Source organism: Durio zibethinus, chromosome 25 (genome assembly GCF_047325235.1).
Source record: "Durio zibethinus cultivar Kanyao isolate XHJ-2024 chromosome 25, ASM4732523v1, whole genome shotgun sequence".
Lineage (NCBI taxonomy): Eukaryota > Viridiplantae > Streptophyta > Magnoliopsida > Malvales > Malvaceae > Durio > Durio zibethinus.
The window spans coordinates 9,811,667-9,955,845 of record NC_143186.1 but is presented as its reverse complement, the minus strand read 5'-3'; the positions used below and the strand labels follow the sequence as shown (position 1 = coordinate 9,955,845).

The 144,179-nt window shown below is 30.1% G+C and overlaps 6 protein-coding genes, 1 long non-coding RNA gene and 4 pseudogenes across 22 annotated transcripts; 6 read left to right on the top strand and 5 right to left on the bottom strand.

The window, feature by feature from the left end:
- The window catches only part of LOC111276345 (uncharacterized), a 13,171-nt pseudogene extending 5,435 nt beyond the window's left edge, over window positions 1–7,736 (top strand).
- Window positions 7,737–62,976: 55,240 nt separating this feature from the next.
- Window positions 62,977–66,818, top strand: LOC111276024 (elongation factor 2). Its single transcript, XM_089754779.1, has 4 exons — window positions 62,977–63,048; window positions 63,379–63,418; window positions 63,528–63,615; window positions 64,132–66,818. The coding sequence occupies exons 2-4, from the start codon at window positions 63,416–63,418 to the stop codon at window positions 66,570–66,572; spliced, it is 2,532 nt and encodes an 843-aa protein (XP_089610905.1). The 5' UTR covers window positions 62,977–63,048; window positions 63,379–63,415; the 3' UTR covers window positions 66,573–66,818.
- Window positions 66,819–76,849: 10,031 nt separating this feature from the next.
- LOC149511601 (uncharacterized) lies at window positions 76,850–79,536 on the bottom strand. Of its 3 annotated transcripts, none has more exons than XR_016333703.1 (3): window positions 79,150–79,440; window positions 78,578–78,651; window positions 76,850–77,664 (listed from the first exon to the last, which is right to left on the bottom strand). It is a non-coding gene; the product is annotated as an uncharacterized LOC149511601 (long non-coding RNA). The 3 variants fall into 3 exon arrangements; XR_016333704.1 differs by having other exon boundaries at window positions 76,850–77,085; window positions 79,150–79,433; XR_016333702.1 differs by having other exon boundaries at window positions 76,850–78,651; window positions 79,150–79,536.
- Window positions 79,537–84,468: 4,932 nt separating this feature from the next.
- Window positions 84,469–85,248, top strand: LOC111276349 (uncharacterized). Its single transcript, XM_022862091.2, has one exon. The coding sequence runs from the start codon at window positions 84,700–84,702 to the stop codon at window positions 85,246–85,248; it is 549 nt and encodes a 182-aa protein (XP_022717826.2). The 5' UTR covers window positions 84,469–84,699.
- Window positions 85,249–85,588: 340 nt separating this feature from the next.
- LOC111276605 (uncharacterized) lies at window positions 85,589–86,963 on the bottom strand (annotated as a pseudogene).
- Window positions 86,964–95,417: 8,454 nt separating this feature from the next.
- Window positions 95,418–96,536, bottom strand: LOC111276606 (uncharacterized). Its single transcript, XM_089754714.1, has 2 exons — window positions 96,071–96,536; window positions 95,418–95,967 (listed from the first exon to the last, which is right to left on the bottom strand). Exons 1-2 carry the CDS (start codon window positions 96,468–96,470, stop codon window positions 95,630–95,632), a joined length of 738 nt encoding a protein of 245 aa, XP_089610840.1. The 5' UTR covers window positions 96,471–96,536; the 3' UTR covers window positions 95,418–95,629.
- Window positions 96,537–97,526: 990 nt separating this feature from the next.
- LOC111276026 (protein SEED AND ROOT HAIR PROTECTIVE PROTEIN pseudogene) lies at window positions 97,527–98,490 on the bottom strand (annotated as a pseudogene).
- A 1,840-nt stretch (window positions 98,491–100,330) lies between these two features.
- On the bottom strand, window positions 100,331–105,608 carry LOC111276029 (coatomer subunit gamma-2-like). Of its 12 annotated transcripts, XM_089754668.1 has the most exons (11): window positions 105,351–105,600; window positions 104,542–104,652; window positions 103,057–103,133; window positions 102,916–102,964; window positions 102,553–102,821; window positions 102,267–102,374; window positions 101,983–102,079; window positions 101,763–101,887; window positions 101,192–101,299; window positions 100,875–101,108; window positions 100,331–100,575 (listed from the first exon to the last, which is right to left on the bottom strand). In XM_089754668.1, the coding sequence occupies exons 6-11, from the start codon at window positions 102,303–102,305 to the stop codon at window positions 100,393–100,395; spliced, it is 786 nt and encodes a 261-aa protein (XP_089610794.1). In that variant the 5' UTR covers window positions 102,306–102,374; window positions 102,553–102,821; window positions 102,916–102,964; window positions 103,057–103,133; window positions 104,542–104,652; window positions 105,351–105,600; the 3' UTR covers window positions 100,331–100,392. The 12 variants fall into 12 exon arrangements, with proteins under 12 accessions (XP_089610794.1, XP_089610790.1, XP_089610789.1 ...); XM_089754664.1 differs by lacking the exon at window positions 102,916–102,964 and having other exon boundaries at window positions 105,316–105,600; XM_089754663.1 differs by lacking the exon at window positions 102,916–102,964 and having other exon boundaries at window positions 102,553–102,755; window positions 105,316–105,600.
- A 6,581-nt stretch (window positions 105,609–112,189) lies between these two features.
- Window positions 112,190–112,801, top strand: LOC111276031 (ethylene-responsive transcription factor ERF070-like). Its single transcript, XM_022861738.2, has one exon. It carries the CDS (start codon window positions 112,233–112,235, stop codon window positions 112,662–112,664), a length of 432 nt encoding a protein of 143 aa, XP_022717473.1. The 5' UTR covers window positions 112,190–112,232; the 3' UTR covers window positions 112,665–112,801.
- Window positions 112,802–130,174: 17,373 nt separating this feature from the next.
- REV7 (DNA-binding HORMA family protein) lies at window positions 130,175–138,476 on the top strand. 3 transcript variants are annotated; one of them, XR_016333688.1, is made up of 7 exons: window positions 130,175–130,380; window positions 130,448–130,528; window positions 131,034–131,146; window positions 132,058–132,247; window positions 132,454–132,685; window positions 137,035–137,075; window positions 138,088–138,476. XR_016333688.1 is itself a non-coding variant. In XM_022861735.2 (6 exons), exons 1-5 carry the CDS (start codon window positions 130,350–130,352, stop codon window positions 132,651–132,653), a joined length of 615 nt encoding a protein of 204 aa, XP_022717470.1. In that variant the 5' UTR covers window positions 130,205–130,349; the 3' UTR covers window positions 132,654–132,685; window positions 133,797–134,115. The 3 variants fall into 3 exon arrangements, 2 of the variants coding, with proteins under 2 accessions (XP_089610633.1, XP_022717470.1); XM_022861735.2 differs by lacking the exons at window positions 137,035–137,075; window positions 138,088–138,476 and adding an exon at window positions 133,797–134,115 and having other exon boundaries at window positions 130,205–130,380; XM_089754507.1 differs by lacking the exons at window positions 137,035–137,075; window positions 138,088–138,476 and having other exon boundaries at window positions 130,188–130,380; window positions 132,454–133,022.
- On the top strand, window positions 134,256–137,028 carry LOC111276025 (protein WHAT'S THIS FACTOR 1 homolog, chloroplastic-like; annotated as a pseudogene).
- Window positions 138,477–144,179: the final 5,703 nt, after the last annotated feature.

The window sequence follows — 144,179 nt, the reverse complement described above, 5'->3', positions numbered from 1 at the left end:
TATTACTATGTTAATATACTATACTCTAATATAATATAATATAATATAATATAATAGTACTAATAAAAATAACCCTATTGACCCCAGACACATATATGTGTTTATACTAATGCTGGTGATTCTGATCCAAGTTACAAGTTTTTCATGTTTTTGTCTTTTTGCCTCCATTATCCATAATTCTTTTTTTTTCTTTTTGGTTTTTTTTTTTTAAATGTGTGAATGTTCTACCTTTAGCTTATGCATCATATAAGTTTGTTCATAGTACGAAAAAAAGAATCAATTTCCAACTATCCTCGGGAAATTGCTATCAGTTTTTATTCATTTCAACACAAACTATACTTGATTTTCGATATTGATGCTGAGGGATTTCAAGTTGTTATCGAGTGTTATGAAGTTTGAATCTTACAATGTCTACTGCAATAGGCATTTATATTGCTTACTTAGTTGTTAGATTGGAATAGGCATGTATTTGAAGTAATTGTTATACCATTCATTTGGTTAACTATTAAGGGCAGGTTTTTCATTATAAGGATTGCAAAAGGAAGCTTAATGTGATGGGTTTGTATTGCTACCTTAAAAGATGAGAAACTTAGGCCATGTTTGATGCATAGGATGATGGATAGGATAGGATGATAATCATCCTATATTATGTTTGGTTTGTATCTAAAGAAAGGTATAAGATTATAAGGAACATTAATCATCATCTTGGTATAAGATAATTCAACTCTACCAAAGTGGAAAAGCTTATTTTTAATCTATGGGATTGAACTTACATGTCTTATTATACCCTCAAAAATTACATCAATAATTTAAATTATATAAATTTTGAGGGAGGATAATTTTGACCAATAAACAAATTATCCTATCTTAATCTTTGCACACATCAAACATATAATAAAGGATTTCTCCAATGAGTGTAACTGGCTCTGTTCTTGTTCTGTATGTTCTTGATGCAAGCCCTAAAGTTTGGCATTGCATCCTTTATGGGTTATGGTGAGATTTGGAATTGTAATGTTTTTAAGATAAGGTTTCTGGTTGAACTTTGGAGATGTAAGGAGGAGCAGCTTTGAGTATAATTAGAATTTAGAAAATGTGCATCTACAGATTTAGTATGAAATTTTATTGTAAATCAATGACATTTCACGTTTAAGGGAGCTGATTAAGGTTGATACCATATTGATAGCACGGACCTCGACTAGATCAAGAGTAATTTCCTCTCAAGTCTATGGCAAAATTATGTTGTTCACAATAACAAAAGTTCTTTTTGATTGCTAGTGTTTGTGATAGTCAGTTAAGTCTTTACTATTTCTTCATTTATTCTTGATGGTTTTAATTTTCATTAGAGAAGAATATCAAGTTACTTTACGCATCTTTGTAGTCAAAAGCAAGCTATCAGGTACTTAGAAGCTTGATTGGATGAGCTAAGATGTTATATGGACTGCCCTAAAGCCCTCAAGGCAAGGCAACGTCTACAAGGCACTCAAAGCTGAGCACATTAGCTGAGGTGATAAGTCATCAAGATAAACACCTCACTGAAACTAACAGCTGCTTTGTAGGATATTTAGTTAATTGGTCATCCATTAAGTAAAAGTCAAACTAGCTTATTTAAATATGCCTTTTATTTGAAAATTTTCTGTCTTCATTGAGCTAATAATATCCATTAATTAATACCCATGAAACACTTAGGATTGGTTTGTTCCCTTTGCATCAAAGCAATATATAAGAATAGGCGGTACTTGTATAGTTGTCTGTCATTATGTCTTCTATTTGCTGCATTTACAAACGAGAAGTTCTACGATTTAATTTTTTCTTTAGTTTCCCTTTTATTGTTTTAATTAATCAATGAATTCTATGAATCTATCTACACTGGGCTGTAGGAACACTAAATGTTTTGTCCATAGCACAGCAATTTACTTGTTAAACATACAAAGCGGAATCTATAGTTAGGACATTGCTGCATGTGCTTGCATGTTCTTGGATGCATTAAAACGTGAGCATTGTCCAGATTTAATTTGAAACTCCTACATTATTGCATTTACTCCTATCTAATAGACATTAGGAACTTAGGAAGAGTTCTATTAAATGTTGTTCTGAAGTTAGATGATTCAGCAGGATATACACCCCCATTTTGATGCTCGCAGTTACAGATCAACCCTCAATAGAAAGCACTAAGTGGAACTTAATCTAAAATTGAGCCTTGAGTCTTTGTTGTTGATAACAGTCTTGACCAATCACGCATGATTTTTATCTGGAGAAATTTTTTTTCAGTTGTTTGAATTGCTTGAATGATTCCTGGAAGAATAACTGAATGTATTAATTATTATCAGTTACTTGAAAAGATTGTGTCAAGAAAATAAATACTGGAGTTTTCAGCCTATATGGGAGTAGCATGGGGTATTTTTAGTCATTTTCCAAGCAAGTGTTCAAACTTGCAGTGCAAGGGTAATTGCATTAGGTGATATGACCTTCTCTCAGACTACAGCTATTTCTTGTTTATATTACTGTGGTGGCACTTCATGTGGATCATTGATGAGCTTCCCTAGATTTTATGTCTTTTGATGTTGCGAATTGGTTGGGAGTTTGAGAAGGTCTCCAGCACTTTGTATTTTCTACCTAAAGTCAGCCTAAAGGTTTATCATTGGGAAATTATATTTTGAAGAAGAAATGCTCATATATCTTTGTGATTTGTGGAGGTTCTATAACAGCATTATGCTTTTGTAAAGCTGTACAAAAAAAGGGAGAAAGAAACAAAATGATAACGGAATAAAGTAATTGAGCCGCACCTTAATTTTATGTATAATTTGAAATTGGACGAGGGTGTATGCTTGTTATAGATTGCAGAATGTCACACTTTTTTTTCTGACTTGAAAATTTACTCCTGATTCATATACCTTTTTGTATGGATTGGTTAGAGTTTGAAATTTAAGTAGTTTACAACATTGAGTGTTTTGAATTTTAGGGATTGTGTGGCATATTGTGAGAAAACTGGATGTGTTGGGGAAAGATGCTTTCCACACTGCAAGTTTCCTTCTGACGGGGTAGCCATTGATGGTCCATGGTATACGCAAGAACCACTTTATTTGAAGTAGAAACAGTGGGACTGTGAAAGTGATTGCCGTTGCAGTTGCATGATTGGCAGAGAGAAAGAAAGAGAAGCACTTGGTGATGGACCTGTCAAGTATCAAGGTAAATGGCCCTTCAGGCGAGTTTTTGGAATTCAGGTTAGCTTTTTTGTTTTTTTTTGTTTTTTCCCATACATTAGATCTCGATAAAAAAATTTTTGTATTATTTTGCAACGTAATCATGGTGTTTTGCAGTTTCGTCTTGACTTGGCGGTTGGTTTGCTCAGGAACCAGCTTCTGTAGCTTTCTCTGTACTCAAATTAGCAATGCATTTTCATGGTTGGCTATCCTTTTTCATCCTTATTTGCTACAACTTACCGTTGAGACAAGATAAGAAGGCATGCTATGAGTTTGCCAGCTTGTGGCATATATATGGGCTCTTGACTATGAACTCATGTTCTGGAGTGCTGTTTTCCATAGTCGGTAAGCAATTTTTTATTCACATCTCCACCCACTTTTTCCCACTTTGATAAATTTGGCTGGAACTTTGCATCAACATGGGTGATTCTTTTGAGATGGTACCTGCAAACGTAGGTTTGACTTGGAAATATAGGTCAATGTCACATGGAGTAGAGTTTATTTTTTGTTAGGCTGGAATCTTTTTCTGCTTAGATAAACACTATAACACCATTATAACAAGGGGAAAAGCAAGGTATCAGCAAATGGTAGATTTTCTCGTATAAGATAGGCAAGGGATACCTGCAAATAATAACATTTCTAACTGTTAGCAATATACCAAATAGTTCAAACAGGGAACTGAAAGAAATTAATCTGGTGAAATGAGATACTTCTTGCTTAATACTGCTGTGCCAAAGTCAGATCCTAAAACTGGCATTGTAAATAGAACCTAGCCATCTACATTTTTGTGTCTCTCTTTACTTGGGTCTGTATTCTATGTTGAATGTCCTCAGGTTCAAATACAGAGTTGGGTAAGTGTCGGTGTCAGACATGGTATGTTTAACTTTTTTGTGAGGTTTTCCTTACATTTCAAATATCGTTATCCTCATTACCATGTCTAGTTTTAGGCGTCCAATAAAATGGGTGTGTTAAAAAAAAGGAACAGACTACAAAGTTATTAGGCGTCCAATAAAATGGGTGTGTTAAAAAAAAGGAACAGACTACAAAGTTATTATGCCTAAGAAGCTGGATTTCTAATTGTACCAGTGACAGTGACCCTTTATATGTTTAAGCGCATGCATTCCCTGTAATTGTTGCACATGTGGGAAAATTGCACTTTAATTGATGTCTTATATAGATTGGCAAATATTTGGCTAAGTTGGCATATTCACGAATCACACACATCCTTAGAAACTCTCTCTCTCTCTCTCTCTCTCTCTCTCTCTCTTTGTTTGTGTGCGTGTGTATGTGAGTGTGAGTGTGAGTGTGACGGTTAACTGTATGTACTCACACATGATGGTATTGTTTCTGACCTTGTCTATTTGAGCCACAGTGATGTGGATTTGACAGAAAACTTAGACTATTCATCTGCGTGGCACTGCTCGGATACTCTCTTATTCTAGCCATACTTAGAAGTTTCAATGTGAAAGATGAGGTTGCCAGAGTCATGGTTGCTGCTCCATTTCTCGCCTATGTGACTACTCATATATTGTACCTCAACTTCAATACCATTGACTATGGTGACATCCCTGTTCTTTACTAGTTTCTGCTTTTAACGTTTTACCCGAGGGTTAAGTATACATAATATGTTTTTAGATAATTATATAACTTGCAAAAGATACTGCACTTAATTTTGACAGTTTGCATCGTCACATATCTCATTAGGAATACGAATACAGTATTTGATGAGCATCTGTCTTTTAACTGGTGCATTAACCTTGATCCGGGTTGCATAATTTTATTGACAGAATGCCGTGCCCTTAGAGGTTTTTGTTCATAATTTTCTTCCATCACTGGCTACGATGACATGGTCCGAAACATTCTACAGGGTGGAACATTGAGAGTTTGTGTAGTCAAGGGGGTTGCTCAACTTCTGATTTGGGCAATTTGGGCTGGTATGACTCGCCAACCTTCTCGCTGGAAGTTGTGGGTGTGGACATCAATTTGTCCAGAAAAAAAAAAAAACAAAATACAAAATATAAAAAAATATAAATATGAAATAAAAAAAATATACCAAAAATAATACAAAATATAAAAAAAAATGCAAAACAAAAAATACAAAAAAAATAGAACAGAAAACAAAAAAAATCTAGGATGGCAGTGGTGCCTTCTCCGGCACCACTGCCACCATACCTAACCACCCATCTCTTACCATGCCTTACTCCGTACCCCTCTGATCATCTAGCCCTATCATTGCCAGAAGTTGCCAAAAAAAAAGTAAAAGAGGTATGGAACTCGTGCTTACACCCCATGTTGAGCCCCATACCCTTCCCTCGAGCACACATACGGTCGGAGCTCTATAAATAAAACTCTTAGCCAAACAAAAAAAAAAAGGACAGAGAAGGAGGGAGAGATTCTGCCAAAAACAAAAAAAAAAAAAACCAAAAAAAATCAAACAGTCCTCCCCATAGGGAGGAACCCAATGCCGAGCTTCTTGCACGAAGAAGAAAAAAAAAAGGTTCAGTTTCTTAAAAAAAAAAAAAGAAATAGTCAAAATACAAATAAAAAATAGTCTCACCAAAACTTTGAAAAGCAGATCTAAAGAAGTGGGGACTCTTTTTGGTGAAAATGAGGTTGGATCTGTGTTCAGGAGATCGAAAGGAGTTTGTGGATATTTTTTAGAAATTTCTGACATCGGTAACGATGGTCGGAGCTCGCCACCGGTAAGGACTGCTGCTGCCATTGCGACGGACGGCCATCGGCCCAAGGTCGGTTGAAACACAAAAAAGGAGTGAAACAAAAAGCTTTTTTTTTCTGAGGAACGAAGGAAATGAGTGAAAAGAAAAATTCTTAACTTTTATATAAGCTATCAATAGCCAAAACAACGTCATTTTAATAAACGTAAAAAACGATGCCATTTTAAGCACCCAGGATCCGCGCATCAACCCGCGACCCGACCCGAGATCCGTGTACCCGACCCGCGACCCGTTTCCTTCATCAACCTCTGATCGGTCTAACTGGACCAAAGTCGAACCGTTGAACCTGAACTGAACCATTGCCGAATCGCTAAATCAATCAGATCACGCCCAGATCGAGCCGAATCGCACCCGAATTGTCAGACTGAACCGTCGAACCGAACCACGCATTGACCGATCCGGTTTAGGTAAAAAAAAAATTTTTTTAATTTTTTTGAAATTTTATATATTATTTTATTAATATTTATGCATATTAAAATATTTATATTTGTTAGATTAAATGATGAAATCTGTGGTTAAATTTTTTTTATAATTTTGTTAATTTTTAAAATAAACTTAAAAATAAAATAATATAAAAATAAATTTAATAATAATACTAAAGTAATAAAAAATGAGAGAAAAGGAAATTTTTATCTGACAATGAGATTCAAAGGTATTCCGACTAATGATGCCTAAGAAATCTCTAGGTGAAAATTTTTTTAAAAAAATATTACCAGTATATTGAAATATTTATAAAAAAATTTTCAATAAAAATAAAAATTTTCCTTTTTTGGTTATAAAATAATAATAAATAAAAATTGATTAATATATTAAATATATAAGTAATAAAAATGAGAAGAAAAGAAATTTTATCCGATGATGTGATTCTAAAAGTATTCCGAGTAGAGATACTTTAAAAAATTTCTAGGTGAGAAAATTTTTTTGTAAAATATTATCAGTGTATTGAAATATTTATAGAAAATCTTCAATATAATGAAAATTTCATTTTTCTTCAAAATTTTAAATAAGAATATTAATAAAATAATTAATAAAACTTTTAACAAAGAAAAATAAAATGTGTGCATCAGCATGGTAACATTTGCATTGCATGCATGACATTTTTTACGAAAAGTAAATTTGAGCATCCAAGTATGAGATTCTAAGGTATTCCGAGAAGCGATGTCTAAGAAATCTCTAAGTGAGAAAAAGTTCTTCTAATCTTACCAACGTACTAGAACATTTTAAGAATTATTTCAATAAAAATGTTTTAATTTATTTTTCTCGAGAATGAATTTTTTTCTAATAAATAAAAAATCAAGGAAATTTTTTTTGAACACCGAAAATTGGACTATTTTTATCAAAATCAAAAGATAACACGTTGTTAGTTGATACCGTTTTAACGAGTGTTGTGGGGGTGCTAATCCTTCCCCATGCGTAACCGACTCTTGAACCCATTGTTTCGCAGACCGTAAAATTATTTCTTTAATAAATTTTAATTAATTTTAAAACTTTATTAAAATGATATGTTTTAGTAGGTGACCAATCGCACCTAATCAAAAAAGATTTGTGGCGACTCAGTTATTTTTTATTTCGTTTCCAAATTCGTCGGACGGATACAAAACTGTTACGACAGTGGGTTGTGGTCACTGGTGGTGCCCTTGCAATGCTTCTTGAGATCTATGATTTCCCTCCATATCAAGGATTCTTTGATGCCCATGCCGTATGGCATGCAGCAACTATTCCACTTACCTGCCTATGGTGGAGTTTCATTAGGGACGACTCCAAGTTTCGAACTTCCAACCTCCTTAAGAAGGCTAAGTAGCCCCCTGTGAAACTGACATGTAAGCATCATCATCTTATATCGCCTGGACCTAAAAAGCCTGTCTTATTAATTGGCAGAAGGTAATTTTACATATCATTTTCCCTGTTATTTTTTCTTTGTTATGAATGCAGAAATGGAGATTGATCAGTTGGGATTCCCAGTTGGCTGAAGGACCATTTTGGTTGGAGTTGGATTCTGGGATGGATGTTAAACATGTAACAGGGAATAATTCAATTTTTTTGTAGATTCAAACCATTATGTTTAAACGATTTTACTCTGGTATATATTTATTTATCAGCATTCATTTGGCTGGTCCTAACATGGTCAAAAAAATGCTACACCCATCATAATTTTGTGTATTAAATATGATCTAAAAGTCAAACAAAATAAAATATTATATCTCTAAGCATGTTTAGTGGGATCAAAATAATCACAATTTGTACACAACAGTGCTTTATTGTTTTTGCTATGTGGGATGGCTTTAGAGCATAAATTTTGATGGAATTATGCTACAAAATTCACAAAATGACCCTATGAACCAGTGACCGAAAATGAAGTTAACAAGTCCTTGGAATGCTTTGGGTTTTTTTTATTTTTTTATTTTTTTATAATAAGCTTATATATGTTTTTGGCCAGTTTTAAGCTTATAGATTTACGGTAATTCTCTTATCTTTGTTAGTTTCTTGCTTCTATTTCCAAAATTCGGATCCAAATTTCTATGTTAAGACTGACAAGTTCTAATAATAACTTAAATGGTATTAAAGCTCAATTTTTGTTACGTGATTCTTTTATTATATTTGTAGACACCGATTTTGTTCGGGTCTATTATTTTTATTTTAATTTAATATTAATAATTATATTAATAATAATAATAATAATAAATATATTTTTTTAAAAATAATTATTAATTTTATAAAAATAAAAAAAATAAAAAAAGAGAAATAAAAAACAGCAGAAAGCAGGGCAGTTGATGCTTGGCACCAGCCACCCTGCTGCCCACGCTCACTAGCCTACAACCACCTTACAACCACCACCTGTTCCCTTTTAAACTCCTCAAAAACCCCTAACTTCTTCCCCTTGATCTCTCTCTCGGACGCTCTCTGAAAAAAAAAAAAAGAATACCCATTCGATCTACTCGCACGAAAACCTTCGAGCTCAGACAAACTCCCTCCCTAAAAACACTCTCAACAACCCCATACAAACCCCTATTTTCACGTAAAAAAAAATCAAATTTCAAGCAACCCCCCAAAATACCCAAACCGAAAACGAAACAGATCTACAAAAAAAAAAACAAACACAGTCCTCCCCGTAAAGAGGAACCTCAGCACCACAGTCGCCTAAAACAAGAAAGAGAAATCATCAGTTTAAGCCGTCTCAAAAAAAAAAAAAAAGAGATCAGAAACTTTGAAGACCAATTCACGACTGTCAAGGCACTTTCAGGCCAAACAAAGGTCGGATCTGAAAAGAAGGCATCGAGAGGAATTTCCGGTGACTTCTGACCCTTTTTCGGTCACCGGCAACCACCGCCGACGGCGACCGACGCAGTGCCCGGCATTGGATTCCAGCGGAAGCCAAAAAAACCCCAAAGCCTTTTTTTTTTTAGAAATAGAACAAACTAAGGAAAAAAATTTGATTTTTATAGAAAGCATAGGGGCAAAACAACGTCGTTTTGAGCATATGACCAAAACGACACCGTTTCAAGCATAGAGAATCCGCGCGTGAATAGAACCGGACCCGAGATCCGTGCAACCCAACCCGACGGTCCGCTTCAGCCAGCCTTGAACCGATTCAGACGAACCGCCACTAAATCGGTCCAAACCACTGATTGAACCGTCAAACCGGTCAGACCGACCCAGACCAACGTTGACCGGACCGTTAACCAGTCCGATTCAGGTAAAAAAATTTTTTTTTATTTTTTTTATTTTTTTATACTATTATTTTTGTTATTTTAAGTTTTTATATTCATGCATGATAAATGTTTAAATTTATTAGGATAAATATCTAATTATTTTTTAATAATAATAAAATGAAAACAATTAGGATAATAACTAAAAAAATATATATTAAAATGTTTAAACAATAATAATAATGGAATAAGCTTTTTATTTTTCTTGCCTAGATGTTGGAGGGAATAAAAAATATTTTCCTAAACAAATAATTTCGCCTAGATTTTGGAGAATTATTATTAATAAATTTTCATAAAAAGAAATATATAAAAAATTTTTAATTAGTTTTCAAAAATTATAAAAAATTGAACTTGCTCTGAAAGTCTACCTAGATGATGGAGATTTTTAGAGATATTTGCGTTTTAATTAAACCCAAAACCCTAAATCTTTTTCTAAACTTTAAGGATACGTGTGAAAATTTCACATGAAACGGTTTGTTCCCGAATGTTACCTAAATGATGGGGTATTTAGAAAACTCCATTTCATTAAGTTTTTCACACGAGTTCTTAATTCACATTAATAATAAGTTTAATAAATAAAAAGCATAATAGTAAATTGAGATCTTAAATATAAACAGTCATACCTAAGCTCTGCCTAGATGTTGGAGAGTCGGGGTGGTCTCATTATACTTAAGAACCCAACTTTTAAATTGCATTTCATTTTACATGACATTCATTAGCATACATACATTAGCATGTTATCATCAATAATTGTCTGCATTATTCTCTCTTTAATTTACTGTTTGATGATAAAATATTTTATAATAAAAAAAATAATGCTTTTAAAAAAAAATTTCTTTTGTGATATTATAAAATAGAATAAAAATAACATTCCGAAAGAAATAATTTTTGGTACTCTGCCTAGATATTGGAGAGTCACTAACATTTATTTTCTATAAAGATTGTTATTTCATTTTAAGGATTATTGTGTTAAATCTTAAGCGAAAATAGTTATTTTAAATTCTGCCTAGATGTTGGAGAATTTTAAGATAATTTTTTAACTTAAAGATTTTCTCAATATTTCTAAATAAAAATTTTAGCAAAATTTTATTTTTCCAAATAAAGGGAATTAGTGTTAAATTTCAAATTAAAATCATTTTTATCCAACATCAAAAATAGCGTGTAATTAAATGGTACCAATTTATGGGCGTTGTGGGGGTGTTAATCTTTTCCCACATGTAACTGACTCGCAGCCCAACCTGATTTTTCATAGATCAAAATTTATCTTTTTGATAAACTTTAAACCCGTTTTTATAGTTTTATTAAAAGAATAAACTTTTGGGTGGCCAATTACACCCTAACAAAGATTGGTGGCAACTCCCTTTTTATTTATTTCGATTTTAAAATTCATTTACGTCTAGCGGTCTCAAAACCGTTACGATGGCTTGGCAACTCCACTGGGGAGACTTGTTTGAGAGTCAGGCCAAAATTTTAATTATGCGCTATTGACGATGGTTGGATTTAATTGATTTTATTTGATATTTAATTTAATTTCTTTTATTTTATTTTTCAAAAACATTCATGTTAATAAATAAAATAAATTATGTGTTAGTTATTACTTCATTTTGATTTTGTTTTGGTTATGATTTATTCATGTTAGTTTGATCAATACATTACTTTGCACACACATTGTATATTCACTTACATGCATGAGCTCTATACCCGAGTTCCATCCTTTTTAGGAGGAAGTGAAGTAGCTACACTCTCGTGAGGTGATAACCTCCGCATTTGCTAGCAAAACACTTCACTCATCTTGAACCATTTCCATTAATAATCGATAATGGGCGAGGATCAGGGAACCTTACTAGTTTATAATAGGCGATGATGTGAGGAGTAGTTTAGTGAGGAGTAGTTTAGGAACCTTTAGACATATAAATCTTAACCCAGCATATCGTGAGCCATAGGAAGCCTACCTAAGATAGAGCCATGCCACCTTTTTAGAAAATTACCAAAAATTAGGACATTATACATTATATTATTTTGTCGTATGGTTATTATATTATTTCTCTTACTTGTTTGTTTTGAATTCTTGAGTCATTTTATTTTATTTTATTTTGATAGTGTGCATTATATTTGAATATGTAGTATTTATTTTAGGTCAATCATTGAAAAAAAAAAGAAAAAAAAAGGACAAAAGAACATTTCCAAATATTAAGGATTTTTCTTAAATTCTTTGTTTATTGACCGAATAAAGACTAATTTTCAGGCCTTATTTCTTTCTTTTTTCCTTCTCAAAACAAAAAAATTTTGTATTTTATTTCATCTTTCGCATTTCATACATCATACATGTATCTCATCCCATGTGCATTATAATAGGATAATACGTGCATTCTATCCCATCCATATCAATAGGTAGCACACGCATTTTACTTCATGCACATGCATCCCATGCACTTCTTGATAAGTAGTGTATACATTCTATCTCGTTACGTATCTTAAGGCATTGTTTACTTTATTAAGCCAGCACAACATATGCATTGCATTTCATACATATATATCTCATACATACAGTAGGTCCGTGCATTTCATACAAGTATGTTGCATTAGTCATAAGAATACATCTCACCATTCACGTAAATATGTCATTGCATTTCATGCATATAGATTCATGAATAATAGGGTCGTATGGAACATACATTGCATTTCATATCCCACATTCTTGCAACATAACATTGCATTTTTTGTATACACATTCATGGTTGACGAAAATTTTTATTTAGGTCTTTGTACATATAAAAATCCATTGTCATAAATATATATGCATTTCGTGACATTTTCATATTCATGTATTCCTAAACATACTTTATGTGTCTTTGTTTTTGTGATATTCATTCAATAAGGGTAATAGTCTAGAATTTTTTATCTAAGTCCCAGAATAAAATGTCTGTCTTAGTAGAAATTAGAATGGCAAAAATGGAGGATTAATTGGAAGCAAAGATTAGTGCTTTGGAGTTGAATCAAAAGGAATTATGGCTTGAGCTTCGAGAGATGAAATAATAAATGGCTCAATTGATCGAAATGGTTAAAGATAGTGGTGGAGTTGAGTTTGTTCCTCTTCAAGGATCGTTGTCACTTTCTATTCCATCAAGTCAAGATCAATTGGCTCCTATTAGTCTTAGCACTTTTCCAGAGCATATTAAGGCATTGGATAATTTGAACAGTGATCAAAGTTTGGGCGAACTCAAGAAAGGAATGGGTGAACTAGCTACACAAATGATTGAGCTTAAGAGTTTGATTTCCAATAAAGAATCACTTGGCTTTAAACAACCATCATCAACTATCTCAAGTCCTAACCCGTACCTAAATCCTCTTTATGACTACTTCCAACCTCATTTCCAAGCACCTAGAATTAAGCTCCCAAGTGTCACGTAACCTTTAAAAATTTCACACTTGAATTCACGTCCCTCACCTCACATTTCACAATCACTTATTCAACATGCTATCCAATCACCATTTTATCAACCCAATCTTCAACCCAGAGTTTCTCAATTCACCTCAAGACCAACTATACCAACACATTTTCAGTAAAGCAAACCAACCATAGGACAGAAAAACTCCGGTAACACCAAAAGAAAAGTCTCTATTGATCCAATACCCATGTCCTACACAAAGTTATACCCGCTGCTCCTAGGGAACTACCTCATTGCCCTCATCCCTACTGAACCTCGCAAACCACCTTTCCCCAAATGGTATGACCCAAATTCTAGACGTGAATACCATTTTGGTGTTGTGGGCCATTCTCTGGAAGACTGTATAGCTTTGAAACATAGGGTGTAAGGATTGATAAAAGTCAGATATCTGAGTTTTGATGCCAAGATGAAGCTAGTTATTCACGATAACTTTTTTTTAATCCATGCCGAAATGGTAGGCAATGCTATAAGCAACAGTAAAGTTGGTCAGGATGATGAATAAAAAGCTTTAAAGCAAATGGTTGTCCTCCCCAGCAATCATAGTCAACTGTTTTTGGATTTTTTAGGCAAAACAAGAGGGAGTAAGAATAGGTCTAGCACTTTTTGGCCTCAGCCTTAGAATGGTTCATGATGTGTAGACTTGGTACTTTTGGGAATGAATGAAAACTTTTTTTTGCCTGAATTTTTATGAATTGATGCCTTTGTCCACTTTTAATAATTGGATGTCTAAAGGAGCCTATAAAAAAAATATATAATAATGGTTGTGAATATGCCTTCATCGAACTTTTGAAGAAGAATGATTGGAAATGTCTCTAAAAACTTTTTGGACATGGTGATTTCTGGTGAAATTATAAAAAATGCAATCAAAAGTGGCAGGATTAAGTTAAAAGAGGTGACAGATGTTAAAGAAAAAAGTAAATCAAAAAAGAATAAAGGAGAGGTGCAAGCAGTTACAATGGAGAGGCATCTACCTAATAGTTTTATCCCATACAATCTTTATCTTGTTTATCAACCTCATCACCCTGTCATAAGCCATATCTCTCAAACCCATATCTTTGCCAACCAAGCTAGCATTTGGGCTTTCAAGTAAATTTCCATCTTCAAATGGTCATTCATGATCTTATTCCTACATTTGAATCCACCATCCGATCGACAAAGAATCGAAAGAGACCAAAGAATGATCAAGAAAAATTGTCCATCCCTATTTCTCATATTTTGCCTTTGCTAATAAAAGGTCGATATCTCATTTTCTGCCTTTAAAAATAACACCAAATCCATCATCAAAGAGTTATGATCCCATTGGCAAGTGTGATTACCATATGAGGGTAGTTGGCCACTTAATTAAAAAATACAGATAGTTAAAAGAAAAGATTGAAAATCTTATCAAAAATGGCATTCTGACTCCGGAGGTAATAGAACAATGAAAGTTGTTGACTCATCCAATTGTTAAATATGAGAAGTTGAGATGAAGAGAGAGGTGTCAAGTTTTGAAAATCAGGATAGGATGATTTTTTTTTATTTTTTTACTATGTGTGTATGACATGTGCATTGTGTCTCTAGGAGTTATCTAACTTATTTTGGAAGAATTGAATATTTGGATTTTTTTCATGAAATTTTCTTTTTATGCATTTGTTTGAATAAAAAGTCCCACATAAGTAACTTTCAAGATTTCAAAAACAAAAAACAAAACAAAACAAAGAAACAAAAAAAAAAAAAAAGAGAAAAAGAAGTTTTATTTTGCAATAAAGATGGAAGGATTCTTAAAGGAAATGGTGATTACTATTAGGAAAAAGCTCATCAAATACCTCTACACCTTTTTAAATACCTGCATGTCCCTAATCACTTAAATGATTGGACTCATCAACCATAACCTTTTAGGAAATGTGAGTTTGAGTTTAGACCTTAAAAGATCGATAATCTTTTCTTGGGCAAAGAACAAAAGAGATTAATTTTGAAAGTTTATTTTGAATTTCAAAAATCAGATACTCTTTCAAATTTTTCAATTGATAATTCAATGAGTGTCAAAATTTTGCTATGACCATAGATATAAAAATGCTTGAGCCTTTTTCTTAAATAACCTTTGTTCCATGTCTTAAGGCACATTAAAAAAAAAAAAAATCCTTTGTTGCCTAAGACAATTTATTTCATACCTTTATACCTTTCCTCTTCCTTTTACCAAGAAAATACCAAAACATTTTGGAGCCTAAAGAGCCTTTCTGAACTATGCGATCAATCCTATATCACTTGATCATCATTAAAACCTTGAGTAAAAAAAAGATGGGGCATAAAAAAATAAATAAATAAATAAACAAACAAAAATAAAAAAAAAAAAGAAAAGAAGAAAAAAAATAAACAAATGGGACATATTCAATGATTTACTCTTCTAGCCAAGTGATCATGTTTAAAATGATGAATGGCCATCTTTCTTTATCCTTCTCGTATATAAAAATTATCCATTTGCTACCCATTTGAGCCTATTAAATTTTTTGTTCCAAAATAAACCCTAGCCAAGGATCATTTTCTACATTATAAGAAAAAACTAGGATACATTCAAGATTAACTTCAAGAAAAGTATCTGATATTGAAAGCATCCAACATGCCCTTCGAAAGTGAAAGTCTGGGGTAAAAACTGAACAAGGCTTCAATTGAAATTTCAAGATTCAAGAAAGTGAACAGCTAAAGATGAAGTTAAGTATTTCTAAGGCAAAACAAAGAAACCTTAGAGATAAGAATTTGAAGCTTCAATTAGAATTCGAAAAAAAAATCAAATAAAAAAAAATATATGTACCTTGAAAATGAGAATTCAAGGCCAAAAAAGGGGTGAGTAAAGTTGCTAAAATTAAAGCCAAATGTTTCAAAAAAAAGGGCGCAAAAGAAGAAAGTCAAAGAATGCTCATTAGGATCCTTGGCCTAATCACCCTGAATAACATATTTTGAGCCTATGTATCATTTCTTTCAGAACCCTTAATCTCAACCTACATTACATGCCCTAAAAAACCTATTTTGATCAAATATGGATACTTGGATTGAAGAGCAATATCTTTGAATTTGTATATACTTGTTGAATTCTTCATTGATATAAAAAAAATATAGCTCTAAGGTGAAAACCCCAAAATGGTAGTTTAGAGCTAAAGTCATTTTTGAGGCCTCATAATGAATTTTAGAGTTTCAAGGTTCTATCCGAAATAAAAGGTCTCGATACAAACCCTTTTGAAGGATCAGTACCCATTAAAGACCTTTCTTTTAAAAAAAAAAAAACCAGCCTTATCTTCTTCTCAAATCTTGTTTGAAAAGTAATGGCTAGTTTTGACTCACATTGGAGTATCACGTTTTCAATAAAAAAAATGTTTTAAAAATTATCTCTTTTGTGAGCCCAAGAGAAATCCTTGCAACCCTCACCGAGCTTTACATGAGATATGCCACTAGTGAAAAAAATTGAATTGTCAATTACCTCACCCATGAACCTTCCAAATAGTAATCATCAATTTTCAAGAGATTCAAAAGTCTTGAGTTTTAAATTTTTTCATTCAATTGCAAAGATATTTTATGTGGAGCAATTTTTTATCACTTTAAAAATTTTCAGAGATTATTTGAGTATTTTATACATAATATTGAGATCATTTTTTTGGTGAAAATGAAACAATGAAAATTTAAACAGAAATTTTTCAAAAAAAAAAATGGTAAAAAGAGTCTTTGCATTTGCATCGCTTGCATCTGCATCACAAGAAAGATATTCATATTTGCATCACTTGCATTGGCATTTATATAAGACATTTGCATTCACACCATAAGAAAAATTTACATTTGCATCATGGCATCTGCATCCTAAGAAAATGTATTTATAGGGGCATCTACATGGAAAGGACATTGTCATTTGCATTGTGAAAAAATCAAATGTATTAAGCATTTGCATTCTTACGTTGGCATTGACATTTGCATCGACATTTCCATTAGCATCATTTGATGAAAACAGACATTTGTATCATGTTTGCATTTATCAACTTTGTAAGTATTAGAAACAAAAAAAAAGAAAGAAAAGGGGCATGTTTTTAAAGTTTTAAAGTCTCTATTTAGGATGAACCGTTCTCAATCAAGATTTCAAAGCCTTTGTTTAAAAGGAACCAATTTCAATCAAGATTTCAAAGCTTCTGTTAGAGGGAACCTTCCTAAAAAATGACCTTTAGAGTCTCAAAAATCTCTAATCAGGAGAAAGCCATTTTTAAAAAGATTTTTAAATTTTTAAAGTTTCATTGCCTTTAATTATAATGAGCATTCAAAGATTTTGAGATTTGTAAGACCCCCGGACATAATCTTTAAGACCTCCGGGTATAACTTTTAAGACCTCCGAACATAATCTCTAAAGCCTCTGTGCATAACTTTTAAGACGTTTAAGTAAAAGATTTTTAAATTTTTAAAGTTTCATTGCCTCTAATTATGAAGAGCATTCAAAGATTTTGAGATTTGTAATACTTCCGAACATAATCTCTAAAACCTCCAGGCACAACTTTCAAGACCTCCAGGCATGATTTTGTAAGACTTTCGAGCATGATTTTTAAGACCTCCGAGCATAATTTCAATTCATGGTGTTATCCCAATCGATTCTATATCTTTCAACTTGTGGTGTTATCCCAGTCGATTCTGTAAGACCTCCGAACATTATTTCTAAGACCTCCAGACATAAATTCAACTTGTGGTGTTATCCCGATCGATTCTTTATCTTTTGACTTGTGGTGTTATCTTAGTCAATTCTATAAGACCTCCGGGCATAAATTTGATTCGCGATGTTATCCCGATCGATTCTTTATCTTTCGACTTGTGATGTTATCCCGATCGATTCTGTAAGACCTCCAAGTATGATTTTTAAGACCTCTGGGCATAATTTTGATTTACGATGTTATCTTGATCGATTCTTTATCTTTCGACTCGTGATGTTATCTTAGTCGATTTTGTAAGACCTTCGGGTATAATTTCGATTCGCGGTGTTATCCTGATCGATTTCTTATCTTTCAACTTGCGATGTTATCCCAATCGATTCTGTAAGACCTCCGGGCATGATTTTTAAGACGTTTAGACATAATTTTATTGCGCGATGTTATTCCGATCGATTCTTTATCTTTTGACTCGCGATGTTATCCCAGTCAATTTTGTAAGACCTCCGGACATGATTCTGTAATACCTCCGGGCATGATTTTTAAGACCTCTGGGCATAAATTCTATTCACGGTGTTATCCCGATCGATTTTTTATCTTTTGACTTACAATGTTATCCCAATCAATTCTGTAAGACTTATGCGCATGATTTCTAAGACCTTTAGGCATAATTTCAATTCGCGGTGTTATCTCAATCGATTTTTTATCTTTCGACTCATGATATTATCCTAGTCGATTTTGTAAGACCTCCGGACATGATTCTGTAAGACCTTCGAACATGATTTCTAAGACTTTCGGGCATAATTTTGATTCGTGATGTTATCTCGATCGATTCTTTATCTTTCGACTTGTGGTGTTATTCCAGTCGATTCTGTAAGACCTCCGAGCATGATTTTTAAGACCTCCGGGCATAAATTCAATTCGCGATGTTATCCCGAATGATTTCTTATTTTATGACTTGTGGTATTGTCCCAGTCGATTTTATAAGACCTCCGAGTATGATTTCTAAGACCTCCGGGCATAATTTTGATTTGCGATGTCCTCCCAATCGATTCTTAATTTTTTGACTTACGGTTTAGTCTCAGTCATCGTATTTTTTTGACTCATGGTTCAATCTCGATCACTTCTATAGTTTTCTGACTTGTGGTTCAGTCCCAGTCATCGTTAATATCTAATTCGCAGTTCAATCCCGATCTCTTTAATTCAAAATCGCAGTTTAATCTTGGTTGTTGTTATTTTTTAACTCGTGATTTAATCTCGACCTCTTTATTCTTCGATTTGCGATTCAATCTCGATCTCTTTAATTTAAAATCGTAGTTTAATCTCGATTGTTGTTAGCCTCTAACTCATGGTTTATTCTCAATCTTTTTATTTTCTGACTTGTGATTCAATCCAAGTTAACATCATTTTCTGACTCGTGGTTTAATCTCGATCTTTTTATTCTTCGATTCATGGTTCAATCCCGATCTCTTTAATTTAAAATCATAGTTTAATCTCGATTGTTGTTATCTTCTGACTCGTGGTTTAATCCTGATCTTTTTATTCTCTGATTCGCAGTTCAATCCCAATCTCTTTAATTTAAAATCGTAGTTTAATATCGATTGTTGTTGTTATCTTCTGACTCATGGTTTAATCCCGATCTTTTTATTCTTTGATTCACGGTTTAATCCCGATCTTTTTAATTTAAAATCGTAGTTTAATCTAGATTGTTGTTGTTATCTTCTAACTCACGATTTAATCCTGGTCTCTTTTTTATTCTTTGATTCGCGGTTCAATCCGGATCTCTTTAATTTAAAATCACAGTTTAATCTCGATTGTTGTTGTTATCTTTTGACTCACGATTTAATCCATATCTCTTTAATTTAAAATCGTAGTTTAATCTCGATTGTTGTTATTTTTTGACTCGCGGTTTAATCCCAATCTCTTTATTCTCTGATTCGCGGTTCAATCCCAATCTCTTTAATTTAAAATCGTAGTTTAATCTTGGTTGTTGTTATTTTCTAACTCGTGATTTAATCCTAATCCTTAGTATTTCTCTTACTCGTGGTTTAATCCTAGTCTCCTCATTTCTGACTTGTGATTCAATCCAAGTTCAATCCTGATCTTGTTATTCCTTGACTCGCAGTGTCATCCCGATCACTTTCTTTATTATTCGACTTTCGTTGTTGCTTTAATCGATTCTTTATTTTTCAACACACGATGTCGTTTTCTTTATCACTTAACCTGACCAGTAAAAAAAAAATTCATGATTTACTTTCGGACAAAATCGTTGTCTTTGTCTTTGCCCTCTTCCTTATTCTTAGCAATGTGCAAAGAGGGGCAACTGTAGACACCGATTTTATCCGGGTCTATTGTTTTCATTTAAGTTTAATATTAATAATTATATTAATAATAATATATATTTTTTTAAAAAATTATTAATTTTATAAAAAAGTAAAAAAAAATAAAAAAAGAGAAACAAAAAATGACAGAAAGTAGAGCGGCTGATGCCTGGCACTAGCCACCTTGTAGCCACCACTAGCTGCCCACGCTCACCAACCTATAGCCACCCTATAGCCACCACCTGTTCCCTTTTTTAACTCCTTAAAACCCCCAACTTCTTCCCCTTGATCTCTCTCTCAAACGCTCTCTGAAAAAAAAAGAATACCCACAGGGAGGAAACAGATCTACACAAAAAAAATAAATAAACACAGTTCTTCCTGTAGGGAGGAACTTCAGCACCACAGCCGCCTGAAACAAGAAGGAGAAATCATCAATTTAAGTCATCCCAAAAAAAAAAAAAAAGAGAGATCAAAAACTTCGAAGATCGATTCGCGACTGTCAAGGCACTTTCAGGCCAAACAAAGGTCGAATTTGGAAAGAGAGCATCGAGAGAAATTTTTGGTGACTTTCTGACCCTTTTTCGGTCACCGACGACTACCGTCGGCAGTGACTCACACAGCCGTCGGCGTCAGATTCTGACGAAAGCCAGAGAACCCCAAAGCTTTTTTTTTCTGGGAAATGGAATGAACTGAGGAAAAAATTTTGATTTTTATAGAAAGCATAGGGGCAAAACAACGTCGTTTTGAGCATAAGACTAAAACGATGTCGTTTTAAGCATAAAAGATCCATGCGTAAAACAAACCCGACTCGAGATCCGTGCAACCCGATCCGATGGTCCGCTTCAGCCAGCCTTGAATCGGTTCAAATGAACCGTCACTAAACCGGTCCGAACCGCTGGATCGTCAAACCGCTGATTGAACCGTCGAACCTGTCAGACCGGCCCAGACCAGCGTTGATTGGACCGTTGACCGGTCCAATTCAGGTAAAAAAAAAATTTTTTTTAATTTTTTAAATTTTTTTAATACTATTATTTTTGTTATTTTAAGTTTTTATATTCATGCATGATAAATATTTAAATTTATTAGGATAAATATCTAAATATTTTTTAACAATAACAAAATGAAAACAATATAGGATAATAACTAAAAAAAAATTAAAAATATTTAAATAATAATAATAATAGAATAAGCTTTTTATTTTCTCTGCCTAGATGTTGGAGGGAATAAAAAATATTTTTCTAAACAAATAATTCCGCCTAGATGTTGAAAAATTATTATTAATAAATTTTCATAAAAAATATATATATAAGAAATTTTTAATTAGTTTTTAAAAATTATAAAAAAATAAAACTTACTCCGAAAGTCTACTTAGATGATGGAGATTTTTAGAGATGTTCGCGTTTTAATTAAACCTCAAACCCTAAATCTTTTTCTAAACTTTAAGGATACATGTGAAAATCTCACATGAAACGATTTGTTCTCAAATGCTGTCTAAATGATGGGGTATTTAGGAAATTCCATTTTATTAAGTTTTTCACACGAGTTCTTAATTCACATTAATAATAAGTTTAATAAATAAAAAGCATAATAGTAAATTGGGATCTTAAATATAAACAGTCGCACCTAAGCTTTGTCTAGATGTTGGAGAGTCGGGATGGTCTCATTATACTTAAGAACCCAACTTTTAAAGTGCATTTCATTTTACATGACATTCATTAGCATACATACGTTAGCATGTTATCATCAATAATTGTCTGCATTATTCTCTCTTTAATTTACTGTTTTATGATAAAAATTTTATAATAAAAAAATAATACTTTAAAAAAAATTTCTTTTGTGATATTATAAAATAGAATAAAAATAACATTCCGAAATAAATAATCTTGGTACTTTATCTAGATGTTAGAAAGTCACTAACAATTATTTTCTATAAAGATTATTATTTCATTTCAAGGATTATTGTATTAAATCTTAAGCGAAAAGAGTTATTTTAAATTTTGCCTAGATGTTAGAGAATTTTAAGATAATTCTTTAACTTAAAGATTTTCTCAATATTTCTAAATAAAAATTTTAGCAAAATTTTATTTTTTCAAATGAAGGGAATTAGTGTTAAATTTTAAACTAAAACTATTTTTATCTAATATTGAAAATAACGCGTAATTAAATGGTACTAATTTATGGGGATTGTAGGGGTGATAATCATTTCCCACACGTAACCGACTCTCGGATCCAACCTGATTTTTCGTAGACCGAAATTTATCTTTTTGATAAACTTTAAAGCCGATTTTATAATTTTATTAAAAGAATAAATTTTTGAATGACCAATCACACCCTAACAAAAATTAGTGGTGACTCTTTTTTTATTTATTTCGATTTTAAAATTTATTTATGTCGACGATCTCAAAATCGTTATGATAATATTGAGTTTGTTATATAATAATTATGCTCATAGTTAATAGAATCAATTAAAATAATATTATCTTACATCTGATAAATTTTAAATTTTTGGTTATCATATATTAAGTCAAGTGGGTGGTCCTTTCACTAAAGAGTTGCTATAGGATGTTGTAAATGTTCCCACAATATTAGAACTCAGGTAAAGTATAGATGCGAAATAAAAAGACTAGTGCTGTATCACCGTGTAAGGCATGGATCTTAATCTTGGTCACAAGCAACTCTTCTGGATTTGAAGAGCCAACTTATATAAATATACCCACTTTTGGTTTGGATTAATCTGAACTGATTCGGAATCGAATTTGTTCAGAACTCATAAAAAGGATAAATTTTTTTAAATCTGATTTTTTCATTCATAAAATTTGAAATCGAAATTTTACTTAAAAAAAATTAAAATTTTTATTACTCGGATCAACAAACATTAATATATATATATATAGACCCACTTTTGATTTGGATTAATCTGAACTGATTCAGAATCGAATTTGTTCAGAACTCATAAAAAGGATAAATTTTTTTAAATCTGATTTTTTCATTCATAAAATTTTAAATCAAAATTTTACTTAAAAAAAATTAAATTTTTTATCACTCAGATCAACAAACATTAATATATATATATATATATATATATATAATGATTCCTCCCTCTACATTCCCTAATCTGCAAATTGATTGGCACAATTCGCAAAGGGATAGTAATAACTAATAAATTAGCCCCGTCAGCCTTCACATGTCTAGTGATTTTGACATATAATATCCTGCTTTCTTAATCACATTCTCTTGATAAAATTTCAAATAAAATTAGGCAAGTTTGATGAAAACAATTTTGATAACAAATCATACTCATTGCTTGGAATTAATTTATTAATATCCATTTAAATAAATAAATAAATAAATATACATATAGTGTGTTGGTGAGAAGAAATAAGCGAAGCGTAATCACTTTCTATTATTATGTTTTAATTATCAAATTGGAATCATGAATTGTACAAGATTTATCAATCTATTATGTGAAATTGGTACTGAAAAATGATAAAGCCCTCAATATTTTTTTTTATTATGATTTGATAATCGTAAGATTTTAGTAAAAGAAATCAATAATCTAGAATTTGGCAGGCATGGTATAGGTAATTAGAGCATAAAATTCTACAGCTAGATTAAAAAATATAAACTGTGTAAAAAATATGAAAATGTAAATAGAAATCTCTCCTCATAATAAAGCTATTTACCAAAAAGATGAAATAAATATCTTCTTGTATATAAAAGTAGGAAATAAAAAGAATTATCAAAATATAAATTGAATTACTTTAAATATCATATACATATATGTGTGTGTGTATTAATGATAAAATTAGTGACTATTTGATCCAACTTTTAGAATAACTGATTGTAAAAGCATAAATAAGATGTTTAACTCTCAAAAATTTTAGGATTTTTAGTTTATGCTAAAAGCACATTTGAGTTTTTAGTGGAAGTTATAAATCAAAATTTTTTCAAAAAAAATGTTAAATTTTAATAACAAGCATTCAATAAAAAATTTTTTGCATTTTTAATTTAATCTTAAATAATTCACAAAATTATAAAAAAAATTATATTATTCCACATTCTCTTTTTTATTTTGGCCCTTTTTTTATTGATTTCATTTATTATTTTTATTCTAATTAATAAAATATCTTTTATTTTATTTATTTCTCTTATATAAAAACTTATGATTTAATTTAATAAAATTAACTATTTTTTCATTTATAAAAACATACAAAAACCTTATCATATAGTTTTCAATATTTTGCAACACCTTTATATTAAATTTGTCAAACATTATTTTTTTTTTTACCGCACCTTTAAAATAGTTCTATTTGAGCAGCATTTTATATGGAAGTTTAAAAATCTAAAATTAAAATATATGATGTTAAAATATTTATTTATTGGCTTATCTAAACCAAATTAGAAAGTAAAGTTATATATTACTAAATGAGATTATTACCAAATAATTATTTAAGATTTTACATTTTTATTACTACACTATATATACCCTAAGTTTTTTTTTTTTTAAGGGAAAACTTAAATACCTTTCTAAAATATCAAATTAACATTTTTGGTTTATTGTTCATTAAACAACTGAAAAAATATTTTTTTTCTAAATTAAACCACTAAAAATTAATGGTTAACTGCAAATAATTGCATTATAATTGTTTAATTATGCTGGGTATAATTTCAATGGAAATAAAATCATCAAACATGTAAATTACTCTCATTTAATAACAATGAACAATCTATATATGTTGAGATAACAAAAATTAGTTAATCAATGTTTATGTAGTAATTAAAATTACTACATAATAATAGTATTTGATAATACCTTATTATTTTATTAATCACCTAAGCCAAGATTTTTTTAGCTAGCATTTAACTAACTATTAAGTATTGCCTAACAAAATAAGCAAATGGACAATGTTGGTTATAATAGCGATAGCCATTTGTAATTTTTGCATATTATGTATATATATTATAATTTTATAGCTCTTCAATAAATAGTACTTATAAAATTTTGTTAGTACATGTGATTTTAAGTTGTACATGACTTATCTATTGAATCTATCGGATTAAATATTAAATATATTAATAGTAAAATTTTAAATTTTATAAATAGAGTTAAAGATGTGACACATATATTAAAAAATATTTAGAAAATAAAAATGTGACATGCTAATCTTTTAACATTATTCGTGAAATTAAAAGTTTACACTAATAATATATTAAATACTATAACTCCAACTTAATTATATATAATCTTATGAAAAATTTATATTATCCCTAATTTAATTGGTTGTTGAATAAAAATATGAACTATATTAGTCACTACCCATCTCCCTTCTACTACATAAACCCTCTCCCCATGCAATCGTTTTCATCGCCTCTCACATTTTCTTGAACAATCAATCAAACAAACTTAATTGGGTCTTCGATTGGAAATATGGATTCCAAGGCTTCAACATCAACTGTTTTTTTCCTTTCCTTCAATCTTCATTTTTTCACGTTGGTTAGCTCTCAAACTCCACCTTGCCCAAGTCATCAAGGTGTTTGCAAAGAACCTTTGACCGAGGCTTTCTTCGGCGCGAGTCCAAACCCAAACAGCCAATGCTGCAGACGCTTTGATGGTTTGACTGATCGTCAAGCAGCTACTTGCATGAGCGAGATCTTGAAAGCCAATGCTTCGCAAATTCCCGATGGCTTAAACTTTATTGAACATGTTCCTCAGGTATTGCGGTTGGAACAACAACGTCTACAACTGCGCATGAAACCGTCTACTTAAACAATTAAGCCCATCTCTCCCATTTTCTTTAGAAATTAATGTTATGTTTGAAATTAGTGATTGTTTATTGGTGCATGCATGCCATGAACAATCATTAATAATTACTGGAATTTAAAATACTTCTTTGTAATTCCAATGTAACAATTATGTTTCTTTGCGTAAAAAAATGATGGGTTTATTGAGATGACATTACTGCATTCTAGATCTGCCTCCTCATATGTGTCTTGACTCTTTCCTGTTTTTCTTTTCAAATATTATTATGGATTGGGCCTAAAAGTTTATGTTCAAGGTTCAATCTACGGATTTGACGGGTATATATGTATCGTGGACCATGAATGCTTTTAAGAAGAGAAATAAAGAAAAAAAAAAAAGAATATTGTTTATCTTTAAATTATTTAATCTTAAAGAAAAATAATAGAAAGAAGAAAAAAAATTTTGATTATAACTTAACTTAAATTATTTTTTTTTTAATTTTTAAAATCAAGATATAGATAGACTGTTTAATCTTCAGATCAGAGCAAGATGTATCATACTTGATAATCGAAGACAAGTGATTGTAAATCGTGTATTCGAAATAACCTCAACAAGTAGTCACCAACAGAATTCGAACCCCAAAATTTTTTTATTGAAAAAGATGAATCTTAATCGATTGAACCAATCACTTATTAATTAATTTAACTTAAATAATAATTACTAATTAATGTTTATATACGTATGAGAAAATACTAGTTTTCTCAAATTTTAAAAAGAACATCAAACTATTTTATAAAACATTATAGATATTTTATTTTGTCCCAAGCTCGATAGTTAAAAAGGTTTTTGAGGATTGGATACTGACCCGGGATAGCAATTTTTGGACAGCTCATTTGAGCTGGAATGAGAAGTTTGGGCTTTGATTAAGTATTTGGGTTTTGTTTGGAATTTGAGCCCAAATTAAGAATTCATTTTGTTTTATTTATTTTTTTCTTCTGGTGTTTTTTATTTTCTTTTTATTTTATTTATTTCTTTATATTTTCGAAAATAAAAAAGGGGAAAATCAGAAAATTGAAAAAATAATTCGAGTTAAAATTCCTTCTACAAAAAACGGTTTTTTGGGATTAAATCCCTTGCGAATCAGAGTTCCAATGACACCGAATTCTTAAAGAAACGAGTTTTGATTGAATTGAAATTTGTTTAGAAAGGAGTTCTTATCCCGTACATATAGAGCGCCCAAAGAAACAAAGCAACCACAATAGACGCAGGGAAATAAAGAGTCAAAACAGAAAAAAAAATGTTTTTGGAAAGTGCTTTAGGTGTTCAGCCGTACACTTTGGCGTTAGATCTAGTGAAATTTTCGTGGATGTTGGAAAATCTAAAGTTGGGAATAGATTGAGGAGGCCAACGGGGATTTCTAGGAGACATTCACGCAAGTCCGATATCAGCGAACGGCGACTGATACGGCGGGAGTCGCTGGTTTTCTGAAAACCTTGAAGAACAGTGGTCAGTGTTCATCCTGTTATCGAGAGAAAATAGAGTATTTGAGGACAAATAGAGAAAATTGGGAGAAGAATGAAATAAAAAATTTTTATTTTTAGTATTTAAAGGAACAAACAACGGTGCCGTTTTGAGAGGAAATTTTTATTGAAGATCCACTCATTTGTCTGAAATTTTTACCCGACCCGATCACGATCTGTCCGGTAACTTACGTCTGATTGAGCTATGAGCCGAGCTTATTGAGTCGAGACTAATAACCAAGCTAATTCTTTTTGTTTCTATAGCTGAATTGAATCGCACCTTCCCCGAGTCGAACAGATTCCTTTCGTAACCTTTTTTTTATTATTATTATTTTGATTATTTATCTATTTATTTTGTATTTTTATTTAAGTTATTTATTTATTGTAATATTAAAAGTATTATTTATCTATTTGTTTATTTAATTTTTTAAAAAAAATTAATTTGTAAAATAATTATGGATAAATAAAATTTTATCCTATGATAAAATTTCAAAAAAGTTACAAGCGTGTAATTTTCTTAAAAATTTTTAAATAAAAAAACTTTTTCTACATTCGATTAAGATGTTGAAAGATTTAGAAATTAGTTTCAATATAAGAATTTTTATTTATTTTTAATTTGAAAAAAATTAAAATTGGGAATAAATTGTGGTGATTTAATTTCGTTGCATGATTAATTATATATTTAATTATATATTTAACTATTACATTATTATGAATTTATTTGACCATATATTTAATCTTGTATTGATTATGAATTTTATATATAATTAATTTCTTTTTTCATAAAATACTTAATAAATCCGATGATGAGGCTTCTCTAAGGAAATGGGCAAGTTACTTGAATACTCTTGAGATAAAAAAAATATAAAGGGTCAGCCAAGGTGTTTGAGAATATCTAAAAAGATTTTTAAATTTTAAATATTAAAATTAACAAAAATAATAAATAATAAGAATAAATTAAGACCATATTATTTAAGACAAGAAAAATATAATTTAAGATTAATTGGTACCAATTTGTGGGTATTGTAAAAATGTTATAACATTCTTTACATGTAACTGAACTCCCTAATCCAATTTTATTTAGAAAATCAAAATATGTTATTTTTAGGGATCCTTAATCAAGTTTAGGATAACCTTAAAAGAGATAGATTCACTTAAGTGGCCAATCATACCTAAATAAAAAATATTGGTAGCGACTACATATGTTGTATCTAATGGATTAGTTTTAAAACTTACATGTTATAACAGTTTGGTGACTTTACTAGGACGTTAAAGAGTCGAGCCAATTGTTAATCTTAGGTTACCTTATACCTTATTTATTGGTCTTGTTTTGATTGTTTGTATATTTATTTTCTATTACTAACATGCTTGTTTTTTTGTATTATCCCTTAGTGAATTATTTGACAAAGTATGAAATTTGAAAGTTGTAAATAAAATGTGTAAAGTGTATGTATGTTCCTTCGCACACAGCTGACATGCATTTCATACATAAGCTCTCTACTTGAGTTTTGTCCTCTTTTAAGAAGAAGCTAATATCTACACTCTCATGAGATGATAACCTCTATATGAGCTAGCAAAACTTCCCACTCAAATTAAACTCTTTTCTTTTGAAACCTATTATAGATTAGGATTGGGTGCCTTATTAGTCTAAAATAGATGATGATGTAAAGAATAATTTGAGAACCTTTAGATTATCAAAATATCCTAACCTAGCATATAGAAAAACCATAAAAAGCCAACTCTAGGTTAAAGTCATGTTTACCCATTATCTAGAAGAACCTAAGTAAAGACACATGAAAGAACTTTTATAGTTTTATTTATATTAAATTTTGTGATAAAGTTGAAAGAGTTTGAGTTTATTCAGTCTTTCACGCGTTATTATGTGGTAAATATTAACACATTCATACATTTAGTCATCCATGCATCTGAATTTTTATGTATCTAGCATCTAATGCATTCATTCATCCATTCAAATATCATTAAATTGTTATGTTAACCAAGGTAGTCATTTGTTCATTTATGCATCATTATGGGGCAAATATTAACTCATGCATCCATTCATGCAATCATTTATCAATTCATGCATCACTAAATTGTTATTTGCATGCATTTATTTATCCATTCATGCATCATTAACTTGTTACTATCACATCCAATACATGCATTCATCTATTCATTCACACATATAGAAGAATTTTTCTAACATGTTAGGATGATTCTTGGCATCTAGTAACACATTATCCTAACTATGACAAAAAAAGGTTCAAGGATAGCTCAATCGTCATGGGCAGCACATTTACCACCATTATAACACTTGCATTCAACAAAGCTTATAGAGCAAGAATAGGCTAACCAAATTGAAATGGTTGAGAAGGCCCAAATAGAAATCAATGAGGAGTTGGAAAATATTATGAAAATGCTCAATAAAATGAATAAAGGAAAAGCTATAGTGGAAACTCTTGCATTACCAGATCGACCATCCTAAGATGTTATATATCCTTTCGGATATAGCCCACACTAGGCCCTAACATCACAAAGAGCATAAGGACAACAACTTTTTTTTCTAGGGCATATCCATATACATATATAGGAATGTCATATGGAGTTTTCCAAAGAACATTCCAAGCATACATTACTCCTACCTTTGGTGAAAGGATATCGAATTCTATTCAAGTTCTTGATTTGGATAATCTCAAAGAATAAGAAAAATTGAAAATAAGTATCTCTAAGACAATAGAGACTTATCCACTAAAAAGATGAATCTAACAAAAGGGAAACTCAAGCTATAAAAAAGGATGGATATTTTTGGATCGATGGATACATCTAAACTATGCTTGGTACCCAATATGGTGGTTTTACCCAAGTTTAAAGTTCCTGAGTTTGAGAAGTATGATGGGACTAAATGACTTGTGACTCATACCACGATGTATAGTCAAAAAATGGTTACTTATACAAATGATAAGAAGCTACTGATCCATATGTTCTAAGATAGTCTTATAGGTTTTACAGCTAGATGGTATGTCTAGTTGGATAGAACTTACATCACCTTATGGAAAAAATTAGTAAGGACATTTATTATTCAATACAGACATATCATGGATTTAACTCCATACTATCTTTCTTTGTAGAACATGAAAAATAAAGCTACTGAAAGCTTTAAAAAGTATGTACAGAGGTGGAAAGACATGACTGTTCGAGTTCAACCACCTTTTACTGATAAGAAAAGTACTGAAGAAACTACTATCTTATTTGTCAGTACTTTGAAGGCTTTTTACTATGAGAGAATGATTAGGAATGCCACCAAAAACTTTGTTGACATAGTGATCGCTAGTGAAATTATTAAAAATGTCATCAAGAATGGTAAGTTGAATGAAAGAAAGAATTAGTGCAAAGAAAGTTGGTGCACCTAAGAAAAAAGAAAGTGAAGCTCAAGCTGTAAGCTATGAGAGGCAAGAATTTGAAAGTTTCACCTTATATTACCATTATATAATGCACCAAGTTCATGTAGTTACAACTTATTATCAGCTAGTGCCAACACCAATTTTTCAATTAGCCTATCAGCCTCCCATATATATATATATATATATATATATATGGCCCTGCCACTCTATTAGTTACTAGAACTATTAACCAAGCAAGTGACTCGAGAACACTTCGAAATAATCTAAAAAGAGCTCGTATTGACCCAATTCCCATGACATATGCTAAACTATTCTTAAAACTCATTAAAAATTACTTTATAGCACTTATTCAGTTGGAATAGTTAAAGCCACTCTATCATAAGTAGTGTGATGTTAATGTTAATTGTAATTATTACAATATGAATGTGGGGCATTTAATAGAAAGTTGTATTACTTTCAAGCATAAAGTGCAAAATTTGATTAGAGCAAGCTTAATGCACTTTAACAAGTCAAACATTGGTAAAAGCTCTTTACCTGACACGAAAGCATAATTTTGGGAATGATAAGGATAGTTGGAGTTGTTTGGAGTTGCTTGTCATTTCAAGATTTCGTTTAGAGTAATGCTAAGATTTTTTTTAGGTATTAAGATTTACTTATTCATATTGATAAATATGATTTATGGAGACTATTTGAGCAAGTTGTGTAAAGGGAGTTCAAACTAGCCATTAAAAACTAAAAAATTTTTATTTTCAGTATTTAAAAGAACTTAAAATAGTGACATTTTATGAAGGAATTTTGACTGAAGATCTCGTGTTCACCAAATTTTTTACCTGACCTAGTGCAATTTGCCTAACAACCCAAATTTGATTGAGTCATGAACCAAGTTTGTCAAGCCAAGCCTAATAGTGAAGCCATTTCTTTTTGTTTCTACAGTTGAGTTGAGCTGCATCTTCACCAAGCCAAGCCAATTCTTTTAGTAACCTTTTTTTTCTTCCTTATTATTTTGATTTTTTTGTTAATATATTTAAGTTATTTATTTGTTATAATGTTAAAAGTATTCTTTATATATTTATTTTGTAAAAAAAATAATTTGTAAAATAATTAGGGATAAATAAAATTTTGTCAAATGATGAAATTCTAAGAAAATTATGAGCATGTATTTTCTTGAAAATTTCTAGGTGAAAGAACTTTTTTTAAATTCGATTAAGAGGTTGGAAGATTTAGAAATTGGTCTCAATATAAGAATTTTTATTATTTTTAATTTGAAAAAAATTAAAATTGAGAATAAATTATGGTGATTTAATTTGCTTGCATGATTAATTAGATATTAAATTTTGTTTTTAATTATGTATTTGATTATTACATTATTATGAATTTGACCATATATTTAATATTGTATTTGCTTATGTATTTTGTATATAATTAACTTTTTTTTTCATAAAATACTTAATAAATCTGATGACGGAGTATTTTCAAGAAAACATATGTGTTACTTAAATATTCTTGAAGCGAGAAATAATTTTAGGGGGTTGACCAAGGTATTGGAGAAAACCTAAAAATATTTCCAAGTTTTAAATATTAAAATTAATAAAAATAAGAATAAACCAAGACCATATTATTTAAGGCAAAAAAAAAAAAAGATAATTTAAGATTAGTTGATATCAATTTGTGGGCATTAGAGCTACTAATGGCTAGGGTCAGGTTGGGTCGGACTTAGCATGATATTCTAGTATTTTTAGTAAGCCCAAGCCAGGCCTAATTTTTTGGGCCTTATTTTTTGCCCAAGCTCATTTCTATATGTAATAATAAAGTCCAAGCCCACCCAAAGTACTAGTATTAAAATTGAAAAAAATAATTGTTTTCATTCTTTTTGTAAATTATTAATTTAACTAATTTAATTAATTTTAATTGAATTTATAAGTCATTTGGGTTTGGATCCAATTTTAATTTTATTGAATGTAATTTAAAATTGAATAATTGTTTTAATGTTTTGCATAAAGAAAAAATTGAACTTTATCCTATTATAAGTAATAAAGCAAATGGGTTTTGTCCATTATCAAAAATAAAGCAAATGGACCTTATTCTATTATAATAAAAATGTTTTTTAATTTTCGGATAGGGTCGAGCCGGGCTCGGGCCTTAAATGGTGAAACCCAAGCCTAACCTTATTTTTTTTATCTAACTTCATTTATTTGTCCAAACCTTTTTAATGGGCTTAATATTCATATCCAAGTCTTTTAAAATTTTGACTAGCTTTCGAGTTTAGATGGGCCGCTTGGCCCATGAACAGGTCTAATAGGTATTATAAGTGTACTATAACCTTCCTTACATATAATTGAAGTCCCTAACCTAGTTTTATTTAGAATACCAAAGCTTTTTTTTTTTAAGGAACTTAGGCAAGCTTAAGATAACCTTAGAAGAGATAAATTCACTTATGTGACTAATCACACCTAAAAAAAAAAAATGGTGGTGACTTCATGTGTTGTCTCTAATGGATTAGTCCTAAAACTTGCACATTATGACAAACACAACTAAGATTGAAAGTGACAAAGCTTAAGAAATTAATTATATTTCATTAGTCACTATAAAACTAAAATTCAAATTTCTTAAAATTTTCATATAATCTTATTAGTTTTAAAATTGCATATTTGAGCTTAAAACATAAAAATTAGTTTCCAAATGCTTTCAAATTTAAAGATTACAAATTCTACCTTTTTTTTCTATACATCATCATTTCGGAATAATTCAATACCTTATGAAACTTCAGATAATCGAATCAATGAGAAATGCACAAATCATAAACTATTGGTCTTAGCTTTATGTTCCCTTTAGCAGCAGTGATGTTATTTTATATGTCATAACATATAGATTCGTGAACCTATTGCTAGACATAACTTAAGAGTCGTCATCAATCTTTTTTGTATATGCGTGATTGTCCACCTAACTGAATCTGTGCCATTTTAAAAAGATGTCTTAAGCTTAACTTGGGTATCTTTAAAAGGCAAATTCTAATATACAAAACTAGAACTAAGTCTGGGAGTACAGTTACGTATAAAAAAGGTTAGATAGCACTCTTATAATGCTAATTCAAAGAATTATACCAATTTGATTTTGTATTATCCAATCTTAAAACATATTTGTATTTTACTGAGTAAATTAAATATTAAAAATTAATCTTAAAATTACTCCAATAATTTGTTAGCAATTTAAGATAATTTTCTCACATCAGAAGTACTCATAGACACTAGCGTCCCATTCTGAAGAGACTCTGTCATCAGATTCATTAAAATTTTTTGAAAATTTTATTATTTTCAAAATCAATAAAATCTTCCAATAGTTTGGTAAGATTTTATTTCGAAGCACATCTTTTAATAGTTTGATACAATTTTTATTTAAAATTTTGTTTATACTGTCTTAGAAAAAATCATCAAATTTTCTAATAGTTTAGTAAAATCTTATTTGAAAATTTAAATCCTCTAAAAAATTAGTATGATTGATTTCAAAAATTATTAAACTCTTCAATAGTTTGGTAAGATTTAATTTGAGATTTAAATTCTCTAATAGATTAGTAGGATTAGTTTCAAAAATTGTTAAACTCTCTAATAGTTTGGTAAAGTTTGATTTGAGATTTAAATTCTCTAATAATTTGGAGGGATTAAAAAATATTTTAAATTAAACTTTATTATGAAATTCTTCAATAATTTGGTAGAATTCATAATTTTGAAATAATTTTTAACCCATAAAAATCTTTCAATAGTTTGGTAAGACCTCATAGATTAATTTTACAAAATTATTATTTTTATATATTTTAAAACATTCATAATCAAAATAAATAATAAATAATAACATAAGATAAATAAAAGCAAAAAATAAAAAAATTATAGCAATTATTGGATTAAGTCTAAGTTGAAGTCTAAAATAAATTGAGCTTGGAATGGCCTAAACAAATCCAAGCTTGAAAAAGGAGTGGGCTTGAATTTTTCTTTACGCGTGCTGGGAATTAGGCTTGGATTCCTTAAAGGAAAATTGGTGCGGATTGCCGTAACTCGACTGAAGCGAGTTGAAGGAACCGGGTTCTTTAATGCTAAAACCCTACCATTTTAGACTCTTTTAAATAGCCAATATCAGACTTTTTTCATTTTTCATTTTTCACTTCTCTCTTTCTCTCTCTATGAAGGAATGAATTTGGTTGAACATTCAAGAAAACCAAGAAACCAATGAACATCCATCACTATCACTATTAGCCACCAACGACCATCATTCGTTACCATTTAAATTTCATCGAAAAACCCCTTTTGGCCTCCTTGTCTCGGATTTGTTGTCAGATTCTAAAAAATTATCCTGTAATGTCTTAAATCTGAAGTTGTAAATGGGACTTTTTTGTTGTCGTTTCATCCTCTTCTTGCCATTCGATTGTTCTATGATTTTAGTATGTTGTTTCCCTTATCATCCTCTTTTTTTTCACCATTCGAATATTTCAAAAGTCATGCCGACCACTATCAATCACCAGAGCTACACCATTTTTACCGTCAATGTTTCTTTTGTAAACTATATGTTTTACGATTATATGTATTCTTGCTGAATTCCTTAGGGATTTTGCTTGTGACAATGTTTAGTTTAATATGTTTTTGTGTTTGCTCCCCTATTTGATTAGGGCTGGTGTTTTAATTGTTTATTGTGTGGATTGTGATTCCATTGGTTTGTGTTTCTGATTATGGTAATAGTAGTGTATGAGTGACTTGATGATCTTGAATTGGGTTGCTGGCCACAATGTGAGGATGGTAGTCTTTGGTAGTTACTCTGAGGGTAATTTAGTGATTATGGCAGATTTGGTGGTGGTAGTTTGGGAGGTGGGCTTATTAGAGGTTATGGCTCGAATAGAGGTGGTAAATTCCTCGAAGGGTAATGGTGATAAGAGAAGATGGTTCTTTTAGCCGATTGTTTTTCTCTGTAATTATTATTGCTCACCCCATTTCACCGTTAAATGCTAGGCAATTTATAGAGTAAAATCAAAAGAATTCTAATTCAATTAGGAATAGACTTGTTTTATATAAAACTGAGGATCATCCTTAAGGCTAATCCCTAAATTGTTTTAAAAAAAAAATTGAATATTCACAAAAATTGGAGATTCATAAGATTTTTAAATTTGTAAGAATTGAATATTCACATGATTTTCAAATTCGCAATAACTCATATTCATAAAGATTGAATATTTACAAAATTCAAATTTGCAAAAGTTAAATATTCATAAGATTTTCAGATTCGTAAGAATTGAATATTCGTAAAATTTTAAACTTCACCATTATAAAGATTCATAGTTGTAATTTTTAGATATCAACCTTCAAAATTCCAAGAATCAAATATTCACATTCAAAATACTTTTGTTAGTTATTCACATTCAAAATTCAAAGATTCAAATTTAAAAATTTAGGGATTCACATCAAAAATTTCAAGGTTCACCTCCAAAATTCAAAGATTTTTATTCAAAAAAATTTAGAGATTCACATCTAAGATTTCAAGGATTCTCAGTTTAAAAACTTATAGTCACCCAATTTCATCCGGGGCATGCATCCAAATTAACGATTTTGATTTTGTTAAGATTATCAGGCTTTGAGCCTAATGTATGTTAATGTATGTTACTTTGATGTAGGCTTTGCCCCAAAAAATATTATATTTATATTTATTTTTTTTAATAAAAACTAAATAAATAAATAAAAGGAAAGAAAAGAAAATCAAGCAAAAGTTTTTGGAAATCCTGTACAAGAATTGGGCAAAGAGGAATTTTTTGGATTCTTTTTTAACCTGCATGAAATAGAAAATCAAATAAAAAAGGATCATAGAGCATTAAAGCTAGGGTTTTCTGTTATATTGATTTTACCTAAATTAAAGGGATTTAAAAATTTTTTGAAAATATTTGACAATCAATGGAACCCTAAAATTTTTTACTAAAAAATCCCTATAAAATATTCTAAGGCAGACAAAGAACAAGGACGAAAAAAAAATATTATATGAAAACTCTTGAGAAAAAAAATAAAGGAAAATCATTCAAAAAAAAGAAACGATACAATTTCTAGTAATAGGTTTTTTTTTGAAATTCTTTGCAAAATTTGGAATCGTGATGATTTATTCTATTAAGCTGCACAAGCCAGCCACTTAGCCGAGTTGACTTTAGATTTTTTTATTTAACTAATTTATTTATTTATTTGCTTATCTATTATTTTTTAAATATATTTTTATAAAAACATATTTAAATAAAAGCATTACCAACAGATTGGAAGGCAATCATTTTTTTTTAAAATAGGGTTTTACCAACATATTAGAAAACCTTATAAACTTTTTTTTATTTAAAAAAATTAAAATAAAAAGCCTTACCAACATATTGGAGGGAAAATATCTTATTTTCAAAATAAAATATAACCAACATATTAGAAAGCTTTATAATTTCCTTAAAAAATCAAGTTTAAAAATATAAAATAATAAAATAATATTTCTTGTCTTTTTGCATAAAATCCTACCAACAGATTGAAGGATAATTTTCAATAGAAAGTTTTGCCAATAGATTAAAGAATATTTCTAACTATAAACTCAGTTTATAGATATTTATTTCTAAAAGTAAAATTAAGTGAATCTGACATCAAAGTCTTTTTAAAATGTGATAAATAGTCTCTTTAAACACTCATGAGGTAAGAAAATATTCTTAAATTATTACCAATATATTGGAGTAATTTAAGGAAAATTTTCAATATTAAATTATTTGGTAAATTTTAAATATGTTTTAAGGCTTGGATAACTTGAAATCAGACTGGTACAATCTTTTGGATAGGTGCTATAAGGGTGCTATAACTTTTCTCGCACATAACCGTACTTCTGAACCTAAATTTTGGTTTCGTGAAATAGAATCTACTATTTAAAGATATCTAAGTTAATCTTAAAACTTCTCTTTAAATATGACATATTCAGTTAGGTGACTAATCACATGTATACAAAAATATTGGTGGCAACTCTTAAAGTCTATATCTAGCGATAGTCTAGAGATCTATACATTATGACAGTTTGGTGATTCCACTGGGGATATCAAAAATCAGGCCAGTAAATGATTTCTTGTCATCCAAGCCTAACCTAGTAAATTTAAGATTTTTTTTCTTTCTTGTTTGTATTTTATTTGTTTTATTTATTTATTCAATTTATATATCTATCATTCATTTGTATATATATAACATGAGCTCTACACCCAAGTTTTATCATTTATGAGGGAGTAAAGTACGTCTTTGTGAGATTTCATGTCTTCACATGGGCTAGTGAAAAATTTCTACTCAAATTGAACTCTTTTTGTTTGTAGCTTATGATGGGTGAGGATTTGATGTCTTACTAGTTTATAATGGACAATGATGTAAAAAATAATTTGGAAACCCTTATACTGTCAAACCTTTGAACCTAGTATGTAAATAAACCCTAAAGGTCCAAACTTAAGTTAGAGCCATGCTTTCTCTTGTATTAGAAAATCTTAAATAGGATACATGATGGGACATTTATTTTGCTTATAAATTTATATATCGTTCTTTGTATATATTATTTGCATATTAACTATTTGTGTTGTTTTCTATATAGATTATGTTATTTTTTATATATATCATGTTTACTAACCTTTTTTTATGCATGCATTCACATTATTAAATCCATCTTATTGCATTCATGCATACATGCATTAATTCATGCATTCATGCCTTCATTTATGCATTACACCAATTCACTTTTTCATATATTAAAAGAGGTGAATGCTTAATTGTAAATTAAAGAGTAATTTATTATATAGTTGTGAATATGAGTTTTTGTTTTTACTATGTATTGCATACAGGCATCCATGTTAACATCTTTGTATGTATATTATTCCATTTGTTTGGGGCAATCTTTCTTTTTCCTATTTTGTATATAGGTGTGAATATGAATTCTTAGTATGCTTTACATACATGTATTTGCATATACATACATTCATGTCAATATCTTTGTATGTACATTATTTCATTTGTTTAAGAAAATATTTACCTTTTCAATTTTGTACATAACTTTGGATATAAATTTTTATTTTCATCTATTTATTGTATACATGTATTTACATATAGATCCATGCAAACATCTTTGTATGTACGTTTTTTTATTTGTTTGGGATAGTCTTTTCCATTTCAGTTTTGCATATAGTTTTGAATATGAATTCTTATTGTTACATGTATTGCATACATGTATTTGCATATATATTTTTGTATGTACATTATTTTTTTTGGGAAATCTTTGGCACATAAATATAATTTGCATGTAGGTATTTGTATATATATATATATATATATTTTTATCCATTTGAATTGTGTGACAATAAAAACCTACATGATTTCTTTCTATGATTGAAAAATGTTCTTTGTAAAGGAAATTTTTGTAGGAACAATCTTAAGAGAATTGGTGGTTACTACCAAGAATGAACATACATAGTTGTTTCACTTACCATTGCATGCTCTAATTCAATTGAACACCACACCAATCAAAGCCTGACTTTTCAAGTCAATGATCTTTATTAGGGCTATGAGTAATGAAGTTTGAAAATTCTTGTTTGAAAAATTCTTTGTAAGCCAATACATAAGGTTTTCCCTTCGAGATTCTAGATTTTCACAATTTGATAAGTATCAAGACTATTTCAAACACGTCACTGCCTATGTTTCTTCACAAAGCCTAAACTTTTCCAATTACTTCCTTAAGGTAGAATTATTGAAAAGATCATATCCCGTCAATATCTTTATTTGACATTTTGATTTATACAACATTCCTTTTCTCTTTCTTTCATTGCCTTAAAATTTTCTTTTGCCCACCTCTTTGGGTAAATTTACTGAAAAGCCCAAATTTCCAAGTTTCTCAACATCTTTTCTTCTAGATGGCATTGATTTCATCTCTTGGTGTGGGTTGTGAAAATAAAGATGGTTACATTGAAACTTCATACTTTAAGCTTGAGGTTAAGAAAAAGTGTGAAAGCTGAATGAAAAAAAAATTAATTGTAACATCATGTATATGAAATATTCATAGAATTCCAAAATCAAAGACAGAATTTAAAGAAAAAATTTACTTCTGAGAATTGCTTTTTAATAGAGAGATCTATATATGATATGATAAATAGCCATCTTTCATATTTCTTTCACAAAAAAAAAAAATCCATCTGCTACCCTTTTTGAACTTATTGAATTCTTTTGGAAAAAACATTAACCAAGATCACCCTCTATACTGGAGGGTAAGTTTTATTTGAGAAAGCATTAGATCCAAAATTAAGGATAAAGAATGAATGCCTACAATAAAAAAGCAAGCTTTAAAATTTTGCACAATTTGCCAAGATGTGGAAACATGAAGAAAAAAAAAGAAAAAAAAAGGATGAAAATGCAAATTCTAAGAAATGGAAAAGACAAATATCCTTGAAAAGGTAAATAATCTTGGTTTAATTACCCATAAATAAATTTTTGGACCTATTTATCATTTTTTTCACAACTGTAAACTCCAGCCAACATTACGTCCTTTAGAAAAATTCATTTTGATCAAGTATGGATATTTAAATTGAAGAGCTTTTCTTTACGAAATCACCATAACTTTTGGATTTTGGATGAATTTTGAGTTTTCAAATGCATGATGGAATAGTTTAAAAAAAAAAAAAAGAAGAAGATTGAATAAACCTCCAGGATGAAAACCTAAAAGGGTAATCTAGAGCAAGTTTGAAAGCTACTCAAGAAAGTTCATTAAAGAAAGTGATTTTGAAAGAACCCATGAATAATGAAGACCTTTGAGAAATTCAAGAAGATAAACCTCAATATGAAGATTTGTTTTGAAGTTTGAGCATTGTTTCTTTGTTAAAAATTTTGAGCCTATCATAGTCAGTCTTGACATTTGTTAAAATGCCCTATATGAAGAACCTAAGAAAGTGCTAAAATGAATTGCGCTTTAAAAAAATCATTTTTTAAATTTAAACTTTCATTTGTAAGCCTAGATGAAGAAATATTGATTTTTTTTCTTATTTAATGACAGTCTTTCTTAATAACTGAAAACCATGATATGCCGAACCATTTCATCCTTTTGGAAAACCAATATTCACCTAAAGTCATTATGGGTAGTAATCACTAGTTTGCAAGAGATTAGAATGTCACATATTGACCTATTTTGGTCATGAAAAAGTGATTTATTAGATAATTTTTGGGGTAATTGATTGCCATTCTTTTAGGAGTTCTTGAAAATTTTCAAATTTAAAGTATATATGAATTTTGATGGATGAGAGAAAAATGATTTTCAAATCAACAAAACAAGAGTGACTTTTCTAAGGCAATAAAAATGCTTTGTTTTTATAATTATTTTTGCCCTACTTGGTAAATGTACAAGTTCTTATTTTGATAACTACATCTACATAATTGTTTGGATATACATGTAAATCATTTGGAGGAATTTGTAAGTTGCATAATTGATTGGACCATGCATTTGCATTATGTGGTTAATATTTAAACCATTGCTTCAAATATTGCATTTGTATCATTGTTTGTTTGTACCACACATCTGTGATATTCGGTGAGTATCTAAATCATTATTTGAACATTGCATTTGCCTCATGGTTGAGGCATGCATTTGCATTATGGTTGAGGCATACATTTGCATCATGTAGTGAATATTTGAATCATAGTATGGCATCTGCATATTGTTTAGGATATGTATTTGCATTATTAGAAGGCATCTAAATTATATCATGACATTTATTGCATGCAAGTTTTTGACTTTGTTGGAAGAAAATGTTTAACTTTTAAATCCTCGAATGAGAAAAATCTTTCATGTTGAGATTTTTGGATAAGGAAAACTTTCTAAACTTTTAAAGTTATAAAGCTTTTGTTTAAAGAAGCTTTTTGAATGAGAATCTTTAAAATTTTGAATGCAAAACCTTAAAATTTTTTTAAAAGAGAATTTTTGAATGTGAAGCCATAAAGTTTTGAAAAAGTGCCTTTGAAACCTTGGATGTGAATCTCTAAATATTTTCAAATGAGAATCTTTGAAATTTTGGATGGGAATTCTTAAAATTTTGTGAAAGTGAATTTTTGAAATTTTTGATGTGAAACCTTGAAATTTTTTAAATGAGAATATTTGAATTATGGAGGTGAGCATTGAAACCTTTTATGTGAATCCATAGAATTTTCAAATATGAAAATTTTAATTTTGGATGTGAATCACTAACAAAAATCCTTTAAATGTGAATCTTTGAATCTTGCATTACAGTTTATGAATCTTAGAATGACAAAGTTGAATTTCTTGTGAATCTAAAAATTTTTTATAATCTTAAATTCTTACGAACCTTAAATTCCTGCAAATCTTAAATTGTTACAAACCTTAAATTTTTAAAAACCTAAAGCTCTTACAAACCTAAAGTTCTTGTGAATCTAAAGATCTTGCGAATATTTGAAGTCGTGCGAATTCGAATTCTTATGAATCTGAAAATTCTTATGAATCTTTGAATTCTTGTGAAACTGAAATTCTTGCGAATCTGGAACTTCTGTAAAACTTGAAATTTTTGCAAATCTGAAACCTCTGCGAAACTTGGAATCTTTGTGAATCTGGAATCTTTAAGAATCTTGAATCATTTACAAACTTTTGGAATCTTTGCAAAACTTGAAATTCTTGCAAACTTTTACGAATCTTAACTTTTGATGAATTTTGAAATCATTACGAATTTTTGTGAATCTTGTAGTATTGGAATTTTTTAATTTTTGTTATAGAACCTTATGAATCTTTGCAGTTTGTGAACCCTTGAATTTCTAAATTGTGAATATTTAGATTTCAAGCTAAAATTTTTTTGACCTGTAATTCAATCCAGGTCACTCGTCTTTGATATTGGTTTGGTCCAGATCATTTATTTTTTTGACTTGTGGTTTAATCTTGATCAGTCATCTTCAATCTTGGCTCAATCTAAATCATTCATTTTTCTGACTTACAATTTAGTCTCAATCACTCATTTTGGCCTGGGCTTGGTCCAGGTCATTTGTCTTCCTAACTTGCGATTCAGTCCTGATCACTTTTATTTTTATTTTTGATATTGCTTAATCATTTTCAACTTTGGCTTTGTCTGATCATTTTTACATTCAAATTTGGTTTAACACATATAAGTCTATTTTTCAAACCCAGACATAATGGCTGTCTATATCTTTACATCATTTTTGTTTCACAGGAATGTGCAAAGAGAGGTAACTGTAGATACCTCATTTTGTTTGGGACATGCATCCAAATTCTAGATTTCGATTTTGTTGAGATTATAAGGCTTTGAGCCTAATGTATGTTACCTTGATATGGGCTTTACCCCAACAAATATTTTGTTTTTATTTGTTTGTTTATTCTTTAATAAAAACTAAATAAATAAAAAAGGAAAAAAAAAGAAAATTAAACAAAATTTTCTGGAAATCCTGTACAAGAATCTGACATAGAGGAATTTTTGAAATTTTTTCTTAACTTACATGAAATAGGAAATCAAATCAAAGAGGATCACAGAGTATCAAAGCTAGGGTTTTTGTTAAATTGATTTTACCTAAATTAAAGGGATTTAAAAAGTCTTTCAAAATCCTTGATAATCAATGGAACTCTAAAATTTTGGACTAAAAAATCCCTATAAATTGTTCTAAGATAGACAAAGAACAGGGACGAAAAAAAAGATTATACGGAAACTCTTAAGAAAAAATAAGAGTAAAATCATTCAAAAAAAAGATACAATTTCTGGCAATAAGTTTTTTTTTTTTTTTTGGAATTCTTTACAGAATTTGAAATTATGACGATTTAGTCTAATAAGCTACGTAGCCCAACCGTTTAGCCGAGTCAACTTTAGGTTTTTGCTTTTGTTTTTTTATTTTTATTTATTTATTTAATTATCTATTATTCTTTAAATATATTTTTATAAAAACATATTTAAATAAAAGCCTTATCAACATATTGAAAGGTAATCATTTTTTTTAAAACTAGAGTTTTACTAACATATTGGAAAATCTTATAACTTTTTTTCTTATTTCAAAAAAATAAAAATAAAAAACCTTACCAACAGATTAGAGGGTTAATATTTTATTTCCAAAATAAGGTTTTACCAATATATTGGAAAGCCTTATAATTTCCTTAAAAAAATCATGTTTTTAAAAATAATAAAATAAAAAAAATAATATTTCCTATCTTTTTGCATAAAATCTTACCAACAAATTGCAAGATAATTTTTAAGGGAAAGTCTTACCAACAGAATAGAGTATATTTCTGACTATAAATTCGGTTTATAAGTGTTTATTTGTAGAAGCAAAATTAAGTGAATCCAATGACGAAGCTTCTTCAAAGTGTGACAAATAGTTTCCTTGAATACTTCTAAGGTAAGAAAATATTTTTAAATTATTACCAACATATTAGAATAATTTAAGAAAAATTTTCAATATTAAATTATTTGATAAATTTTAAATATGTTTTAAGGCTTGGATAACTTAAAATCATATTGGTACCATTTTTTGGATGGGTGTAATAAGGGTGCAATAAGAGTGCTGTAAGGGTGCTATAACTTTTTTCATGCATAACCGTACTTCTAAAGCTAAATTTTGGTTTTGTGAACTAGAATCTACTATTTAAAGATACCTAAGTTAATATTGGGACTTCTCTTTAAATGTGACAGATTTAGTTAGGTGACCAATCACACATCAAACCTAAATAAAAAAGATTTGTGGCGACTCCTAAAGTCTATATCTAGCAATAGGTCATTAGATCTATACGTTATGACAAAACTTTAAGAGATTCACATCCAAGATTTCAAATATTCTCATTCGATTTGGATATTCACATCCAAAATTCCTAACATTCTTATTCAAAAAATAAAGATTCGCATTTGAAACTCAAAGATTTAAAAATTTTTAGAGATTATGCCTAAAGGTCTTATAAATCATTTTCAACATTGAAAATGCTCCTTCAAAACAAATGGTCCACAACTTTAAAATTTTAAACGTTTTCCTCATCCAAAAAATCATAAAAAAATTTCTCATTTTAAGACTCAAAATTTTATCTTAAAAATCTTTCTTCAATCGAGGATTTAAAAGTTCAAAATTTCTTTTCATGAAAATTCTCAACCTCTCACCAAATTCAAAATTTTGTATGTAATGAATGCTATGATAATAATGCAAATTTTTTTTAAATGATGCAAATGCAACAATTTTAGATTCTTACTAAATGATGCAAATGCATATCCTAAACAATAATGCAGATGCCATACTCTATATCATGATTCAAATGTTAACTACATGAAACAAATACATGTTCAAACCATGATGTAAATGCAATTATCAAAACAAAGATTCAAGTATTCACCGAATTATGTACATGTATAGTTCAAACAACAATGCAAACATAATGCATATAATGCAAATGTCCCTAAAATCAATGCAATGAAATTTCAATTATAATAATAAAGTTTTCAAGACTCCACCATATTATATTTTCCTTTTTAGCTTCTTAGCACTAAAAATTTTAGAATAAATTCATAAATTTCATCAATTGATCCATGTTATTTCCATCATCTGGTCATAACTCACAAGTTAAATTGACTGATCCATCACTATATTCACCACTTGTCACCATATTTGCCTTTTCAAATCATCTTTTCAGGCTCTATTCATCTTTTTTCATTTCTTTTTTGCCTCTGTCATCCTGGATTTCTTTTTAAAAAAATGTAGAAATCTTTTATGAATATTATCCTTCATTTATTTATTATCATTTCAATTCATGACAAATATAATACAATCATGCATTTTTTCAATTTATTCTAGGGAATGTAAAAATGAGAGAGAACAAGGTATGTTGAAAGTAAAGGATACTCAATACAAGAACGAGTTTGGTGAAAAAAAAAAGCAAAGGAACAAATTTAAAGCATACAATTATGATAAGTGTTTGGATGGTATAACCATGAATATTTAGCAATTTTTAACATTAATACAAAATTCTTCAAAAACTCATTCAATTGAATTTTCAAATCATTTAAAGCTCATCGAATTTTGCCCTAGTTTAGCGAGATGTTCTACCTAACTACTTTTTCTACTTTCAACACAAATATTTTCTATCAAAATCACCATTTCAAGTTTTCAATTTGAGTTTTTTTTCCATTTTTTTTCCATTTTTTTCACATTTTTCTTTTTTTTTTCTTCATTTTTTCACTTCATCTATTATTGATATCTCCCACACATCAATCTTTAAAACACGAGAATAGATCACGATCTCATTGCTTTATCACAAGCATGACTGAACTCAATATATGATCCTTTAATTCAAGCATTCACATTTGATCAAAATGAACTTTAAAGTACATAACGTAAGTTAAAGTAAAGGGTTATAAAAAAATGAAGGCTAAAAACATATGTTTAAAGGGTTTAAACCAAATCATTATTTTTCATCATATGATGCAACTTGGCACTTTGCCCCATTCCTTATCATTTCTTCACATTTCTTTTTATTTTTATTTTTTTCTTTTTTTCTTATAAAAGAATTCTTATCACTTTGCCCCCATGTCATTCATGGCATTTATTTTTCTTTTTGTGAAAAGTTTTTTTTATCTTTGAGACTTCTTGTGACCTTTTACTTTTTGTTTTTCATTCAAATAGGTCTTTTCCCAAAATTTACCTCCGAGTATGGAGGGTGATCCTTGGATGGGGTTATTTAGAATAAGAAATCATAACAGGCTTAAAAGGAGTAGCAATTGACGATTTATTTTTATGAATGGCAAAAGAAAGATGGTCATTTTTCATCTTCAATGTGAATACTTTCTTTGAAGACTATTTATTGAATAAAAACTAACTAGTGGATGTTCTCAAGATATATCTATTTCATTTTTTCATGAATGATATTTGCTCTCGTTACACAATTTGCTTATTTTGCTCAAATAATCTCCACAAATCTAGCTCATCAATATGAATGAGTTTCAAAATTAAATTCTAAAATTATCATTATGATTGTCTAAACATTCATCATTTGTAATTTGAGAATGGGCATAAAGAGGATATGCGAAATAATAAAGTATAAAATAGTGATTTGGATGAAAGATAAAATGTAATGAAATGCATCATACATGCCCTCTTTATTAAAAGGATAAAAATTGAAATCTTATTAAAAGAAATCCTAGTATTACTCTAAAAGAAATCTTAAAATGATCAACAGCTTCTAACTAGCCTTAACTTTCCATATCCTTCCTAAAATTATACCCCTATGTGATTAGGCAAAAGTTTTTTATTAACACTTGGTCTCTCTGATTAGTTAAAGCTCACTAAGCCTGCTCCCATCAAACTTTGCACCTTATGCTTGAAAGTAAGGCAAGTTTCTATAGAATGACTTATGCTTCCATTATGATAATCACACGTGGCATTAGCATTATACCATTTGGGATAAGGTGGCTTCAATGGTTTCAAACTAACTAGAGATACCAAGTTGTTTTTAACTAGTTTTAAAAATAGCTCAGTATATGTTATAGGAATAGGATCAATGCGAGCACTCTCTTGGTTATTCTTAAATCTTTTTAAACCACTCGTTTGGTTATTAGGCTTTGAAATAGTGTAGTGATAGGACTAGGCCAATATATAAGTGTTTGAAAAGCTGGTTGGTAAGCTGATGGGTAAGCTAGTTGTAAAATAAGTTGGTAAAAGGCTTGTGCAATACTATTAACTATAAGGTAGTAAACAGGATAAACAGGTAATGGGTATATAGCATAACTTTTGAACTATTGCCCCTCTAAATAGACAACTTGGGTTTCAACTTTTTTCTTTTTAGGCATTCTACCTTTTTTTATACTACTAATCTCTTCTTCTTCTAGCTTGCCACTTTTGATGGCATTTTCAACAGTCTCCTCTAAGATCATTATGTCAAAAAAGTTATTTGTTGTATTCCTTATCATTTTCTCATAATAAGGTGTCATCAATGTATTAATGAACAGTACCATGGTCTCTTTCTCAATTAGAGGTGTTTGAACTTGAGCAGTCATGTCCCTCAACCTATGGGCATACTATTCAAATGACTTTGTTACCTTTTTCTTCATGCTCTGTAAAGAAATACAATTAGGAGCCAAGTTTATAATGTGACAATATTATGTAATGAATGCCCGAGCAAGCTCCTCCTAAGAATGGACACGGGTTCTATCTGATTGGATATACTACCTTACAGTTGAGCCAGTAAAGTTATCTTGAAATACATACATTAAGAGCCTTTAATCACTAGTATAAACAACTATTTTTTGATAGTACATAGTGACGTGAGTTATTAGACACCTCATAATACTGTACTTTTCAAACTCTAAGACTTTGAATTTTGGTAGAATTATATCATCAAGGACTAAGCAAAGGTCGACTCCATCCATTAAAAATCTATCTTTTTGACTGCTTTTAACCTATCTTCCAATAGGTTCATCTTTTGTTCGACCTTTTAGTCCTCTAAAGTCTCCACTTCAACTTTTTTTCTCCTTTGGGTCATCTAAGTTGGGGACTTGGAGGCTGGCATCTTCTTTCACATCTTTCCCCATGTTCAACTTATTTAGGACTTCTAAGATTTTACTCAACTCCCCCCTAAGCTCTTTTTAGGCCATTTTTATTTTCTTAAAGTGGTTTGCGTTCTCTTGCTCCATTCGTCTAGCTTGAGCTTGGATATTATACTGGTGAAGAGTTGATTAATTGAGGTTTTTAGACAATTGAGTTATTTTTGAACCTTATGTACCACAAATTTAAAATTAGTGGACTATTCATTCCCTAATGTAATAAAAAACTAACTATGAATGCATGCAATGCATGAGAGATAATGTTTGCCCCTTTTAAAAATTTCAATAAAAAAGAGCTTTCATTTATTTCATAAAAGTCCATTTTACATAGAATCAAACTAGACATTTAGTGGGTTCTATAAAAGCTTTTGTTAGCTTCAAGATAGGTATTTTGTGTAGTATTTATGCATGTTTATGAATATGCAAATAAGAAAAAAAAGCAAAGAAATTGGTTAGTTAGTTCAATATAAGAAATAAAAATAAGTTTGTTAGCACATATATATATATATAAAACAAATAGAATACAATAATATGATCCTAAGCTTCGAGTTAATTCTAACGGGTAAACAAAACATGGCTCTACCAATAGGTTAGGCTCATAAAGCTAACTATATGTGGTATGGGTATGGGTTAACTCTAAGGTTCTCAAATTATTCCTTACATCATTGTGTATCACAAACTAGTAAAGTACCATAATTTTCACTCATTATAAGCTACAAACAAAAACGGTTCAATATGAGCAAAAGTATTTTGCTAGCCCATAAAGAGACACGAAATCTCTTAAGAGCATAGGTGTTTTACTTTCTCCTAAGGGATGGAGTTCGATGTAGAGCTTATGTTTTGCATATGTAAATGGATAATATATGATATGATTAATAAAACATAAGAGACAAAGCAAAATTTATAAATTTATCAAGTTAGGCTTGAATAACACAAAATCATTTACTATCCTGACTCTCGGCATGTCCCTAATAGAGTCGATAAACTGCTATAACTTATAGATTTACGAACTTATCGTTAGATACAACTTAGAAGTCGCCACTAATATTTTTTTTAAATGTTATTGGCTACCTAACTGAATTTGTCACATTTTAAATAGATGTCCAAGCTTAACTTGGATATATTTAAAAGGTAGATTCTAGTCTATGAAACTAAAACTAAGTTCGGTATAATTACGTGCGAGAAATGTTATAGCACCTTCAAAACGTCCATTCAAAAAAAGATACTAGTTTGATTTCGTATTATCCAAACCTTAAAACATATTTATATTTTATTGAATAAATTTAATATTAAAAATTAATCTTAAAATTACGCCAATAGTTTAGTAGCAATTTAAGATAATTTTTTCACTTCAAAAATATTCATGAAAACTAGTGTCCCACCCTAAAGAGGTTCCGTTGTCGGATTCATTAAAATTTCTCAAAATTTTATTATTTTTAAAATTAATAAAATCTTTCAATAGTTTGAAAAGATTTTATTTCAAGGCACATCCTCCAATAGTTTGGTAGGATTTTTATTTAAAATTTTGTGTATGACTTTGTCTTAGAAAAAATTAATAAATCTTTCAATAGTTTGGTAAGATTTAATTTTAAGATTTAAATCCTTCAGTAATTTAGTAGGATTGATTTAAAAAATAATTAAACCCTCCAATAATTTAGTAAGTTTTAATTTGATATTTAAATCCTCCAATAGTTTAGTAAGATTAGTTTAAAAAATTAATAAACTCTCTAATAGTTTGGTAAGGTTTAATTTGAGATTTAAATCCTTTAATAGTTCGATAAGATAAAAAATATTTTTAATTAAATTTTATTATAAAATCATCCAATAGTTTAGTAGAATTCATAGTTTTGAGATAATTTTTAACTCATGAAAGTCCTCTAATAGTTTGATAGGACCTCATAGATTAATTTTCAACAAGATTATTATTATTATTATTATTATTATTATTATTATTATTATGATTATTATTTTATATTTTTTAAAACATCATAATCAAAATAAATAATAAACAATAACATAAGATAAATAAAAGCAAAAAATTAAAAAATTTACCAATTATTGGATTGAGTTTGGGTTGAAGTCCAAAATAAAATTGAGCATGGACTGGCCTAAATAAAATCTTAATCCGAGCTTGAAAAAAGAATGGACTTGAATTTTCTTCATGCGGACTGGGATTAGGCTTCGATTTTACAAAGAAAAGCTGGTGTGGGCTACTGTAACTGGGTCGAAGTGGGTCAAAGGAACCCAATTCCCTAATGCCAAAACCTTGCTATGGACTTCTTTAAATAACCAAAGTTAGACTTTTTTATTTTTTATTTTCTACTTCTTTTTTCTTGATTCCAATCCTTTCTTTCTTTCTTTTAAGAAAGAATGATTTTGGCCAAACACTGAAAAAAACCTAGAAACAGATGAACATCCACCACTGCTGTTGCCACTGGTAATCACCGACCATCATATGTTACCACCTAAATATCACTAGGTACCACTTTTCGGCCTCCTCATCTCAGATCAGGGGTTAGATTCTAAATGCTTCGAATTTGAAGTTATAACCAAGATTTTTCCATTGCCATTTCGACCTCTTCCAATCATTCGATTGCTTTAAGATTTTAGTATATTGTTTCCCTCATCATCCTCTCTCTTTTCAACATTTGGATCTTCCAAAAAGTCACATTGATCACTACCGGCCATCAGAGCTACACCATTTTTGTCGTCATTGTTCCTCCTGCCAACTATGGGTTTTGAGATTGTATGTATCCTTAATGAATTCCTTAGGGATTTTACTTCTGATAGTGTTTTATTTTTTGTGTATGCTCCTTTTTTTATGGTTATGATTGCATGTATACAATATGAGTGACTTGATTATCTTGAATTGGGTTGTTGGCCGCAGTGTGAGGATGGTAGTCTTTGGCAGTGACTCAGAAGGTGGTCTAATGGTTATGGTAGATTTGGTGATGGTAGTTTGAGATGTGGGCTTATTGAAGGTTCTAGCTTGGATAGAGGTGGTGGATTCCTCAAAGGCTAATAATGATAAGAGAAGGTGGTTCTTTTGGTTGATTGCTTTTATCTGTAATTGTTCTTGCTCACCATTTTTTCATTGTTAAATGCCAGACAATTTATAGAGCAAAATCAAAAGAGTCATAATTCAATTAAGCACAAACTTGTTTTAAACAAAACCAAAGATCATCCCTAAGGTTAATCCTTAAATTATTTTTGAAGAGGCTTATCACCAAGAGATAACCTTTTAAAATTTTAAATTGATTTTTTCTCTTTTTATTTTTTTAAATAATCAAATAATAGAAGATAGAGATAAAGTGAACAAAGATAAAAGATAAATAAAATAATAAAAAAATAAAAATAAAAAAGATAAGGTAAAAATAAAAATCAAATAAAAAAATCCCAAAATTCAATAATTAGACTAAAAAAAGTCTAAGCCTAATTGATTTGGGTTTCGAACTAAATAAGGTGTCTACATTATGATTAAATCTTTGAAGGTGTGTTTGGTTTAGGAAAAAGTAAGATTCTTTTTAGGAATCTTATTTTTTGTAATATGATTCCTATGTTTGGTTTTGGTAATGTGATTCTTTAAAGTTTTCTAAGATTTCCAACAATGTCAAAAAGAGGAAAATAACCCTAAATCATAAACCCTAATCTCCCTAAAGCTTTCTAAGATTCTTGGCAAAATGCAAAGTTTATCTCACTTTTGCCATAAATAAATGGTTTTTACGAATTATTTTACCCTTCTATATTAAACCTGGCAATTTGTGTCACTGTATTATATAAAATACTATATTCATGTCGTGTTTTACATGAAAATTATGTGTCAAAGTTCATGTTTGATACGAAAACATAAAATATAATTTTTGTTATTTTATTAAATCTATTTATGATTTTACTAAATTTTGAAGCCGTGTTATCTTTATATTCTTTATTCATATCATTTTTTTATCATATCACTGTGTCATGCTTCAAATTATCAGGTCTAGCCTATATCAAAGAAATTGCTTGATAAATTGAAACCTAAACTAACATGCACAAAGCATTTCAAATCTTATCCTTTGACACTCGACAATAACCATGCTTAAATTTTATTTTTCAAAAAATATAAAATTAATTTAGTTTTATTTGTATTGACTTTTTATTCATTAAGATTAAACTTGTATTTAGTTTGTATAGTTTATTTGAATTTGTTTAATAAAAATACAATAATTATTAACATCTATATATTTTTAAAATAATATTAAATTATTTGAAATTAAATATGTTAAACAAATTTGTGGATTATAATTAAAATTTTTAGTTTTAATTGATAAAAAGTTTATTTTTCAAAATTTTATAATTTTAACAAAGATTAAAATTTTTAGATAAAAACATAGTTTTTCTTTAAAATATAGAATTTTGAAAAAAAATAATTTTCAAAATTATATAATTTCAACAAAGATTACATTTTAAAGATTAAAAACATAGTTTTTGTTAAAAATATATTATAAAAAATTATTTTTTTCTATTAGCTCTTAGTTTTTAATAATGACTATATTTTTAAGATTAAAAACACAGTTATTAAAAATATATTAACCAAAAATTTATTTTTTCTTTTAGTTCTTAGGTTTAAACAACTATTACGATTTTATGATTAAACCGTAATTTCTACTGAAAATATATTATAAAAATTTATTTTTATTATTTCTTAGATTTCAACAAAGATTACATTTTTAAAATAAAAAGGTAACTTTGTTGCTCTCATAACAAAATCAAAATCACAAAGGCCATGTTTTTAAAATACAAAATGTAGTCTTTATTAGTACTCAGGATAGAATCAAAATAACAAAAGACTACATTTTTTAGAAAAAAAAACATAATCTTTGTTGCTATTTGTAATAGAATAAAAATAAAACATAAAATATCATTATTTAATATTATTACATATAAAATCTAAAATACATTTACTTAACATTATTACATATCAAATTTGTTGCCGTTAGAAATGGTGGCAGATCTTGATATTTAATTTTGAAGAAGCTAATTAATATTATATTATATTTTATTTTTTCATACAACTTATTATATCACATATATACATGCGAACAATTTTAATTTTGAATGGGCTAAGTTAAGTTTATTTAATATATACACTAAAAGTTGTTAAAAGTTTGAGAAGGGCATTAAGAGTTCTAAAAACTTAGGGGACCAAGGCCCCCTTATGTTTGAATGATAGTTTATCCCTGCCTATAAACCCCTGGGAGGGGGTTTACTACCTCTTTCCAACCCTCATGTCAATTTTACCACGAATGTCGATTTGCATATTTTCTTTGCATAAGGATAATCAACGTTAGTATAGTAATTAAGATTGTAAAATCTTTGTTAAAATATTAAAAAATATTTTTTTTACAATTCTTTAGTTTCAATAAAAATAAAGTGTTTTTTTATATGTCACATGTTATGAATGTCACTTGTTATTCATATGTCACATGCTATTCATGTGTCATCAAGGATAATATAATAAAAGATTTTATTTGGTAATCTTACATTACTCCAAACCAAACACAATAATCTTACATTCCCTAATTCAACAAAACTAAAGAATCACGCATTCCCCTTCAACATTACTTTTACCCAAAATCACTTTTCCTTTCTATATCTAAAAATCTATGAACCAAATATCCCTAAAGGTTTATGTATTTGCGCTCACCAACCTAGACTGATATGTATATTTGTTTAACATAGGGACAATCAATGTTAGGACAATAATTAAGTTTCACACAATTTAACAAGATATACATACAAATATTTTATTTATAAAAATGATATTTGATATATATGTATAATTTTAATATTTTTTATTTTTTATTAATTTAAAAATATTAAATATATACTATAAATTCCATTATAGATAAATTTTGATTTGATATCCTTAATGGTAATTTTCTCTTATAAGTGTACTTCTACTTACCGTCATTGCTACATTTGCATTCATGCATATATTCTACATTTATTTTAATCTCATGATCTCATTACTACAGTAATTAATCTTATCATCATCGTTATTTTTAATCTCACTAATCATCCAAATGGGCCTTAAATTCTTCTATAATTTTGAACAATAGTTTGTTATGTTTCATGTATTATGAGCATTCATACATATGATTGATGGTGGCATATGATCAACTAAAACAAACCTTAAGGATTAAAAAAAAGAAATTAAATTATACTATGGGTTATTACATCCTCTTATTTTAAATTTTGGCCCAAAGTTAATAGGGAAGCTAATCTTGAAATACTAGGTCAATAGCTGCTAACTCTTTGTAATGACATTGGTGACATAAAGGGAACCTGAGATGATGGATTTTAATCATTGATTAGGACTATTCTGCAAGCGAGCAAACTGTACAATAATAATAGAGACTAAAAAGTCAGGATGTCGATCTCATGGGGATTAGTTAAAAAGATTCCTAGCTTAAATACCTATTAACCCCACACCTTATCTAAAGTTGGCTCAATTAATAAAAAGGAAGCATGAAATTAAACTAACTACAAAGATAAAATCAAACATGACTTCAAGAAAAACAAAAAAAAAAAAAAATTGAAAATCAAGAAAGAAAGTCTAAATCTAATGAGCTTCAAATGTATGAAACTCAATTGTAAAATGCAAAAACAGTTTATGATCTAAAATGATAATAGATTTCAAGTGCAAATGATGAATCAAAACTGCTAAATCCAAACTAAAGTGTAAAAATTGAAAGTTGCATGAAATTATAGAATCTAACTTGTGTAAAATTGCTTGAACATGATTTGGAAATTACAAAAACATGAAAGGATCTATAAAAGAAACTAAATTGAAGAACAAGAACTGAAATGAAAATGCAAGTTTAAACAAGGGAAAGTCAAATTCGAAACTGAGTTTAAAATGAAAACTATCAATTCAAGTAAAGAAAAAAATTAAATCTAGAAAAATCTAGAGAAAATGAATTGGAATTGAGCTAAGACAAGCTAAATCAACAAATTTACTACATGATTCAACAAAGAAATTGCATCAAACAACTAAAATTTCAACTCATTGAACTACAAATTTAAACCTAATGCAAATCTAGAAAAACAAAGTAGTATCAAAGAAATTCAACCAAACAAGATGTAAAAACATGAAATTAAATACAACCAAATGAGGATTAACAAGTAAACACATGAACTAAAGAGCGTAATGTGCAGGAGTTGCAAACCAAATGCCAAGATGGAGAGAAGTCCCTTGATATGCTGTCACTCATTCAAGATTTAACTTTGTCAATTGAGTTGAGCTGAAAATTTAGAGATTTTTTTGGAATTTTTAGGTGGAGTTTGAACAAGATTTTTTTCTCTAGATTTAAAGATCTATGAGTTAGGAATCTAAGAAAAAAATTGGCTCAAAACAAGCTTGAATTCATCAAAGCTTATCAAAACATTGCAAGGAGGCCAAAAATCAAAACTATTGAACAGCAATGATGATCACATGAAATCAATTGAAATTAAAGGCAACAACATAAGATTCTTGAAATTTCGTTGAGAAAATCGAAAAAGACACTAAAAATTGATGCAAAAAAGTTAAATTTTCATGGAAAGTAAAGTAAATTGGCTGCCAAATAACCTTATTTGTAAAGCAAGAAAATAAAAATGTAGAGAAAATAAAGTGCAAAAATTTAAAACTAAAAATCTATCTAAAAACTCTTTATGGCTGACCACTTTACCCTCTTTATAGGCAAACGAGAGGTGCTTCAACCCTTTAAAATGTAGAGAAAAACTTTAAGAGACTATCATTCTTCTAGATCATTCTTTCTCCCTACTTTGATTCATTTGCTTGCTTGATTTCTTCCTTTAACTTCCCATTTACTTCAAGCCTTATTCTTATGATCCAATCAACGCAAAAAAGTCAACATTATGACCAATTAGATCCCTTTAAATGTCCAGCTTAGCAACTTTGGTTGATCTTCTTTGAATCCCCATAATTGGTGCCTTAATGTCTTGATCATATAGTAATGCTTCCAATGTCCAACATTGAAATTTTGCATTGTCCTTTTGGCAACAATTATAAAAATTGGTTCCTTCATTTTACTGTTAAAATTCAGGCCATTAAATGTGCATTTTTTGCATTATACCCTAGAAAAATTTTGAAAAATTTCAAATTCAAAGATAGCTTCTAAATTTACTAATGCACATATTACCTTTCAAGCACTTATTAAAATACTACAAAGGTAATAATGCATTAATGAACTAAGAAAGATATTTTCAAATAAAAAAATGAGAATTAAGACTTGAAATAAGGTTTTCGTTAAGTTCAATTGAGCTAAAGAAATCATAGAACAAAGGGTTAAAAAAACTCCCATAGATGGCAAAGTATCTCAAGCACTCTAGTTTTTGCATTTTCTAGCTTTTAGTACAAAAAATCCTTCAAAATGAATAAAAAAATCTCCAAAATTTCTCATTTTCCATATTTTCACATACATATTGAATATTTGTGCATTTAGGAGTACTTTTGCCAAAATTCACAAAGAACAAGCCAAAATTCAAGAGAAATTGCACTAAAAATGAGTAAAAAAATACTAAAATTTCAATGCAATCAATCATTCATTAGATTTTGAAATAGAAGACCAATTTTTTATTTAGTATTCACACTGTTGCCTACAAGAAATATGTTTTCATTTTCTTTCTCTTCAATATAACAAAATAAGCTACATTTCATGATTTCATGATGATTTAGTATAATTATATACTAATAAATTTTTTCATCTAGGATTAACTATTTTTTAACAAAAAATATTAAAAAATAATTATAAATATAAATATTATTGTATTGAAATACAATCGACATAGTAAAAATTGAAAATCAATATCCATCATTTCTACTTGTAAGTAAGGAAAAGAAAGGAATAACTGATGCGTTCTAATTTATTGATTTAATTTTGGTATAAATATTATAATATGATATAATCATTGTCTTGACAAACATAGAAATAGTTTTTTCTTTTTATTGGTTTGTGAAAAAAATCTATCTCAAAATTCATGTGTATTTTATCTTTATATTTCTATAATCTCAAATTTTATTAAGTTCAAATACTATTTTTCTCATACTTCCAAAAAGATCATCAAAATACTTTGTAGAACACAACTAAGATTGAAGCTAACAAATCTTAAGAAATTAATTATATTTAATTAATCACTTCAAAATTAGAATTCAAACTTCTAAAAGTTTTCATATAATTTGATTAGTCTTTAAATTACATAATTGAGCTTGAAATGTATAAATCAGTTTCCATTTGCTTCCAACTTTAAATACCACAAAATTTACCTCTTTTTCTATAAATCATCATTTCAGACTGATTCAATACCTTATGGAACTTCAAATATCCGAATCAATAGGAAATGCACAAATCATAAATCATTGGTCTTAGTTTTAAGTTTCCTTTGAAAATGATGATGTTATTTCATGATTAAATTTTTAAAGGAACATTTGATTTGGTGAAAAATAAGATTCTTCTAAAAAATCTTATTTTTTGTAATATGGTTTCTACATTTGATTTTCTTAATGTGATTTCTTAAAGTTTTTAAAGACTTTTAATAGTGTTAAGAAGAGGGAACCCTAAATCATAAACCTAAGGATTGTCAATATATAGGGTATGAGACAACTAGAGTATTTTCCATCTCTATCTCTAAATTTTTATATTATATCCATCATTGTACCTATACCCAATAGGTATTTCAAATCTATCCACATCTTCATCTCTGTGAGTATTTAATAAGTATAGATAATTCCCTACCTATAACTTTTTCAAAAAAAATAAAATAAAAAGGTTTTTTAGCTTTATTTTATTTTTATCTTGTATATTTATATAATTTTTTATAAATATATTAATATATATTATAAATAGAAACATATTACTTCTAATTAATCTAAAATAATAATTTATATTATTTAATAAAAATATATTTCTTAAATATTTATAAATATATGTAAAGTATGAGTACGAGTGTGGGTATAAGACAAGTACTATGTTACCCATTCCTTTCCTATAAAAAATTTAAAATCATATCAATCCCCACAATATGCTATCCATCATCATTCCTATATGGGTAAAAAGTTGAGTTTCCTATTGCATATGGATAAAATCATATCCATCCTCACCCTAAGGGTTTTTAGGATTCTTGATAGAATGCAAAATTTATCTCACTTTTGCTCTAGATAAATGTTTTTTACAATCTATTTTATTTAGACTTGGCAATTCGTGTCACCATTTCATGTAAAATACTAGATTTGTGTCGTGTTTTATACGAAAATTGCGTGCCACAGATCATATCGACACAAAAATATAAAATACAAATTTTTTATTTTATTAAACCTATTTATAATTTTTAAAAAATTTTAAGCTGTATTATTTTCTTATTTTTTGTTCATATCGTTTTCATATTATGTCACGCGTTGTATTTCAAATTGTTAGGTTTAATTTTATCCATCAATATCAAAGAAATTACTTGATAAATCGAGTCTCAAAATGACACACACATAGCATTCCAAGTCTCATCCTTGGACATTTGTCAACTACCATGTTTAAATTTTATTTTTCAAAAAATATAAAATAAATTCAATTTTTATTCATTAGGATTGAATTTGTATTTAATTTGTGTAATTGACTTGAATTTATTTAATAAAAATACAATCATTGTTAACATATGTATTTTTTAAACAATATTAAATTATTTGAAATTAAAATATATTAAACAAAATTTTGGATTATAATTAAATTTTTTAGTTTTAATTGATTAAAATTTAATTTTTCAATATTCTATAATTCCAACAAAGACAACATTTTTTTAAATAAAAACGTAGTCTATCTTAAAAATATAAAATTTTGAAGAAAAATTATTTTTCAAAATTCTATAGATTTTAACAAAAATTAAGTTTTATAGTTTCAACAAAAATTACATTTTTAAGATTAAACACGTAGTCTTTATTAAAAATATATTTATAAAAAATATATTTTTTCTTTTAGCTCTTAGGTTTCAACAAAACTATGTTTTTAAGATTAAAAATGTAGTTTTTGTTGAAAATATCTTAACGGAAAACTTATTTTTCTTTTAGCTTTTGGGTTTTAACAAAAATTACATTTTTTATCTTAAAAATATAATTTTTGTTGAAAATATATTATAAAAAAATTTATTTTTATTACTTATTGGGTCTCAACAAAGATTATATTTTTAAGATAAAAATATAATATTTGTTACTATTATTACAAAAAAACATAGTCTTTGTTAGTATTATAATAGAATTAAAATAACAAAGATTACGTTTTTTTATCTAAAAAATGAAGTCTTTGTTGCTACTCAAAACAAAATCAAAATAAAATGTAAAATGCTTTTATTTAATATTGTTATATATAAAATTTAAAATATATTTATTTAATATTATTACAAGTTGCAAAAGCTTGGTTAAGATTTTTCTCTACGTAGAGACAATGAATGTTAAGATAGTAATTAAGATTAATGTACGATTATCTTGAGTAAAATTATGAAAATTTTTTTTTCTAAAATTCTTTAGTTTCAATGAAGATAATGTGTAATTCTAGTATAACATGTTATGAATATCACATGTTACATGCTATTTAAGTGTTATCAAAGACAATTTAGTAAAAAAACTTTATTTGGTAATCTTATATTTTTCTAAACCAAACACAAAAATTTTACATCTCCTAATTCAACAAGACTCAGAAATTACAAATTTCTCTTAAATATCACTTTTTCCAAAAATCATTGTTCCTCTCAAAATCTAAAAATTTACGAATCAAATGCCCTCTAAAGGTTTATGTATATGCTCTCACCAGCATAGATTGATTTGCATATTTGTTTAATGTAGAGACAATTAATATTAGAATAATAATTAAGTTTCATGCAATTTAAAAATATATACATACAAATATTTTTCAAATATTTATTTATAAAAGTAATATTTTATATATATAAATAGCTTTTATATTTTTAATTATTTATTAATTTAAAAAATATTAAATATATACTATAAATTCCCTTATGGATATTTTTTAATTGATATCCTTAATGGTAATTTTTTTCTCATTATACTTCACTATCATCACTACATTTGCATCCATGTATATATTCCATCATTTATTTTAATTTCATGATTTTACCACTACAGTAATTAATCTCATTGTCCTCATTTGTTTTTAATCTCACCAATCATCTAAAAAGACCTTTAATTTTTCTATAAATTTGAACATCATTTTGTTATGTTTTCATGTATTATGAGCATTCATTCATATGGACTGATGGTGGCATATGATTAAATAAGGCAAACCTTGTGGGTTAAAGAAAGGAAATTAAATTATACGAGTAAGATGTCTTGCCAAAAATAGAGAACAAAAAATTAAAGTGTGTTTGGCTTATAAAAATAAAATTGTTTTTCATTTTCATTTTCACAAAAAAAATAGATAATGGATTAGAAAAGTTGTTTGGTTGAAAAAATAGAAAACATTTTTTAGAAAATGAAAATGAAAAAAGATAAAATTAGAAAAAAAAAAGTATTTTCATTGTTTTCAATGACAACAATTGGAGGAGATAGAGAATGTGAAAACACAAGCCTTAAATCTTTTTTCCTTTTTGTGACGTAAAAGACTTAAGTTCAAGTTGCTTGTTTTACAAAAGTTTTTTTTTTTTTGTCACTGTTTCTCTTTCTTTCTCTTTCTTCTCACTTTCCTCTCTGATCTTCCCTTTTCTTTTATCTTATTTCCCTTTATTGTTAATGCTTGCTAGCTTCCTTCTTCTATTATACTACATGGGACTTAAGTTTTTTTTTTTTTTGTCTCCATTTCTCTTTCTTTCTCTTTCTTTTCACTTTCTTCAAGTTCAAGTTGCTTACTCTACAAAAGTTTTTTTTTTTTTGTCTTTGTTTTTTTTTTTTCTCTTTCTTCTCACTTTCCTATATGATCTTCATTTCTCCCATCTCTTATTTTCTCTGCTTGTTAATGCTTGCTAGCTTATTTCTCATATTGCACCACATGCAACTTTAATTTTTTTTTTTTATTGCCATTTCTCTTTCCTTCTCTTTCTTCTTGCTTTCCTCTCTGATATTCCTTTCTCCCTTCTCTTATTTTCCCTCTTTGATGCTTGCTAGCTCATTTCTCCTATGACACCACATGCGACTTAAGTTTTCATTTATATTAAAAGATCGAATAACAACATCATCCAAAATCTATGACTTCCCCAAGAATCAACAAACAATACTCTAATTATCAAGATATATGTAGACACAATCTCATTTACTACCCCCAAGTCCTCACCAAAAAGATAGCACAGAGAAGATGCACCTTAAAAAGCAGCATGAACTTTGGTGAAAGGTCAATTCATAATGAAACTAGCAAAAATGCCTATGAGAATGCTTTGATTAAGGCTGTTTTAATGAAAATGATTTTGAGGGTTTTAAATTCAATAACATATACCAAACACATTTTCACAATTGTCATTTTTGAAAACAATTTTTCATTTTTGTGAACCAAACATATTTTTTAAAATTTGGAAAATAAAAAATGAAAATTATTTTTAAAAATTAAAATAAAAGATAAAATTAGAAAATATTTTTATTAAGCAAACACTACCTTAACTTTTCCATATTTTCAAAATATCCTTCACAAAATTTTTTATTTTTTTATTTTTACAATGATGAGTTGGACAATAAAATTAAAGCTGGGGATTGTTTTTATTATATGTATAGATTATGGGTTATTACATCTTTTTATTTTAAATCAAATAAAGATAAAAATAATCAAATGTTTAACAACCATAGATTGTTTATAAGGTATTGTCTTTTTGTTATCATAAGTTCAATTTTGCATGGTTCATTAATATTGTTAGCATATTTTTTTCTTATTACATATAGGAATAAATTAAAAGAAGTGAAATGTGTAAAATTAGAAGGGATAATACATTAAATAATCCTTAAAATATTGTATTTTCCTAATGTGGTATTTAAATTTAAAAAAATTTTAAATTGATACTTAAACTTCATTTATATTTATTACATTACCACAATTATTAACATCGTTAAAATAAATATTGATGTGATAGTCAATGTTGATATAGATTATACGTAACTATCATGTGACAGTAATGCAAATGATATTTTTAAATTTGAATTCAATTTATTCATATTTATTTATTTAAATTATAAATATTATTATATTAACATTTTAAAATATATTAAAATAAAAATAAACAATAATTATTTATTATTAATAAAATAATATCACAACTTAAATTTAATTTAAAAAATTCTATCTCTTACCACCCAAATCAAATCAAGCAAGGATTCAACAGCTAACTCTATTCATAAAAAGAAAAATTTTTTTTTACGTTCACGATGGAATTACCCTTATATTAGAAACTTGCCATGGAAGACCTATAATTCTATATAAAAAAAAATCAACCATGACAAAAAGAAATAATTAAAAGAATTTAAAAAATCTAAAAGAAGAAAATTTTTTAAAATAATATAGTTTTAGAAACCAAGTAGAAAAGCCCAAAGCCCAAGCCCAAGTCCAAACAGTAAAAAGAGAAAAACCCTAGCTGGTGTACCTCACACTCGCACTCTCAAACGCACTTCGTTGGCATCTCATAGAATATAAATACGACATATCCTCCTTTCTGTCCCTCAATTGAGAGAGAGAGTTCCTACAATCGTCATCTCTTTCTTTCTATCGCCGCCTCTCTCTCTTTCTCTCTAAGGTTTGATATGTCTCGATTTAGATCCTTATATGTATTCATTTCTTCTTGTTTTTAATCTTAGATCCTGAAATATTTTTTTCCTTTCTTTGATGTTATTGAAATGAATCTGTTTAGCAATGAATCCTGCAGTTAATTAGCTCTAGAGAAGTGTTAAGTGTTTTTTATTTTCTGGGTGTTGATCGTATATAGCTAATACGATTTCAGATTTTGAAATATTCATTTTTTTTCATTGGATGACTTCTGGGTTTTTGAGATTATGCTTGATTCGATGTTACTGTGTATGTATTCTATTTGGAAGATTAAGAATTTTGTTTTTTGTTTGCTGGGCAGGTTTTGATAGTTCGGGGTATTTTGAAAACAAGTAAAGATGGTGAGTTGATTGAATTTATTATGTTTTTTTTCGCTGATTTTTTGTTTAGTTTTCATATAAGTTTTTACTTTGACTTGTTTTGATGTGAGTTATGTTGAATATGTTACAGGTGAAGTTTACAGCTGATGAGCTTCGTGCTATTATGGACCGAAAACACAACATCCGTAATATGTCTGTTATTGCCCATGTGGATCATGGTATGCTTATTTGGTTCATGTTTGTTTATAACTTAACCTGATGTAAAAAGATCAAGCTTGTTTGAGTCAAATTTTACTTCTATAACGTTGTTTATGTGCATTTGTCATGGGTTTATTTATGAAATTTCATCTGTGTTAGATTTTTGAAAAGATAGCAGTAGTAATATGAATATATAGCAATTACAATATGAAACTTCAACTGTGTTAGGTTTTTGTTTATCACTGAACCTGTTGTAAAAAGATCAAGCTTGTTTGAGTCAGTTTTTACTTCATAAAGTGTTTGTCCATTTGTCATGGTTTTGTTTATGAAATTTCATCTGTGTTTAGGTTTTTGAAAAGATAGCAATAGCAATATGAATATGTAGCCTGTATGAAAGTTATGCTAAATTAGTAGCAATTTGAGAGCCAGTTTTGTTTGTTAGTGTAGAAGCTCTACATTTCATGACGATTGACAAGTGTTAATACAAGCTATTGTGCTTTTGTAAAGTGTTCTGATTTAGTCCTTGTAATATGCAGGGAAATCAACTCTTACTGATTCTCTTGTGGCTGCTGCTGGTATCATCGCACAAGAAGTTGCTGGTGATGTTCGAATGACAGATACCCGCGCGGACGAGGCTGAGCGTGGTATCACAATCAAGTCTACTGGTATCTCTCTGTATTATGAAATGACTGATGAGTCTTTGAAGAACTACAAAGGAGAGAGACATGGGAATGAGTACCTAATCAACCTTATTGACTCCCCTGGGCATGTTGACTTTTCATCTGAGGTCACAGCTGCTCTTCGTATTACTGATGGTGCCCTTGTGGTTGTTGACTGTGTTGAAGGTGTTTGTGTGCAAACAGAGACTGTCCTCCGTCAGGCTCTTGGAGAAAGGATCAGACCTGTCTTGACTGTTAATAAGATGGACAGGTGCTTCCTTGAGCTCCAGGTAGATGGAGAGGAGGCTTACCAGACATTCCAGAGGGTGATTGAAAATGCTAATGTCATCATGGCCACCTATGAAGATCCTCTTCTTGGTGATGTTCAAGTATATCCCGAGAAGGGAACAGTTGCGTTCTCTGCTGGTTTGCATGGTTGGGCCTTTACCTTGACAAACTTTGCTAAAATGTATGCCTCAAAGTTTGGAGTTGATGAAGCAAAAATGATGGAAAGGCTTTGGGGTGAGAACTTTTTTGATCCAGCTACCAAGAAGTGGACCACCAAGAACACTGGCTCTGCCACCTGCAAACGTGGATTTGTTCAATTCTGTTATGAACCCATCAAGCAGATCATCAACACTTGTATGAATGACCAGAAGGATAAGCTCTGGCCCATGTTGCAAAAACTTGGTGTCACCATGAAGTCTGAAGAGAAGGACTTGATGGGGAAGGCCCTAATGAAGCGTGTTATGCAGACTTGGCTTCCTGCAAGCAATGCGCTTCTGGAAATGATGATCTTTCATCTTCCCTCTCCTAGCAAGGCACAGAGGTATCGTGTTGAGAACTTGTATGAGGGTCCTCTTGATGATATCTATGCCAATGCTATCAGGAACTGTGATCCTGAGGGTCCTCTTATGCTCTATGTTTCAAAGATGATTCCTGCTTCTGATAAGGGTAGGTTCTTTGCATTTGGTCGTGTCTTTTCTGGCAAAGTCTCAACTGGTTTGAAGGTAAGGATCATGGGTCCAAACTACGTCCCTGGTGAGAAGAAAGACTTGTATGTTAAGAGTGTACAGAGAACTGTTATTTGGATGGGAAAGAAGCAGGAAACTGTTGAGGATGTGCCTTGTGGTAACACAGTTGCCTTGGTTGGTTTGGATCAGTTTATCACCAAGAATGCTACTTTGACTAATGAGAAGGAAGTTGATGCCCACCCAATTCGTGCCATGAAGTTCTCTGTCTCTCCTGTTGTTCGTGTTGCTGTTCAATGCAAGGTTGCATCTGATCTTCCCAAACTTGTTGAAGGGCTGAAGCGTTTGGCCAAGTCTGATCCTATGGTTGTCTGTACCATTGAAGAGTCAGGAGAGCACATTGTTGCTGGTGCTGGAGAACTCCACCTTGAGATCTGTCTAAAGGATTTACAAGAAGATTTTATGGGTGGTGCTGAGATCATTAAATCGGACCCTGTTGTGTCATTCCGTGAGACTGTCCTTGAGAGATCTTGCAGAACAGTGATGAGCAAGTCTCCTAACAAGCACAACCGTCTGTACATGGAAGCTCGTCCCCTGGAGGAAGGTCTTGCTGAGGCTATTGATGACGGGCGTATTGGTCCAAGAGATGATCCCAAGGTTCGTTCTAAGATCTTGGCTGAGGAGTATGGTTGGGACAAAGACCTTGCTAAGAAGATTTGGTGTTTTGGCCCTGAGACCACTGGTCCTAACATGGTCGTTGATATGTGTAAAGGAGTTCAGTACCTTAATGAAATTAAGGATTCTGTTGTTGCTGGGTTCCAGTGGGCATCAAAGGAAGGTGCAATGGCTGAAGAAAACATGAGGGGTATTTGCTTTGAAGTCTGTGACGTGGTTCTCCATGCTGATGCTATTCACAGAGGTGGTGGTCAGATCATTCCAACTGCTAGGAGGGTTTTCTATGCTTCGCAACTTACAGCCAAGCCAAGGCTTCTTGAGCCTGTTTACTTGGTGGAGATCCAAGCCCCTGAGCAGGCACTTGGTGGTATTTACAGTGTTCTTAACCAGAAGCGTGGACATGTCTTTGAGGAGATGCAGAGGCCTGGTACTCCACTTTACAACATCAAGGCTTACCTTCCTGTCATTGAGTCTTTTGGATTCTCTAGCACTCTGAGGGCTGCAACATCTGGACAGGCTTTCCCACAATGTGTGTTTGATCACTGGGATATGATGTCATCAGATCCATTGGAACCTGGTTCCCAGGCAGCAGGCCATGTTGCTGAGATCCGCAAGAGGAAGGGATTGAAGGAGCAGATGACCCCACTGTCTGAATACGAGGACAAGCTGTAAGCTAGAGAATTAATTGAGAGGGTATGATTGTGCGGCGTGTTTTCTGCCGCAAGTTTAGTTTTGTTTTGTCTCTTTATATTTTGTTACTAGTTGCTTCTTGGGTGAACCCATCTATCATGTAAGGTCTTTTTAGATGCTTTTTTACAATGGACTAGACAATTGTTCTATGGTGTTACATTTTTATGTTTTGATGTCGTGTATTCCAATCGACATTGATTGTGTTAAAGTTATATTCTTGACCTTCAATATGTCTGATTTATTTAGATTGCTGATTTTTTTACTGATGGAATATGTAGAATTGGCGTTTGCATCAGTCTTTAGAGGCTGGGGTCCTCAACCTTTCTTTTTTTTAATTGGTGCTGAGGGTCAGTGATTTTCTTACTCGAAATTCAGTGCCAAATGTTGTGTCTACTCATAATTGTAATGTAATTTGGTGGAAACAGGAAGCCTTTTTTTAAGTCCATACATTTTGTTATAGCAGCTTTCTTCTGTTATAACAAAATTCTTCTGTTCCTTCGATTATGCATTTTGTCATTTAGTCATCAAGAGAGAAAGAACAAAAATATAGGACTCGTTCAATTTTAGTTGTGCTCTGTTTTTTCATCGAAAGCACTGCGAAGGGCTTTGCGGCATCTGTTACCCTGAAAATAAAGAAGCATCTAATCTTATATCCATTCTTTCTGTGTGTGTGTGTGTGTGTGTGGTTTTTTTTTTTAAATCTTTTTTATCCTTGTCTGTTCCCATTGTATCTTTGAGCATGGGATATTTGCATCTGAACCATGCTTTTACAAATTCCTCCTATTCTTTCTGTTTGTCATGCTATATTATCAGCCTTCTACAATCAACTGAAGTGACATAGAAAACATGAATATTAGTATTATGTTATCAGGCTGAAACAAGTATATAAAACCTTGTATAAACTGTCGAAGATTATTAAGGACATTTGTCATGGCATGGACAGGAACCTTCGAATCAATTTGAAACTGGGTAGTTATCTTGGGACATTCTTTTACTAGTTAAAGTCTTTGAATCTACGAAATACAAAAATGATAAACCCTCTAGACTAAAGCTCATGTTGCTTGGTAGCCTCCTATCCTCGAGGAATAATCCTTTTTAACTGAGACTCCAGAGCACCATCTTTATCTCTTTGACATCTGCTTCATTTCCAAATATGTACTTACTTACAGGATGTCTCAACTGTCTAATGTGCGAGTTTTTTAAGACAATGTAATTAGAAACAGTAAGACGCTTAATCTGTCTTCGCACCATCAATTGTTCAATGTTTGATGGGATTAGAAACATTCATCATTGATGTGCATTGGAGTGAATTGTTTCACAAACAGTCAAACACCCATCTCAGTTCTTTGTGCTTGTCAAAATTAATGGCTTTCAGGATCACTTATTGTTCTAGATGGGGACAGCTAAAAGAATTATCAATTACAACTAGTAAAGAGCTGAAAATGTCATTGTGATTCCTCATTTACAGTTGTCAGTACTTAAAATTTTACTAAATTTGAGTAGTTTCATCATATTGCCATCTCTGCTAGAGTTAAGACTTAAGACTCCACATTTGCCCAACTAGCACATTTTTACAATTAAACTAGAAACTGAAAGGCAGGCTCAATTAAAGGTACTTAGTTGATTCTCTCTCTCTCTTAATCCTTTTCTTGTCTCATATTTCTGTTTCTCTTCTTTTTTTGGGTAGCTGCTGATTAAATGTTCTCTCCTAAAATACTCTTGCATCTTGTTCTTTTTGAATCCTGTTTTGATTGGAATAGTCAGCTTGCTCCATAGGTTATATTGCACTCAGTTTTTATATTTATTAAGTTCTAGGATTCTTCTTTCTAAGAGGAAAAATAAGGATGAGATTATAGACAAATAATGTAAAATAATAATCCCACTGCTTCATTATTGTTTTCGTTCTCTAGGTGAAGCCATCTTTAACATTGAGAATCAGCATCTAAAGGGAAGAGTAAAAATGATTCAGGCATTACAATATCGTGACTTTTTGAAGTAATCGTTTCATATAATTGAAGACACCCATTTTGTTTTATTTTATTTTTTTCTTCTTTTTCTTTTGCTTTTTCTTTTCTGACAACTTTTCTGATAGCAGTACGACAACCACCAGCCACAGTCTCACAAATCCCACACTTTTTGGGATTTTAATCTTGTTTTTGCTCTATAAATAGAACCACGAAAACTCAAAACAAAAAAAGAAAAAAAACCTGAAATCTTGCAAAAAAAAATCAACTAAATTCAAAAAAAAAAAAAAAACAACTTTCTGTCAAACAAAAATCCAAAAAAAACCGAACACATACAAGCACAGAAATAACAGGCTCTGGAAACGAGGGCCACAACACCAAACAAAAAATAACACTGACAAAAAAAAAATTTCGACCAAATCTTTCAGGCCAGATCTACATCAGTTGGAGCCCGTTTTCACGAAAACAGGCTTGGATCTGGACTCAGGTGGCTGGAAGCATTCATTTAAAAAATTTTGAGTTTTTTTTACGATCGACAGACGGCGGCCTATGCGATAGTGAAATCACCGGATATTGGATTTTAGAGAGAGAAAGAGAGTGTCTGAGAAGAAGAGAGAGAAAGAAAAAGAAGGAAATTGAAAAAAAAAAGTTGATTCGGCCTTCAAATAGGCCTTCAAAATGACGTTGTTTAGAAAAGAAGCAAAACGACGCTGTTTCAACCTCAGAGGATCCGCGTGTCGACCGCCACCTGACTCGGGATCCGCGCATCCGACCTGACGACCCGTTCTCCCTTTGACCCTCGATCGATTTAGCTAAACCTCCAAGACCAGAACGAACCGCCCAGACCGATGTTGACCAGATTGTTGACTGGTTCGTCAAGTAAAAAAAAAAACTTTTTTTTTGAATTTTTTAAAATATTATTTTTTATTATTTTAAATTTTATTATTAATATTTATGCATATAAAAAATGTTTAAATTTACCAAAATAATTTTTTTTGTTTTATAATAATAATTAATAAAAATAAATAATAAAATTTATAATAAAAGTTTTTGATAAGTATAATTAAATAAAAATAAGAAAAGAAAAATTTTTACCCGACGATGATATTCAAAAGTACTCCAAGTAGTGATATCTACGAAATCTCTAGGTGAGAAGATTTTTTTTAAAATACTACCAGTGTATTGGAGTATTTATAAAATATTTTCAATACAATAAAAAAAATTTTTAATAGAATAATAAAAATTAATTAATAAATTAAGAATAAAGTAATAAAAATGAGAAAAAAGAAAATTTTACCCAATGATAGGATTATAAAAGTATTCCGAGTAGTGATGCTTTACGAAATTTTTATGTGAGAAAATTTTTTAAAATATTACCAGTGTACTGAAATATTTATAGAAAATCTTCAATATAATAAAAAAAATTTTTCTTCAAAATTTAAATTAAAAATAAAATATCAAATAAAACAATTAATAAAAATTTTTAAAAAAGAGAATAAAATGTATGCATCAACGTGGTAACATTATGCATTACATGCATGACATAATTTTTTTATAAAAAATAAATTTGAGCCTCCGAATATGAGATTCTAAGGTATTTCAAGAAGCGATGCTTAAGAAATCTCTAGGTAAAAAAGAGTTATTATAATGTTATCAATGTACTGAAACATTTTAAAAATTATTTCGATAAAAGGGTTCTAATTTATTTTTCTCAAATAAAATTCGAGCACTATAAAAACCAATTTCCCAATAAATGAAAAAATCAAGAAAATTATTTTTCAAATACCGAAAATAAGATTATTTTTTTGTCAAAATCAAAGGATAACACATAGTTAAGTGGTACCGTTTTTAAACGGGCGCTGTGAGGGTGCTAATCCTTTCCCATGCGTAACCGACTCACGAACCTAGACTGTTTCGCAGATCATAAAATTAGCTTTTTAATAAATTTTAATTAATTTTATTAAAAGGATAAATTTTAATAGGTGACCAATCGCACATAGCCAAAAAAGATTGGTGGCAACTTCGTTATGTTTTTATTTTGTTTTCAAATTCGTTAGACGAACACAAAATCGTTACGACAGCTTGACGACTTCACTGGAGATGCCATTTGTTTTCGAGAGTCAAGCGAAAATTAACTACGTGTTATCCTTAATTTTTTATTTAAACAATCTTAATCGATTTCTTAGATTTTTATTTTTCACTTTCAATAAAAAAGTAAAAAAAAAAAAAAACAAAGAAAAAATTCACACATTTCTTTTACTGTCTCTTATGCTTTATTTTTTGTATATATTACTCTCAATAAATTATGATATATTTGCACACACAATAATACGATGCATCTCATGCATGAGCTCTATACCCAGGTTTCGTCCCTTATAAGAGGAAGTAAAGTACCTATGGCCTCGTGAGGTGATAACATCTGCAATGGCAAGCGAAATACTTTCACTCAAATTGAACCATTTTCGTTCGTAGCCTATAATGGGTAAGGATCGAGGTGCCTTACTAGTCTAGCGTGGACGACAGTAAAGAATAATTTGAGAACCTTTAGACGCATGACAACTCGAACCAAGCATGTAATAAGCCATAAGAAGCCAACCTTAGGTAGAGCTTTGCCAACCCTATTGTAGAAAATACCTAAGTCCAAAACGTATAGGAATAAAAGTTGTGTGTAATATAAAAACAAAACAAAAACATGTTTTTAATCTCAAACCACATCCTTACACTAATTCAATTTTATTTTTCTTTTCTTTTTTTTTTACATTAATTATATCATACAATTCTGCATTAAGGTATTTGCTCTATGACATCTTTCTCGTAAGAAGTCTTCATAGATCCCATAGAACTATAGATTGCTCAAATCTTATGTAACAAAAGTTGTATGAAATTAATGAGAATTTTTAGTGTTGAAATTTTTTCAAGAGCAAATATCTCCCATTTGCATTCATGCATCATGTGCACCATTTTTTTTCAAAAATAAAAAATAAAATTTTTAACACATGGCATTCTTTTTTTAAAAAAAATTTATGGTAATAAAGGTTCAAGAACAGCTCACTCACCAAAAATTTTGACTTAACCTACTTGTCAACACCAGAGCTCAAACAAGAATCATAGAACAAGAACAAGCTAGTCGATTTGAGAGAATGGAGAAGGTTCAAGAAGAACTAAAAGAGGATATTGATAAGATAATGGACATGCACAAAAAGCTTGATAAAGAAAAAACGGTGGAAGAAAATTTTAGCTTTCAAGAGCAATTGCCAGACATGGTGGATCCTATTTACCCTTCAGGGTTTGAGCCACGACCAACCCTACATTCTCAAGGAACCAGAGTACAAATTTTTACTCTTGGAGGATATTTCAATCTTTATCTAAGAATGACATCCACACCTATTCTAGGATAATTTTAAAATTTTGTCAATCCTGTTATGATGAAAATTCCAAGAGTACTTGAGTGCACGATGAAACTATCAAAAAAACAAGAGAAAAATGGAAGAATAAAGCTTTAAGGTGAAAACCCAAAAAAAAAAAAAAGGGTTGTCTAGAGTAAGAATGAGATTGTAATATGAAAACTCATTGCAACCAATGATTGAGATGAGAAAATCTTGGCCTTTCCCAATATGATCTTGAATTTAGCATAGCTAGTCTTGATATCTATTAAAATACCACATTGTGATACTAAAAAAAGTGTCAAATCTGATTTAACCAGAAAAGAACCTTCCCAAAAAATTTATTGTTGAACCTAGATAAAAATTCAATTTTCCCATGCAGACTTTAGTTTGACAATTGATCATCCTAGCCTTTTGAAAAGATAGAATTACCATGTGCATAATAATGATCACCCTTTTTTTTAGAAACTTAAGAGTCATATTGTTTTATAGAGGTTGACTAAGGTAATTTTTTTTTTTAGAATTTTGTCATTAAAATAAAATGTTTTTAGAAAGGAAAAATAAAATTTCAAAAAAATTTTGAGTCAAATAAGAGGCAATATAAGAGCACAAAAGTATGTTTAATCAGTTGAGTTTTTACCACGATTTGAGGGCTCATTTTTTTCAATTCCCTTTCATCAAGTTTGAATTGGTCATATGCATATTCGATTTGAAGATGAAAATGGAAAGAAACATCGAGAAATCCAAATTATGAAGAAAGAAAGCAAAATTGATGAAAATGAGCAGCAAAGAAAGAATTTGGAATTGAGATGGAAGATTCAAGATTGAATGAAAGAGAACTTTGAAGAAAAGAAGATTTTGGATAGTAGCATATCTTGACCCTTTTAAAAATTTTTTTTTTTGAGCATTTGAACCTTTTGACATTGCATTTGCATCATTAGCTTGTCTTTCATTGATAAAGCATGTGTGTATTTGTATTTTAAGAAAAAACATTTGTATTTCATGTGCATCATTTTAGGAAAAGATATTTGTATTTCATGTGCATCATTTTAAGAAAAGACATTTATATTTGCATCCTTATTTTAAGAAAAGACATTTGCATCATAATGGTATTCACCAATTTTGGAAGCATTGAAGAAGAAAAAAGAAAAAAAAAAAAGAGAGCAAAAACATATTCAAAAGATCAAGATGAGATGACACAAGATAAGAGCTTTGAGCTCAATCTAGCTGGCAAGAAGGTTGTTAACCCAGTGAAATCAGCATCAGTTAAGAAAAATATTGTGATAAATTAGTTTCAAAGTTCTCGATGGTGATATCCGAGTATTAAAGTATGAATTTCATTTTCTTGATGATGATTTCCAAGATATTTCCAAAATTAGTCGGTGGTGATATCCGAGTTTAAAGTTTAAATTTGTATTTGTATTTTCTTAGTGGTGAAATCCAAGACATTCTTAAAATCACTAGGTGGTGATATCCGAGTATTAAAAAAAAGGGTTATTTGCATCTTTTTGGTGGTTATATCTGAGTGTTAAGGTTTGAATTGCATCTTCTCGATGGTGATATCCGAGTTTAAAATTTGAATTTGCATTTGCATTCTCTCGATGGTATATCTGAGTATTAAAATTTGAATTGCATCTTCTCGATGTGATATCCGAGTTTAAAGTTTGAATTTGCATTTGCATTCTCTCAATGGTGATATTCGAGTTTTCTTCGGTGGTGATATCTGAAGTCATTTGTATATTATCGGTGGTGATATCCGAGTTTAAAGTTTAAATTTTCATTTGCATTTTTTTGGTGGTGAAATCCAATACATTTTCAAAATCACTCAGTGGTGATATTCGAGTATTAAAAAAAAATCATTTGCATCTTTTCAGTGGTGATATTCGAGTATTAAAAAATCATTTGAATTTTTTCGGTGGTGATATCCGAAGTCATTAACATCTTCTCAGTGGTGATATCTGAGATTAAGTCCCCTTTTATGGTAATATTCAAAGTTATTTTTCAATAGTTTAATTTTAAAGTTGTTGAGCCTCTGCTTAGAGGAGCATTTCCAAGATGAGAAATTTAAAGTTGTTGAACTTCTGCTTCAAGAAGCTTTTTCAAGATAAATTTTTAAAGTTGTTGAACCTCTGCTTAGAGGAGCTTTTCCAAGATGAGAAATTTAAAGTTGTTAAACTTCTGCTTAAAGGAACTTTTTCAAGATGAATTTTTAAAGTTATTGAACCTCTACTTAGAGGAGCTTTTCCAAGATGAGAATTTTAAAGTTGTTAAGCCTCTACTTAAATGAGCTTTTTCAAGATGAGAATTTTAAAGTTGTTAAACCTCTACTTAGAAAAGCTTTTTCAAGATGAATTTTTAAAGTTATTGAGTCTCTGCTTAGATGAGCCTTTTTTAAGATGAAATTTTAAGTTGTTGAATCTCTGCTTAGAGGAGCCATTTATATTTTCAAAAGTCGTTAAGCCTTTACTTAGAGGAGCCTTTTTAAATTTTTTAAAGTTGTTGAGCTTCTGCTTAGATGAGCCATTTATATTTTTAAAAGTCGTTGAGCCTAAGCTTAGATGAGCCTCTTTAAATTTTTTAAAATTATTGAACCTCTGCTTAGAGGAATTCTTTTAAATTTTTAAAAGTCGTTGAACCTTTACTGAGAAGAGCCCTTTTAAATTTGAAAAAAAAATTGAGCCTTTACTCAGAGAAACTTTTCAAATTTTCAAAAAAAAAAAAAAAAAGCTTTGTGTTCAATGCTTTGTTTTTATTTGAACAAAATGGTTGCTTTTAGTCTTTGCTTTATTCCCGATTCTCAGAAATAAGCAAAGAGGGACAGCTAAAGACACTCATTTTGTTTTTTTTTTATTTTTTATTTTTTTTCTTTTTTCATTTCTGGCAACTTTTTTGGTAACCGCCTGACAGCCACCGACAACCATCTTGATAGCCACCAACCACAGTCCCACAAATCCCAAATGTTCTGGGATTTTAATCTTGTTTTTACTTTATAAACAGAGCCACGAAAACTCATAACAAAAAAAGAAAAAAAGCCCGAAACCATGCAAAAAAAAATCAACCAAATTCAAAAAAAAAAATAACTTTCTGTCAAACAAAATCCAAAGAAAGCTGAACACGTACAAGCATAGAAACAACAACCTCTAGAAACGAGGGCCACAACGCTAAACAAAAAACAACACAAACACAAAAAAAAAATTTCGACCAAATCTTTCAAGCCAGATCTACGCCATTTGGAGTCCTTTTTTCATGAAAACAGATTCAGATCTGGACTCAGGAGGCTGAGAGCATTCATTTCAAAATTTTTGAATTTTTTTGACGATCGACAGACGGTGACCGACGCGACGGTGTAGTTACGGGATACTGAGTTTTAGAAAGAGAAGGAAAGTGTCTGAGAAGAAGAGAGAGAAAAAAAAGAAAGAAATTAAAAAAAATAATTAATTCGACCTTTAAATAGGCTTTCAAAACGACATCATTTAGGAAAGAAGTAAAACAACGCCGTTTCAACCCTAGAGGATCTGCGTGTCAACCTGCGACCCGACCTACGATCCGCCCACCTGACTCGACTACCCGTTCTCCCTTTGACCCTCGATCGATCTAGTTGAAATGATCCAGACCAGACCGCCGTCGAACCATTGAACAGATCGAACTACCCAAACCGACGTTGACCGGACTGTTGACCACTTCAGTTCAAGTAAAAATTTTTTTTAAATATTATTTTTTATTATTTTAAATTTTATTATTAATATTTATGCATATAAAAAATGTTTAAATTTACCAAAATAAATTTTTATTATTTTATAATAATAATTAATAAAAATAAATAATAAAAATTTTTTATAAGTATAATTAAATAAAAATAATACAAAATTAATAAAAAATAAGAAAAAAATTTTTTACCTGACGATGAAATTCAAATGTACTTTGAGTAGTAATACCTACGAAATCTCTAGGTAAAAAGATTTTTTTTTAAATACTATCGGTGTACAGTATTTATAAAAAAATTTTCAATACAATAAAAATTAATTAATAAATTAAGAATAAAGTAATGAAAATGAAAAAAAAAAGAAAATTTTACCTAATGATGAGATTCTAAAAGTATTCTGAGTAGTGATACTTTACGAAATCCTTATATGAGAAGATTTTTTAAAATATTACCAATGTATTGAAATATTTATAGAAAATCTTCAATATAATAAAAAAATTTTTCTTCAAAATTTAAATTAAAAATAAAATATCAAATAAAACAATTAATAAAAATTTTTAAAAAGAAGAAAAAAATGTGTGCATTAACGTGGTAACGTTCTGTATTGCATGCATGACACTTTTTTTGCGAAAAATAAATTTGAGCCTCTGAAGATGAGATTCTAAAGTATTCCAAGAAACGATGCCTAAGAAATCTCTAGGTGAGAAAGAGTTCTTCTAATGTTACCAATGTATTGGAATATTTTAAGAATTATTTCGATAAAAAGGATTCTAATTTATTTTTCTCAAATAAAATCCGAGCACTATAAAAACCAATTCCCAATAAATGAAAAAATCAAGAAAATTATTTTCAAACACCAAAAATAAGACTATTTTTTATCAAAATCAAAGGATAACAAGCAGTTAAATGGTATCATTTTTAAACGTACGCTGTGAGGGTGCTAATCCTTCCTCACACGTAACTGAATCCCAAATTCAGACTATTTCGTAGACCATAAAATTAGTTTTTTAATAAATTTTAATTAATTTTATTAAAAAAATAAATTTTAATAGATGGTCAATCGCATCTAACCAAAAAAGATTGGTGACGACTACGTTATATTTTTATTTCGTTTCCAAATTCATCGGGCGGAGACAACCATTACGACAATAATTTTTCTCCACTCATATTCACTATGCAATTATGGGTGCATATTTCAATGATACAGAGTAACACACGAATTTGATGATGATATTGAACCCTGTAATACGCTTATAGTCCAACATGCATTCATCAATCAAAGTACATTTATCAATAATGAGGAATTTTTTTTTTCAGAAATTATACCTCTGCCAGGTGGGAAACACCAATGAATATCCGCAATTGAGAAAAAGATACTTCAGCTTCAAGGTGGATACTGCATCTCAAATTTGATGGAGCTGCAAAATTTGAGAATCTTTATCTACCTGCCATTGAGATAATATGGAAAGTTAGGTCCCAACCAAGCTGTAACCCTTCAAAATCTTTCTTCTTCGGAAATAATTGACTGCGAGAGGCGGAGTTATGTCCCATGATCACTCAGAATCTAATGCAATTGAGCTATCTAAAGATTTTTTGATGTTAAGCATTGGAGCAAATTATTGATGAGGATCACTTTTGGCATCATCATTGCAGGGTCATCTCCAACCTTTATGCTTCCGAATCTAAGCACAGAGTTCCAAGTACAGAGTCTGAAGATTTGTCAGAAAGTGAACTTCTTCTAGCAACAACTGGAGATACTCTTGCACAGACAGTGTAAGTGCTTTAAGTTAACACCAAGAGCTAAAATTCCCAGGGATTTCACCCCTTCCAAAAATGCACTTCACACTTCAAACTTGACACCAAATAGTAATGCTTGAAGATTTGCGCAAAGCAATCCATCTAGTTGAATAACATCCAAAGTTTTCACTCTTAGGCCACTCCTTTACACAAGGCCAACTTTTACATCAAGATGTTCTCTTCTTCCATGCAATCCAATGGGCGAAATAACTGACCACATTATAAAGCTTCAAATATTGTTTGTCATCAGTATCCAACAATAACCCAAAATTTTGTAGCTTAGTTACTATTACATGTGTTTTCCACTTGCATGTTCAATGAACTTAACATCTTCTAACAATCGTTATCAATACAAATCTCGTTAACTCAATATTAATTTCATAATCTTCAGGAAAAAGGAACAAAACAAGAAACATAACCTAGTTTTTTTTATTTGCAAATAATCATAACTCAGCTTAAGGCCTTTCATACTTAAATTTGTGTGGGTAAAGGACAATTATCCACACTAATAAATCTAGAGAATGGGTTTCATGTTTATGAAAAATTATGTTTGAAATGATCAATGTTCTGATACCAACACAACCTATCTTAATTCATAAAATAATAATAAGACAAGGTTAGGGCCTCTAACACCAATAGATAGAAGCTTCCCAACAGCACTTGCATCCTCCTCTCCAAATCCCTTATGTTCTCTCTAGCAGCACCAATATATTCTTCTGCCTCTACAGGATCTCTTGCTCTAACATTTCTCAAAAAGAGATCTCCAAAGGCAAACTTATAAATATGTAAAAAGAGCTTTGAGTAGCTGTGGTATCATTAAAAGATATGATAAAAAGCAAGAAATACAGCAACTAGAAAACGAGAAACAAAAAACTCCAATAAGAAGAATTTTCAGTTCCTTCTTTAGTCGCTTCTTCAAATTTTAGGCCAAGTAAGTTTTTGTTTTTCTACTTTTCTTCTCACTTCTTTCACCAAATTTGTCTTCCCAACACCTCCCATTCCATGTACTCCAATCATGCTCACATCATCATACTCCAAGGCCACCATAATTTGATAAAAAAGAAGTGCTGAAGATTTGCAAGAAGTAAAGTATCTAGACTGAAAGAACACTATTCCAAGAAGGGAAGTAAGGTGGCCTACTCGTTCAAATTTGCAAGTCTTTTGGTGCTTGGTAAGAGATTGCTCCTAATCCACCTTCATGGTTGTGACTGCAGCTGTAGATAACATTTGACAAGAGTATCAATGCCACAGTCCTATTAAGTAGAACAACAATTTTCAAAGATGTGCTGATTTAACTGAAACCTCAACATATTTTTCTTTATCAAATAAAAGCAGTTGTTTCAATTTGATTAAGATATTCAAACACTGGAGGATTATTCAACTAGGCTATAAAACTGCATTCCTTTAAAGATTTCTGCGATCCAGTGAGATTTCTAATTCCCTGAATTTATGCTAAAACTGTTTTCAAGGTAATCACACTAAATCTACCGGTAAACATTGCAGGATAACATTGCTTTTGTCAAGGGAATTGGCGAATTCAACTTCAAATCATAACAAAATCACTACTTAAGTACTCATCTTTTGAAACTTATTTTTAACATTCTTTCATAAAAATCTGCATACAAACCATACAAGATCTAATGTACTCTTGCATTTCACTTCTTCCTTTGATGTAAATAAATAAATAAATAAAGGTATTGCTTTTTTCTTACCTCCCTGCTCTCTTCAATCATCAAACAGATCTTTGCCTAATTGAAATGATAAGCCAAAAAAATATGAGTTTTGATTAAATGGATCGTATTGAGACTGTGAAGAACTTTGGAGATGGAATCTTTGATACCAGTTGAGTTGGAAATCTACTTCCCAAGACGTTGCTTTATACTATATTTTTATTACAGTTCTCTCTCTTCAATTATTTCCATGAGTGCTTTTACTGGCACATTTTCATGCTACTTTATTCACTGTACCAATTTTTTTGTTGTTTATCTGTTTCTTGTGCTGGAATTTATTAATTTTGAAACTTGAAATTTAGGGTTGCAGCATTGTCCCTTAGAGGTTGAGGAATGCTAGGGAAAGTCACTTTCGACGACTGCTTATCACACCCGAGCTCTAAGAGAGCCACGTTATCTAAATGTTGATCTTCAAATCGGTAACTTCTTCTCATAGCAAGGTATAATTTGTCTAATTTTTTTTTAATTTCTCTTTTATCTTCTCTCTCTTAACTCTGCAAAACTAATAAGAGTTACAAAACTTTTTTTACTTTTTGTCTGCTGTCTCTGTAACTCTCTACCTTCTCTCTCTTTAACTTTTTACTTCTCTTAACACTGTAGAAATTGAAAAACGCAAACTGATACTCGAAAGAAAGCACAATTTTGTGCGACACTAGCACCCAAGCTTTCAATGGCCCCAAGTGGTTCTTTCATTTTTTGAATTATTTTTTATTTACTCTTCTCTCTTTCTCAAAATACCAAAGTGTTGGAATTTAATTGCTCCATTGATAAACTTTTTTTAAGTTTCTAATTTGTTTGTGTTAGAATCTCTACTGTTCCAAAAATCTTTGATTTCTCTTTTTTTTTTTTTTTGACAAATAGCAAGCAAAAATTCTTGTAATTTTTTTTTGGGTATACATTGTAGGTTTTTTGCATACCTCTTCACCGGTTTTTGTAAATTTATTTTTTTACGGTCACGCTTTTCTCTGAAAAGCGAAAACTGAAATTGTTAGTGGTATACATTATAGTTAAAATATATGGAGATTTTATATATTACAGCTCCGTTGAAAACGCAAAAGCCGTTAATTCCGTCCGAAATACTATTGGGTCATCGTTGTCGTTGTCTTCGTTATCGTCGATGACATCGAAATCTACATTGTTGGCCGGAGAGATAGGGGTTAGAGGGCCGGCGTTTGTATTCGTGGTGGATGGGTGTTTGGATGAAGATGAGTTGAGAGGGCTTAAGAGTGAGTTGTTGCGATTGGTGGAACAGTTGCCAGAGAGCGCATTGGTTGGGTTAGTTACGTTTGATGCAATGGTGAATGTGCATGACCTTGGGTTTTCGGAGTGTTCGAGGGTTGTCGTGTTTCATGGTAATCAGGAGCTTTCTTCAGAGCAGGTAATGAGGATTGGAAACTATAGAAAAGCTCAACACTTCATTTTTCTATTTGTTGGATTATTAGTTTTGAATAGTTTGTTCTTGTAATTACTTATGAAATGAGAGTGTTGACTGTTTAAGTAGTGAGAGTAGCTGATGGGATGAGTGCAAGTCCAAAATGATGCTTTTGCCTAACCTGCTCAAGCTTCCTGTACTAGGCTCCTAGCACCCTGCTTTTGTCGGAACATTCTTAGTTTTGATGTGATATAAATAATTCTGTTCCGTACTTCAGATACAAAAGTTTCTTGTAAAGAGTCCTGTTAACCAAAAATCAGAGTTTTCTGCTACCCATATCTGAATGTGAGTTCAATATGACATTTGCAATCGAGGAGCTCCATTCTTCTGCGCAGGTGACACCGGGCCCTTGGCTTCTAAGGTCAACAGAAGTGGCAACATCAACTGCACTAGGACTTTTGGAAAGATGCTTGGTTAACACTGGGTCCAGGATCATGGTCTTCACATCTGGACCTGCTAAAAATTAGTATTTAGTTGAGAAAATAGTATTTACACTATTATTAAATTTTTTTACTAAATTTAGTGTCATGAGTAAAATTATATCAACTTTAGTTGAGAAAATAATCAACAAAATTAAAAAATATATATTATAATAAATATAAAATTGGGACAGTTATTTTTTATATTTCATTGACAAAATTACAAAATTATTTACTTTTACATAAAAAAAAAACCTATTTAACTTATCTTTTAATTATTAAAAAAGAAAAACATTCGGAGGTGTGTCAAATTTTAATTTTTTTATTATAAGTTATTTTTTTAGTACAATAAGATAAGCTAATTTTTTGGATTAAATAAAATTAATTATTATAAATAATATAATTTAAGAGTAAAATGATTGTCTAGTTTTTATTTTTATTTTTTATAATAAATTTGCTTGGATACTTTACATAACCATAGAATTAAATTTAAAAATTATTTTGAATAAAAAAAAGAAAACGAAATATATTGAAATTTTAATAAAAATTAAAAAATTAAATAAATAAAACTGACCGTAAGAAAAATTATATATAACGTATATATATATATATATTGTTCAATTCAAAATTATCAGAAAAAACAGTGACAATATTAATATATTTTAGGAACACCAATGGTATTTTAGTCTTTAGGTAACTTTTTGGATGTGTCCTGAAAATTGGGGCCATGCAACAGAAAAAGAGCGAAAAAAAAGAGATGACTTGAATATTCGGTTGCCGGTTTTTAGTTGAAAAAATGTGGAAACGTGGCTTCATGTACGAGGGAGTGATGGAGGGCGACAGCAGCTACGAGTGCCACTAGCATTCCCCAGGTTGAAGTAGTAGATTAAATATTGTAAATTAGTTATTTTGCATGAAATTTAATAAAATAATTACTATTTTTATCGAAATATATAATATTATTTAACATAAACAAATTTCTTTTCATGAAGCTAATAGTACTATGTTGCCAGTGACAGATTAGAATTCCTTTTTAGTAATTGTGGATTGTTATAGGATATTGGATAGTGAGAGTGAATAAACTAGTAGAGAACAGGCCTTGAATGCACGCTTCCAAGTGCTAGCAGCCCCATGGCTGCTGTAGAGGGCAGCAAGCAGTAGGACTAGCTGCTGCCAAATGCTCTGCTTCTGCATTTTATTTCCCATTAAACTATTTTTTTTCAGTTTTTGAATAACAGGATGAAAACTGATTGCGTTTCATTTTGGTTTGTTATTCTGGTTTTCGTTATGCAAATATCTTTGTTTCTCCCAGTTGCGAAGTTTGATCTCCGTTATTTTAGGTGTCATCTATCAAAGTAAACATTGCTGCATTCCCATTAATGGCTCCTTGTCAACTATTGCGGTTCCAAGGGGGGGGGGGGGGGGGGGGGGGTGGGGGGGGGTTGAGTCGGTAAACAATTAAACATCTTTGTAGGAGTGGCAGTGTTAATTTCGTGTTTGTATTTTCTTCTTCTGCTTTTTGTAACTTTTTGTACTCACTATCGCATGTTTCCCTGCTTTATTTTGGATGAATATATTCAACTATTCACCAGAGAGAACGAATGAGATATGAAACTTTTATCAGTTTTATTTGGTCTTAGAGATTTAGCCTCCCTTTTCTCCGGTGAAGATTTGCACTATTTACATTTTTTTAACATGGTTGAAGAGCAAGTTCTGGTGTGTCAATTGAGTTAAATACACCAACAAATGATTGGTACAATTGGCAAGTATCATCTTTCTCAACGTAAAGATTTTAAGTTCAAATCGAATTAGTAGTCGCTTGTTAGAATTATTTCAAATACATGATTTTTAGTTATTTGTCTTAAGTGTATATATTATCTTAATTTAAGAGACTGAATAATTTATTTTCCTCTTTTTTTTTTTACCAAAAAAAAGTTGTTTCCCTTTGCATTCCAAGGTATCAGATTTGCTAGGAATTGAGTTCCAACTTTGTAGAAAACCATTTTCTAAGAGGTGTATAAATCATTTGTTAGACATCTCCTAACTCCAAATTGGTTTTCTAAGGAGGCCAAGGCTTATGAGGAATTGGAAAAGAAAAATTCACAAGAATCCAACTCCAACCTTATGAGAAACATCTTCTAAAAGAGGTGAGTGAACCATTTGTTAGACATCCCCTAAATCCAAATCTAGAATTTGTAAATGTCTGATGGCCTTTATCAATACACACCATCTATGTTCTCAAAGAAAAGATTGTTCCTTTTTGTATCCTGTTTGAAATAAGATCAACTCCTCCGTTCCTTCTACAAACACAAAAGAAGGCTCACTCTCTCCATATACTGATATGCAATCACAATTCACTAGTTCACTTCCATATAAAAGCTACCTATAAATATTATGATTTCGACAAATTTTTCTTTATCAAGTACAATTGGAGGAAGGGGAATTCAAACATGTTTCTTTGAGAGATTTTGGTGTATGATTTTGATCAAGTGCAAAGAAAAATAACACAAAAAAATAACTATTAGCATTTGATTGATTATATGAATTTCTTTTAACATGTAATAACGTAAAACTATACAATAAAAGATAACTCTAATTTCACATCTGGATCTCCAAAATCCGAACCTCGAGTTCTTGACAGACTTGGGTGTTTCTTGGAGGCCAAGAAACCTAACTAATTCTTCACTAACTGATTAACTACTATTCAATAATTCAATCAAAGAGCTAGATTTAGATCAATCAACATACCACCAACAGCTTTCTCTGCCGATGGATTGTTCATCAACTCTTTCATCTCAGCCTTCTTAACTGCTTCCTTCTTTGCCCCTTCCACATGTTGCTTCTTCCGCAACTTCATCATCCCATTACCAGAAGTTGATTTCAAAGAGCCTTTTCGTGTAACATAACGATGGATAACGGTATCCGAATTCGGAAACATGGATACTTTCCCTTTCTCTGAGATAGTAACAATGGCGACTCGTGCCCCGCATAAGGTTGAAAGTTCAGTAGCTTTCTTGAACAAATTCCCTCTACGTTTGGAGGTGGCTATTCTACTCACTTTTATCTTCGCCACAGCCATAGGAAGCAAAACCAAGAGCAAAATATATATATTTCAATGAAATACGAATTGATTGTATTTTCCAAAAAAAAAAAAAAATTTATAGTCTGAAAATAAGAGAAGAAGAAAAGATTACAAGTGATTTAATAAAGGTTTTCACAATATAGATTCGAATTTGATAAGATATATATATGAGTATAATTTTAGGTTTTAAGGTTGTCCTTGTAGGAGTAGGATTACAACTTTTTCTAGATTTTTAAGTTTATTAAAATGGTAAAACTGCTTGTGCATGAAGTAAAAGGAGAAAAAAAAGGGTACTTGCCATATATTTTTTTTATTTCTTTTCTTAATTGGTTTAAATCTTTCCTAAATTTTCTTATGGGATCATATTCAAAAACTAGTTGGTAAAAAGTCAATAGAACTGTCTTTCTGCAAAGCCATTAGAATCCTAATGGGACAAGGAAAAACCATAGCTTTTTACCTTGTATACATTGTTATATATATGTAAACCTTTATCCTCCTAATGCCTTCGATCCCAAAGCCTAAAAGATAAAAACCCATAGTTTAGTTCTCTCTGTTTTTGTTCTTCGTAGTTTCAATTTTCAGCTTTGATAGTATTAGCCATGTACGCAAGTACGAGTAGTAAAAGACCAAAAGGCCGCGGTCGAAGAAAGATTGAGATCAAGAAAATAGAGAACCAACGGAAACGATGGGTAGCTTTTTCTAAAAGGAAGAAGGGTTTACTAAAGAAAGCTGCCCAATTATCAATGCTGAGTGGGGAAGAGATTGGTGTTATCATAATTTCAGAACAAGGAAGGGTTTATACTTCTGAGAATGCTGATTGTGTTGTTGAACGTCTTCTGCTCTCTCAAAACATTATCAAAGATGATGATAATGATGATAATGATGATGATGTTGATGATGACATGATTGATGATGACGACATGATTGATGATGATGAGAAAGACGATGATAATCAAGGTGGATTTTGGTGGAACCATCCGGTTGATTTTGTGAAGATCAATGATGGGAAACAGAATTTAGCACAGATTAATGAAGATGGAGAGAATTTGCAAGGTTTGATGAAGAAAGAAGAAGATAGAATGAAGAAGATGAAGAGTATAAACTGCTTGATTGATCTAAATAAAGCTCCTGATGAGCAGTTTTCTTGAAAAGGCAGCAAAGGGTTTTTGTTAATGTTGGAATAGTTCTTTGATAATTCAATTACCATTGAGTAGGGAATAGATTTTCGTAGCTGCATTCATGGTTAGATTTCTAGTATTAGTTTCAGTTATCAGGCAACTTGCAAATCAATCCAGACATATTTGTAAATCTGGTATTGTGTTTTTGTAATTCTTGGGTACTGGCAGGATTTGTTTTTTACTGGCTACATTTTCAAGAAATTTTAGTTATTGCTATTTTCATGTATTAGAAAATATTGTTATTGATAAGTAAAGCTCATTACACATCTCAATCGGCAGAGGCTGCAACTCCGGCTTTGCTAATAAAAAATCATCATTAAACAACAAAAGTAAACCAGAAAAGAATCAACTCCAGTAGCCTTCTTCAATCCGAAAACAGAACAAAAAAAAAAATGGTGGAAAAGAAACAGAATGTTGTTCATGAAGAATAAACTCAAATTCTAGTAACCATTAGGGACTGAGATAGGTTCAGAGGTGAAGAAGAAAGGCCCCACGGAATACAATTTTGAATGCTTCTCATTGAGAACTCGATAGCTGACAGAAAGAGGAGCACCAGTAATCCCTTTGTTGACATTTGTTGGAACATTGCAGGTTTCCAATGGAGACCTTTCAAGGAATGCTTTGCAATCTTTAAGCTTAAAGACTTATCTGCCACACTTAAAGACGACACTGTTGCAAAGAAGTAACCCTTTGCATCAGTTGGTACACTGCAAATAGGTAGAGTTTTCTCGTGTCCAATCTCATCAACAGCTTGACATGTTACCTTCGCTAAAGCCCCTGCAATCACAGGAAATTAAGAAATTTATTAGTAAAAATATGAATGACAGTGAAGCTGAATACTTAATTTTAGTCGAAGTCACAATTTAGAAAGAGATATTACCTTGAATTGGATAGTGCTTGGGACCTGATTTACATAAAACAAGCCCTTCAACAGCACTGGACCAAAGCTTTTCTTTTTCTTCTGGCTCTGGCTTGTAATTGTTTTGTTTTGTGCCATAATTGGGCTCTTCTTCTCCTTCTGGTTTCCGATCGTAACCAGGTTTCTCTTCGGGATTTGGCTTGTAAATGACTGGTTTTTCACCATAATCAGGCTTTTTCTCTCCTGGCTTTGAACCATACTCAGGCTTTGCTTCTCCTTCTGGCATTTGCCGAGGGCTATCAGCTGGGATTCCATGATAACCATATTTAGATGAATCATTACCATAATCAGCAGCAAAAGCAATGACTAGCAATGACAAGAGAAGCAATGAGAAAGGAACAAAGAAGCGAGTGAAAGCCATGACAATATCTTCCAATACAACTAATCTGCAATGTAAATTATAAAGCCGAAAAGAGAAAGAAATATGGATGGATGAAGTGTAGGGCTGTCCTCCAATGCCTTTTATAAGGAGAAAATTGGGTCCAACATAAGACATAAATGATAAATGCTTGCCAATATTAGTAAGATTAAGAAAATAAAATACAAAAAATAAAAAAGACCTTGGTTACTCGATTTATGGCATGCGACGTGTTGTGGACTTGCCTGGCACTATTGGTTAACGGGCATGAATGCCAACATTACAAACATTATGCCTTGCACACAGTTATCATATCTAAACCCCTGAATCAAACAAATATGTTTTTAACAGTTTAGGCTAATTAAATAAATTTTAAATGAGAATTCAAAGATTTGGTTGGTGCATGATTCCCTTTTATAAAAACTTGAATTCAAATCCTCAAATCCTCAAATCAAGATATATATATATATATATATATATATATATATAAGGTAGGAGGTCAATAATCGTATTTGTTAGTAGAATGTTATAATTTTTGTTCCAATAATTAAGGTTTAATTTTTGACAAATTCAAATATGTATAAAAAAAAAGTTGCATATGAACAATTTGCTAATATTGACATTTTTTATACTCTCAATTTGTTTGCTTTGGAAAATAAAGAAAAAAAAATTAACCATATATATTCTTAATAATTTATTAAATTAAATATTTTATCCTTAAATAATAATTTTTATGAAATTAAAATATTAACTAATTTTTATTTTTTTCTTATTAACATTGAAATTCTCGTTCTTTTACTTAAATGATGTCTGTATGCAAACATATGCAAACTTGAATTAAAACTCATAATCAATTTCAAAATCACATTACCTGCCAAATTGCTTGATATCCAAAAGTGAATGTTCAACATATATCGAACCTCAATTAATTAATTATTTTTTAATAACATTGAAGCTTTTAATTATTAAAGCACATTTTTAAATTGATAATTTTTTAATTAAATTAAATATTCTTCATTTATTTGCTTATTAACTTGAGATTTTTTAATATAAATTAAGAATTAATGGATCTTTTTCTCCTTTATACCTAATTAATTGCTTAAGCTTGAATCAAAGACTTCTAATTTTTTCAAAAAGAAAAAGAAACAATCACTAGTTTGCTTAGTAACTAACATAAAGGATGTAGACATAACGAAAAGATAAATGTAAATTTTGAAATAACCTAAATTTTTATTGGGGCACCATTGAAAGAAGAAAAGAAAACAAAGCAACATCTATTACTAAAGTCTTGGTTTAGTGATAAGAAAGAATTCTTAAAACCTTGAGGTCTTAAATTTAAATTTTACTGTGTGATTTTGGTTTTATTTGTATTTTAATTTGTTAGTTATTATGTTTATTTGATTATTCAATAATTTTTTATACATAAATATACTACTTGATTATGTTAGTGCAAAAACTGAAAATCTAAAATTTTTGTTTTTGGTAAATTTGAAATTTTGAGGAAAAGCTCCAAAGCATATAATGGTGCCATTTTCCTTAAAATTTTATTCACTCCCACCATGTTATTTACTTAGTTGGTGTGTGTAAGGGTTGCAAGCAATAAACCTTCAGTATATAATAAAGTTTAGTGATTGATTACATTTTGTACTAACGAAATTAGTTTATCGAGTATTTACCGGCTTATTACAAGTTCATCGATCTTGTATAAGGTTTTTTGTAGCAAAACTTTAAAAAGGAATTCTAGAGTTTATTGAAAAAAAAGGGAGAGTTCTGAAAATTGTTTCTGTATATTCTCAAAAAATCAATAGAGTTTATATAACCAATTAAGTGTTTGTTTATTCTACAGACATATAACTGTCTATTTTGAATAGAGAGAAATTGTCCGTTTTTTAACAGTTAAAAACTGTCTATTTTAAACAAACATATCTATTTGTTTTGTATAGACTGCTTATTAATCTATCTGTCTACTTTGGACAAACTTAATTGTCTATCTGTTTTAGACAGACTTAACTAATTAGACACTTAATTAAATAAAAAGTTTTAAAAAATAACATATTATTTTATTTACTACACTATACATATCAAGTACCAACTACCATTAATTAAATATTAATATTAATTATTTAATTAATGCAAGACCTATAAAGCTTGAAAATTCAAGCCCATCAAAGCTTGAAAATCCAAGCCCATGGTCCATTATCCACTTAAGTCAACTACAGTGGACTTTTACTCCTCTTAATTTAAATGATTATCTTATTTGCTCTTTTTCCAATGTGGGATTATTTCCCATAATTTATTTTGAAAATTTCTAGCAATCTCTCACCATTTTCAAAATAATCCAGTTTTATAATGATTTTGGAAATGAATTACATAAATGAAAGTATTTTTTGATTTGAACCTTCATTTAATGAAAACAAGTTAAAGTTAACCGAAATCACATGGTAGACTGTGCTTTGAACCAGCTATTTCATATGGTTAACTGAACTTGTCTCACATAATGATTTTAACGCCTAATGAATGATTGGTATCTGGTAACACATTTATGGTCATGTGTCTGTATCCTCTTTTCATAAGTGCTATTAGAACTAAGCTCTTAATGTCTTAAAAGCGGCCACACTTTACACTCACATAGGTAGCTCCCATTAAAAGTATTCCTGTAACATAATACTCTAACATATTTATGTTATAGGTCTATTAAGAGTATATTACTCATCCTTTCTTTATCATTATGGGTACCTAGCACTTTTACTTTTGATGAAATTATAAATTTATTATAGCACTAGCAGTCACATACAGATGATGTATTTTATTTCATTAAACTCAAGACTTGACGTTATACTGAGCATTGAGTTGAGTTTCCATCATAGGTGACTTTACTTTATGAGCTTGAGCCCTATCCCTATTGAGGTCTTTTTTGCCAATTCTCTAGCAAGATTTTTGGTTAAAGGATTAACCAAATTTTCACTTGACACTACATGCGTTATAGTGATCATTTCATCCAAAATTAATTATTGAACATAACTATGTCTTAAACTAATATATCTAGACTTCCCATTATATACTTGACTATATGCCCTTGCTAAAGTTGCTTTACTATCACATTGAATAAAAATTAGGGAAATTGGTTTAGGCCATAAAGGAACTTCATGTAATAAATTTCTTATCTATTCAACTACTTTAGCTGTTGCAGTTAAAACAATAAACTCAATTGCCATAATGGAATCTGTTATGTATGTTTGCTTCTTGGAACCCTAAGAAATGGCACCCCCACCAAGTACAAAGATCTACCCGCTTGTAAAAGCATGACCTTTCATATTAGTAATCCAACTAACATCAAAATATCCTTCTAAAACTAAAGGATATCCACTATAACACAATCCATAATTGATTATTTCCTTCAAATACCTAAATACTCTTTTAACTACTTGCCAATGCAAGTTACTTGGATTACTTGTGTACTTAACTTTTTAACAGCAAATGCTATTTTTGGCATTGTACAAGTCATTACATACATTAGGCAACCAATTACTCTTGCATATTACAATTGACTGATTGTCCTACTATTTTTCGATGCTAATTTCAATTGAAAATCCATGGGTGTAGATACTGAAATACAATATAAAAGATCAAACTTATTAAACACTTTTTCAATATAATGTGATTGCAACAAGGTTATGTCATTATCATTTCGAATTAGTTTAATTCCAAGAATAACATCAGCTACACCCATATCTTTCATTTAAAAGTTATTTGATAAAAAAAAATTTATTTCCTTAGCTTATTCTAAATCAGTACAAAAAATTAGCATATCATTTACATATAAGTAAATTATGACTCCTTTTTCATTTTCAAATTTGCTATATATGTACTTATTGAACTCATTAATTTTAAAACCATTAGCAAGAATGACTTTATCAAATTTCTGGTGCCACAGTTTTGGCACTTGCTTAAGTCCATATAAGGATTTTACAAGCTTACAAACCTTATGTTCTTGACCTAGAATGATAAATCCTTTTGATTGTTCCATATATGCTTCTTCTTCTAATTCACCATTTAAAAATTTTGTCTTTACATTCATTTGATGTATAATCAAATTATAAATAGAGGCAAGTGAAATTAAAAGCCTAATTATAGCAGTGTTAGCTACTGGAGCATAAGTAACAAAGTAATCAATCCCTTGCTTTTGTGTAAAGCCTTTAGCTACTAACCTTGCCTTAAATTTATCTATAGTTCCATCCAACTTCTTTTTCTTTTTGAAAATCCATTTACAATCTATCGGATTAGAACTTGGTGGAAGGTCAACAAAAATCTAAGTGTTATTTCTCATTATTGAGTCCATTTTTTCATTTATTGTTTCTTTTCAAAAGGTAGAATCTTGAGACTTCATTACTGCTTCATATGTAACAAGATCAGACTCCGCATTAAAGTAATAAGAAATTTTATTATTTATACTTTCTCGAATTCTTTCAACAAGGAACATAAAGAAATCTAGTCCAAAATTTTTTGCTTTTCTAACCTTTTTACTTGTCCTGATTTCTTGACAAGGTTCATCACTAATTTCAATTTGTTCCAATGGATTTGGAATTTATTTTCCACCTATAGGATGAAATGTTTATAGTGGTTGTAGTTATTTCGAAATAGATTTAAATATATTTTTATCAAAAATTTCATCTCTTAATTTAATAACAGTGTTAACTAAAATTGAATCATTTGGTCTAATTACCATGAACCTATATGCTTTATTATTTTGTGCATATCCTATAAATATGCATTCCATTCCTCTTTCACCTAAGTTTTTCCTTTTGGGGTCTAGAATTTTAACTATAACTTTACATCCCCAAACCCTTAAGTAATAAATATTTGGTTTTCTTTTCTTCCATTGCTCATATATGGTTATTTTTGCTATTTTGTTATGAATTCTATTTAATATACGACATGATGTTAATAAAGCTTCAACCCAAAATCCTTATCCAAGACTAGAATATGATAACATTGCATTTACCATGTTTGTTAAGACCTTATACTTCCTTTCAGCTACACCATTTTGTTGTAGTGTATAAGGAGTGATAACTTGGTGGATTATTCCAATGGATTCAAAGTAACTTGAATTATAATATTCACTACCACTATCCAACCTTAAATACTTAATAAAAGATTCACATTGAAGTTCAACTTCATATTTACGTATTTTAAACTTATCAAGTACTTCATTTTTGGAATATAACAAATAAAGATAACAAAATCTAGTATAATCTTCTATGAATGTGACAAAATATTTCTTTCAAGATAATGTAGGAATGCTATGCATCTCAAAAACATCACTATAAATTAACTCAAATAATTTTGTATTTTCTTTTAACCTTAGGAAAAGAATTTCTAGTTATCTTAGTCAACATGCATGTAATACATTTATTAATGTTTTGACTAAATTCAGGAATTAATAGAAGCTTGCTCATGTCATGCAATTTTCTATAATTTAAATGACTTAATATATAATGCCATAAATATGAAGATTCAACCATATAAGCAGAAACAACATTCGTATTCTTATTAATAATATTAAGCTTGAACAGTCCTTCATACATATACCCTTTTCCCAACAAAAATTCTTCCTTTAGACAAAATAAACTTATCCGCCTTAAATAAAAGTTTGAAACCAAACTTATTCAATAAACTTTCAAACACCAAGTTTTTCCTAATTTCGGGTACATAATAAACATCATTCAAAATTAAAATTTTTTCAGAAGTGAACTAGAGGTCAACAGTCCCTTTGCCTTTGTTGTTACTGTAGAAAAAATTTTCATATAGAGGACATCATCATACTCACTTGGTTTGAATGTTGTAAACATGTTTTTATCCTTAAACACATGTTTTGTTGCCCCGAATCAACCCAACAAGATTCATCATTTTCAAGCATGTTAATCTCAGAAATCATGGTAAAAGAATTTTCAAAAGTATCACCTTTTGAAGAACATTTTTCTTTTGTAGCAACTAACATTCTTTCTTGAAATGTCTTAGCTTACCACAATGGTAATATGAGCCTTTCTCTTTGATTTTTCTTGAATTTAGGCCCATTAGTAATTTGCTTAAACTTGAACTTCTTTTTGGTAGGTTTGGTAGTTTGTCTTTCCTCCACAACATGTACTTTCACATCACCAAAATTGAAATTCTATTCTTACTTTTTGTATTCCTCTTCAATTCAAAGATGATTAGCTAAATCTTCAAAAGTGATTTCTTCCTTTTTATGATTCGGACTTCTTTTAAAGTCCTTCAATGATGAAGCAAGTTTATCTATTATAAAAGACACAATAATTATTTCATTCATGCTTATATTATAATATTTAAATTGATTAAGCATTCTTTTAATTTCACGTAGTTATTCAATCACAGAATGTCCATCAATCATATGATAATTATTGAAACTACTAACAAGATATTTCTTATTTGTTGCATCTTCTATCATATACCTAGTCTTCAATTTGTCCAATAACTCATTTGTAGCAGCCTTGTTTTGGTATGTAACAAACAGGCTGTCAGACAAACTATTCAGAATATGGCCTTTACACATGTAGTTTGCATTATCCCATTTATGCCTTTCTTTTGTTGCAACAACAGATCCTATATCATTTTTTTTAGAACTGGGATTAGTCAGAACATACGTAATTTTCAAGGATGAAAGCAGAAAACGCATCTTCTTCTGCCATCTTTGAAAATTGTCATTATTAAAACGATCCAATTTGATAAAACTAAAAGCCAATTCCTTAAGCGTTGCTTCAGTAGCCATTGTTGAACCAATAAAACCTTAAGATTGTTAGTGCAAAAAATTAAAAATTTGAAATTTCTACTTTTAGTAAATTTAAAATTTTGAGGAAAGGCTCTAAGGCATATAACGATGCCACTTTCCTTAAGGTTTTATTCGCCCCTACGGTATTATTTACTTAGTAGGTGTGCAAAAAAATTGTAGATGATAAATCTCAATGGTACAATGAAGCCCAATAACTAACAATGTTTTGTACTAACGAAATCAGTTCCCCAAGCATTCATTGACGTATTAATAAGATCACCGAACTTCTATAAAGTTTTCTATAGCAAAACTTCATAAAAAAATATAGAGTTTATTGACTAAAGAAGGAGAATTCTAAGAACTATTTTTGTATATTATCAGAAAACCAGAAGAGCTTATATAACCAATTAAATGTCTGTTTATTCTACAACCATAATTATTTATTTTGAATAGACATAAATTATTCATTTTTAACAGTTAAAAATTATCTATTTTGAAAAGATTTATCTGTCTGTTTTATACAGATTGTCTATTTCTATTAATCTATCTAATTTTGATAAACTTAACTATTTATTTATTTTAGACAAACTTAATTAATCAAACACTTAACTGTTTGTTTGTCAAGTGTCATTAATTAAATATTAATATTAATTATTTAATTAATGCAAGACCTACCAAGCTTAAAAATCTAAGCTCATGATCCATTATCCACTTAAGTCCAACAAAAATAGACTTTTACTCATCTTAATTTAAATTATTATCTTATTTGATCTTGTCCAACATGAAATTATTTTTCATGTTTTATTTTGAAAATTTCTAACGAATTATATTTGTACCTTACACTTTTAATGTAAAAAAAAGAAAGCAATATGTATATTAATTTCTACTAATTTTACTTAATTCTCAATTTTATTATTAGATTAAAATATTAACTAATTTTAATCTATCTATTTTCTTATTAATCTTGTCGATCGACATTGATTATTAATTTCTAAATTCAAACTAATTTAATTTAATTCGAAACATTATTATATTAATAATTTATTTTTAAATATATACATCTAACTCTAATTATATATTTTTTAATAATTTTAAAAGAGAAAGATCCATTTACATAATGTAAATTTTTTTTAATTTTAATAGATTTAAGAGATAAAAGATAAATAAAAATAAAAAAATAATTTAATTTCATATCTTAAATCGACAAAAATTAATAGTTAAACGATGTGTAAAATTAAAAATTGGAAATTCATTAAAAATACTATAATAACAAACCTACAATATGAAATGGGTAAGCTGGACTGGACTCATGCTTTGGCTTACTAAAGAAAGATTGAGATCAAGAAAATAGAGAACCAACGGAAACGATGGGTAACCTTTTCTAAAAGTAAGAAGGGTTTACTTAAGAAAGCTGCCCAATTATCAATGCTGAGTGGGGAAGAGATTGGTGTTATCATAATTTCAGAACAAGGAAGGGTTTATACTTCTGAGAATGCTGATTAGTTGAACGTCTTCTGCTCTCTCAAAACATTATCAAAGATGATGATAATGATGATGAAGTTGATGACATGATTGATGATGAAGAGAAAGTGGATGATAATCAACGTGGATTTTGGTGGAACCAAACTGTTGATTTTGTGAAGATCAATGATGGGAGACAGTTTAGTACAGGTTAATGAAGATGGAGACAATTTGCAAGGTTTGAAGAAGAAAGCAGAAGATAGAATGAAGGAGATGAAGGGTATAAACTGTTTGATTGATCTAAATAAAGCTCCTGATGAGCAGTTTTCTTGAAAAGGCAGCAAAGGGTTTTTGTTAATGTTGGAATATTTCTTTGACAATTCAATACCCACGGAGTAGGGAATAGATTTTGGTAGCTGCTTTCATGGTTAGATTTCTAGTATTAGTTTCAGTGATCAGGCAACTTGCAAATCAATCCAGATGCATTTGTAAATTCGGTATTGTGTTTTTGTAATTCTTGAGTACTGACAGGATTTGTTTTTTACTGGCTACTTTTTCAAGAAATTTTACTTATTGCTATTTTCATGTATTAGAAAATATTGTTATTGCTTAGCAAAGCACACTACACATGTCAATCGGCAGAGGCTGCAACTCCAGCTTTGCCAATAAAAAATCGTCATTGAACAACAAAAACCATTAGCCACCAAAGAAAGAACAAAAGTAAACCAGAAAAGAATCAACTCCAGTAGCCTTCTTCAATCCAAAAACAGAACAAAAAAAAATGGTGGAAAAGAAACAGAATGTTGTTCATGAAGAATAAACTCAAATTCTAGTAACTATTAGGGACTGAGTTAGGTTCAGAGGTGAAGAAGAAAGACCCCACGGAATACAATTTTGAATGCTTCTCATTGAGAACTCGATAGCTGCCAGAAAGAGGAGCACCAATAATCCCTTTGTTGACATTTGTTGGAACATTGCAGGTTTCCAATGGAGACCTTTCAAGGAATGCTTTGCAATCTTTAAGCTTCAAAGACTTATCAGCCACACTTAAAGAAGACACTGTTGCAAAGAAGTAACCCTTTGCATCAGTTGGTACACTGCAAATAGGTAGAGTTTTCTCGTGACCAATCTCATCAACAGCTTGACATGTTACCTTTGCTAAAGCCCCTGCAGTCGCAGGAAATTAAGAAATTTATTAGTAAAAATATGAATGATAGTGAAGCTGAATACTTAATTTTAGTCAAAGTCACAATTTAGAAAGACACATTACCTTGAATTGGATAATGCTTGGGACCTGATTTACATAAAACAAGCCCTTCAACAGCAATGGACCAAAGCGTTTCTTTTTCTTCTGGCTCTGGCTTGTAGTTGTTTTGTTTTGTGCCATAATTGGGCTTTTCTTCTCCTTCTGGTTTCCTATCATAACCAGGTTTCTCTTCGGGATTTGGCTTGTAAATGACTGGTTTTTCACCATAATCAGGCTTTTTCTCTCCTTGCTTTGAACCATACTCGGGCTTTGCTTCTCCTTCTGGCATTTGCTGAGGGCTATCAGCTGGAATTCCATGATAACCATATTTAGATGAATCATTACCATAATCAGCAGCAAAAGCAATGACTAGCAATGACAAGAGAAGCAATAAGAAAGGAACAAAGAAGCGAGTGAAAGCCATGACTATACCTTCCAATACAATTAATCTGCAATGTAAATTATAAAGCCGAAAAGAGAAAGAAATATGGATGGATGAAGTGTAGGGCTTTCCTCCAATGCCTTTTATAAGGAGAAAATTGGGTCCAACATAAGACATAAATGACAAATGCTTGCCAATATTAGTAAGATTAAGAAAATAAAATACAAAAAATAAAAAATAAAAACTTGGTTACACGATTTATGGCATGCAACGTGTTGTGGACTTGGCTTGCACTACTGGTAAACTTGCATAAATGCCAACATTACAAACATTATGCCTTGCACACAGTTATCATAGCTAAACCCCTGAATCAAACAAATATGTTTTTAACATTTTAGGCTAATTAAATAAATTTTAAATGAGAATTCAAAGATTTGGTTGGTGCATGATTCTCTTTCATAACAACTTGAATTCAAATCCTCAAATCAATTTATATAAAAAATTTGTCTTCATCTGCTTAGCTTAATGACCAAGACAACCTTAAAGAAGACATTAAAGCTGAGGTTCAAATCTCAGCCTTCTCTTTCTTTTTAATGTAAGACTCTACCCCTCTTGAATGATCAAAAAAAATTTTATATAAAAAACAAAAAAGGAAAGACGTCAATAATCACATTTGTTAGTAAAATGTCATAATTTTAGTTTCAATAATTAAGGTTTAATTTTTGGCAAATTCAAAAATGTATAAAAAAAAAAGTTGCATATGAACAATTTGCTAATATTGAAATTTTTTATACTCTCAATTTGTTTGCTTTGGAAAACAAGGGAAAAAATATAAATAATTAACCATATATATTCTTAATAATTTATTAAATTAACTATTTTATCCTTAAATAATCATTTTTATGAAATTAAAATATTAACTAATTTTTATTTTTTTTTCTTATTACCATTGAAATTCTGGTTCCTTAAATGATGCCCGTATGCAAACATATGCAAACTTGAATTAAAATTTGCCTTACTCATAATCAATTTCAAAATCACATTGCCTGCCAATTTGCTTGATATCAAATTGCTTTATTGCTTAGTAAAGCTCATTACACATATCAATCGGCAGAGGCTGCAACTCCAGCTTTGCCAATAAAAAATCATCATTAAACAACAAAAACCATTAGCCACCAAAGAAAGAAAAGTAAACCAGAAAAGAATCAACTCCAGTAGCCTTCTTCAATCCAAAAACAGAACAAAAAAAAAATGGTGGAAAAGAAACAGAATGTTGTTCATGAAGAATCAACTCAAATTCTAGTAACCATTAGGGACTGAGTTAGGTTCAGAGGTGAAGAAGAAAGGCCCCACGGAATACAATTTTGAATGCTTCTCATTGAGAACTCGATAGCTGCCAGAAAGAGGAGCACCAATAATCCCTTTGTTGACATTTGTTGGAACATTGCAGGTTTCCAATGGAGACCTTTCAAGGAATGCTTTGCAATCTTTAAGCTTCAAAGACTTATCAGCCACACTTAAAGAAGACACTGTTGCAAAGAAGTAACCCTTTGCATCAGTTGGTACACTGCAAATAGGTAGAGTTTTCTCGTGACCAATCTCATCAGCAGCGTGACATGTTACCTTTGCTAAAGCCCCTACAGTCACAGGAAATTAAGAAATTTATTAGTAAAAATATGAATGATAGTGAAGCTGAATACTTAATTTTAGTCAAAGTCACAATTTAGAAAGAGACATTACCTTGAATTGGATAATGCCTGGGACCTGATTTACATAAAACAAGCCCTTCAACAGCAATGGACCAAAGCTTTTCTTTTTCTTCTGGCTCTGGCTTGTAATTGTTTTGTTTTGTGCCATAATTGGGCTTTTCTTCTCCTTCTGGTTTCCTATCATAACCAGGTTTCTCTTCGGGATTTGGCTTGTAAATGACTGGTTTTTCACCATAATCAGGCTTTTTCTCTGCTTGCTTTGAACCATACTCGGGCTTTGCTTCTCCTTCTGGGCTTTGCTTCTCCTTCTGGCATTTGCTGAGGGCTTTCAGCTGGAATTCCATGATAACCATATTTAGAAGAATCATTACCATAATCAGCAGCAAAAGCAATGACTAGCAATGACAAGAAAAGCAATGAGAAAGGAACAAAGAAGCGAGTGAAAGCCATGACAATATCTTCCAATACAACTAATCTGCAATGTAAATTATAAAGCCGAAAAGAGAAAGAAATATGGATGGATGAAGTGTAGGGCTTTCCTCCAATGCCTTTTATAAGGAGAAAATTGGGTCCAACATAAGACATAAATGATAAATGCTTGCCAATATTAGTAAGATTAAGAAAATAAAATACAAAAAATAAAAAATAAAAACTTGGTTACACGATTTATGGCATGCGACGTGTTGTGGACTTGGCTTGCACTACTGGTAAACGTGCATAAATGCCAACATTACAAACATTATGCCTTGCACACAGTTATCATATCTAAACCCCTGAATCAAACAAATATGTTTTTAACATTTTAGGCTAATTAAATAAATTTTAAATGAGAATTCAAAGATTTGGTTGGTGCATGATTCTCTTTCATAAAAACTTGAATTCAAATCCTCAAATCAATTTATATGAAAAATTTGTCTTCAACTGCTTAACCTAATGATCAAGACAACCTTAAAGAAAATATTAAAGTTGAGGTTCAAATCCCAACATTTCCCCTCCTTTTTATTGTAGGACTCTGCCTCTCTTGAATGACCAAAAAAAAAATTTATATAAAAAAAAAAAGGAAGGAAGTCAATAATCATATTTGTTAGTAAAATGTCATAATCTTGTTCCAATAATTAAGGTTTAATTTTTGACAAATTCAAATATGTATAAAGAAAAGTTGCATATGAACAATTTGCTAATATTGAAATTTTTTATACTCTCAATTTGTTTGCTTTGGAAAACAAGGAAAAAAATATAAATAATTAACCATATATATTCTTAATAATTTATTAAATTAACTATTTTATCCTTAAATAATTATTTTTATGAAATTAAAATATTAACTAATTTTTATTTTTATTTTCTCATTAACATTGAAATTCTGGTTCCTTAAATGATGTCTCTATGCAAACATATACAAACTTGAATTAAAATTTGTTTTACTCATAATCAATTTCAAAATCACATTACCTGCCAAACTGCTTGATAAGTATACCATAATTGAATGTTCAACAGATATCGAACTTTAATTAATTATACCTCTAATTTTATTTATTTTTTATTAGTATTGAAGTTTTTAATTATTAAAGTAAATTTTTTAATCTAACAATATTACTTTCATTTGTAAGATTCTAATAGTATGTCATGTGTATTTTTTTTGTTTTAATTATCTATGCTTTAAAGGATAATTATTTTACTGTGTGAAAACTTAAAAACCTTTATTTCCTTTTTAATTTTTTTCACCGTTTGTTTGATTGAACCAATATTTATAGGAGTAAAAAATCTAATCTCATCGTTTTACCTTCCACGAATCACTACAAAAAAAAAAACCTTGTACGGGATGAAATTTTTTGTCCGTAAGCGTCAATTTTCTATTGGTAATAATATTACCAACAAATTTACCAACGAAAAATTTTTGTCAATGTTAATCCAGTCAATAATGCTATTCCGTCAATAAAAATCAAAATTCATTGATAATTATCAACAAATTTTACGTCAATAATAAAATTATTAACGATAAAAATTATTGACAAAAATTCTATCAATAATTACATATCATAAAATCTATCAATAAATTCATCAGTAATATTTATTTTTCGATTATATTTCATATATTTTATTTATAATTTTTATCATTTTATTTTTTTTAAATTATTTTTAAAATAATTAAATGAATACTAAATATATATAAATAGAAATAATAAATAAACAAAATGCTCCATCTTGTTTATAAAAGAATGTAAAATATTTTACAAAATTATTTATAAATTCTATTAAATAAAAATACAAAAATTACATATATGTCTCAACAACTGCACCATTGCCTCCAAGTGTATTAAGATTAGAGTGCAGCCCTGACACGAACCATTGCAAGTTTGGCAATGCCTATGTTTAGAAATTAAACTTTCCATGTCAATATTGCAGTTAGTGACAGCCATGGGATGAGTCATTGCAACCTCAAAAGAAATGAAGTCAGACAGTCAGAAATCAGAAAGCACAGAAAATATATGCATCTCAACCAGAAAGAAACAATAATCATTTATGATTGAAAAGTGATTAAACGTCTTCTAAACAATATAGTAATTAGTAACAACACTTTCAACAAGCTCCATAAGTGTGTTTGAACTTCTGAAATTTGCAGAAGAAACTATCCTAGCCCCTCTCACCAAAATTCTTGGCTTTCATTTTGTTGAACCAACAACATAGATATCTATACAATAGCATGACATTACTGAGCAAAGGAAAATAAATCAACCTTGTTCAAAGTACAAACTGCAGCAAATCTCAACACCGGCTTAGAAGAGCTTAAAAAGAGTTGAAGAACTGTAATTGCTGGAGTCAATTCTCGGCTTGTCACACCATTGAGCTTTGTGATTGCTCTAGCAGCCTCAACAATCACTATCTCAGCCTTATAGCGCAGACAGCCCTCATGAAAATCATAAAAAGGGCGGTCCCCCATTTGAGTGTTGTTGGCTGACTCACGAATAACCTGCAGATTTGCCAATTACTTTATAATGTTCATGAACCAAAAGGTTGGCAAAAGGGCAAAGATAATTTATAGATGGTGAATACCTGACTACTATAAGGTATCAATAGGCATTGGGCTAAAGGTGAACGGACACTTCCCCTAGTCAAACTACTAACCAGCTTACTAACAGCTAGTCTATCGTTTAGCCGTATCTGCAAGTATGAAAGCCCATATATTCATCATAGATGTGATTTAATTTTACACAAATTGACAAGATCCAATTTAATGATCATCATTCCAAATCCAACCTTGAATATACACACACATGCAAGCATGCAAAAATACCGTAGGTTCTACCGCATAAAAAAGACTTTACTTTCCTTTGTCTCGTACATTTTTGCTACCACTTACTGCAGATAAACCTATAAGTACTGTTCTAACTTGGCTAATGAGCTAAGCATGAAATATCTTAAAATCCAGTAAAAACAAACCCAACAAGGTTGCTAAAATAAATCAGAACATACGAAAATACTTGACTACAACCTATTTTAAGGAAGATTCTTATCTTCATAAGCACAAGACGTAAATTGGTTAACAGGTTAGGCCTGAATCTAGCAACTAACTACAACTACCAAATAGAACCCCAAAAATTTTCAACCAAAGAATGTAACATACCTGGTGGAGCAATGCCAGAGCATGAAACTGCACAAGGGTTGCTTTGGATTGAACAAGCTTCTTGAACGTCATTATTCCATTGTTTGACAATCTCAGGCATTGTTTGCCAAAATATTTACGACATGCTAACAAGTCATTAGAGTTTTGATAATTAATTTAAAAACTATATGAAAACCAACCCCCCCCCCCCCCCCCCCCCCAAAAAAAAAAAAAGTAATACCACTGACTAAGGCAGCACTTGCAACAACTGGGCTTTTGTCAACAATTGCTTGTTTCAAGTATCTCTCAATCTGGGTTAGAAGAGTTCCATCTGTTATCTGACAAAGCACACAAATAGCATTTGCTCAATGTATATCAGTCTTGCTAGTCATGTCCCTCATAAGGGAGCTTGTGACAATAACAACCTCTCTCAACGGAAATAAGCATTAGTTGGTATCTAAATTTGCACAGATGCATGCACACAAAACTTTATTCAACAAGCTTGGAAACTTAAAGATATACAACCTCTAATGGAGATAGCTCCTTTATCATCACGCAGACCATTCACCTCAAGCCTATATCCCTAGATTGGAAGAGCATTGTCACAGCAAAGAAAACTTCTGCCACTTCAACCTGTTCATATAACACAGAAAATAGTCATTCAACAAGGGAAAATTTCATGACAATGCAGCATATTTCCTTCAATATACACACTTAATATATTAGAAATCCACAACGTAACAAACTGGAAAAAAAAAAAAAAAAAGAAATAGATCTAACCGTTTCTGGCACAATTAAAAAGAAAACTGACCTTAGTGAATGTTTCTCCTTGGTTCAGTAGATAAAGAAGGTTTGTGATAACCTACATAACAATTTGAATTGAAACACGTAATTCTGCCCCAGTGGGACCTTTTTGCTAGTGACAATGGGTGCCTGGTGCACCATTCCTGCACCCAATTGCACAGCCTGTCAACTCAACCCATTATATGGTCTCTCTCCCTTGCACACTGTTGCCTATGTCCATAGAATAACATGTTTGTTTCCAAATTCACAATGAAACTCAGGCTTAATATTATGGACCTGGAATTGTATGCAATAAAGCAGGAGTAAAACACATGGAATTGTATGCATGGCCATGATTTTGACCTCAATTAATTCCCTTTTCTCTAGGTACCTGATAAAAGTACGGAGTTGAATTTTAAGGGATCCCACTCATACAACCTCTGATTTTCAGATTGCAAACATGCAGCTTAGAGATTTAATGATTCAAATCATAAATGTATGATTAACAAGAAAAAATAAAAAAATAACTCACAACTTGTGGAACTGCTTGTCAACTTGATAACGATCATCGTTATACTTCCATGAAGGCTGAACCGCCATGTTGGCAGGCTGCATTCAAATAAAAAGAAAAAGCAGAGCTATAATATTGGACATTCAATTCAAAAAATGCAAGCAAACAAGAAAATAAATCGGACAACCACACATATAGCAACAGGGAAAGGAGATATCAATAATTACATAATCAAATCCCATTGCCTCCACCAATTATAAATGGTTTAGTACGTGCTTAATATCCAATTATAAATTGGACAACCATACATATAACAACAGGGAAAGGAGATATCATTACTGTTATTGATTTTCCTCTCGTCAGAAGTAGCATCCGTGCTTGCTCGAAAAGTTGAGTAAATAAAACCAACACTAAAATAAGGACCATGGCAAATCATTACAATTTAAAAATACCAGTTCACTACTACAATTGCTTATCAGACTTCTGAAGATAGCTTAAGCACTAGGTCTGACAGCTTGTCAATATGCAGTGCAACGCTTGTTAGATATTCAATTTTCCTTTTATGTAACTCAAACTCATGTTCGAATATGGACATTTCTATTGCCTGGCACAAGTGCTTTCAGTTTTTCTTAAGTTTTCCTTGTATCTATGACTATTTGGGATGATTTGCTTATATCCATGTGTACTTTGAAGCATCTAACTCGTATCTGCACAAGTACATTACAAAAATTGAAGAGTTGAAGTAACTTATCCATCATCCTGACAACTACCTACTCTGAATCTTCCACAAGACCAAATGCTTCAAATAAAGAATTTATGATTTTATTTGTGTTTTGAATTTGATACAATAAATATCTAAATGTCATCCTTGAGAGTTTCTAGATCATAGAATAAACAAAGAAAATTTCTTAGACAATCTAAGCAATGGTTTAATAATGGCAACAATAACCTTTTTCAATTCTATACCAGGGCATCATGCGTAAGCATTACAATCTAGAGCGTTACTTTTGAACACAGACGGCAGAAAGCAGAAGGCAGAAAGCAGAAGGCAGAAGCTAGAAGGCAGAAGGCACATATAATTGGAGAAAACTATGGAGAAGAAATAAAAAATCAACCTTAGTCTAAGTGCCTACAAAAAGGATATAAAAAACAACATTTTAATCTAGCAGATGCCAAAGGTGACGCTACTCCAGCGTCAGCAACTTTATACAGAAATATATTCAATGGAAGATAAGCAAAATACTAAGAGTATCATCTAGAACAAGCAAATTAACAAGGTCGAATCAATATAAAAAAATTTCTTTTGAGAGCCAGTCAAGCTAAACTGACACTTTAAAACCTTTAAGCTTATTACATGCCTAAAGTAAAACTTACAACCATGCATATTATACACATGGCAATATGCCACTCTCTTGGCATTATTATCTAGAAAGATAGAAGTTTTATAATGAATAGAATGATAGTAGAAAACGAAGAAAACCTTCACCCATTAAAATAATTTGTTACCTTCTTTTCTAAACCAATGACTTCAGAAGCCAATATATTAGCGCGTACATCAGCTGCATTACATTCCAATCATGCATTTGCATATTCCATTTTAAAAGACTCAAGCTCCGCCTGCAAATATCAAACATTAGATATAGCAAGAAAACAGCAAAAGAATACAATGAAATAAAGAGTAAAAACTGTTTATAAAACGTATATTTCTGATATCTAAAGTTCCTCATCCCATTCAAACATCATGAAATGAAAAACACAAGAAAATAAAATGCAAATCAACACACATTGAGCACAGCATTTTGCAGTACAAGACAAACCAAAGCTGCATCCTAACAATTCTTTTGCAACCAAAGAAAACTATTGCAAACAAAGGATTTACTGAACTATCCACTGCATGAGCAGAATTACATTACCAAACAGAGAATTCTACCACCTCCTTATTTCCCCTATGAAGATAACACCAGTACAATATAATGCTTCTACTTCATCATATTATTAGTCACCGGTAAACATGAGGTGGAATCTGGGAATAATAGACACACTCCACCTTCATGGATCATTTTATAGATTAAAAGTAAAACAGCTAATCTCTTCAAACAAAAGAGTGTTACTTTTCTTCCTCCTCTAATGATAAATAATGGCCATAAAAAATTGCTATAAAAACTCTCTGTAAATCTCCAATTCCCTAAGCCAAAAACATAAATTCTCAGCACAAATCCCCTTGCCCAAGCTGAACCATGAAATTTTATTTTATATTGGCGCAAACACAGCCTTAAAAACCTGTTTGAACCCAGCTAAAGGAGAAAAGACAGTACAGCAGCATCGGTAGCATCTTTATTCTACTGCTGTCTATTGCATCTTTATTCATACCGATTTACAGGCCGGCGACTTTCTCACGGTGGGAGGAGAGGGAGGGAGAGGGAGAGAGAGAGAGGGATTAGGAAGGGGGGGGATTTTGCGGAAAATGGGTTTTCCCTGTTCTGGGAAGGGGATTTGAAATTTATTCAGTCTGGTTATCGACGGAAAATTTTCGTCTGTAAGATATTCAATCGGTAATTTTTGCTACAAATAATGTTAATTTCATCGGTATCCCGTTGATAATAGACTTTTTTTGTCAATTATATTTACTTAATATTTTATTAATAATTTATCGATAATTACTAACGAAAAAATTTTATAAATAAAATTTTGTTGGTAATATATTTTTTAAGTGAATGTTATTAATTTTATTTTATTTTTATTTCTTTGCGGTTATAATTTTTTTATCTCTTTCATTCGATAAATCCTTAAAGGGAGAAGAATGTGAATTTCATTTAAGATCTTCGAACCTTTTGTCTTCCACTTTTATTAAATGTTTTAACTTTTTATTAATTTTTTTAAAATAATTAATAATGAAAAGGATTACTTTCAGAAGAAAGGAAAGATCGGCTTCTAAAAGCCTTTTCAATTTCTTAAAAAAAAAAAAAGAAAAAAACTTATTTTTATAATCTTTTTCTTTTTAATTTATTGATAAACTTTCATTTCAAAGAAACCAAAATCTTTCTTGTTTTTCTTATTGATTTAATCAATATCATCATCCATAAAAATTCTTCAATTATTATAATTATTGCGGTTATTGATTTGGGTAAGTTAATAATTTAAATGAGTTTAAATTTGTTTTTAAGCGTACATATCATAATCGTTCTTAAATTCATTATGCATTTGATCAAAGTTAATATTTTTACTGACTGTATATTATTTTTGAAAAAAAAAATTGTCAGATAGCAATTCAACTACAAATATAGTGTCTTACACCTCTAATTAAAGTATGTTTTTTATAATGTTTATTTTTTTGTTGATTAATGTTGCCTTAATGGTGTGTTTTATTAAAGAAATATTTGTCAATTATTATAAACCTTTTAAAAAGTTTATTCGAGAGCCATCAATAACATTGGAGGAGGAGTATCTTGTCACTCAAATTAAGGTATGTTTATGTTAAATGTTAATTACTTGATTCATGAACATTGATACTATAATGTATTTAATCAAAGATATTTTGGTTATTAAAATGAAAGTTTAATATAAGAAAGCCATGTTAGTTGTTGAGACTATTGTTGTCAACTTCCTCAACCTATGATTCGATTACATTAATAGAAAGCTAACATTTATATCTCAATCTAGAAAAAAATAGAGCTAAAATATTGAAATCTTAAGAGGAACTAGAAATAGAATAAATTCTCAACCAACATGTTATAGGACAACTTTTAAAAGAAAGAAAAACAGCCACACCAATTTATACCAACAATATACAATAGATAGCTTTAGATGAGCTAGAAAACAATGAAACTTTTAAGTTTCCTTCAACTATCACCTGAACAAATAGTGTTCGTAGTAATGAGTTGTTTCGAACTAATATTATTTTTGAAGAAACTAGTATTTGTGTGTACAAACTTACTTTTCAAAGAAATTGTTAGAAACAAACAACTGATATTTATGCTTATGATTATTAAGACTTATTTATGGACTCATGTTTATTATTATAAAAAACTTATCCAAACATTACATTATGTGCTATAATAAAAACTTAGGTTTTGCAAATTATCTTTAGATTGAAAAATGTTTTGATACATTTAATGTTTTACAAATAAGTAAACTTTTTGTAGAAAAAAATGGAAAACCGGCAATGAACTACCATTACATTCAATCTTAGGTAAGACTACATTTGACCTACAACGAAAGGTGAAATAGATCATTGGTGACTTACAATGATGACCTAATTCATGCAATTTTTTAGTCATTTATGACAACGTAGTCATCAGTTATGCTAATGATATTTATCTTAAACAAAAGGTAATCCTTACACCATATAATGAAACTGTACATTATCAACCATCATGTTTTGTCTTTTGTTCCAAGAGAACTAAAAAAATACCTTAGCTTTGTCTCAATATTTCTTGAAACCATTAACACATCAAACTAAGATCTCTTTTACCTGTCAGAATTTCTAAATTAGTTGACATTTCTTATAATTGCAAATCTTGAACTGATTTTGAAAAAAGGTTGTGTAATCTTGTTGGTATGGAACATTAATCAAAGCCTTGGTTTATGCAATGGAACTAAGCTTATTGTTATACAACTAGTTAAAAATGTTATTGAAAATAGAATCATTACTTGGAATCATATTGGTGACAAAGTATTCATTCCAAGAATTGTTATTATGACAATGAAATATCAAAAATGGTCATTTGTTTTGAAAATGAAACAATTTCGATTAGGTTGTCATACGCAATGACTATAAATAAAAGTGAAGGACAAACATTAGATTTTGTTGGTTTATATTTACCTAAACCAGTTTTTAGTCATGGCCAGCTTTATGTTGCTCTATCAAAAATTATATCTTATAAATGACTTAAAATTTTAATAAAAAATAAGAATGAATTAAATATAAAGGTAACTAAAAATGTTATCTTTCATGAAATTTTTGAAGATTTGATCCCAGGTATAAATTAGTAATACTTTTTACATACAAATAGTTAAAAATATTCTTCTACGCCTTTAATAGTTGATTATTATTTCTATCTCATATTACTTTTTTTTAATAGGTTTACTTTATGTTGTTTACTGCCTTTACAATAATCAACTGACTAACATTTATTTCTTTCAGTTGAGTAACTGAAACTTCCATTGAACAACCAAGTCAAGGAATTCATCATCCAAAACCAAAGTTTTGTATATAAACCAAAAATATTAATTATGCCTTAAAAAAGAATTAGTAATACAAAACCCTATAGAACATTGCATTTACTGAATGCCTTTAAATCATTTGTCATAGAAAAGATTACCAACAATAATGTTTTACTATTTTGTAATAACAATTTCAATTTTTCAACAATAATGGCACACATCATGGTATCAAATCTCAAAAATAAAAATAAAAAATGTATAGTTGAGGTTAAGATACTCCGTCTTTGTAGTTCAGTCAATCATCAAGCAAACAACTCTCTGATTAACCAGGATTTTTTTGCCATTGTCAAAGAGGTAAACTTCTAAAAATTAATGTGTTTACAATTTATAACAACCTTTAATCTTTTACACATTAATAAATTTATAAATATGCTAATGTTCATTGCATAAAATGATACTTTGAAAACCAGAATAATGTTATTCATGGAATTATCAAACCAACTGATATGGCTGCATAAGAAAATATCCTAAAAGAAAATGATGTTTTTCTTATTTCCAACTTCTTTGTAAGTGAAAGAAAAAAGCTATACGATGTTGTTCTTAACCCATATACCATTAACTTTGTTAAAACAACAAAGGTAATTAAGTCAAGCAAGGTACTTGGCAGCTTCCTTGCTTATCACTGCAACTTTTTCAAAATTAAAAAACTGAAAAAAAAAAAAAATAATGAAATACTATCAAGTAATTTATTATTTTTAAATAAGTTGTATCATTTTTATCACTACAACAAAGAGTTTTACATTTCGATACTAATTTCTTATTTTGCCTCAGATGTCATTAGAATAATAGTTAGCATTGGGAAAATAACATCCACCTATGTTAGAGAAAGCTATAAAGCAGTCACAAAAAAAAAAAATCTTGAAATTCAAATATCAAAGTTTGTTCCACTCAAAAAATTTGAATCTATATACTATCACAAACAGATGTAAATTTACATATAAATGTTTTTTGCAAAAATGATATCATAGGTGTTACACTTTGGGGAGACTTTGCACACAAGCTAAAAAAGGAATAATTCTTGAAAGATCAAAAGAATCTAACCATTATTTTTGTTGCAAAGACTGTAACAAAATACATAGATCAGTATCTCTTAACTCTTTCATACAATTTTAAGAAAATTTTATATGTTTTTGTTTTATTTTTCTAAGTTCTAATTGGTAAATAGGTTTTTGGAAATCTAAAACAGCTTTCACACGAAAAAAAGGGGCAACTTTCAATAGTTACATGTTCTGCTTCAAGAATCATTGTTAAGCCTAACATTACTAAAGCTAATGATTTCAAAAGAGAGTAAATTAGAAAAAAAAAAAAACTATCTCATAATTACATTTACAATTTCCCATTATGAAAAAGTTTGAAATTTTTTTTAGGTGTTATCGTCAAAACAATAAAGTCCAACTCTTAAAACTGAACATTACACCCAAACTTCCACCAGAAGATGAGAAAAAACAAAGCAGAATGATAATTAAAGAACTGCTTAAAATTGAACCAAAGAAAGCAATGGTAACCTTTTAAAGTTTATTTATCTTTTTTTGCAAATTGTTTTCAATAACTTTTCTTGATACAAAATATTAATTTTACAATTCTAGAACATTAAGTTTACCTGTTTAATAAAAATTATTGAAATCGATGCTTCCCAAAGATGGTTCTACAACTCTTACACTAAATGCAATAAGATAGTAATACCATGTGATGGAAAGTTTTGGTGCTCTAAACACAATGGAAAAGTTCATAATCCCAGGTTTGAATCATTTTATAAAATAAAATTCTTTTCTTAAACATATTTTTTCCCTTTCAACCATTACAAACATTTACTTTACATATGCAAACAGCTAATAACAATAGAGGATCATACTAGAATTATGCAATTCATGTTTTTTGGGAATCTAAAAATAGATTGGTGAAAGAATCAATGATGGCTCTTCTCACATTAGCAAAAAGAAACCTTACAGTGCTTCAAATCCCTTTGAAAAATCTCAAAAATCAAAAAAGAGTTTTTCAAGTTTCATTATCAAAGCAAGCCTTAGAGAAATGTGAAATACATTTTCGGTTCATACCATATATCAGCTTGATGATGATAAAGAAAAACCTTCCTTGTTGATGTTAAAAGCACCTCAGATCAAAATAGAAAAGAAAAGGAAAATGGATGATAACAGCTTACTAGAATCACTTACACAGTCATCTATCCTAGCAGATATATTCCCTGAAGAATCACCAACCAACCTAAGAACAACGTATACATTATTCACAAGAATAATTAAATTAAAAACTTATAAATAACAATTCATAACAAGAAAATCTAACTAATATAATACGTTGTTCCCCTTTGTTATAACAGGAAAGGGAAAGATTCAATGTTCAAATAGCACCTAGATCACAGGTAAACAATAAATAAGTTTATTATTCAAAATATACTTAAGATTTCATGTGATCAACAATTATTACTAATTTATTTAAATTATATTCACTAATCAACTAACTCTTTGTATATAGAAATATTTGCTCACAGATATGATGAAGTAGAAATTAAGTTTGAATGCTTCATTTAACTTTAAACAATACATTTGCAGTAGTTATTATTACATATCTTAGGTTGCTTTGCATAGAAACTTTTAGGTATCTAAATCAAAGACCTTTTTATGTTTCAAGTATTATCAAGAAGACTTTTACTTTTACTTATTAGTCTTATATATTTAGATAACAAGCTTTTGTTATAATTTATAAATCACATTTTATTGTTACATTTAAAGCTTTTTTACTATTTTTTTTAAATTTATTTGAAAATGAAAAAGATAATTAAAAGCCGCAGCAACGTGTTGGATGTAATCTTGTTAAATTAAATATTCTCCATTTATTTTCTTATTAACCTAAGAATTTTTTAATATAAATTAAGAATTATCAGATCTTTTTCTCCTTTATACCTAACTAATTGCCTAAACTTGAATCAAAGACTTCTAAATTTTTCCAAAAGAAAAAGAAACAATCGCTATTTTTCTTAGCAATTAACATAAAGGACTTAGACATAACAATAAAAACAATGTAAACTTTGAAAAAACCTAAATTTTTATTGAACACCATTGAAAAAGAAAGGAAAACCAAGCAACATTTGTCACTGAAGTCTTGGTTTAGTGATAAGAATGAAATCCTAAAACCTTGAGGTTTTAGGTTTAAATCTTCCTGTGTGAATTTGGTTCTATTTATATTTTAATTTGTTAGTTAATACATTTGTTTGATTATTCAATAATTTTTTATACATAAATATACTATTTGATTATATTTTTAAGTTATACTTATAATTTCAAAAAAAAAAAAGCAATATGCATATTAATTACTACTAATTTTACTTAATTCACAATTTTATTGTTAGATTAAAATATTAACTAAATTTTATCTATTTCCTTATTAATCTTGTAGATCAACATTAGATATTAACTTCTAAATTCAAATTAATTTAATTTAATTTGAAACATTATTATATTAATAATTAATTATTAAATATATACATCTAACTTTAATTATATATATTTCAATAATATTAAAAGAGAAAGATTTATTTACATAATGTAAAATTTTTTTAATTTTACATATTTTTAACTTTTAATTTTAATAAATTTAAGAAATAAGTAAAAACAAAACATTAATTTAATCTTATCTCTTAAATTGATAAAAATTAATAGTTTCGTTAAAAATTAAGAGTTCAAAAAATATGTAAAACCAAAAATTATAAATTGATTAAAAATACTTTATTAACAAACCTAATATGAAATGGGTAAGCTGGACTGGACTTATATGCTCGGGCTTAAGTTTTTAATGTATTAACTTGGTGGAAGCGGAGGGGTCTCTTTGCAATATTGACAAAAAAATTTTATTCTCAATGTGAAAGAATATTCCAACGGAAAATAATAAGTTTAAATACGAACCAACTATTTGACCCCCTCTCATTAAAAAAAATAAAAAAAAAAAGGAGCCAGAAAGACATGTCCCTGCCGCAGCCGAACCAAGAACCCCAACCACCGTTTTGCCGCCGAATTGTCCGGATAACCGTGACGGACGCCGACGCCACTGACTCTTCCAGCGACGACGAAACGACTTCACCGAAGAAAAACCAAAAGCAACCAAAGAAGAAGCTCATTAATGAAATCACAATCGGAATGTCGAAGAAGGAGAACGACGTAGTCGCGGGGTCGAGTCAAGGTAAGGGGAAGAGGTATAGAGGAGTGAGACAAAGGCCGTGGGGGAGATGGGCAGCGGAAATTAGAGATGGGCGAAGGATGAGGCTCTGGTTGGGGACTTTCGATACGGCGGAAGAAGCCGCTGTTGCTTATGATCAAGCGGCTCTTAAGCTGCGTGGACCCAACGCGCCTACTAACTTCAAGTTGGCTGATTGCAATGTTGTTCAATGTAAATAATTAGCCCCTTTTATTTTTCCTTTCGGTGTTTTTAATGTTTTATGCATTAGGGATTTAGTTTGTCTGTTTTTTTATTTTAGTTTTCTTTTTTTTTTTTTTTAATTCTGACTTATAATGTAAAGTTACTTATTGGAGCATTTGTCCTTTATTCACTTATTTTCTAACATAAATTATTTCATTAAAAAAACTGAATAATGAATATATTGGAAAAAATTATTTCATTAATTTGTATCAAATAAACACAAATAAAATGAGAAAAAAATTGATTTCAATTGTTTTAGTCTTAAATGCATAATATTTGAGAAATTAAATACATTTTATCTTAAATTACCTATTTAAAATTAAAAATTAAAAAAAAAAAAAAAAACGAGAGAAATGAGACGATGATGCTTGCATTGCACGCGTTACTGTTTAAGGTTGATTCGTTGGCGTACGTAAGTTTTGAATAAAAAAAAGAATTAAAAAAAAATGAAGTACAGATTGTTTGACACCAAGGCCATTATCCATAGAAGTTTCTAGTAGACATGCCTAATGGGCGGCCAATTTATTCATCTCATGGAGAGGTTAGGACTGCAGGAGGCTGAGCTGTTTTGATATGAGAAATGATATGAATAGTAATATTAAAACTTATTAAATGTGTTTGTTAAAAGTTTTTGGATAAAACAGGGCCCGTTTAAATAACGTGACTTTAACATTCCGGCCCTTTTTTTAATTATATAATATATATTATTTTTAAGAGTGATCAATATAAATATAAATGGTGTAAAATTTTTCTAGTTTTATATTTTTTTTATACTTGATTTTTATAGATAGAAAATATGAAAGAGATAAGTAAAATAGGAAAGGTTAATTTAATTTCATTGTTTAGATTTATTAAAATTAATGATTAAAAATATATATAAAACTAAAAAAATTATTTTGTATAAATTGATTTTTTTCATTATTTTTATTTTTATATATTTTATGTAATTTATATTATATCAAGGACAATATATACTATTATAATGTTGATAATAAACATGAAAAAATATATTAATTTATTCATGTTTTAAATTTTAATAAAAACAAAATTACTAAAAATTTAATAAAAAAGCATGTTTTTATTTTCTTTAAATTTTTTTTTTAGAAAAAGTAATCTAGACGACCTTAAGTTGTTTGGTGTTTATACCATTTCTAAGCTTAATTTGAATTTGATTTAATTTAATCACGAGCATCTTTAACAAAAATATTTATATTTCAAGTTGGGTTTCATTGACATCTAAAAATTTGATATGGAATTGACTTTATTAGTTTATCCTTATTTAATATTAAATATTCATAAATTGAATCCAAGCTTAAGTTAACTTAATCCACTTAAGTTAATTTGATCCATAAACACTTTTAATAAAAATATTTGTATTTCAGGTTGAGTGTCATTAACATTTAAAAATCTGACATGAAAATTGACTTTATTAGTCTTTTTCTTGTTTAATAATAATAATATTTTAAATGCATTTTAAAATTAAATTCAACAAAAATATACTTCTTTCATCTTATTTTATTTGTTCATTTTTCTTTTGGAGGTGGCAAAAATATTATCGCCTTATTTTTTGAACACTTAAAGCTTTTTTTAAAAATTTCAAATTATTTTAATATTTTTTGTTTTTATATATTAAAAATTATGAAAATTCAATTTTATAAAAAATTCATTAATTTTAATATTAACTACAATAAAATCAAAGCTTTTTCAAACTTTGTGAAAATCAGTGAAAATAGAATTTGAGAGAAAAAAAGTATTATTTATTGATAAAATAATAACTCCAGCTTGAGCATGAAAAACAATGTTTAAGCAAGACTTCTAAACCATAGTTTATTTTAATTTGATTTTTCACTATATATGTTATTTTTACTTACAAATTTAATTAAAAGATAAAATAACTATAGAGTTAATATACATGTTTCATGTTATTATATTACGATATACTCCTATATATTTCATACTAGCAACTATAAAGATAATATATATATATCTATATACACACACTATTAAAGGCGAGAAAGGTAAAGATGCGAGAGGGAGAGAGGTAGAGAAGTAGTCGAGCAAATAAGGATGCAAAGACACAAGAGGAAGAGATGTAAAAAGTAGTCAAGCAGAAAGAGGGCATGGGCACAAGCGTGGGTGGGTCTTGATAGGGGTTAGAAGTAGTAAGTTAAGTTTAGAATTTTTTTTTTTTGTGTGAAAATATACGTATTTACACTTAGTTATTATACAGTTGGTTAATTTGGTTAGTTCGGTTATTAATTTTAGGAATTGATAGCTTATCGATTTAACTAATTTAACTAATCGCTAACCTACTATAATTGAAAATCAACTAGACAGAATCAAATTGACCATATTTTATCGATTTTGGTTGGTTAAATTGGTTTGAACCAATTTCTGCTCACCCCTAACTATTACCAAATTATATTGATTTACTTTTAATTTTTAATAATTCGCTACTAAATTATCATTGATTTACTGTTAAGTTATTTACAATTTACTACTAAATTTATCAATTAATTACTAAAGTTTAACAACTTTAAAATTCTTTCTTAAAAAAAAAAGCTCATCTCAGCAGAAGTTCAACAACTTTAAAGAAATTCTCATCTTGAAAAAGGCTCTTCTTAGCAGAAGCTCAACAACTTTAAAAAAAATTTCATCTATTTTCCAAACCTAGTTTTCATCTTTGAACAAGTAAATTTCTCTCTTTTGAAATCTTCTGTTTGATTATTATCCTCATCTGAATATAAAAATCTTGTTTTTCATTAGGAAATGGAAAGTCTCTATCCTTAGTATAACTACTCATGGATGCATTTATTGAGTGCTCTAAATGCAATGCATGTAATGCAATCAAAATTATTCATTGTAGTAAAAAGGTTCTCGAAATCTCTCGCTTTTTGGCTTCTTTTATCAGAATTCTCCATAAATTGCCATTTGACTAATCTGTTCTTAACATCTAACCATTGTATTCTTCCTTAACAATATTTTTCTTCTTCAAAAGTCTACAACATCAATGTCTTGTCTCATCTTTTTTCATCTGTCTTTGTCAACTTTTAGAAAAGTAATGCTAATATCTTTCGTATTTGTGTTTTTTTTCATCATTTTAAGTTCAAGACAAACAAAATGCAATCACACATTTCTCTTATTTGTACGGTAAACAAAAATATCAAATGAGAATAAAGGAATGGATAGATGTTATTTCCAAAAGAAAGATAGCATATTTTATTAGATTGATAATAAGTGCATGACAACAAAAGTGTTTGAGTCAAAACAAAAGTGTCTAAAGAATGATCATAAGATAATCATAAACAAAATATTCCCAGATTTTTTTTCTGAAACTAAATCAAATAACTTCTTTGATCCTTTAGAGTTTATCAAACTATACTTGCCCTGTGTTATGGAATGATGTTTCTTTTTCTCATCCAAGCTGTATTTTTTAGGTTTTTAGCTTAGATACATCATTCTTTTTCACTTTTTGTTTTTGCTTTTTTTTAAGTAAAATATTTCTTTACAGTATTTGAATTTATCGAAATAAGTAAATCACCTTCATCCATCTCTGTTAAAATTAATGCCCTATCAGAAAATACCTTTTTCACCACGTACAGGCCCTTCTAATTTGGTGTCCATTTTCCTCGATTGTCATATTGATTTGGAAGGATCTTTTTCAGCATTAAGTCTCATTCCCTAAAGTGATAAGGACAGATTCTCTTGTCATATGCTTTTATCATCCTATTTTGATATAATTGACTATGACAAAGTGCTGTAAGTCTTTTCTTTTCAATGAGATTCAATTGTTCATAGTGATTTCGAACCCATTCTGCTTCTTCTAACTCTACCTCCATCAGAATTCTCAGCAAAGGAATTTCCACTTCAACTGGTAACAAAGCTTCCATTCTATATACCAAAGATAATGGGGTGGCCCTAATAGATATTCGGACTGATGTTCTATAAGCATGCAAAGCAAAAAGTAACTTCTCATATCAATCTTTATAAGTATCAATCATTTTTTCTAAGATTCTTTTGATATTCTTGTTTGTAGCCTCCACTACCCATTCATCTTAGGATAATATGGTGCCGAATTACAATGATGGATTTTAAATTTAGTGCACACTTTATTCATCATTTTGTTATTTAAGTTTTTGGCATTATAAAAAATAATTGTCTTTGAAAGCCTATATCTGTATATTATCTCTTTTTTTATGAACTTGCATACTATAGATCGCGTCACGTTAGCATATGATGTAGCTTTTACCTATTTGGTGAAGTAATCAATCATCATAAAGATAAATCTATGCCCATTCAAAGCTTTTGGAGTAATGAGACCAATGACATCCATGCCCCATATAAAGAATGGCCATGGGGGAGCCAAAACGTGCAATGTTGTTAGAGGAGCATGGATCTTATTAGCATAGATCTGACACTTATGATATTTTCTAGCATAATTAATACAGTCACTCTCCATTGTCAATCAATAGTAATCAATCCTCATAATTTGCCTTGCCATCATATGACCATTTGCATATGCCCCACAAATTTTATCATGCACTTCTTCAATAATCCTCTTCGCTTTAGCTGCATTCACACATCTTAAAAGCACTTGATCTTGACCCTTTTTATAGAGGACATCTCTATCTAGGAAAAAACTCATAGTCAACCTTCTGATAGTCTTTTTATTATTTTTTATTGCATGTTCTGGGTATTGTTGGCTTTTAATGTATTACATAATGTCATAAAACCATGGCTTCCCATCAACTTCTTCTTTGACACTTGAACAATGTGCTGATTCATCCTTCACATCCAGCTTGATGGGTTGGATTTCAATATTTATATCTATTTTAATCATTATAGCTAGAGTAGCCAGTGCATCAGCAATTTGGTTATCCTCTCTAGGTAAATGCTCAAACTGAACTTCTTCAAATTGCTTAACTAATTCAGAAATGTACTTATGGTACCATATCAACTTGAAATCTCTTATTTTTCATTTTTCTCACAACTGATAGATGACTAGAGCTGAATCTCTAAATACATCTAACACTTTGATTTTTTTTTTAATCGCTGCTTGTAAATCCATAACACAGACTTTGTATTCAGCCACATTGTTTGTGCAATTAAAATTCAACCTGGCAATGGTGAGATAATAATTACCATCGGGAGATATTACAATACCATGGCCTAAAGCATTTACGGCTCCGTCAAAATACATTCTCCAAGACTCTTCGATAGGTTTATTTTTTTCAATAGCCATCACATCCTCATCAAGGAAATCTAGGTTCATTGGTTCATAATATTCGACAGCGTGATTGGTAAGGAACTCGGTTACTGCACTTCTTTTTATAGCTTTTTGAGTCATATAAACAATATCATATTCTAAAAGTATAACTTGCCACCGCGCTATTCTCCCTGTCAATAAAGGCTTCTCGAAGATATATTTAATAGGATCTAACTTTGCTATGAGCCAAGTGGTATGATAAAGCATATATTGTTAGAGCCTTCAAGCTGTCCAGGTCAATGCATAACACATCTTCTCTAATGGTAAATATTTTTATTCGTAATTAATGAATTTTTTGCTCAAATAGTAAATTGCTCATTTTTTTCTGTTAGTTTCATCTCTTTGTCCTAGCACACATCCCATTGAATTTTCATGCACTGTTAAGTATAAGATCAAAAGTTTTCTTAAGATTAGCAGCATCAACACAGGTGGATTTGATAAGTATTCTTTGATCTTATCAAAAGCTTATTGACATTAATCATTCCATTCTCCTGGATCATGTTTTTTAAGTAGCTTGAAAATAGGATCGCACTTATAAGTGAGTTGAGAGATGAAGCGAGCAATATAGTTCATTCTCTCTAGAAAACCTTGCACTTCTTTTGGGGTACGATGAGGAGATAAGTTTTGGATGGCTTATATCTTATTCAGGTCCACTTTGATTTCTTTTTCATTGACCACAAAGCCTAATAATTTTTTTAATTTAGCATCGAATGTACATTTGGCAGGATTCAACTTCAGCTTAAATTTTTTTAATCTGACAAATAACTTTTTGAGATTGACTACATGATCTTCTTCTTTATAAGATTTTATGATCATATCATCCATATATATTTCTATTTCTTTATGCATCATGTCATGAAAGAAAGTCACCATTACTTTTTGATAAGTGGCACTAGCATTTTTTAACCCAAAATGCATGACTTTGTAACAGAATGTCCCTCACATGGTCACAAATGTGGTTTTTTTCATATCATCTTGGGCCATTTTGATCTGATTGTAACTTGAAAAGTCATCTATAAAAGAAAATGTGAAGTGCCTAGTAGTATTATCCACTAGAGTATCAATATGAGATAGATGAAAGTTATCATTAGGGCTTGTCCTATTTCGATCTCGATAATCGACACACATTCTCACTTTTTCATCTTTTTTGGTAATTGGCATTATATTGGCTACCCATTCAGGATATTTTACCACCTCTAAAAATCCAACATCAAATTGCTTCTTCACTTCTTCTTTAATTTTTAGCAGCATTTCTGATTTCATGCGCCTTAGCTTTTATTGTACTGACTTGCATTCTGATTTTAAAGGGAACTTGTACTCTACAATATCATGTTGAGTCTTGGTATATCTTGGTAAAATCATGCAAACACATCTACATATTCTCAAAACAACTCTTCTAGCTTTTATCTTTCAACCGGTAAAAGAGATGTACCAACTTTGACCTCTTTTCTGTTTTCATTATCCTTCAAATTCACTAACTCGATAATTTTCTAGTGGGGTTCAATTGGTTTATTTGCTTGTTTTATTAATTTTAATAAATCAGGAGGCAGTGTGTAGTTATCTGAATTTTTTTTATTATCAAGTTCGTCAACATGAATTAAGTTTTCAAAATTAAATATGAGATTATTGCCATGATTATCTTCATGTTCATTATTTGAGACCCTACAAAGGGTAAGATGAAAAAAATATTGGCACACAAAAATGGAATGGCAAGAAAATGATGGAAAGAAGAAATGAAAAGCAAAATGAAGATGAAAATAATAGAAAAAATATAAATGTATCTTTTAAGTCTTTTATTAAAACGACAAACATAAAGACACCACAAAAAATCACCGATGCTCATAGAAAGCAATTAAAGATTTAAAGTTTCACATTACTTTTCAGGAGTTCTAAAAACAACATGCAGCTCTATGACTATCCAGTTATTTAGCTTAAAAACTGAAGGATAAGGGTGTACGAATAGCTCTTCATTTTTCATTCTCTTTTCTTCATTATCTACCATTTGAATGGTCAGCTTAGAAAACTCTTCCACGAATCTTGTATTTAGGGCTCTAGGCAAATTTGGGTAAATATATCCTCCAAAACGAAAAGAATCATAAAGGTATGAAATAACCATAGGCTTTGACTCTGGCTTATATCCCCAAAGATTAGCCATTCTTTTATGTTTTTTCTCATTCATCATTTTTATTCTATCCCCTCTTATTAGTTTATATCCTAAGTCGAATAAGTCTTTCTTGTCATATACTATTAATGGCTCTATGATTCTTTATAGGTTCTTTCTTAATTCAGTTTCAGGTTGCCATCCTATTTCATAAGCTACTTAACGACCATTTTAGTAGTCGTAAACAGATGTGGTGAATATAATTTAGATCCTTTAGCCATATAAGTTGCGTTAGCAATCTTGAAGTGCTTCATCTATTGATTTCACATAAAGAGTATTTACTGGTTGAGTTACTAGTAAATCTTATTTCGTTGCCACACATGTTAGCTTTTCTTCAATAATGAATTTGACTTTTTGATGCAATAAAAATGAAACAACACGTGTCATATAAATTCATGGCCTATCCAACAAACAACTATACTAGAGAGAGATATCTATAACTTAAAATTTCATGTTGAAAGTGCACAGGTCAATCTGTAATGGCATTTCTATATCTTCTAGTATCTTTTTTTGGTCTCATCAAAAGCTCACACTATCATATGACTAGGCTTTATATAAGATCCATCAACAAGGAATTTTGTCAAAGTAGTCATAGTTATAACATTGATGGATGAGCCATTATCGATCAAAACTTTAGCCATTTTATGACTCTTACACTTTACAGTTATGTGAAGAGCTTTGGTACTTCATCGACCTTCAGGAGGAATTTTTTCATCACTAAAAGAGATGTAATTTGAGATTGTCAGATTATCAACAAGTTATTTCACATACTCGACAGATACATTGTGGTAGACATATGCTTAATTGAGCATTTTTAGTAGAGCATTACGGTGTGACTCTAAGCTTAACAATAATAACAATAGTAAAATTTTAACTGACATCTTATTTAACTGTTCTATCACGCTATACTTGTTATGTTTTATTGGCTTTAAAATTTCATAAGCTTCACTCTCAAAGACTGGCTTATGATATTCTTTTTCTGAGATGTAACAGGATTATTTTAATTTCTCTCTTCTTCTTTGACCTTTACTTTCTCTTTCTTGGCTTTCTGTAAAGCTTTTGAAGTATAACACTTTTCACTTCAAGTTATACCTCTTACGCCCGTTATGTTCAAAGTATCTGGATTGACTACGATATCACAATCATACTTTTATGATACTATTTTATTATTCTGGTATGAAAAAGGGTCAGAAACTTTAATTATCACTATTGATCAAAAAAATGGGTTTTTTTATTCTCGAAGTTGATTTTTCATCATAATAAATTGTTATTGGTCTACGCATAAACTTATTCTTTGAATAAATGGTAGACATTTCAGCTTTCATCAACTCTTCTCTTTCTTCGTAAAACTCAATTTGACGTATATCCATCAACTTTTGCACCTCTTGACAGAATTCATGACCACTCTCGATGGAATGTCCCAAAACACCTTTGTGATAATTACAGCTTTCGATTGAGTTAATCACTTCAGAGCAATTTTGAGGTTCTATTGATTTCAACATATCGACCTTAACCAAGACTTCAAACACCTTAGCCATCCGAGTCTTAACTTTATTTATTTTTTCCTTCAAGTGGCTTATTTACCCATCAATTAAGGTATTTATTGATGGTCTGATATGGTTCGGTAGAGGGTTTCCATTAACATTTAGAGTCTCTTGTTGGTTGGTCCCAAAGTTTAACACCATTTCATTAATTAACCCCTGCATTTTGTGCTTCAAAGCAGTATAGTTCTCAGCGGAATGACCTAGGTTTCCATAGTAATAATCACAAAAAGCATTGGGATCATACCATTTAATAAACAAAGATTTCAGAGGTTCAACAATAATAGGAGCAAGTAAATGTTTCTCAACAAGTCGGGGATACAAATCTGTGTATGTCATAAGAATGGGGTTAAAGGTGAATTTTTTTTTAGTATTTTTTAGGGCTCTTAGACCATTACTATGTCTCTATTCTGGTCTAGTAGGTACAGTAAGATGGTTGTAGGAATAGGTGGGTGTCCGAAAAAATAGCTGAAATTGAGGTGGATAAGCTGGTTATAGTAATGACTGGTATAGCTGATATGGATGAGAAATAGATGTAATATTATTTATGAAAGGGTAATGAGTTTGGTAGACTGGTGCAGGATAAGGCGTGAAATCTCTAAATTGTCACCCCACATCGTTCATCACTTAGCTTTATTCTTTTTTTTTTTTAGAAACTTCACCTTTTTTTGCTTTGCTTATTTTTCCTACATTAAGCTTGCTATTTTTTATGATATTTTCAATGATCTCACTCGATATTATCATATCTATAAAGTTTTTTATTCCATTACCTATCAATCTTTCATAATACGATACTTTTAGAGTGTTCACAAATAAAATAGTTGTCTCTTTCTTGGTGAAAGGAGTTGAACTTATGCAGCTACATCTCTCCATCTCTATGCAATTTTTTAAAACTTTTTGTTACCTTTTTTTCCATACTTTATTGAGATAGACAATCTGGAACCAGATCCGTGACATACTGATATTACGTAAGGAATGCCCTAGTAAGCTCTTAACAAGAATGAATACGAGTTCTATCTAATTGGACATACCATCTAGTAACAGATTTCATAAAGTTATCTTAAAATACGTGCATCAATAACTTCTCATCACGAGTATGTGCTGCCATCTTATGATAATACATGATGATATGGGTCATCGGGCATTTTATGCCATAATATTTTTCAAATTCAAAGATCTTGAATTTAGGTGGAATGACCACGTTAGAGACCAAACAAAGCTCAGTTTACAGTTATGGAGCCATAAAAATTTATTCTTTCTACTGCCCTAAACCTTTCTTCCAATAGCTTTATCTTTTCCTAAGCATTAGTATCTTTCACTTTCTCAGGTATCTTCATCCCTAGCTTTTTTCCTTCTTTAAGATCATCCAAATTAGGAACCAAGATTGGCTCAGGTGATTTTTTTCATCATAACAGGATTAACAAAATTTTGGAATTATCCTAGAGTTGGTGTGGATGTCATTCTTAGATAAAGATTGGAATATCTATCGGGAGTAGAAATTTGCACTCTGGGTCTCTGAGAAGGTTGGATTGGTTGTGGCTCAAACCCTAGAAGGTAAACAGGATCCACCATGTTTGGTGATTACTCTTGAGAGCTGAGATTTTCTTTCACTATTTTTTTTGTCAAGTTTTTTGAGCATATCCATTATTATACTAAGATCCCTTCTTAGTTCTTCTTGAGCTTTCTCGATTCTCTCAAATCGATTGACCTGTTCTTGCTCCATAATTCTTGTTTGAGTCTTGGTATTGTTGAATGGCGAGTGGGTTGAGTTGAAATTTTTGAAGGACGAGCTATTCTTAAACTTTTATTACCATAAAGTTTTTTTTAAAAAAAAGAAAAAAATCAGAATGCTATATGTTGAAAATTTTATTTGTTCACTTATTTTATGAAAATGATGTACATGATACATGAATGCAAGTGAAAGATATTTACTCTTGAACGGATTTCAATACTAAAATTTTTTATTGATTCCATATAACTTTTGTTACATGAGATTTACCATCCTAGAATTATATCCATAAAAGTGTTTGACTTATTCATAATGGTCATTCGCCTCGTCTAGAAAGTTCACTAGGCGTTGTCTATATTCTCTTATGAGATTGACTTCTTTTCTTAATACTTCTACCTTTTCAACCATCTCTCATGCTTTTTTCATTGTCTTAGAACTTGATTAGTCAAATGCTCTATGTACTGTTGCCTCTCTAAGCTTTCTGCTTTTTATTTCATGCAAGCATCCCTTTTTGAATCACACATGAAGATCCAATCTTTTTTTCTTCTATGCCACTCATCTATTATTGCTAAAATATGGCTTTTGTGCTCTTACGGTTGCATTTCAAACCCTTGGATCACCTGGTAAAGTGATTCTTTTTCAAAAAGTACTTCAAAGTACTTTTTTCTCTCTTTTGCGAGCATGGCTTTTAACATTTCCTTTTCTTTTTGGCATTCCACCAATCTTACTGAGGTTGTACAATATAACCCCTTCTAATTTGACATTCTTGAAAATTTTAGTTGTTTCCTTTTGTTTTTCTTGAGCTTTGCTTGTCTATTAGTTTATTTCTTCTTGAAGCTTATCCATTTCACATTGTTGACTAAGGTAAGACTTGGTGACTTTTTTTTATTTTGAATTGAACTTGTAATCTCTTATTTTCTTGATGCAAATCTTTAAAATCATTGTTGGCCACATCTCATTCTTTTATGATCTTTATCAATCTACTTTATTGTATTTATGCTTCATATTTTAACTATCTCATTTTTTCATAAAGTCTTCAATTTTCTCTTCTTATTTCTTCTTTTTGAGCTTTTAATTCTTTCTTGAGAAGCTTGACTGCTAAGAATTATACTTTTGTCGAAAGATTAGTCGATTGATGTGAGCTATTATCAAGATAAAGTACCATGTCTCTAGGTCACTTTATTTTCCAAATCTAATAATCATGAGTGACTTTGTCGATGTGAGGTCTTAATCTCATTCTTTGTATTTTCTTTCATGCTTGGGTTAATTGCTTTGAGGTTTTTGGCGGATTTGGTTTCCCGTAAATGAATTATACTTGAACCAGGCCATGAGTAGTAGGAATAAATTGTTGTGCACCCAATTACCTAAGCACCATCAACGGAACGTAACTCACAACACCCCATAGCCCTAACAACAGTATCCACGGTTCATTTTCTCCACAATACAACAAAGGCACATGAGGCATCCAAGGTGCCATCTATTCAATTTCATCCTCGATAAGCTTTCGTAAGAAAATGACCCACTCTTCCTTAGTCTTCAATGTTGGCCATCGACTTTTGCAGAACTCTTCAATTGGTGTCTTATTTTAAAGATACGATTTTGAGAAAACACTCTTTTCACACTTGAAATGACTTCAAACCCATATATATAATAGCAATGCACATCCTATAAATCGTTATTTTTCATTTCGTCTATAGAAATTTAATGACCCGATGATTTCAGCTAGGATTGCTGGAGCAAAATTAATTGCTTGGATTTTAATTTGCTTAAAAAAGTCTACCACAGTTATCTCAATGTAACCCAAAGTCTTCGAAAAGATTATCATGCCATACAATGCTAGAGCAAACACAACCATACCTTTATCATCATTTAAATGCCCCTTGAATGAAGTTTTAAAAAAAGTCCTAACGGACGTCGAGATGTTCACTTTTAGGCTTCACAAAGGAATCAATGATTTTGACTTTCGAGTAAACAATTTATCTGGACATTACAGTTTTATTCCAAGCAAAATTGAATACTCTTTAATAGTTGACACCAAATCTTTCTGATTAAAAGTGAAGCATCTATAAGATGGATCTCAAAACTGTATAACTGTCCTGACTAACTATTCATCGATCACTACTGAAATGAGGGATGCAATCTGCGTATACTTCTTGCAAAAGCTTTCTTTTCTTTTTTCATTTAACTGAACCCAGATGATGACTAAGTCTTATAAATCATTTTGTGTGAGATCCAAATGCACCTTGTTGGGTAACTCAGACACATAGTCAATAGGCAAACAATCTCTATTCTTTTGTTGAGCTTCTTTCGACCAAACATGTACTTCATTATATGGATCATATGGGACACTAACTGAGGATGAGCAAATCTGTAATTTTACAGGATTCATGAAAACTTCTTGGGAGAAATATGTCATAGAGCAAATGTCTCAATGCGAAACTATATGATATGATTAATGCAAAAAAGAAAAAGAAAAAGAAACAAAATTAAATTAGTGTAAGGATGCGGTTTGAGAAAAACATTTTTTAAGTTTTGAAAATTTTTTTTGTTTTGTTTTGTATTACACACAACTTTTATTCTTAGGTATTTCCTACAAAAAGGTGGAGAGGCTCTACCTAATGCTGGTTTCCTAGGCTTATTAAATGTTGGGTTTAGATTGACACATGTCTAAAGGTTCCTAAAATGTTCCTCACTGTCGTCCATGTTAGACTAGTGAGGGACCTCGATCCTTACCCATTACAAGCTACGAATGAAAATGGTTAAATTTGAGTGAAAGTATTTTGCTTGTCATTACAAAAATTATCACCTCACGAGGGCATGCGTACTCTACTTCTTCTTATAAAGGATAAAGCCCGGGTATAGAGCTCATGCATGAGATGCATTGTGTCATTGTGTGTGTAAGTATATCTTAATTTTTTGAGAGTAATATATATAGAAAAATAAAGCATAAGAGGCATAGTAAAAAAAACGTGAGAAAAATTTTTTCTTTTTGATTTTTTTTTTATTTTTTTTGTTAAAAGTGAAAAGTAAAAATCTAAGAAACCGATTAAGACTGTTTAAATCAAAATTTGAGGATAACACATAATTAATTTTGGTCTAACTCTCAAAAATAAAAAGCCTCCCTAACGTAGTCGTCAAGCTATCGTAATGGTTTTGTGTCCGTCCGACGAATTTAGAAATGAAATAAAAAAAAAATGGAGTCATCACCAATCTTTTTTTGACTAGGTGCAATTAGCCACCTATTAAAACATATATTTTTAATAAATTTATTAAAAAGATAATTTTATGGTTTGCGAAACAGTTTGGTTTCGAGAGTTGATTATGCGCGAAGAAAGATTAACACCCCCACAACACCTGTTTAAAATGGTACCAATTAACTATGTGTTATCCATTGATTTTGATAAAAACAGTCTTATTTTCAATGTTTGAAAAATAATTTCCTTGATTGTTCATTTATTAGCTTTTTTATATATATTATTATTTATTGTTTCATTTTTTTATTCGAGAAAAATAAATTAGAATTTTTTTTATTGAAATAACTCTTAAAATGTTCTAGTACGTTGGTAATATTAGAAAAAAATTCTCACCTAGAGATTTCTTGGGCATTATTTCTTGGAATACTGCAGAATCTTATCCTTGGAGGCTCAAATTTACTTTTTGTAAAAAAATTATGTTGTGCATACAATGCAAATGTTATCATGTTGATGCACACATTTTATTTTCTTTTTTAGAAATTTTATTAATATTTTATTAATTATTATTATTTTTAATTAAAATTTTTGAAGGAAAAAGGCATTTTTATTATGTGGAAGATTTTTTATAAATATTCCAATACACTGGTAATATTAAAAAAAAATCTTCTCACCTAGGGATTTCTTAAAGCATCTCTACTCGGAATACTTTTAGAATCCTGTTATCGGATAAAATTTTTTTTTTCTCATTTTTATTATTTTATTCTTAATTTCTTAATTAATTTGTTATTATTTTATTAAAAAAATTTATTGTATTGAAAATTTTTTTAATAAATACTCAAATACACTAGTAGTATTTTAAAAAAAAATTTTGTCTAGAGATTTCATAGGTATCACTACTTAGAGTATCTTTAAATCTCATCATCAAATAAAAATTTTCTTTTCTTGCACTTTTTACTAATTTATATTATTAGAAAGTTCATTCTTATTATTTTTATTATTTTTTAAGTTTATTATTATTAATAACAAAATTATCACAAATTTTTACTATATATTTCATTATTTATTTTGATTTGTTAATATTATAAACAACAAAAATTTATTTTAGGAAATTTAAACATTTTAACATGCATAAATATTAATAACAAAATTTAAAATAACAAAAATAATATTTTTAAAAAATTTTAAAAATTCAAAAAAAATTTTTTTTACTTGAATCGGACTGGTTAACGGTTCGGTCAACATTGATCCGGTGGTCTGGTCGCATTCAGCAGTTCAGGGTTAGTTCGGATCGAGTTCAGCGGTTCAGTACCTATTTAGTCGGACCGATCAGAAACTAAAATTGAAGTAGGTCGTCGGGTCGGGTGTGCGGATCCCAGGTCGGGTCAATGGCTAACATGCGGATCATTCAGCTCAAAACGACGCCGTTTTGACCCTTTAATGAAACGATATCGTTTTGGCTTTCAACTTTTTATAAAAATCAAATTTTTTTCTCTTATTTTCTCTTCTCCCTCTCTCTTTCTACACCTCTCCCTCTCTCAGAGTCTCTCTTTAGATCAATTGGTTGATCGTAGGCCACCGTGCTGACCGTCGTCAGTGGGCGTCGGTCGGTGGTCGAAAAATCTTTAAAAATCTAAAAAAATTCTCCTAGACCCCTTAAACACTGATCTAGGTCTAGTTTCGCCCAAATCTCATTGAAACGTCTTATATCAAACCTTAAAGGTTCGATCAAATCTTTTTTAAAAAAAAAAAAAAAACTAAGTTGATTTTTTTTTTACAGGAAAGCTTTGGCCCTAGGTTCCTGGACTGTGATTTTATTTTTATTTTCTCTTTTTTTTTTTTGTGTTTTGGTGGTTGATGGTTTGGGAAGGGATTAGGCTAGGGGTTTGTGTTGTTTTGGGCTCGCCTAAGGTTCATAGTGTTTGGTGAAAGGTCTCATGAATTGGAAATTTTGGATGCAAAAAATTGGGGCTTCTGGGTAAAAGAGAACTAGGGTTTCAAGGTGTGTATGTTTGAAGTTTCTAAGTATGGAAGGGACTATTATTTCTGGGCGTGTGAACTTGGGGTTTCTGGGTGTGTTCGAAGGCAAGGTGTTTGGGCATAGAAGATGGAGTGCTTGATGTCTTCTTCCTCTTTTGATTGGAAGTTCAAATTAGTTTTTGTAGAGATCTAGGATTGACATGGTATGAGGCTACGGCCTGGTGGTTCAGCAGTGCTGATAAAGTGGATAAGGTGGATAAGGTTTGTATGGTTCAGAAGTGTTAATGGAGTGGATAAGTTTTGTAGGGTATGGGTGATCAGAGGGGTGGGTAGCCAGTAGTGCCATGCAAGGCATCACTGCCATCAGCCCCTTTTTTTTGTTTTTTTATATTTTTATATTTTTGTATTTTTGTTTAATTAATAAATTAATAAAATAAAAGGTAAACAGGCTTTGGGCTTAAAAATGAAATTGAACTTTGGGCCCAATCAAAATTGGGTTTATTTGAATTAAAATTGAGTTTAAAGTCCGGTCGAATTGAAATTGAGTCTCAACCCGATTGAATTGCAATCAAAACTTAGTTCGAGAACCCGATATTCAATAAATATTCAATCAAGACACGATTAACATCCAGACAATTTTGGTATCCACAATATATGAATGTGGATGTCAAGAATTTTTTATCAAAATTTTAAGTAAAAATTTTAATTTCATTAAAGACTTTAGTTAAATGAATTTATTTCATAATAAACAAAAAATTAAAGCTAAACTCATAACTTAATTCAATTAATTTATATAATTATCTTTCAAGAGATGATATTTATCAAATATTAAAATTTAAATCTCAATAGTTACTACATTTTCATCCATCATCACAATATGACTTCTTTTGTATTGAAAAATAAAATAAAATTTAAATTTGCTTATAAATAATTTTTAAAGTTATAATTTTTCATTAATTTAAAAAATTAAATGAATTTATTTCATAAATAAAAAAGTTAAAGTTTACATTAACATTTTTTTGCTATCCACTTTGGATTTCTTTATTTTTTAAAGTTTAATTTTACATTAACATTAAAAATAATAAATTTTATATAATTTGCTCACGAAACGAACTTTACATGTTAATAAAATTTTGATTAATATAAACTTTATTAATTTTATTTATTTATAAAATATAATTATATGTTTAAAAATTAATAAAAACAAAAAGTATTCACACGTGCGACTCACGTAAAAACAAATTCTAGTACATTTCAAAACCATACAAGAGAATATCAAGTATTGAATTTTTTTTTGTAATATAATTTATTTTTTCAGAATTTGAAATAAGCATTTAAAGTTTTTCATGATATTCGATAAAATATATTTTATTATATGTATAGATGACTTTCTTTTTTTTTTTTTAAATGAAATTTTTAGAATTTAATCCATAATAAAAAAAATTAAAAATTAAAAATTTTGTCTATAAATCACGTGATCATTAGCATATCAATAGCTTTTTTTACTGCATTTTATTTCATCATCAATTTCTTTTTATTTGAAATGCTTTTACCTTCCAAATTCAAACCCTTCTCTCGTTTGTTTATTACTAATGATTAATAAGTTATAAACTACCATGATAATGCAAGGACTTAATTGTTCATAATTGAATTTTTGTCATCAAAAGTTAAAAGAGTTCAAAGTTTAAGGGCATTTTGTGGAATATTTCCTTTTTATCCTTTCCTTAAAAACGGCGTCAAAATTTAAATTGCAAGAGGCAGACGGCGACTCGATTTTTTTTTTCCCGGTTGAAGAATGGAACGCAAAGATAATCAATCTCCCCAAGGTATACCCTTCCTCGCTTAGACTTAAAAAAAAATTTTTATGCAAATTTCTTCGTGTTTTTACTACAGGTGAAATTGCTGGGATTTTGGTTGAATTCTTGGAGGTGGCAATCACTTCAGTTGTTTTCCTCAAACGAATTTATCCTTCTGGTATATTTTACATGCTTCTTTTATATCTTTTAAATATTTTCATTCTTGTTCTTGGGTTTCTCTCAGAATTGTATTCCATCATCAAATTTCATTGATAAATTTAAAATTAAAAAAAAAATTTTGAAAAAAAAAGAGTTTTTTTTTTTTTTGTGGAAAACGTTTGTCCTTGAAGTTATGAGTGATGGGTAGTTATTAATCAGTAAAAGAATGAAACTTGGAGCAATTGGGATTAGTAGTTATTAAATTTTTTTATCTTTATAAATTATTAAATTTTAAATTAATATTATGTAATTTACCCATTAATTATAGTGTAAGTTTTGTAATTTAGACTTGAAGGAATTTTATAGCATGTAAAATGGTTAAATTTGAAAGTGTGAAACTCAAACGGTGGAGGCGTTACCTTGTGAAAATATACATATTGTGTGTCTGTGTTTATTTTTGTATGGATGAATTTTATGTAAATGTCATGTGTGTAACTTGTGTTGAGTGCACTGGTTGAATGAAGGTGCTTTTGAGAGGAGGAGGTATATGAATGTGGTAGTACAGAGGGCGCGACATCCTCAGCTCAGAGAATATATTCATTCTGCTGTTTCTGGACTTCTTCCTTTCATCCAAAAGGTTTGTCACATTGTTTGAGAAGTGTTTGTTTATGTTTTCTGACGATTTGAATTATTTAGAGTTCTTTTCAATGTGATGTGTCCATGTGGAAATGAGTGTGTTCTATGAAGCATATTGTGTTCTAGTGTTGTGTTGATGAGAATTTCTCTCATATTGATTATAAGAAAGCAAAATGAAGAGATACGAAAATTTTCTTGGGCTATTAAATAAATTTAATATTCTTACTACTTTGATAGGGATAATATTGATTCAATGAAATCAAAACAGTTTGCTACAAATTATTAAAGTTACTTGAAGATTTTAGGTCTTTTTATCTTTTTGAGAGGACAAAAAGAACCCAAAACATTGCTGTTATATGTTCCAAATAAACATTAAAAATGATATGCAAAACCGGAGTTGTCTCTGACTTTAATTCAGTGTCAGGACTCAGATAGTCCAAGCAAACTTCTTTATTAACTCAATGGCTTTATTAGTGGCAGTTGTGATTATAAGACATAAAAAATGGCATAACACATGGGATTATCTGTGTATATAAGTGAACTTACATACCATGATACCATACACTCTATGATTCAAAAATCGGCATCACCTATATGTACAAAATGACTGAAATTTCAACTTAATGCCACGGATGCATGAACATATAATTTTGCTCTAGAAATTCCAAAAATATGTTTTTAGGGTAGTTATCATTTCATTTTTGAATATTGACATATATTTCAGCAATCTTATTTGTCTCAGTTTCTGCCTTTCCATTGTTGAAGGTAGTTTGTTTGTTGACATCATTGATCATATTTAATTCTCTGATTCTGAAACCTCTGAGCACTTTTAGAGATGCATTCTGATGTATGACAACTTTAAAATACATATGTGACACCTCATAAAGAGAAATAAATTTCTTTGTAAACTAGGGTCTGGTGGAGAGAGTTGCTGTTATTTTTTTCAACACTGACAACATTCCGGTGGAGAGGTTTATTTTCAAACTAACAGTTAATCAATCTTTCGGCTCAAAGGTGGAAGAAAGTGATCTAGAGTTCTCTCTTAGATCATTCTTGATCAAACTTTCTGTCTCCCAACCCCTTACAAGGGTTCTTCCCCGTGGTAAGTTTAACTAGGCAATATTTATCGAACATTGGTTTTTTATTTGGTCTAAGTGAGAATTAGAGATCTAGTTAGTGAATTCATCTTATCTGGTAGGGGCTTTCTCTGTTGCTTTTTGCTGCATCATTTAACTATGTTGTGATTTTTCTTTTCTTATTATGGTCTAGAGGCTAAGGCAAATCTCTAATTATTTTCTTATATAACAGATTGCAGATGGGAGATCACGGCTTACTTCCAGTCTCTCCCTCAGGTTAGTACTAGCAAGGATACAGAGTTGTGGATCCCAACTGATACCAAACAGTGGCAACAACCTCCCCTAATTACACCTATCAAGTCGATGAACAGTGAACCTATGGGTGTGCAGTTATACTTGGAACATCCAAGCCTAACTGAACCGAAATCTTAAAGGGGAAATCATACAGCATTCCAAGTAATCTGGTATGAATCAGACACATTAAACTTATGCTTCTTTACTGCTGCATAGTTTTGGAGACATGCAATTTAATCATAATCAAGCTCATAGAATATGGAGTTGGACTAAGTGAGAAAACATTGAGAGTCAAAGCAGAATTTGAAGAAGGGAGCAAACCCAAACTCTTGGAATGAGGAAGCAAAAATATGGCCTGTTGAATACTATGTTGGTGCCAATTTTATGACTTGAAACCTGTTTGATCTTATAAACTTTTTTTTTTTTTAAAGACTGGAATTGGGTGGCCAAATTATTGTCTTAAGTCTTAGCTGAAACAGGTTGATATGGTGCCTGTGTAATTTTCAAGGGGTGAAAATGAATTTCATACCAGCCAATAGCTTAAGTAAGAACAAAGTTCTTTGTTACCTTGGTCATACCATGTTCCTGAACTCATAATCCAATGATGTGCCTCAAGGACTACTGTGCAGGATCTTCCTCAAAATGCTTAGAAATATTAATTGCGCCAAATTACCATACAACAGAATAGCATCGCCTTTTAAACTTAATCAATAAATTGAGGTGTAAATATTTTAACTTAATCTTGGTTTCCTATCCTTCTATACTTGATTTTTGCACTCTTTTACATAAAAAATGACATGGTGCCATTGCATGAGCATGTTTATATATGTCTTTTGACATCATCATTGAAAATGGTCAAGAAATTATGAGAGAAAAAATTTATGCAAATACTAAATAGGAGTGTGAGTCTCTATGTTTGAATTGACCTCGGTCTGGAAAGTGGTTAGGAGTATTGAGAAAATATCCCTACAAAGAAAAATGAAGAAAAGCTGGAGTGCTAGACAGGGTTTTGGCCGCATGTGATTTTGAATCTTGAATAAATAGCATATGTTTATTTAGGTGTGTCAGTGGTGGTTTGTTTCTCTAGGTCCTACTATCCTATTGCAAGTAATCATTAAGTTTATAGTGTTAATGAACCCTCAAGAATTTGTTTGAATTGTGCAAAATCTTCTGATGAGGTTTGTGACAGAACCACATGTTATGAATTTGAAAAATGAAAGATTTCTAATGTTTGAAGAAATTTATAATTTTGATTTGACCTTGAATTTCCAAAATTTACAGCTGAAACATACGAGCAGATGTATTTGAAGAGATATGGAAAAATTGGAGATGGCTGATTAATCTACAACTTCAACAAACAAGTCATTAGTAGTATTATGATGAGGAATCAACATACAGGCTACTTGCAGGTTAGGCTGGTAAAAATAGATCAGGGTTTCATGATTAATTTGTCCTAGCAACTGCAACACATTTTGATTTTGGACATATGTTTATGTGTCTATTCTGTACATATCTTCATACGACGATGAACATTTCAATGTCTTAATTCCCAGATAACACAATAGATACTGCCCATCTAGCTACAGAATGGGCTACACCATTTTTCCTGCCATTTACATGAACATTACTAACATCTTTACATTCAAAAAAGCCACACTAGAGTTCCTCCTTGATCAGTAGCATGTTTTTAATTACTAAATATTGCCTGTATAGCTTATTAAGTTCAAATAGAAGCAGAAAAAACAATGCATTGGGGTGGCTTGAAGGTGATGAAGTTATATGTTGATGGTTGCTTTTGAACACTTGTTTAATATATACTAGAGCTTTCTTTTGCCAATCTGTTGAATAAAAGATGGAGGGTAAAGTCAATTTATATGTTGTTTCAGACTTTATCTTTCATGAAGCATTTGTGTTCGTCACATTTTTCATGAACGTGAGAATGAAATGAAAGTCCGAAAAACTTTGACAAAAATTGAGTACATATATCAAACGCTGACCTGGGTATGAGTCACATCATATGCATAATCAGCATTAGGAATACCGTAACATCTATAATTAATAGAAGACATGCATCAATATTCCGATCTTCGGAGAAAGTCTTGTTACAATCATCATAGATGAATCTGATTCGTTGGTTTGTAGCACTGACTAGAGTGACTTTGGCTATGGAATGCGGTAGATGTTATAGGGGGAAGTGGCTATGTGCCTCATGCAGTGGAAATTGGTGAAAAAAAATCCGCAAAGTAATCGAATTCACGACCTACCACGACGCCATGTTTTGATTTCTGAATTACATAACGATCAAGAATAAATAAAATTGGGACAGATATTGGCATAATAGATGAGCTTGTATTTAAAAGCTATTGTCTTTACTAATCTTGGTTTTGGGAATTGCACCCTTTTTAGATTGTTTGATAATGAAAAGAAGATCCATAATAATGTCGTCATCTTCAACAATCCCATGTCAAATATCAGATTCTACGTTTGTTACAGTGAGGCAAATATCAAGTAGAGGAAAGAGATCAAAGAAGAAAATATACCACAGAGACTATCAACTCGACAAAGTAATGGACTGGCAAAAGAAGCCATCTCTAATTCTTCATCTAAAGTCCATTATCCAATCTCAACATCAGCGCCTTCTTCTTCTCGACCTCGAAAAAGAAGTTGGGTTTGTCACTAAATGGAACTTCATGTCCGTCATTGAGTAGTACCCTTCTATGTTCCATGTTGGTCGTGGTAGTGGAAAAGAACTCCCTTTTGTTACACTAACTCGAAAAGCCGAAAGATTGCAAGTGAAGAGGGTGAAGCGAGGAATTTGATGGAACCTATTTTAGTTAAAAATCTAAGGAAATTTTTAATGTTGTCAATTGACTGTAAGGTGCCGTCGGAAAAGGTTGAATTCATTGGAAATGAACTTGGTTTGCCTCAGGATTTTAAAACGTCATTGATTTTGAAGTATCCCGAATATTTTTCAATGAAAGATGTTAATGGTAGAGCTTATCTTAACCTGGAGAGTTGGGATGCGTCAGTGGCAGTGACTGCTCGCGATTATAGATTCGCTTGTGAAGGGAAGTTGCAGTCAGCTGGGGTAGAAAGAAGGTTAGGATCATGAAAGATGGTAACTATCTCGGTCCATTTGCATTTAAAATGTGTTTTGCTTCTAGTTTTAGACCGAATAAGATTTATCTTGAAGAGCTTGAGAGGTGGCAGAAATTGGAAGTCCCTTCTCCATACTTGAATGCAAGGAGATTTGAACTTGCAGATCCAAAAGCTCGGAAGCGAGTGGTGGCTGTACTTCACGAACTCCTCAGTTTGACTCTGGAGAAGCAGATGACATCTGCACAATGGGATGCATTACAGTCAGAGTACCTGTTACCATCTAAATTAGTGTTATGTTTGATAAAGCACCATGGTATCTTTTACATTACAAATAAAGGTGCAAGAAGCACTGTGCTCCTTAAAGAAGTCTATGATGGTTCAAAATTGGTAGATAAATGTCCTATGTTGATGTTTAATGATAAGTTTGTCGCACTTAGTGGTAGAAATGAGATCAGTTCATGTAACAGTATTAATTCTTCACAGGTTATTACGTGAAATTTTGTTTGGCTACATCAATAATATTTAAAAAGGGTTGTTTGAAAACTGGTTCATGAGTGATGCTTCCAAACAATTATACTCCTAAGATGCTTTAGTCTCCATTAAATGTTTCATCTTACTATAACTACTAACAGTGTTATTGCCTATTATAGTAAATGATTTCAGACATTTGTTATCCAGATCTGATGGATTTTTTCTTATTTGTTTTCCCTTTTTGTTTGAACTCGGCCAAGCATTGGTATATAGTAATAAGAAAATACCTTCCTAGGGTTTCTTGATAGATTGGAGTTTATCAGACATGGTATCACATTGATGATTATAAAGATGAAGTACTAAATACCTTGACCAGCAGACTATATTTTAACTATACTGCATTATAGGGTAATACATCATGGGCATTCATGCAGATCCAAAGCTAAATTTTGTATTGAGATAGTAAATCAAGTCATGCAAAGTGTTCCATTCTTAAAATTAAAGTCCAGTGTCCTAAGTAAAAGCAGTATCTGTTGTTTGAACTGATTGTTGCTCCCCTCAGACTCTAAAGTTCGATTAATTGTTTTGCCTACAGATAAATTGTTCAAGCTATTTCTTAATATTAGGTTTAGTCTATCATAAATGCTAGCAAATCAGGCTCTAAACTGGCAACTTACTTTTAAGATGGGATTAAGGAAAGAGTTTAGTCTAGCTAAAAATAGGGTTTGATCTTAATGTCATCAGCTCTATTTATTAGCATTTCGTTGACTATTTATTAAATTCAGAGTTCATTTTTTTGCTGAGTTGCAATTTTGTATGCTTTAGTCCCATCAGATTCTAGAAAGGTGGTTTACAGCAATTTCGTATGCTTTTCTATGCTTATATCTTCTAAATTTTCGTCTTTTTTACGGATAGAAATCACTAGTGTCATTGACTGTTGCTTTTCTAGGGGGACGGTTATGGTATGGGTGATTGATTATTGCTTCCAAGGTATGTATTTTATAGATTACTGGTTAACTTTTATCATTGAAGTGAAATTGAATTTGTTGCCTCAATTCCATTGAATTTCAGTTATTCAGCTTTCCTCAGTTTTCCACATTAGTTGCAAAATGAATAAAAGATGGGATTAGTAAATAAAACTGAAGAAAGCTGAATAACTGAAATGCACATATTCAGTAAGAATGCACACATTCAACATGTAAAAATAAAAGATGCAAAATAAATGACATTATAAAACAAATTTGTGATCGTAGTAAGATTGATTCCTTAACATGTCAAATCCCTCTGGTGCCATTTAACCTCAAATCCTTTGGTACTAACTCAACTGGATAAAATGATCCAAACCCCTAAATTGGTGTCATTATTGGAATGTTTGCAAGTTAAGAGATTAGTAAAGAGTGTGCTTTCAACCTTACGAGTTTTGAAATTGTACTAATCATCACCGTATTAATGCATAATGTTAATGTACTTGATGTAAAAGCAGACCACTTTATATCTTTGATTTGAATGGAGAAAACTAGGTTTGGTGGAATTCTTTCACCATCTTGCCTCATCGAGAATGAAGGGCAAGTGGTCTGTGTGCTGTACCATTTTTTATATGAGTTACTAGTTATGCTCATGCTTGTCATTTTAGCCGATAATCCATTCCCTCGTAAAACAAACATTTAAATCACTTAAAAACAAAAGCAGAGTAAGCAGAGGTTGGTTTCTCTACCCTATTGTTAAAAGAAAATACAGAGATCTGAATAAATGAAGCACTCCAGAATTGCAATAGTTTGTAATTCTCCTCATAAGCTTATAGTTGGATTATCACTTTTCTTGGGGTAGGTTATGCTTTTATCACATGCTCCTTTTTGGTACTTGTCATTCATGCCTGTTGAAGCTGAAGAAAATTTTCTAGTTTGTTTGACTCCTTCCTTAACCATCAATGTTGAAGAATTTAACTACTAAATCTGCACTGTGCTGTGCGGAGGTTAATAAATCCTTCTATTTTTATTAACAGAAAGGACCTCAATCGTCCAATGTTCCAATAAGGATAGCTGCTTGTTTTACCTTTCTGTTTTCCTATTCTCTGAGTTATGAGAGGGTCCTTCAGAATACTACATTCAGCAAGCAAGGCCCAACAAGAAAGGATGGAGAACTCATGATGAAGAATGGCCAGCAATTAAGGTGAAGTGCTTATGGGACCTTATAAAAAGGGGGTCAATATGCTTGCGGCCTTAAAAAGTTAGTGGTTCCTTTTTTGGTTGATATTTCTATATTTTGATTATATTTATGTGTGATTGTAGAACCAAATCATAGTGTATGTTCCTTCATTTGCTAGGGAATGTTGGGGTTTGGTTAGAATGTAATTTGTTATGGCAGATTCAGATCATTTATCTAATCCCACTAAAGAGGTACTGTCAGATAAAGTGTTGACATTTATTTGACAGAACTAGCCAAATTTAAAAACAACTTTGCTCAATTGTAAGCTGAAGACTGAATTTCAATTCTTCATGCTTTTGCTTGAACAAGGGTGAAGGGTTTTTCTTGTGTTTCTAATAATGGTCTTGTATTTGCATGCTTATATATGACTTTATACAGTCAATGACAGAATAGTAGCTGATAATAATGCTACTACACGGGGTATTGATGCCCAACATACTACACTTCTTGCCTGGACCTATAAGTATTTTCCTTGAGATCACTACAATGCCAAGGTCTTGCACACCCTTCAAAATGATCATGTGGAAACAGTCGATGGCTAACTTTTGTAAAAATACTTTCATTTCTTTTTCTTTAACTTAATTGTGATGTATTTTGGTTTTCCTTTGGGTTCACGTTCTCTTCTCATGATTGGTACAGGCTGTTAGGATTTCAGATAAAAATGTTGAAATAAAAGCAAATTCTAGGTAGAAAACCAAGAACAAAGTATAATCTTACAATAAACTCGCCTGATGAGCTTGTAATCAAGTAACAGTGGTCTCTACTGGAAGACTGAATGATCTTCGTGGATCTTCAGTTGTATATTGTCATATAAAATCTAGGAATTCTCAGGCTACATTTGAATGAGCTAGGGAGGTCTAGAAGCTATTCATTCCATAAAAAAGAAGGTAGCTTCATGAATGTGATTTTGTGTGATATATGTATAGAACTATTGTTTTCTCCTTTAGACTAGATTTGTAACCGAATTTCCTACTAACATAACAATGTGCCCAGCTTTCCTCATCTATTTTAGAGCTGTAAAATAGATAAACCAAGTGTTGGTTGTTGAGTACTATTTTTCATTTTTGACAATTGTTGGTGAAAAATTTTATAGATTTTGTCTGCGAGATCTTTTGATTCTATACATGAAAACTGCTACCAGCTTGGATAGAAATGGGGTTTACAAATGAGCTAGAAGACTAGTAGAAATCTCTCTGCTTTTCCCAATGAACAGGAATATGGTCTGGATGAGCTAAATGTCATACATCGAATTAATCATTCAACTTGAATATCTGTCTGAGTTGAGACTTAAGTTTACGAGAAATTAAGAATTTAGAGAGTCATGAGACATTCAAAACTTTCAATCTACTTGTGTTCAATAGTGGTTTGTGATAATGGAAGTATCCCTGTTTGCATTGCAATGATGCGTCTTAGGTCTGGGGATTAAATAACTTTATAATGGCCTTGCTTTGCTGCGTTTCTTGATCACTTTAGGCACTCATCTAGGTGCTCCAATGTATCCAACAGGTTTTAATAAGCTGGGTGGAAAGCATGTGGGAGGAAGGAACGCATCCATATGTTTGATAATACATGATGGAACAGAATAATGCTCTAGCCCACAGAAAGTAGGGGCCTTGATGGCTGCAATCATGCAATTCTGTAGCATTTTTTCATCCAGTGCCTTTGTGAAAGAGAAAACTATTCAAGCACTCAATGATTCTGTAATCTTTCAACACAAACCGAAATCAGGCAAAAGTAAAAATGTTCAAAGTAGTTGCCATTGTCCTTGCACTTCGTGAAATAATTGCATGCTTCAAAATGAAGGCAATCAGGGGAACCAGCATATTTGACTGATAAAGATTCCTAGAATAAAGAAGATTTCACTTCTGCTTTTAATTATTCTCTTTCCTTTCTTTTTGTTAAAACACCAGTCCTCATTCAATGGGAAAAAAAAAAAGGAACAATTTCTAGAATTATATATCGCCTACAATGGATGTATATATTCTTTGAGGGGAAAAGTGTAAAAAGTTACTGGTTAAACTTTAATCACCCCTGCCAAGATTATGTTCCCAATAAAATTAGGAATGGTATGAAATGATGGTTATTGCGGGAACTGATGTGGAAAGAAACCTTTAGCAGAAGATGAGGAACTATCTGTTCTCTTAAAGGCTTATTATATTCTTGTGTTACTTTCTGGAAAAGGAATCTTTAGCTTGTTCTGATTAGCTAAGAACACTGCCATATGCTGACAACATTATGCTAATTTAAACTGTTCATGATGTTTGGTTCTTTGGCATTAAAGTTCTGTGCCTCAGTATCATGGTACTATTCTCTTTTATATTAATATGAATAGCTTTTTTTATTCATACAACATAAACAATGGTAATATATTGTTTAGACACAAGTTGTCTGATTCTTGTGCTACAATTATATTCCACATTTTACTTTGTTAAAGCTTTGCCTAATTCTATCTTTGGCACTAATGAACCGACCTTCCAGTTTGAGAGGATCCGAGGATTTTAGCACAAGAAAAAGAGATACGTTTGCCACTCGACTGAAATAAGAGTATTGCATCAGTTCAGAACCTTTCTTTTTCCCTTCATTTGTTATTTTTTCAACCCTTTTGCGTCATTTAAGAAACCTTTTTCTCTTAAAAGGTGGAGTTGGTACTTGTATATTTGTGCTGTTAAATGCCTTGTCAACCATAGAGTTGATGGAATGATGGGGGAAGATTAGCTTTTATCTTTTTGAGTACATTTATTTTTGGTATAAAAAGGCGTAGCTTAAAGAAATATTTGAATTTTAAATTTATTAAATGTTAATTTTAAAGATAATTACATAAATTAATCGAAATAAATCTCAGATTCTTGAATATCTTTCATAAGATGGGCATGTTTTGAAGAAAAAGAAAAGCTCTCTTTAGTGGTATTATTTAACAATTCTTTTACATCTTTCCCTCAAATAGCCTGACATGCACCAAACTGCTGTTTGAACCAATGGCTAAAATAGCTTTAAAGTAGGTTTCTTTGGTAGCATTTGGCATGAGAAAAAAGAAAGTTTGTTTACAAAAGAAGGGAGTTATCTGCATGCACTTGTGGACTGTAGTAGCAATCTTTCAAAGGCATATTCTTTGAAACATAACCAACCTTGATTTTTCTCACTAGCTCATGGAATCAAAACTCATGTGGTAAGATCAAATCACCCTTGCCAAATATATTATTTAATCCTAAACTTAATTATCAGTGAAAATAATTGTTGTCTTCCCTTTCTTTGCAGTTTGTTTTCTCATTTTTCAACTAATTTCTTTCATTTCAATCAAAAAGAAAAATGCCTTCAACTTGTATCATTATCTTGGGTTCCACTTCAGATTTTCTAGAAAGTTGAAGCATGGGCTTTTAAAACAAGTACCAAGAAATTTGTTTCAGTCCCCTACTGTATATGAAACAAGCCTTTTATGAACATCATTTTCAGATATTTCTACATCAATACAGCACATTTAGTAAAAAAAAAAAAAAAACATGAAAAACCTTGGCGACACCGACACTCAAGTTGTGTACTAAACTGGACGCATTTATATTTTAACATGCATATCATTGTTCATTTTGTTTTGTAGTTGAATTGTCAAACATCTAAACCACATCAGCTTGTTGTAACATGCTAAGCAAGATGATATACAATGCCAGAGAAAGGAATTCAAAAACAAATTGAAAGAGTATTAAGGCTGTTTTCAAAGATTTGACATGAACAAGAGAATGGGTGGACAAAATTATCTCAGGATACGAAATTTGCAGAACAAGTGGGGCTCTAGAATTGATGTTCGGTGATAAAACTTTGGTAGCTTTATATCATACAGATAGCAATAAATATTCCTTGAGGCAAAAGAAATAATAATTGTTAGAATTACATTGAATTTCTAGGTAATTTTATATCTTCATAATGTAGTCCAAAACTGTATAAAGCTGCTGCATCTTGGTCTGTTGTGACTTCTAGGAAAACAATTATAAGAAACAAACAGATCTTTTTCATATATTTACGCTTACCTGTAGTGTAAATGAGCTTTCATTATTTAAAACATCTATGTCTGATTTTCTGAACAAGGTGTTTATGAACGGTCCAGGGGCTGATGTGGTGTGTGGCCAAATTTGGGACAGGTGTAGCCTGTGCAATCACTGTCCATCTTTTCATTATAAGACTGATTGTCAGATTTGAATAAACAAAGTCAGTGTTTGATTAACAGGGGGGGCAGGAAATATAATTATATCATTCATTGTGGATCCCAACTTTAGGCCCAATGTATTAACTGAGTCATGTTCTGTTGTTTCATATGGCCCATCTGGCTTTTCTTTAATATAGGCAGGCTAAAATGTCAAGATGAAATCCCCTAGCTTGTATCATCATTAATGGTGTTTAAAGCAACATGCTGTTACCATGTCAGATGATCGTGATAACACCAATCTAGTTACTGTGTTTGTCATAATAATTTCATCAGAAAGTTTGGCTATTGATTTCTAGAATTGAATTACATAGTTTTTTTTTTTTATTATTTTATGTAACTTACTGTTGAAAGACAGTGATAGAAGATAAAATGTTTGTCGATAACTAGCTAACCTATTTTCTTCATGTAGAAATGTATTTGGAAATGGTTCTGATAGGACTTAATTAAAAGTTTCAAACTATTTCTAGAAACCAGTTTCTGTTAATACAGAAAAATAGAAACAACTAGCTGAACCTGTTATTTAGGCCCCATGTTTTTTAGCTGATAGCATTGGCACCTCCTGTTAGTTGACAAAACACCAAAGTTCCCTGTCCTGTGAAAAACATAAAAGGATATATATGCTACTGTTACATTTACATGCCTGGAATTACCTTTGAACCTTCCAACATTTTGATTGATTGAATGATGAATGATGTTTCAAAATTGATGTAATCTGTCAGATTTTGCATTGATCCCTCCACTAATAGGAGAAAATTTGATTGATTAGACAGATAATAGTGCTATTAAAGTGTAGGCAGCTGGTCATGTTTTTATTTAGGGAGAGAGAGTCTGAACACTCCATAAGCACGTTTTCTTTCGAAGTCGGTCCAGATTCAGCCTAGTTTGGGGCAGGCATGTAAACATGAGTAATCATGATGTTAATTTTATTCAAATTTAATAAAAATTATAATTTTTTATTCAAATGAAAATACAAATGAATTTTAAATTTTAAAAATAAAAATAAATATATATATGATTTTAAATTTTTTATTAGATACAAATAATATATCATTCGTTTTGTATATTTATTCTGTATTTTATATATATTTATATATTCAATAAATAAATTTTGTATTTAACAAGATAAATTTTTATTTTCAATTAATTAGAATTAATATATATTAATTTAAAAATATGTATTTATAAAAAAGTTATATAAATGTGCATAATAAAAATAAAAATTAATTTTTATTTTTTTAAAAAAATTATAAGTACAAAGATTGTTTATATTAATTAAATACTCACAAAGATGAGTGTGAGAATAAATTTAAAATATTTATTTAATATATATACATAAAAGTAAAAGTATTCATAGACTAGTTTGAATCGAATAATATTTAGTATTAATAGTTTATATATTAATTCAAGTTTGATTTCTTTCAATATTTCAAAATCGATCCATGTTAAAATAATAAAATTCAAATCTATTCATTAAATCTAATTTATATAATAAAAAATTATAATGATCTTTTTTAATAATAAAATATTTAAAAAATTATATATATTTATATAATTATAATAATTTAATTATATTTATATTATTTGAACTAGGTCAAACCTGATCAAACTCAAACTTTAATTCTTATTTACAAAATTTATTTCAAAATTTAAATGAATGTAAAAATTTTACTCAAGCTTGCTTAAGAAATCTTAAT

Coding starts and splice junctions, on each gene's coding strand:
- LOC111276024 (XM_089754779.1), top strand. Junction 63,616..64,131: donor TATTGCCCATGTGGATCATG/GTATGCTTATTT, acceptor TGTAATATGCAG/GGAAATCAACTCTTACTGAT.
- LOC111276349 (XM_022862091.2), top strand. CDS start 84,700: ATGTACGCAAGTACGAGTAGTAAAAGACCAAAAGGCCGCGGTCGAAGA.
- LOC111276606 (XM_089754714.1), bottom strand. CDS start 96,470: ATGGCTTTCACTCGCTTCTTTGTTCCTTTCTTATTGCTTCTCTTGTCA. Junction 95,968..96,070: donor CAAGCATTATCCAATTCAAG/GTAATGTGTCTT, acceptor CTGCGACTGCAG/GGGCTTTAGCAAAGGTAACA.
- LOC111276029 (XM_089754664.1), bottom strand. CDS start 102,305: ATGGTCTGCGTGATGATAAAGGAGCTATCTCCATTAGAG. Junction 102,080..102,266: donor AGGAGCTATCTCCATTAGAG/GTTGTATATCTT, acceptor GTGCTTTGTCAG/ATAACAGATGGAACTCTTCT. Junction 101,300..101,762: donor CTCTGGCATTGCTCCACCAG/GTATGTTACATT, acceptor TCATACTTGCAG/ATACGGCTAAACGATAGACT.
- LOC111276031 (XM_022861738.2), top strand. CDS start 112,233: ATGTCCCTGCCGCAGCCGAACCAAGAACCCCAACCACCGTTTTGCCGC.
- REV7 (XM_022861735.2), top strand. CDS start 130,350: ATGGAACGCAAAGATAATCAATCTCCCCAAG. Junction 130,381..130,447: donor AGATAATCAATCTCCCCAAG/GTATACCCTTCC, acceptor TTTTTACTACAG/GTGAAATTGCTGGGATTTTG. Junction 131,147..132,057: donor TTCTTCCTTTCATCCAAAAG/GTTTGTCACATT, acceptor TTTGTAAACTAG/GGTCTGGTGGAGAGAGTTGC.